Raw genomic sequence first — 133,297 nt, 5'->3', positions numbered from 1 at the left:
TTACCTGCTAGCCTCCTCTACTTGGATGCTTAACAGGCATCTCAAAGCTAACATGTCCACAACTAATACTACTCCCAAAACCAGCTCCTCCTGTGGTATCTCCCCATATCAGTTAATGGCAAATCCATTGCTCTGGTCACTCGGGTCAAAAAATCTTGGTCTTATCATCTACTCCTCTTTCTTTCATACCCTCTCTCTAATCCCTTGGCTCTCCCTGCAAAATGTATCAAAAATTTGACCACTCCTCATCACCTCTGCTGCCATCTCCCTGGTCCTGGCCCTCATCCCCTCTTACCTGATACTGCAATCAGCTCCTGACTGGTCTCCCTGCTTCTGCCCTTGTTTTCTCAATCTATTCTCAATACAGCAGCAAGAATTTTCTGTAAAAAGACAAGGCAGATCATGTCACTCCCTTGCTTGAAACCCTGCAGTGACTTCCCATGTTACTCAGAGTGTGAGTTTTACTGTAACTTATTAGTTTCTACGTGATGTGGCTCCCCATCACCTCTTAGATCTCATCACTTATTCTCTTCCCTGATTTTCTCTGCTCCAGCCATATCAGCCTCATTGCTGTTCTTCCAACACACCAGACATGCTCACATGAGGGCTTTTGCCGTTGCCATTCTCTTAGCCGGGAAACTCTCTTCCTCGGAAATCTGCATGCCATGTAGCATCTGCTAAACGGCAGCTCCATATGTTGGGGCGCCTGAGCAGGGATAAGAAAGGGAGTGAACTGAAGAGCAAACAATGGAGTCAGGTCCCGCACAAGAAACAAAATGCCCGCCTTGCTTCCTCTGTCTTCCTCAGGTACCTGGCTTCAAAAGCTCGGGGGGTCGGGGGGGGGGTCTCCTGCGGGGCAGGGGGTACTTGCCCCACCCTAGTGCTTCAGAAAATACCCGTCTCCATCCTAACCTCAAAAGGGCCTGAAGCCCTGAAGGAATCACATCTCTCTGGTGCTCCTGCAGATCTCCCAAAAAGGAACCACTCCCCTGACCCCGAATGTGGTGGTCCTCCCTGCTCTGCTCCTAAAGGATGTAGGGAAGAATGGGTCTCTTCCAGTCACCCACTCACCACATATGTATTCCTCCCGTCTCCCGCTGGGCCTAGGCCCAGCCAGGGTAATCCCGCCACCCGCTCCCACTCTTCTTAACCTAGCTTCCCTTCTTTTCCTCCTCGGCCCTTTCTAGCTGTTCCGAGTCTGCAGGCCTTCCCCACAGGCACACAGGTGGAGAAAGGCTGAGGACTCAGCGGAGAGCCTGGTGTAGTGGGGTCTCTGAGTCATGGGGAGACGGCAAGGCGGCTTGAAGGGAAGGGTTTGAAGGTGGAAGGATGCAGAAGGCCAGAGACAAGAACACCGGAGCAAAGACAGCCAGAAGCTGTGATGATACGGTGATACAGAGAGAAGTGGAGGCAGCATCCGCCAGAACAAGGGGTCAAAGTCAGAGGCAGAAACAGCAGTGAGAAAAGCAAAAGCTGACAGATGGCAGAAGCCACAGACAGGCAGCGCAAGGAGAGGCAGACACCCAGCGAGAGAGCAAACGGGAGAAGCAACGGGAGAGGCATCGGGAGACGCGGGAGCAGCTGGAGAGGGAGGTTAGGGCGAGATGCACGCACCCCAAGAGATGGAGAGCCAGAGACCAGAGCGAGAGACACGCACGCGGACAGACCAGAAGGCTGCAGAGAGGGCGATGGAGAAAAAAAGTGTCGAGGCGGGGAGTGGCGGGAAGCGGCCGGGAGCGGGGCGGGCTCAGCAGAGCGGGCGCGGCGCCGGGAGCCGGCTCGTAAAAGACGCGTCGAGCGGGGAAATTGCCGCCAGAATCGCTGAGCTCCACAAAACGCCGCCCGCGCGGCCCGCCGCCGAGCCCGCTCCAATCTCCAGCCTCATCGCCGCGCGGGCTGGTTATGCATTTAAATGTTATTTAATTGGATTGCGGAGGAGCTGGGGGCCAGAGCGGCCCCCCGCCCCCGCCCCGCACGCTCTGCACGCCCGGGCTGCTCGCCTCTTCTGCAAATCTGTTTTCCAAGTCACAGATTGCAGCACGCCCCCTCCCAACACGCTCCCCCCACCCAGACAGCTCCCCTTCGAGTCTGGGCTTCTTCTTCTGTTCCCCCGCCCAAACAGAGCCAGAGGACACTCAGAAAGACACGACAAGCCCCCCGAAGATGCCCCAAACACAGAGGTTACACAAAAATACCAGACACACAAAGACACAACAGCAGCAAAAATGGGTCACACTCAGTTACACTAGTGTCCATCTGGAAGACTGAAAACTGCAGAGACAAAAAGGATCCCATGATCACAGGAGGACATAAATGCATGTAATACAGTGGACTCCCACTCTATGGGAACACACTACCCTACCCCTTAAAACAGTACTTGCAAAGCGGCGCTACCAAACACAGGAACAAAATGATGCTAACTCAGTGATTCACAGGGGACACACAGACCTTCCTTACAGCCAGGTAAGGAGCAAAACACATCCACACTCAGGCTCAGAGCAAAGCCATCACACCCCAATCACTCAGCTGTGTGGCCTTCCAGGGTTGAATGCAAACCCCTTCCTCCAAAGACATTTTGTTCTTCTCCCAAGCCACAGAAGTATCACATGAGGTTCTGAGAGGGAGCTATCAGTCAGCAGGTTTCTAAAAACTGAACAAAAAAACAACCAAAATTACAGCAGATAGGCTGGAGGGTAGATACCAGAAAGAGCTTCTGAAGAAGACAAAGTGTGAGATCCCAAGAGGAGAGGCTGGGCATTTGTGTGAGGTTGGGATTCTCTCAGTCAACTGTTGACAGGAGACCCTTTTTTGCTGCCTGAATGAGGTGTTAGCACCATCCAGGTAGATGGAAGGACAGAATGACCTGCAAAAACATGTCCTCCACATACTCCTAACCAGCAGACAGGAAATTGCTGGCCTGAAAAGATCAGGGTCAAGCTGCTTCAATTAATGAAAATGGAAATGGCAACCTGGCTTGGCACAGGCCACCATGAAGGACGGTTCTGGGCTCTCAGCCATCCCTCCTGCAAGCCAGGACTAGAGACAGACATCAGGCTGAGGGTCCTTGAATGAGATGTAGGGGCAGAAGAATGGACAAGAAGATGTACAGGAAAATTCTTTTGCAGGTGTTTTGTTTGTTCTGTTTTGTACTTGAGAGAGTGAGGGCCAAAATAAGGAGGGAGAGAAAAAGTTTCCCCAAACACATTATAATTCAACCTTGACTGGTGAGCATGGGATCGAGCCAGGCTGGCATTAAGGTCTCTGAAGAAGAAAGCAATTCATCTTCCCCCAAAGTAATTTATTTCTGTATCACCTGATGGTCATAGCTGGGAAGTTTATCCATGTGTCTAACCTCAATGTCTCATGCTCCAGTTGAAGTTCTTTATTTCTTTGGGGCACTAGGGAAGAAGAGGAAACAGCTGCCCTATATCCGCCTAAACAAGAATATTCAGAGTCAAGACTTAGTCTGGGATAGGCGGCAATCTCTATTCCCTTCTTCCATTCCATCACTAGCTTCTCTACCCCAGCTGTGGCCAGGCTGCATTTCCAGTCTTTTTTGATCTGCTACCTGGACATTGCCTACCACCATCTGCTGCAGTTTTCCATCCCCAAAGTTAACAGATGTGTTCTGAAAGGAAGCTCCACTTCTCATCTTCCATAGGGCCACACCCAACCCTTGGCTCTTGCCTCATTCCTGGCCTCTGAGCCCCTCCCCTCATCCTGTTTCCTAGCCCCTTGCAGTTAGGGCTGAGAAATTCCTGGATATATCTGACACAATGGTCCCGTTTTGCAAATACCCACTCCATGGAGGTGGTAAGGTTTAGCAAGTGATGAGATAAGAAATCTCCAGTCACCGCCCTCTCTCACAGGCACACACACCTCCTCCCCAGACTGAGGGCTAATCACTTCCTCATTCAGTGTGCCCAGAGCACTGTGTTTATAACTTGTTCACAACATGCTTTCAGCTTGATTTATACTATAATTATATGCCTGTATCTCCCAGCACTAGACAGTGAACAACGTGAGGGCAAAGAATCATCTAATTCACCTCTGTCACTCCCTACAGTGCCTAGCACAAGGAATGACACACACACAGCAGACATCAATAAATGTTTATTGAATTGAAAAAGGAAAGTGAGACCACACAGTGGCCAAATTCAAGACCCAATTTTCCTTTAAGCTATCCTGTATCAGTAAGGGAGAAAAAAAAAAGAGAGAGATAAAAGGCCGGGGCCAGGCACAGTGGCTCACGCCTGTAATCCCAGCACTTTGGGAGGCCAAGGCAGGCAGATCACCTGAGGTCGGGAGTTCAAGACTGGCCTGACCAACACGGAAAAACCCCATCTCTACTAAAAATACAAAATTAGCCAGGCATGTTGGCACATGCCTGTAATCCCAGCTACTTAAGAGGCTGAGGCAGGAGAATCGCTTGAACCCGGGAGGCAGAAGTTGTGGGGAGCCAAGATCACAGCATTGCACTCCAACCTGGGCAACAAGAGCGAAACTCCGTCTAAAAAAAAAAAAGGCTGGGCATGGTGCCTCATGCCTGTAATCCCAGCACTTTAGGAGGCTAAGGTGGGAGGATTGCTTGAGTTCAGGAGATAGAGACCAGCCTGGGCAACATAGTGAAACCTCGTCTCTACAAAAAATTAGCCAGGTGTGGTGACGCATGCCTATAGTCTCCCAGCTACTCGGGAGGCTAAGGTGGGAGGACACCTGAGCCCAGAAAGTCAAGGCTGCAGTGAGCCATGATCATGCCACTGCACTCCAGCCTGGGAAAGAGAAGATTCTGTCCCCCCTCCGCCCCCCACAAAAAAAAAAAAAAAAAAAAAGGCTGGGCGCGGTGGCTCATGTCTGTAATCCCAGCACTTTGGGAGGCCGAGATGGGCGGATCACAAGGTCAGGAGATCAAGACCATCCTGGCTAACACGGTGAAACCCCGTCTCTACTAAAAATACAAAAAAATTAGCCGGGCGTGGTGGCACGGGCCTGTAGTCCCAGCTACTCAGGAGGCTGAGGCAGGAGAATGGTGTGAACCTGGGAGGCGGAACTTGCAGTGAGCAGAGATCGTGCCACTGCACTCCAGCCTGGGCGACAGAGCAAGACTCCGTGTCAAAAAAATAAAAACTAAAAAAAAAAACAAAAAAAACAGGTAAGAAAATTCTCTTTCTTCACCAACACAATCTACCCCCCAGAAGCTCAGAAGCATCCCCACCCCAAGCACACCCTTGGTCTCTACCAAGTTGAGTTTGTGTGTTTTGGGGTGGGACCTCCATCATTCCTCTGAATCAGAACTTGAAACACCATCACTAGGCAAAAAAAACAAACTAGAGAAACTAGTGTTTCTGGATGGCACATGGGTAGCTTTCCCAGACCAGATTCATGCATTACTTCCATGTCTGCTCTGAATACCTACTTTGTGCCAGGTGTGGGATTATATACTGGGGAAAGAAAAAGGAGACCCTGGCCTTTGCCTTCAAGACACTCGGGACACTCCTGCCTGAACCTTGGCTGCATATTGGTAGCATGGAGAGATTCTGTTGAACACAGCAGGATGCCCCTCGCACCTCACAAATCAAAATATCTTGAAGTGGAGCTGAGACACTTGTTTTTTTAAACCTCCACTGGTTAATTCGGATTCATTGGCAGGGTTGTAAGCCACTGATCTCTAGATCAGTGCTGCCCAACACAAATTTCTGTGATAATGGAAATGTTCAATTTCTGTGTCATCCAATCAGTAGTCACTAGCCATGCGTGTCTATTGAGCACTTGAAATATGAACTGAAGAACTGAGTTTTTTCCTTAATCACTTTGAACTAAAACAGCCACACATGGCTAGTGGCTACTGTATTGGTCTACAAAAGTCTAGATGACACCAAATTATTTCAGTTTGGCTTTAGAATAATTCTCACAATGCTGTTTTGTAGCAGCTAAAGAAAGGCTCCATTCTCTTCCACTCAGGAAAAAAAAAACAATGAACTTCCTTTCCCTAAGGACACTCTCATTTGCACTGAAGAAACTGCTCTAGAATGAATTGAAGGGTAAAAGCCAGTCTGGTGAGACTAAGTCTGATCAGCTACCTAAGCCCCTAGACCAGCTTCCAATCCTCCAGACTGGAAAAAACGCACTCCTAAGTACCCTATTTTGTTTACGGTTGACATTGGTTGGGGACAAAAAAAGCAGTGACATGACTTTGTGTGCCTGTTATAGTCTGAATTATGCCCCCCCGCACCGATTTGTATGTTGAAGCCCCAATATGACTATATCTGGATATAGGGCCTTTAAAGAGGCACCTAAGGTTAAATTGGGTAATAAGGGGGGACCTAATCCAGTACGACTGGTGTCCTTCTAAGAAGGGAAACACCAGGGAGGTACATGCTCAGAAATGGCTATGGGAGGACACAGCAAGAAGGCAGCTATCTGCAAGCTAAGGAGAGGCCTCAGGAAAGATCAAATCATCTTGATCCTGGACTTAACGGGCTCCAGAACTGTGAGAAAAGAAATTTCTGTTGTTTTAAGCCACCCAGTCTGTGGTAGTTTTGTTATGGCAGCCCTAGCAGCGTAATACAGTATCCTCAGGAAAAGGCAGGCCCAGGACCTTAATCAACCTCTCTGACAAGATGCACCCCAGGAATTGAAAGCAACAGCCCCACTAGGACCCAGACCCAGCAGCGACTCTGCCATACCCAGGCCTTCAAGTCATTCTGGTCACTACTGTTCAAGTGCCTCTGTGTACTACCCAATCCTATCCCACTATCTCATCACCTAGAGACCCCAACTCTAGGCTTTCAACCAGACCTGCTATGCCCCTAGATGTCCTCCCTATAGACTCATCCCCTCCCTTCCCATCCCTTTCCCCACTGCACCCACACTGCCTCCTACATGGTTTGCCCCTTCATCTCCTTCTGTGGGTTTCTACCTACTGTTGGGTATTTTCAGTGTGTGTGTTCTGTGCATCTCACTTCCCCCACTACACTTTAAATTCTCAAAGATTATTCTAGCATTCAAGGCCCTTCACAAGCTAGCTTCAATCTACTTCTTCATCTTTTTCTCCAAACTGGGCCAAGCCAACAGTAATCTACTTGTTGGTAAATATTAAGTGTCAACTTGATTAATGGATGCAAAGTACTGTTTCTGGGTGTTTCTGGGTATTGGCAGAAGAGATTAACATTTGAGTTAGTAGACTGGGAGTGGAAGACCCACCCACAGGAAAACCCACCCAGAATATGGGCGGGCACCATCCAATTGGCTGCTAGGGCGGCTAGAAAAAGCAGGCAGAAAAAGGTGAAAGAAGCTGACTTGCTGAGTCTTCCAGCCCTCATCTTTCTCCCATGCTGGATGCTTCCTGCCCTCACACATTAGACTCTTAAGTTCTTCAGCTTTTGGACTCTTGGACTTACACCAGTAGTTTGCCAGGGACTCTTGGGCCTTAGGCCACAGACAGAAGGCTGCCCTGTCAGCTTCCCTACTTTTGAGGATTTGGGACTTGGATTGAGCCACTACTGGCTTCCTTGCTCCTCAGCTTGCAGACGGCCTATTGTGGGACTTCACCCTGTGATCGTGTGAGTCAATTATCCTTAATAAACTCCTTTTGATATATACATGTGTCATTAGTTCTATCTCTCTAGACCCTAATACAACTTGCCACCCCTTGAACATAACAATGCTGTTCTCTAAGTTATCCACAACTTTCCCAGTCTTAAGACCACCTGAAATGCCACCTCCTCCAGAGAGCTTTCCTTGACTATCTCAGCTAAATATCTAATGAAATGATGGCTTCTATCTCTGTGCAGTTATTCCACAGTACCTAATCCAGTGCTCTGCAACATGGCGCACTCACTACGTAGCACTGACAGCAAAAAGAGAAGGAAAGGAGTCTACGGCATGTGGAGGTTCAATACTGTAATGCAATTCTGATGCTAACTACAGGGAGTTAGTGCATACCCTATGGGTTTAAGGGCATACTCCCCAAAAAGACTGCTCTCACTTCAGATGTCAGTTGCAAGCTTGAGGATCCCCAGACCACCTGCACTTCTGACCAACTGGCTATAAATTCAGGAGTCTCCACAACCCCCCGCCGCCCACCCTGAGGTTGGAGAATTTCCTAGAATGACTCACGGAACTCAGGAAAACTCTATACTTATGATTATAGTTCTATTACAAAAGATACAAATCAGAACCAGCCAAATGAAGACAAATATATTGTAGGGTCCAGGAGTGTCCCAGGCACAGATGTGTGCCCTCTGCTCATAGAAACAGGATACCATTGCACATCCCTCAGCACATCCATGTGTTCACCAGCCAGGAAGCTGACCAAAACCTCAGTGTCTTTAGTTTTTATATATAGAGTTTTACCATAGATATAATTGGTTAAAATCATGGGCATGTGGCTGAACTCAATCTCTAGCCCCTCTCCCTTCCCTGGGGATCAAGCTGGTATCATCCAGCTCAAAGTCCCAGCCCTGTAACTATATGGTTGGTCATTCTGGCATGGTCACCCTCTATCCTCAGTCAAATCTTACCACAAACTCAGGTGTGGTCTGAGATCAAATTCAATATAAAATTAGGTGCAGCCTAAGGTCAAATCTCAACATAAATTCAGGTGTAGTGTCAGGGACCCGCCACGAAAAACAAAGATACTCCTATTACTTGGGAAATTCCAAGGATTTAGAGTCTCCTTCTCAGGAACTGAAGACAAAGGCCAAATTCTTTATTATACAATGAAGTAGGGGAGGATTTATACGAAAAATCTTACTAATTTTGGAAGCTGGAAATGACCTGTGTCCCAGCAGATAGGAAGTAGACCATGTGTTCCTCATTAAGGTGTTCTCAAGACCTGCTCTGCTCCCAACTTGGTTCACTTTCCCAGCCCTTACCAAAGGGGCACCCAGTCAACCATTCAGCAGACACAAAAAATGAGTTGGATACCAGGTTCCTATCTGCCCCATCACCTGTTTCTCAGTGTCCAGAGTATCATATAAGACCCCTAACAGACACTTAACAGAGACCTTGCAGGTTTGGTAAGGCAATTAGAGATCTGCTACATCCAGCCAGGCAGCAGCACTTTGGGAGGCCAAGGCAGGTGGATTACTTAAAGTCAGGAGTTTGAGACCAGCCTGGCCAACATGGTGAAACCCTGTCTTTACTAAAAATACAAAAATTAGCCAGGCGTGGTGGCACATGCCTGTAATTCCAGCTACTCAGAAGGCTGAGGCAGGAGAATCACTTGAACCCGGAAGGCAGATGTTGCAGTGAGCTGAGATCACGCCACTGCACTCCAGCCTGGGCAACAGAATGAGACTCCATCTCAAAAAAAAAAGAGAGATCTACTATATCCTTCCCCCAGCTACCCAAGAGAACCCCTGGCCAACAATGAAGAGGGAAGGGGGGAAATCTAAATGACTACCTTCCACCTCTAGCATGCAAGAGGGGGAAAAAAGTAACAAAAGGCTTTAGGAGCTTTTAATGCTTAGAGTGAAAAAAATCACAGGCTAGGTTTTTCATAGTCATTGATCCATCTCTGACAAGGCAAGAGTTTTCCCTTCACCCTGGCCGCAGGTGGAAGGCCAGACTCTCCCCTAGCAAGGTATCCAGAATGGAGAGGGGCTACCCTTGTAGTGCAGGGCTGTGAATCCTCAACCCAGAGGCAAGAAAACAAGAAGACTATGTGATGAGCACCCACATGCCAAGGCCATGCAAGGCACTTTCGAGTATTATCTCAGTTAATCCTCATACCAACCCCATAAGGTAGGCATCCCCATTTTACAGATGAGGAGCCTGAGGCTTAAAGAGGTTTATTAATATGTCAATCAAAAAGTTCCAAGTCTCAAAGCTGGGATGAAAAGCCAGGTCTTCTGACTTTCACTCTGCCATACTGGATTTTTCCTCTGATCCAGCTGCAGCCTCCCATAAGTTCACTCTTAATTTCATGTCCCATGCTTTGTCTTGGTCCCTGTGAGGAAAGGGGTCGGCTAAAGGCAGCTGTTCTATAAGGATGGGTAGGTATCCTGGCAAGATATTTCCTCTGAAATAGTAAACGTGACCTTAGAAGTTACTGTCTAGGGCACTCTCAGCTGAATAAAGTCTCCCAAGGAAACACTGAGGTAGAGCAGTCTGCAAGTGCAAAAGCACACCTTCTGTGGATTCCCTACAAAGTGAGGTCCCCTGAAAGGGGCAATGTTCAAAGGTAAAGAAAGCAGGAATCAGGAGGGCAAACAGGAGTAGTGTCAAAACTGCCATGGCAGGTTGGAAGACAGTTCAACAGATCAAAGAATATGTTTCCCAGCGACCAGGGAGCACAGAAGGACCTTTTGCTCCAGTCCAGGAGATGTGTTGTCATCTGCTTGGCCAAGAATGACTTCGAGGTCTTGAATGTGTCCCATGCAAGGCCCCAAGGGCACTCATTTCAACAGCAGTGGCAGCAGCCCCAGCTCATTCAATCTTTCCTTGGCCACTGCCTCCCAGCCCTTGTTGGCCTGTGGGTTACGGGGAGACGGATGCAGGAGCCCTTCCACCTGGACCTCTGGCATCAGGCCTGCCAGAGCCCGTCGTGCCCGCTGCTCTGCCAGTCGCCCAACTCCTACCACCAGCCGCACCCCCAGCAGCTGCACCTGCCGGCAGAGGGCTGCATCACAGATCCCAAGAAGCTGTTCTCGCTGCTTGGCAGGCAGCTCAGCAGGGGTGAGGTTGCGCCCGCTGGGAGCCAGGAAAAGCAGAGGGCATAGATTGTGGACAAAACAGTGATGGAAGAAGACCTCAGGCTGTCCACAGAGGTTCCGGAAAAAGCCCCAGAATCGGGCACCACTCACTTCTGACTGTGGGCACTCCAGTCCTAGCACTGGTCGTTTAGGATGCTCTTGGGGAGGGGTCAGCACAGGCCCCACAATGCCCAACCAGTCCCGGACCATGCTTACTTCCCCAAAGGGCACCTGTGAGGAAGGAGAGAGACATGAAAGGCTTCAAACTGGACACCTGAGGCCCGGGCTCTGGACCAAATGACTTCTTTATACCTTCCATGAGGATCCAGCCTGCACCCCCCACCCCCACCTTCACCCAAAGGCCTGAGACAAGGATTCTTGGCCCTATGGTTTGAGCCTGTCCATCTTTTTCCAGTTCCTCATTGTGAACTGTGGTCCAGAAGAATCTGTTTGCCTCTAGCCCAACTAGCCTTTGGGACCAAGTACAGGGACTACATTGAGATATCTAGCCTATACAGGTTAGTACTGGGACAGACAGATGGTCTGAGACAGAAAGGCAGCCAGGGTTATAGGAGGCACAAGGACGGGCTGACCACTGCTCTCTGGGTGCCCTCTCAGCCCCAAGCCTCAGGCTGTCATTTCCATCGATCATCATTGATCACCTTTCATCACCCAGTTGGGGTCAATAAAAGCGATTGAGCCTTCTGCCCTGAAGCCTCTTCCCCTCCCCCACCTGCCAAGCACCCCCACTGAGGGGCAGTCACTCATCCGGAGCCCTGAAAGGAGCCCTGAAAGAAAAGCGGGCAGGCACTGGAGCCAGGCTCCGTTTTGAACCTCGCCTTAGCTAGGAAACAGAACCCAGGTTCCCAGAACGCCCTGCATCTCTTACATACCCACCCCTGTCAACCAGTCTCTTCTTTTTTTTTTTGAGATGGAGTCTCGCTCTGTCGCCCAGGCTGGAGTGCAGTGGCGCAATCTCAGCTCACTGCAAGCTCCGCCTCCCGGGTTCACGCCATTCTCCTGCCTCAGCCTCTCCGAGTAGCTGGGACTACAGGCGCCCGCCACCACGCCTGGCTAATTTTTTGTATTTTTAGTAGAGACGGGGTTTCACCGTAGTCTCGATCTCCTGACCTCGTGATCCACCTCGGCCTCCCAAAGTGCTGGGATTACAAGCGTGAGCCACCGCGCCCGGCCGACCAGTCTCTTCTGAAGACCCAGCAGTCCTAGTCCCTCTTCTGACCCCAACCACATTCCAGGGACAGGGGAGATCCAGTGAAGTAAGGATGGGGCTGGCGGAAGGAAGGGCTCTCAGAGGCAATTAGTGGCCAGCTCACAGGGAAAACGAAACTACCATTAATGTGCTTGGTTAATTACAGGCAGAGACGCTGGGAGAGGGCCCCAGACCACAGCAGCCAGTATGTGTGTTGAGAGAGAATGGGGCGGGGGGACCTACACATGTCTACAGCCATGCACATGCTCCTTCTCCACAGCACACCCAGCCAAGCATCCACCTAGAACCCCCCACTCCACCCACCGGGGAAGCCAAACCCTTTACCCCAGTCTGGGCCATGCCAAAAGGTCCGGGATTCATGCCCAGGAAGAGCACTTCCTTGGGGCCCTGGCAGTAGCGAGTCACGTAGTTGCGATGTGGCTCCCATGCATACTCCACGGGATTGTAGATGATGCCCACAGGCTCTGAAAACTGCAACTGGCTCAGCTCAGCATTGAGCCGAAGCTCCTCCTCCAGGAAGCTCTCAGCCAAGCTTCCAGGGCAGGGCTGGGGCTCCATCAGGGCACCTACAGGTTCATGGATGGACCCCAGCAGGAAAGCCTGGGGCATATGGCCATGCCGCTGTCACCTAGGAAAAGAGATGGACAGAAGCCCCATCATCCCTCAGCCACAGAGTAGGAGGGATCCATGCTTGCCAGGGCCCCCACTACCATTTCCTGGACTCAGAAGGGATCCTAAGAGACCATGTCAGTCATCTACCAACCACCAAGTAGGACTGAACTCATCTCAATTCTTGGTAATGAAGGGCCCTTTCCCTCCCCACTTCCAGTCTCTGTCCTCTTCTCAAGGCACCTGGTGAGGATAAGCCATAGCCACCAAACATCTCCCACTCCAAATCTCCTTTCCATCAGGCATAGGTCACTAGTTCCTGGGCTATGCTGAGCACATAGTAGGTTTTCAATAAACATTTACTGGTGGCATCCTTTCAGAACCTTTAAGGTCATCCTAAAAAAGAAAAGCCCAGCCAGAAGGGACTGTGTTCTGGAAAGCGCAGTGCTGAAGAATGAAGTGCAAGTGCACAGCCACAGCTCAGAGACCTGGGAAGGCTAATTACAATAGCTTCCAGGTGGTGAGCGACTACTCTGCGCCAGGTACACCTCATTGATCCTCACAACAATCCCATGAGGTGGGTATTACTGCTCCCCTGTTATAAGTGAGGACACTGAGGCTTAGCAAGATTAAGCAACTTGCCCAAGGTCTTACAGTTAGTAAGTAATAAAGCTGGATTTGATTGAGCCCAATCTCTCCGGCCCAAGACTATGCTTTAACCACCCACGCCATCTTGCCTTAGATGGTTTGATCAGCCACCCTGCTAATTCTACAACCCCCTAACCCCAGCCTAGCTTCTTTCCCATACTCAGGAATACCGAGTAGAATGATTACAGACTCCTCATAGAATCTTACAAGCTACACAACCATGGCCAGAGCCTCAGGTTTCCGCCTTCAAATACAAAGAATAATAATATCAACTTAATAATGTTGACATAAGGAAGGCCAGGCACGGTGGCTCATGCCTGTAATCCCAGCACTTTGGGAGGCCAAGGCCGGTGAATCACCTTAGGTCAGGAGTTCAAAACCAGCCTGGCCAACATGGCGAAACCCCGTCTCTACTAAAAATTACAAAAATTAGCTGGGCATGCTGGGCGTGGTGGCTCAAGCCTGTAATCCCAGCACTTTAGGAGGCTGAGGTATGCAGATCACCTGAGGTCGGGAGTTCGAGACCAGCCTGACTAAAATGGAGACACCCCACCTCTACTAAAAATACAATTAGTCAGGCATGGTGGTGCACGCCTGTAATCCCAGCTACTCTGGAGGCTGAGGCAGAATCATTTGAACCCAAAAGGTGGAGGTTGCAATGAGCCGAGATCATGCCATTGCACTCCAGCCTGGGCAACAACAGCGAAACTCTGTCTCAAAAAAAAAAAAAATTAGCTGGGCGTTGTGGTGGGCACCTGTAATCCCAGCTACTCGGGAGGCTGAGGCAGGGAGAACTGCTTGAACCCGGGAGGCTGAGGTTGCAGTGAGCCAAGATTGCACCACTGCACTCAAGCCTGGGCAAAAGAGCAAGACTCTGTCTCAAAAAAAAAAAAAAAAAAAAATTTGCTGGGCGCAGCAGCTCATGCCTGTAATCCCAGTACTTTGGGAGGCTGAGGCAGGCGGATCACAAGGTCAGGAGTTCAAGATCAACCTGGCCAACATGGTGAAACCCCGTCTCAACTAAAAATACAAAAATTAGCTGGGCATGGTGGCACGTGCCTGTAATTCCAGCTACTTGGGAGGCTGAGGCAGGAGAATTGCTTGAACCAGGACCTGGGAGGCAGAGGTTGCAGTGAGCCGAGATCGTGCCACTGCACTCCAGCCTGGGCTACAGAGGGAGACTCTGTCTCAAAACAAACAAACAGACGTAAGGATGGAATGAGATGTTATGTTTAGGTAAAGGGAGAAAAGGAAGAAAAGGGAGAGGAAGAAGAAAGGGAAGAGAGAAGGGAGGTGGGAGGAAGGAGAAGGGAGGGGGCAGGGGTGGAAGGAGAGGAATGTGACAGCAAGCTTTGTAAACTGCAAAGGCCATTGCTTCACTCCACTCCCATTCAAACCCAGTGTTCCAACCTGACCATTCTACTCACATTTTCAAAATGCCTTTCCTACCTCAACTCCCAAAACCTTGCACATACCATTTCAACAGTCCAACCAAATACACTCCTGAAGTCAACCAGCACATCATCCAGCAGTCATCCAGTCAACTAGGACTGTGATTCCCCAAACTGTCCACATATCCAAATCACTCCCATCCCTCAAAATGCAGCTCAAACCATCCCTTTAATAAAGTCTTCCCTCCTCAGAACACTGCAGTATTTGCCATAGTGTCCCAACCCCACCCCCAACACAAGTAGGTCCCGTGTGAGGCCTGGGAATCTGTGCTTTTGGTTGGTTTTTTTTTTTTTTTTTTGAGACAGAGTCTCGCTCTGTCATCCAGACTGAAGTGCAGTGGTGCGATCTCAGCTCACCGCAACCTCTGCCTCCCCAGTTCAAGTGATTCTCCCACCTCAGCCTCCTGGGTACTGAGATTACAGGTGCGCACCACCATGCCCGGTTAATTTTCGTATTTTTAGTAGAGACAGGGTTTCACCATGTTGGTCAGGCTGGTCTCGAACTCCTGACCTCATGATCTGCCCGCCTCAGCCTCCCAAAGTGCTGGAATTACAAACGTGAGCTACCGTGCTCAGCCTGAGAATCTGTATTTTAAACAAGCTTCCCAGGGTGATTCTGATGGTTGGTGAAGGCTGAGAACCACTGTGTGTCACCATGGTTACCGTCGTCTTAATGAATTCCTTTTGCCTCCCCAGCTAAACTTGGGCAGATCAAGAGCCAGGCCTTGTTCAATCTCCCTCCGTAAGCCCAAGGTCCTGGCCCTTATTAGGTACTCAACAAACACCTGCTCAGCAATGTCCATCTTCTTTTTCACTTTTGTTTAAAACTACCTTCTGTGCTGGGCGCTCATGCCTGTAATCCCAGCACTTTGGGAGGCCAAGGCAGAAGAATTGCTTGAGGCCAGGAGTTCAAGACCAGCCTGGCTGACATAATGAGACCCCATCTCTAAAAAATAAAAATAAAATAAACACCTTTTACCAAGGAGGCACTCCTGATAGATCCTTCTCCACTTCTATATCATGAGTTCACTCAAGGCTCAGCTGCCCACTTTGCACTCTGCTTGTTTTCCAGGCTCCGGGTCTGTGGCCATCATATGTGCACCTCCCATGTGACAAGGACCATTGTCATTCCTTCCTCTCAACTTTCTGCCTGGGTCAGGAGTGACCTTTTCTCCAAGATGAGAACTCAAGGTTGACACAACAGCTTGATAAACCTATTTTCTCACCCTAGCCTAGGGGAAGTGGGAGAGAAAAAAAATCAGAGGCCCAACTTAGAACGTCCTTCCCTGACTGATCTCAGTAGTCTTTAACTGATCTGTTGTCCAGGTGGCTACCCAGGACAAACTGGGCTCATACAAAAGCTGAGAAGGGTGCTGTGGAGAACGCCAGTGTTTCAGGGGACCTTGCTTTGCATCTCCCCATGCAACACCAACATTAGCAGATTGGCTGCTCCAGCTCTAGAATCTCGAGAAGTCTTGAGCCTACCTTTGACATTTAGACACCTGTGTTGCAAACAGCAAGGCTGGGAAAAAGAGTGGCAAGACACTACCTGCATTGTTCCATAACTTCAAAGCCTGATCTCATAGCAAGAGCCACAGGCTGGAAGTCAATTGATTTGAATTCTACTCCTGTTTCATCTCTAAGAAGGTTCTCTTGAGCAACTCATTTAACTCTCTTCTCTATGAAAATCACATACTCCATCCAACCTACCACCTGTTAACTCATTTATTTTTTTCAATACTTATGAGTCTCTTACATGACAGGCACTGCAGCAGTCTCTTGGTGAGGAAGAAATCCAGAAAGAGTAAAATGTAGGCCAGGCTTTCCGTAAGCTCATAATCTGCTGTGAGGGCAAATAAACAACTAACTGTAATACAGTGTGATGTGAGCTTTAATACCCGGAACAAAACACTAAGATAACCCAAAGGAGGAACTTGTAAGTTCTACCGAAATTCGCCCCAAGAGCCAGAGGCTTAAGAAATGTAGATATTTTATAAAATACGGTGTCATACTACATTAAGCACAAAGGCAGCGGAGTTGGACCCAGCGATAAGGCTGACCACCAAGGGCCGACTTCAGACTGATGTCAGACTTCTCTGACATCAAATCCAGGAAGTGAGGAAGGAATCGAAGACACATATGCACTCCCCTGTCCCTTGGAGGCACTCTGGGAGTCCAAGGGACAATAATAAATATCCTTAAGTTAAATAATAATAATAATAAATAGGCCGGGCGCGGTGGCTCACGCCCGTAATCCGAGCACTTTGGGAGGCCGAGGTAGGCAGATCACGGGGTCAGGAGTTCGAGACTAGCCTGCCCAACATGGTGAAACCCAGTCTCTACTAAAAATACAAAAATTAGCCGGGCATGGTGGCGCGCGCCTGTAATCCCACCTACTCGGGAGGCTGAGGCAGGAGAATCGCTTGAACCCGGGAGGCGGAGGTTGCAGTGAGCTGAGATCGCGCCATTGCACTCCAGCCTGAAGACAGAGCAAAATTCCGTCTCGGAAAAATAAATAAATAAACAATAATAATAATAATGCATAAACTCAAAAAGACCATTTCATCTGCTTCCAAAGGGGCCGACTACTAAAGCACCATACAAAACCTCCGGGGGCGCCCGCTGGCTCCGGCCGACTGGAAAGCCTTGATCCTGCAGACCTCCCAGGCGGTTTCACAGGCTGGGCTCTCCCTGCACTGAGTCTAACCCCATACGGAGGGAGGGACCCCAAAACACAGAAATTCTAGCTACTCTCTGGGCTCAGCCCCGACGACCCTGGGAGCCCTCAACTTGCCCTCACAGTCCCGGGTTCCCAGCCTCCTACTACCTCACCTGGTCCAGCTCCCCATCCCGTTTCCGGTTCCTTTCCCCCGCCCAAACCCAACCCCCGGCGCTAAGGACAGTGGGAGTCGTAGTCTACATTGTTTAGGGAAGGAGATTGGCGTACCCGCAGCCACATCCGCCGGAAATGCTCCAATCCCGGAAGGCGCGCTAAATTAGCCCTAAAGATCGCTGGGAATTGTAGTTTAATCTTTCCATCAGCGTTAAATCAGGAAGTCTTGAGAAGTGAAAGGCCAGAGCCTGTAAGTACCTAGAAAATCCTGGATTCTATCCCTAAAGGGCATCGCCCTTCCAAAAGTTCATTCACTGTTTTCCCAAAGGGATTGCAAATCAGTTAGCTTCAACCATCCCCAATCCCTCACCCACCTGAGGATATTAACAATAGCTAAAGACCACTTCTAGGCCCCCTGCCACCCTGGGTATAAGAGATCTCTCCTTTGCAGCCTGCCATTACTTATATAGAACATCCACGAAGACATTTCTGGTAGCTCCTAACAACTCTTTAGCAAGGAGCATCCCCCATTACTGTCCAAGCCCATCTCCAGAGTGTCACCATTTTGACTTCTTTCTCTGCCTTGCTATCTGCCCAACCCTATAACCTCAGTATTAGTCAAGAGTTTTCCAGAGAAACAGAACTAACAGGATATCTATCTATATGATGAGATTTATCCCAAGAATTGGCTCACAGGATTGTGGAGGCCAAGAAGTCCCACAGTCTCCTGCTCTGCTGTCTATACACTGGAGAACCAGGAAAACAGGTGGTATAATTCAGGAAAGTCCAAAGCAGGGGAGGGGGCTCACTGCTAAGTCCCAGAGCCTGAAGGATGAAGAACCAGGAACTCCAATGATGTCCAAAGGCAGGTAAAATAGATGTCCCAGCTCATGAAGAAAGAGAATTTGCCTTCCTCCACCTTTTTGTTCTACTGGCCCCCAAGGGATTGGATGGTTCCCACCCATATTAATGAGGGTGATCTTCTTAACTCAGTTTACCAGTGCAAATGCGAATCTCTTCCAGAAACACTCCACAGACATATCCAGAAATAATGTTTTACCGGCTATCTGGGTGTCCCTTAGACCACTCAAGTAGACACATAAAGTTAGCTATCACTCTTCCATCCAAATCTTCTCCCTCAAATACTTTGTCCAGGAAGGCTTCCCTGATCAATCCTCATCCCATGGCTGCACCTAACAGTCCATTCCCCCACCATTCCCCCATCCCAATATCTATGTCCAAATCTGTCCTATTCCTAGTTTTGTTCTTGTGCTCTATCTGGGTCTGGTTCTGTGTCCTGACTCTAAAGCTTTCATTAGACTGGGAACCCCCTAAGGTTAGTTATCTTCTATATTCCTCCCACCCCACAATCTCCACACACCTTAGCACAGCCAAGGCTCTAATCACAGAAGCAAGGTATCCCTGTGAGTGGTAGAGAAGGAGACCTATAAACCCCAGAACAGGAAGAAGTGAGAGAAAAATGATGCTACTCCCTTCCCAGGACTTGTCTGATCTCCTATCAACAAAAACTTAATGGGTGCAGTAGGAGCTTCAGGGAGCTGTGAGCAGTGACCTGCTGACATCAAGGGTGAGAAACTACCCTGACCCTTGCAAGACTTTGGAAATGGAATTAATCATCCACCTCATGAAGCCCATAATTTCCTGAGCTTTAATTTTTACCAGATCCTCTCCCTCTCTGTGTCTCTCTCTGCCTATCTTATTTTCCCCTCTCTACTTATGTAAATTTATCTCTATTTCTAGTCTCTTGTGTAGCTTTCTCTCTGTATCTGCATGTCTCTGTCTCCCTCTGTGAACATCTCCCTGTTTCTGCTTCTTACCCTAGAATGACTGGAATAAGAGAATCTGAGCTTCTAGAACAAGTTCCCCCATCTCTGTGTATGTATGTATTTCTGTGTTTCTGACCAAAAATAAGGTGAGGGGCCCTCATTGTGGTGTCATCTCGTTGCTTAAAAATTCCAGGATTTCCACCATCCCTTGGACAACCCTCCTGCCCACCCCCGACCCCTCTGTCACTTGCTTGCCCAGCACTTCTGTTCTAGTTTGTCATCTTGGCAGCCCCTCCACATTCAAAGTCAGCTTCTGGCAGAACAGCAATGAGTGAAATGAGTAACAGGCAAGCAGAGATCCCCCAGGACCTCCACCTCCCCACCCCTGATTTCAATTTCCTAGAAGACTTGAATAACTGTTTCTGTCCCTATAAGCCCATCCACCCCAGGGAACCCAGAGACAGGAAGTCCAGATATAAGGAGAAACTGAGGCTTAGGCAGCCCACAGTGAGTCCCTAAAGCTAATGCCAGAGGGACCTGGGGCCTTCTCTGTCTCTAGTCCATGCTATTCCTCCCCACCCAGTGAGTCACTCCCAGGAAAGATGGAGGTGAGGCGCTCTCCTGAAGTAGGGGTGCTTAGAAACAGAGACCCTGAGGCTTTCAAGAGATAGAGCCCAAGAGATGAAACATGGGCTTGGGTGCAGCCCTCCCAACCAGTCTCTTCCATTTATTAGTCTTCATGTCTTCTGGGAAGTCTTCAGGAGGCTGCTGACTGTGATTTACGGGTAGAGCCTTGTAGGGCAGGAACAGAAGATGACCCAGGTTATCGCCTGGGTAAAAGCCTAGAGAGTTGAGTCACCGGGCCTGGGGCAGGGCTCCAGGCATACCCACCAGCCAGCTCCTCTGTCCTGAGCCCGGGAGGGAAGGGGTTAACTGGCTCACTTGTTTTCCTTTGGTTTCCTCGGGCTGCTGGAGCTGTGTTGGGCCATGAGCGCCATCTATCGGCCTCTTCGGGTCCTAGCTCCGACTCTGCTCACTTGGGCTTCTAGGCGGATCTTTCAGCCTTTCCCTTGCCTCGCCGCTTCTCACGGGGAAGGACCTCCCACTGCAGAAAACAAAGATCGGGAATTGGAGAAGGTGAAGGCCATGTTTCCCCCTTCCTAGATACCAAGTGTCACCCTGCTCAGTTCCCACTCACTGTTTCTGACCTGGGGAGCCCCAAAGGGGGTAGCCACCTTCCCCACTTCCACTACACTGCGCCCTGTCTCGATTAGCCCAACAAACATCAAAAGAGCATAGGACAGTGAAGGCAGCATAGCAGAGGCCTCAGGACTGTGGGCTCTGGAATCAGACTGCTGCATTTGAATCCAAGCTCTGCCACTTACTCATGGTGACCTTGGGCATGCTACTTAATTTCTCTGTGCCTCAGTTATCTTAGTTGTAAAATGGGATAATCATTGTAAGCTCTATCTTCTTTTGTGATGTTTAAATGACTTAATTACATTAAGTGCTTATTAGAGAATTTGGGCTCCACAAAGGGTAGTTATTGCTGTTGCTCTGCCAGGGTCTCAGGCAGATGCTAGTCTGAGTACCCAAGACCCAGTCCATGAAGCCCTATCAGACACACAAGCATGGAGGACAAGACTGGGGAGCTCATCCTGTAGATTTCCCAAAGACGGTGACCTGCATGCAGGGTTAGGTTTGGAGTTGGAGGTTCAGGATTGCAAGGAAAGTAACTCTTCAGGTCTCCAAGGTCAGCAGGAGTTGAGATAAGGAAGTCACAGCAAGAAAGAACCTGAAGTAAAGATGTAGGAAGGAAATGCATTAAGGAAGAAGCATTAACAGGCCCTTTAAAGGGCCCTGATTTGGGGAAGGGAAAAGGGCTCCTTGATGTGTGAGTTAAGCAAGGGCCACTGCATCCCAAGGACATGTCCTTGGCACAGGTGCAAAAGTCTCCAGACTTGATCAGATTCCCCATGCTTCCCCATTTCATCTGTAGGGACTTAACACTCCATGTCTTTTCCTCAGCCTAGTGAGGAGGGGCACTTACAAGGAGAGAAAGCTATCTGCAGGGCCCACAACCAGAGGAGCTAGGCTGTGAGTTCATCCATTTGTGTCTTTTTTTTTTTTTTTTTTTTTTGAGACAGGGTCTCACTCTGGAATGCAGTGGCGTGATCATGGCCCACTGCACTCCTAGGCTCAAGCAATCCTCCCGCCTCAGCCTCTCCAGTAGCTGGGACTACAGGTGCACACCACCACACCCAGCTAATTTAAAAATTTTTTTTGTAGTGACAGGGTCTTGAACTGCTGGGCTCAAGTGATCTTCCCACCTCGGCCTCCCAAAATGTTGGGATTACAGGTGTAAGCCACCGCACCTGCCGGATTTGTTTCTCAACAGGTTCAGCCATCTTGCTGTCTCTGTATCTTCTATATCTCTGCCTTCATCTACCTTACAAGGAAATAGGATTATTTTCCAAGGGGTGAGAATAAGGTGACAAAGTGACACCCTCTCAGTTAAGACAGAAATGCAGAGACAGTGGGATCCCTGGCTCAGCCTCGCTACCCTGTTACGCACACCTCAGCCCCAAGGCAGCACAACCTAGCTTTATGGATTGTGCCCACTTAACTGGAGGCAGATGACAGCGTCTAGGTCTCCTCAACTCTGGTGTCCTTCATCTCCTGGGGCCTGGATGCCTGGGTCCCCAAGAGAGGAGCAGGAATAGGCTGGATGGGCTGATTTGCATCACTTACTTGGGAAGCAATTATCGGAGGAGCTGTCAGCTCAGTGCAGCTCTCTCCTCACTAATCGGATTTCACCAGAGCCCGGGGCTTGGGGGGGCTGAGTAATTTGGCTTGATGCAGTGGTGGGAGATGTCGGGGCCAGGAGCCCGGACAATCTGTCTGAGTGGTGTTAGAGTTGTCCAGAGCAATTATCCTGAGGGACCACACAAACATCAGACAGACAGCCAGCCAAGGGAATGGGACTGATCCCCAAGTCCTTTAGCAGGAAGGATGGAAGTGAGACTTGGAGAATAGGAGGAGCATCTCCCACAGGTTGAGCCAAATTAAGCAACTAGAAGAGGAGTCAAGATGAGTCTGAGAGAGTGGCCATGGGACCAAGTGGGAGGATGACCCAAGAATCCTAGCTTCCAGCCTACTCAACACCAAGGCCCAGCCCTGCCTTGCCCTGCACTCCCAGGGAACCAGTCACAGAGCAGGAACTTGAACCTAGGGTGATTCTTCTGAGCCCTGCTCCTTCCCCTGCAATGTTCCCAAAAGACAATTTCCTTGCCTCTGGCCCTGTCTCTGTCATTTGCCTTCTCTTGCTCCTGCAGCCCTCTCGAACCTGCCCTTTCTTTCCCACCCATACTGCCCCTCTCATCTCTCTGATGATCCCTCTGTCTGTCTCTGTCCTCCATTCCACATCTTTCAGAATAGTGGTAAGGGTGATAACAACAATAACTAACCACTACTGAGTGCTTTGTCCACGCCAGACACCACCCTGAGTGCTTTATGTGGATTGTTTCTTTTACTCCTCTCAGCAACACTTTGAGGGACATACTCTTTTTTTTTTTCTTTCTTTTTTGAGACAGAGTTTTGCTCTGTTGCCCAGGCTGGAGCGCAGTGGCGCAATGTCGGCTCACTGCAAACTCTGCCTCCCAGGTTCAAGGGATTCTCCTGCCTCAGCCTCCTGAGTAGCTGGGATTACAGGCACCTGCCACCACGCCCGGCTAATTTTTCTATTTTTAGAAGAGACAGGGTTTCACTATTTTGGCCAGGCTGGTCTTGAACTCCTGACCTCAGGTGATCCACCTGCCTCAGCCTCCCAAAGTGCTGGGATTACAGGCGTAAGTAAGCCACCATGCCCAGCCTTTTTTTTTTTTTTTGAGACAAAGTCTCACTGTGTTGCCCAGGCTGGAGGGAAGTGGCACAATCTTAGCTCAATGCAACCTTCACCTCCCAGACTCAAGCAATCCTCCCACCTCAGCCTCCCAAGTAGCTGGGACTACAGATGTGCACCACCACACCCTGCTAATTTTTAAATTTTTCTGTAGAGACGGGGGTCTCACTATATTGCCCAGGCTGGTCCCGAACTCCTGAGCTCAAGTGATCCTCCCACCTCAGCTTCCCAAAGTGCTGAAATTACAGGCATGAGCCACCGTGTCCAGCTCAAGGATGCTCTGATAGTAGGTTGAAAAGAGCACTGAACTTTCAAGGAAATTTGGAGCTGGGAGTCTGCCACTTGCCAGCAGTGTGACCTTAGGAAGCTCATGACCTCTGTGAACCCTGGGCTAATCATTTTGTTCTTCACCTGGAAGAGAGGATGACAATGCCTACTTCACAGGACACATGATGCATCCTCGTCTTATCTGCTCTGAGTCTATCAGATAAGCTGTGGGGATATGTCTGTTCTCTCCACCTTTCTACCTTACTGTTGAGCCTCTGCCTCTTTGACTCCCATTAGTTCAGGCATGTAGCCCAGGAGTCCTACCACTCAGCTCCCTCACTGTCACTCACTGTCACTCAAGCATGTTGATTTTCCTGATGTTTCACCCTTTTCCAAGAAGTCCAGAGGACCAGCCCACGTTGGCCCCACCACTCCCTTAACAAGCGAGATTTGAATTCTCCCTCTGAAAATATGAATAATAAAGAAACAAGGCACTGGGCCTAGAACTGAATGCAAATTGGCCCCAGTGCTCAATCCAAGAAAGAGAGTGCTTGAGCTGTGGACCCAGAGAAATCCTATGCTCGTTTGCATGTCATTTGCATTATATTTACATGTGATCAATTTCATGTTCAAATGCACAATCCTCCCTCCCCAGTTTTCCTCCCCTAGAATCCTCTCAGCCTCTGCCCCCATCATTCCCCACAGCCCCTGACCCTCCTCTCCTAGCCCCTGCCACAACCTTCCTCATCTTTCTCTTTCTTCCTGCCAGATTCCCCAGCCCCTGGCTCCCCCCTTCTACAGGCAAGGACCCACTTGCTCAACATCCAGAATAGCGTCCTGGGGTCTCATCCCTTAGTTCAGGAGGGACATCCCTGCCTGCCCCCTCCCACCCTGAGCTGAGCAGGCGCAGCAGACAGCAAGCGCGCCTCTCAGCAAATCCCAGCCCCATTCAGCCTGATGATTAATGGTGCTGCCCTCCCCATGAACCTGCCTTTAATACTGAGGAAGTTATGAAACCGCTATACATCAGCAGCTCCGGCCCCACTGCCCCCGCCCGCCTCCTCCTCCTCTCTACCCCCCACCCTCCAGCTCCCTCTTCAAAATCTCATTTGGGCTCCTGCCTCCTGGGCCCACCTCTCCTCTGGCCTTTGCTGGGGGGAGGAGGGTGTCTGTCCCTGCTGCCATCCCTGGTAAGGACCACATCTCATTTTCCCTTCCTCTCCCCCCCTGCTCCGCCCTCTCTCCCTCGCCCCCACCCACGGCTGCATCTCCGGACCCATTTAGAATTGCTGACATTTTATCTGCATTACATACATCACTCCGTCCCCAGCAGCCATCTCTCATGGATTGTCGGGGGGCGAGGGCGGGGTGGTCCTCAGCTTGGGGAGGTGACAGGGAAACAGGGTGGAGGTGCGGAGATAGATAGCACTTCCTCCACACCCTTTTTCCCTCAGTGCCCAATCCCCAGCCACCTGAGAGGCTGTGCAGGTGGGAGCCTAGGCTAGCTGATGGCAAGTGTTGTACCCTAGCTTCCTCCTGCCAGTCACTGCATCTCATAACATCAAAAGCCTTTTTCTCAGACCACACAGACTAAGGAAGGTCATGTTGCATATCTTCCTGCCATGGGACTCCTCCTCAGGAGATTATGAAAGGGGTTGTTTAACCTCTTAGCAGGCCTTCTCTAATATTTTCCACATTGCCCTTTTAGGAAGCCCCTCTGAATGTCTAACCACTGTGCTCTATGCTGCAGCCACTATTGCCTTCTTGCTTTGTCCTTAGAAGGTTGAAGAGCAATATTGTTCCTCAAATGCATTAAACCCTTTGTTAGGATGCCTGAGCAACCATAAATACAGTCACTTTTCCACACTCCTGAGGCTCATAAACATGATAGGAGGCAGAAAGTAGGGCCACCTTAGAAAGGAGGAAATTGAGACCCAAAATCAGGAGAAGGAAAAGCAAGAACCTGTCCAAGATCAGGAGGCAAGGACACAGGGGCCCCATGATCCCAGTGGGCAGTTTGCTCTCCATAGAGAGTGGACAGGCAGAGGGCAATGACAGACGGAGAAGTCTGGACCAACAGATAGACAGCAGAGGGGAAAGAAAGGGGGAACCAGGAGGGAGACAGGCAAACAAAGAGACAAACAAAGAACTAGACAGACAAAGGGACCGTCAGCCAGGGACAGGCAGACAGGCAAGAGAAAGCCGACAGAGGCGCTGGTACAGCATGTCCCAGGCTGGACACATGAGAAGGGCTCTCTCCGTCTGTCTCTGTCACTCAGGGTCTCTGCTGGAATGTGTCTCTCAGGGTCTCGGGCGCTTTTTGCTCACTGGGTTTGCATCTATCCACTTCCCTGGAAATCTCTGTTTTTCTCGGGCCTCTCAACAGACTGTCCCTTACCTTCTGGTCTCCCTTGTCTGAGACCCCATCCCAGTCATTCCCTCTGTCTCAGGTCATCTTTCTGACCTGCTCTTCACTCTCCCTGTTAGAGAAATTCAGACACTTCCTGCGGGCTTTGGGAAGCTTCCACAGGAACCAAGCCAGTCCTCCCGGAATGAACGGGAGGGGCGAGGGCTCTAGCAGGGGAGGGGTGGGGGAGGAATAGTTCTTGGGCCTGGAGAAGGGAAAGAGCTGATAGGCCTGTGTCCCCAAAATCAAACAGGCTTAGCCAGTAAGACAAGAAAAGCCCAGGCAGGGAAGGTAAAGGGTACAGGACCCTCTGTCATGTGGCTCAAACCCACACAAAACAGGCCTCAGGCAGTGGGTGCACCTGCTGTTTGCATCTCATTTGCATGTTTCTGGCTCCCAGTTCAGTCTGGTCCCAAAAGGCTTGGGGGCAGGGAGGGGATCATGCACCAGAGTCCATGACTCTCATGTGCCTCCTGACAGCACAAGGCGTGTTCCTGTCCTCTCCTACCTTAGAGCCAGCCTCAACCCCAAAAGCCAGCTGGACACACCATCCTCCAGACATGCCCTGTACTGTCCTGTCTCCAACTTTTGTCATGGTCCCCCCAGTCTTCCCCACTCCTCTCAATTTCGCTCAATATTAGCCATCTTTTTTTTTTTTTTTTTTGAGACAGAGTTCCACTCTTGTCGCCCAGGCTGGAGTGCAATGGTACGATCTCGGCTCACTGCAACCTCTGCCTCCTGGTTTCAAGCAATTCTCTGCCTCAGCCTCCCGAGTAGCTAGGATTACAGGCACCCACCACCACGCCCCGCTAATTTTTTGTATTTTTAGTAGAGATGGGGTTTCACCATCTTGGCCAGGCTGATCTTGAACTCCTGACCTCGTGATCCGCTTGCCTTGGCCTCCCAAAGTGCTGGGATTACAGGCGTGAGCCACCGTGCCCGGCCTAGCCATCTTTTTCTTTTTTCTTTTGTTTTTTTTGGGGTTTTTTTGTTGTTGTTGTTTGAGATGTAATCTCGCTCTGTTGCCCAGGCTGGAGTGCAGTGACGCAATCTCGGCTCACTGCAAGCTCCGCCTCCCGAGTTCACGCCATTCTCCTGTCTCAGCCTCCCGAGTAGCTGGGACTACAGGCGCCCGCCACCACGCCCAGCTAATTTTTTTTTTTTTTTTTTTGTATTTTTAGTACAGACGAGTTTTCACTGTGTTAGCCAGGATGGTCTGGATCTCCTGACCTCGTGATCTGCCCACCTCAGCCTCCCAAAGTGCTGGGATTTCAGGCATGAGCCACTGCACCCAGCCGCAGCCTAGCCATCTTTTAAAGCCAGATACCAAGTCCTCCACTTCCGTGAAGGCTTCTCTGATCACACAAACCCCGAGTGATCATAATCCTACAGCTCTCAATGCTGAAAGGCACCTAAAGAAACCAGGTCTGTCTTACCCATCTTCAGGAGATAAGGCTTCACCATCTCCATTTTATAGATGAGGCAACCGAAGCCCAGGATCAGTTAATGTAGGTTTCCCAGAGCAGAATAGCCAGCAAGGAGGGAGGAGATGAGGGCCCAGGGCACACCTCTCCACACCCCCAGCTCCCACTGCACCTTGTCATTCATTTAGCAGGGAGCAATGCCCTGTTCTGCACCACTCTCGCATGGCTAGTGAGCTGACCATTGGGCATCGTTGCTCCCCTTCTGGGTTGGGATTTCTGTCTCCCATGACTCCCTAGGCCTCAGCCATACAGAACTACTGCCGGTTCCCTAAATTCTCCTTGCCCTTTCTTAGTAACATGTCTTTGCCTGTGGTAATCCCTCTGACAGGACTGCCTTTTTCTCCACCCACTGCTGAACCTGGCAAACTCCAGATCATCCCTCAAAACCCATCTCAACTATCACCTCCTCTGTGAAGCTTTTTCTGATGTTCTTCTTCAGATCCCAGCAACATATTCAAATGTCTGAGGCAGCACTTGTCACACTGCTGCTGACAGCGCAGCCTCCCTCCCTAGCCACAAGTCCTTCAAGGGCAGGGACCACCATGTGCTATTCAGCTCTCTCCCCAGGATACACACAAATACAGGCACACATTTAATTGAACCGGATTTTATTACCAACTTCCTTCCCATCCCAGGCCCACAGAACAGAAGCATCAGCCTAGCGGGGAGGTCAGAAAGAAAGACTAAGAAGAAAACACCTCAGGAGATGATCAGGGGTACAGCACGTGCATTACTTAGTGCTCTTGATCATCTCTTTCACCTAACTTAATGCTTAGTAAAGGAAGGAAGGGGCTGGGTGCGGTGGCTCACGCCTGTAATCCCAGCACTTTGGGAGGCCAAGGCGGGCGGATCATGAGGTCAGGATATCGAGACCATCCTGGCTAACATGGTGAAACCCCGTCTCTACTAAAAATACAAAAAATTAGCTGGGCGTGGTGGCGGGCTCCTGTAGTCCCAGCTACTCAGGAGGCTGAGGCAGGAGAATGGCGTGAACCCGGGAGGTGGAGCTTGCAGTAAGCGGAGACCGCGCCACTGTACTCCAGCCTGGGCGACAGAGTGAGACTCCATCACATAAAAAAAAAAAAAAAAAAAAAAAAAAAAGAGAAGGAAGGAAGGAAGAGAGGAAAGTAAAGGAACAGAGGAAATAGGAAATAGAACTGAAGGGGAAAGGGGAAGAAAGAAGGAAGGGAGAATTAAAAAAAAAAAAAAGTAAGAAAAGAAGTGGATGCAGGGTAGAAAGAAGAGCCAGAGAAGGGCCTTGTGGGAAGAGGGAGTGGAGGAAACAGGAGGAGCCAGGGGAGCGGGAGGCCAAACTTTTGACTCTGGAGCATGTCCAGCAGAGATCCTGGCCTTGAGCCTTAGTATCATTCCTGCCACCATGTTCCAATCTGGGAAATGGACACATCTCCCCTTCTCCAGGAACAAAGGAGTCTGGGGCAGGGAGCACCTACTGTGCTGTGCTCCGCCCCCAGAGGCCCTTTCACATCCGCCATCTCCCGAAGCTCACCACAGCCCTGGGAAGTAGGAGTTCTTATTCCACCCTTCCCTTCTGATGCAGGGACTGAGACAGAGCGGTCCGCCAGGGGGCTCCAACAGGTAGAGTCTGACTCCAAAGGCCTGCTCTTCCCTTGACCCCGGGGTCCCCTCAGCATTGAAGTCAGATGGGAAAAAGAGGCAGATGACATTTCATGTCCCACTTGGAAAGTCAAGGTGCAGGCCGGGCGCGGTGGCTCACGCCTGTAATCCCAGCACTTTGGGAGGCCGAGGCGGGCGGATCACGAGGTCAGAAGATCGAGACCATCCTGGCTAACACGGTGAAACCCCGTCTCTACTAAAAATACAAAAAATTAGCCGGGCGAGGTGGCGGGCGCCTGTAGTCCCAGCTACGGGGGAGGCTGAGGCAGGAGAATGGCGTGAACCCCGGGGGGCGGAGCCTACAGTGAGCCGCGATCGCGCCACGGTACAGCCTGGGCGACAGCGAGACTCTGTCTCAAAAAAAAAAAAAAAAAAAAAGAAAGAAAGTCAAGGTGCAGAAAACAGAGGGGATCAGACTCCTTCATATCCTGCGCAGCGTCATCTCCTGCCGCAAGAAGCACCCCACCTGCCGTAAGAAGCACCCCACCCGCATGACTCAGTCTTTGCCCTGTAGGTTGATGATAACCTAAGAATCTGAAGACCACACAGGGGCCCTGAAAGCCAACTGAAGTAGATGCAGAAAACTGTTCCATCATGTCATCCTTCCCTCTGCCTTGGGTCACCAGCCAAGGGAGGGAGTGGCTCAGGTGTTTTCCTTTCCACCCCTTTGTAAGCCCCCACGCTGATCTCCTCCCCATCCCAGAAGCCCAAGGAGCCAGCAATATCTGTGGTGCCCTGAGATTCGGAGAGACACGGTAGCAAATAACTGTACCTAGGCCCCACTCCCCACCTCCAGGGATGTATAGCTTCGGGGTGTGGAGCACAGAGGACTTTTCCCAGAGCCTCACCCCAGATGAACAGCCAACTTCCCTTTGTTCAGCCTTCCTCAGATACTCAAACCCAGCAGCCCATGGCCTTCTCTGTCAGGAAGTCCTTCCTGATGTCTAACTTACATCTTTCCTGCTGCTGTCTATCCAGCCCTTAGCAGTGACAGGAGAGCAGTTTGAACTCTAATGGTCAGGGAATGGGGACAAGAACAAGTACTTCCCTTCAAGCCTTGGGTAGGGGAGTAGTAATGCAAAGAAAGAAGAGTGGCTCACTCAGCCTCATCTCTTCCTGTCTGTAGCAGTAGAAATGGAGGGTAGACAACTGGAAGGACTTCCTAGCCGAGCGAAGGGAGGTACTTCTGGAATAGGATTATAAAGTGCAAAGGCTGCGCCCTTTCTGGTGGCCTCCCAGCCTGGCAGAGACCCTTCAGTGGCAGCTTCAGAAGGATAACCGGCACTTCCAGAAAAGCTCAGGGTGCTGGGATTGCTGGGAACCCTTGCAGCGCCAGCAAAAAGAAAAACCTGGTCCTGGAGCCCCCTTGTGGCCACGCAGAGGCAGGACAGGCAGTTCCACCTCCCACCACCACACCCGTGCTTAGAGCTGGGGCCAAGGGTTACTGATGCAGAGGACAGGGAACCCAGGGCCCCACCTTCTGTGAGAGGCCAAATCGGCAGCCCCAGCCCCGAGGGCAACTGATCAGGAAGGAGTAGGGCCCAGAAGGAGCACTGGAAGAGGACACAGGCTAACCCCATTCTGTTCCTAATCTGCCACTCTCCAGCTAGTGACCCTGGGCACACCTCCCCGCAGAGCCTCAGTGACCTCATTCATTAAAAGGAAGAAAAAGCCGGGCACGGTGGCTCACATCTGTAATCCCAGCACTTTGGGAGGCCGAGGCAGGCTGATCACGAGGTCAGGAGATTGAGACCATCCTGGCTAACATGGTGAAACCCCGTCTCTACTAAAAATACAAAAATTAGCTGGGCGTGGTGGCACGTGCCTGTCCCAGCTACTCAGGAGGCTGAGGCAGGAGAATTGCTTGAACCAGGGAGGCGGAGGTTGCAGTGAGCTGAGATCGTGCCACCGCACTCCAGCCTAGGCAACAGAGCGAGACTCTGTCTCAAAAAAAAAAAAAAAAAAAAAAAAAGGAAGTAAAACTCCCCCTGGCCCACCATTTTACCTTAAAGAAGTGTGGAAAGAACCAAATGCAATGATAATGTTCTATACGTGAACTTGAATCATTTTTAAAACTTCTCTTCAGGCCAGGCGCCATCATGCCTGTAATCCCAGCACTTTAGGAGGCCAAGGCGGGCAGATCACTTGAGGTCAGGAGTTTGAGACCAGCCTGGCAAACATGGTGAAACCTCGTCTACTAAAAATACAAAAATTAGCCATGTGTACTGGTGCACACCTGTAATCCCAGCTACTTAGGAGGTTGAGGCAGGAGAATTGCCTGAACCCAGGAGGCGGAGGTTGCAGTGAGCCAAGACCACGCCACTACACTCCAGCCTGGGCAATAGAGTGAGACCCCGTCTCAAAAAACAAACAAACAAACAAACACCCTTCTTGAAATATATGGGAAGAGTTGGGCACAGTGGCTCGCACCTATAATCTCAGCATTTTGGGAGACTGAAGCTGGAAGATCACTTGAGGCCGGGAGTTCGATAAAGGCTAAGCGCAGTGGCTAACTTCTGTAATCCCAACACTTTGGGAGGCCAGGGTGGGAGGATTGCTTGAGCCCAAGAGTTCAAGACCAGCTTGGGCAACAACATGAGACCTCATCTCTACAAAAAAAAAAAAGCTAGGCATGGCGGGTGCACTTGTGGTCCCAGCTACGTGGGAGGCCAAGGCAGAGGGATCACTTGAGTCTAGGAGGTCGTGGCTGCAGTGAATCGTAATCAAGCCACTACACTCCAGTCTGATTGACAGAGCAAGACTCTGTCTCAAAAAATAAAATTAAAATAAAAACAAAGGTGTGGGCCGGGTGCGGTGGCCCACGCCTGTAATCCCAGCACTTTGGGAGGCCGAGGAGGGCGGATCATGAGGTCAGGAGATCAAAACCATCCTGGCCAACACGGTGAAACCCTGTCTCTACTAAAAATACAAAAAATTAGCAGGCGTGGTGGCAGGTACCTGTAGTCCCAGCTACTCGGGAGGCTGAGGCATGAGAATGGCGTGAACCCGGGAGGCAGAGCTTGCAGTGTGAGCCAAGATCGCACCACCGCACTCCAGCCTGGGCAACAGAGCGAGACTCCGTCTCAGAAAAAGAAAACAAAAAACAAAGGTGTGGAGAGAGGGATCAGGAACTGACCCACTACAGAATAATTCTGGACCTGCAATGGAGGGTGCAGATAGGACTGATGGGTTCTGCCCATCTCGAAACCCACCACTCCAGAGCTCCTGTAGGGAGGCAGACTAGGAGCCCTTAGAAGGAAGAGCCAAAGGGTCCCCAACACAGCCCTTCAACCCTCCACCAGTGCCCACTTTCAGAAGGGTGGGCCTGGTTGGTAAGGGCCCATTTAGCTAGATAGTGGACAGCAGAGCTGGCCTGGGGCCTGAGGGCATTCAGTGCAACATCGGGGAAGCCTCAGCTGCCGGTGTGCCTACCTCATAGTGTCAGTGGCTCTCCCAAGCTTGTGCACTCACCAACTCATCCCACCTACCAGCTGACCCCAGGGCCAGAGGCAGGATAAAGACCAGAGGGGCCTTCTGGAGCTCTGGGGCACGGGCTGAGGCAAAGGCACACTGAGACCCCCAGGCATTCCTTCACCCCATGCACAGCCACACACGGCTGGCTCCACAGATGGACCTGGCACACCCTCATATCTCCCACACACAGACCCTCCAAGCATCCCATCCTGAGAAGACGAGGGACGGTTGGAGTGGATGGTGAGGCCACAGGGCCCAGAGCAGGGACAATGGGCAAGGCCAGGATAGGAAGGTGCCCCAACCCATCCTTCAGCATCAGTGTGGCTCTGAGGAGCCCATGACCTCTGACCTTCTGGCAGCATTCATGAAGAGGTCAGGGGATGGGCACAAAGTCACCCTAGCAGGGGTTTGTGGGCATGAGAAAAGGGAGACCAGGAAGAAGAAGAGGATTATAAGCCTGGAGAGAGACCAGTCTTTCCCCTTGGATCCACACCCTTATTCAGAACTACTCACTTCGGCTTTTGGAAGTTTTTCCAGGCATCTAGCCTCAATCCTTCCTGCTGGAATTGGAGAGGATTTCTCTCTGGGAATTAATTACTCTGGCTTTTTACCTCTGTTATAAACCAAACAAAGAATTCTGAAGAGGAAGGAAGGGCAAAAACTGGTGATAGATTAGAAGAAGGGAGCAGGAGGCCAGGGTAACCAGGAACAGCAGTGACATTCAGAGGCAATGTCTGCAGCGCTCTCTCCTCCCCACCTACAAGGGGAGACCAGGGAATATGGACTCTCCTTGGAGAAGAAACTTGGGACAGATGACAGGGAGGACTTCTTAGAAAATAGTTGATAAGCACCTTATCTGGAGATTAGAGGGAGAGAGAAGAGAGGAAGAGGTAGGTAAGAGGGCAGCAGACGGAAAAAGAAAGTGTCTTGTCCATCAAGAGAAGAGAAACCAATGCAGAGAAAGTGGAGAAAAAGGCTATAGACCTGCAGTGGTGGGGACCTAAGATTTTAAAAGCTTAGGATTGGCTGGGCGCGGTCGGTGGCTCACACCTGTAATCCCAGCACTTTGGGAGGCCGAGGTGGGTGGATCACCTGAGGTCAGGAGTTCGAGACCAGCCTGGCCAACATGGGGAATCCCTGTCTCTACTAAAAATACAAAAATTGCAGGCACCTGCAATCCCAGCTACTCAGGAAGCTGAGGCAGGAGAATTGCTTGAACCCAGGAGGCAGAGGTTGCAGTGAGCGGAGATCACACCATTGTACTCCAGGCTAGGTGACAAGTGCAAAACTCCGTCTCAAAAAATAAAAATAAATAAATAAATGAAAATAAAAAATAAATAAAAAGCTCAGGTTGTTCCACTTACCTTTCTGGGCTTCAGTTTCCTTCCCACGATGGGGATAGTAAGTGACTGTCTGGGGTCTAAATGAACGCCACTTAGTGCCTAGCACTATAAAAACTCAAGCACAGTGGCTTCCCCCGAACTGCAGCCTGACAGAGCAGGAAGGGCCCTGGGTGCCCCCTTAGCCTTCAGGAGAGGTTGTAGGAGGTCCTCCAGCCTTCTGCCTCCACTACCCATCACCTGGCTGCCCATTAGAATCAGGCAGGGCTTAGGGGAACAAATGCTAGGTCCTGACCCCAGGACCTCAGAGCACTTAGATCAGAGGGGTCGAGGAATCAGAATCGTAATGCTCCCAGGTGCTTCTAAGTCATCTCCTGAGAACTCCTGGCTTAGCTTCATGCTGTCATATTTCAAAGTAGAGAAATGGGACCAGGAGAGGCAGAGAGAGCAACCTGCCCAGCTCACCATATACAGACCGGACCCCCCATGTGCAGGAGGGTGTTAGTTAGAGAGGGCAGGGAGGCATCTCACTCCTCCTCCATGCCTCCTCAGCTCCTGACTCCAGAAAAGGTCTGTCTGGCCTTTCCTGTCTGTCTGGTGCTGCTGGGACCTCCTCCCACTCTCTGGCCCATGGACAGAGCCCTCCTCGTTCAGTCACTGAGACCTGAGGTGGGCTCAAGCTCTGATGGCCATCAGAGCACCTCACACATAGGCAGTGCTCAGTAGGCATTTGTGGGATGAACAACTATCGGGTCTCCACCCAGGGGGCAGGAACTTTCCTAGAGTACCCAGGAAAAGGCCAGGAAGAGAGCTGCTTGCTCCTATATTCTCCAGTCTGAGTCCCAGCTGAGAGCTGGGATACCTTCATTCCCTCAGCCACCTGAGTCCCACCCGGGGCCAGGAGAGCCGCAGGACCCAGCTCTGCACGCCTGCTCTGTGGAGTGGTTGCCCTGGTAAGTGACTTGACGAGCAGCTCATTCTCCAGGTAAATGTGAGGCCAGCAGACCTCCCAGAAGGACAGACAGTATCATTGGCATGAAAAGACCAAGGGTTGTGAACACTCCACCGCACTCCCAGCTGAAGGCCAAAAGAGAGATTAATCTGAATGCTGCCACTGAATGCAGGGGGGAGGTTCTAGAGGCCCCCATCCAGTCTGGCTCCTGCAGAAGGTCCATCCCCACAGCCTGGATGAGACCCACTTTCCTGTTCTAGGACCTCTCAGATAGGGAGATCCTTCTGTCAGCCTCTGGGTGTTGTCTGCCCTAAAGGTCTCCTGCTGAAGAAAGCCAGGCTCAGGTCATGAGAAGGTCAGATTGAGCTGGAGAAAGGGAGAGTGGAGCTGGCCATGCAACTGGTCAATGACCATTCAAAATCACACCTGTGACTCTGAGTCCTGGAGGGCTGGGAACAGAGTCAACCAGAGAACAGAGATGAGATGAAATGCCAGGGCTGGGAGAGTAGAGACAGCAAGAAGCAGAGGAGGTGGAGAAGAAGGAGGGAGAACCCCAGACAAACAGGATGAGGCCAACAAAAGGAGTGCAGCCTACTCCCAGGTGCCTCAGTGGTGGTGGCGCACCCCTGTAATCCCAGCTACTCGGGAGGCTGAGGCAGGAGAATCACTTGAACCCGGGAGGCGGAGGTTGCAGTGAGCTGAGGTCATGCCACTGCACTCCAGCCTGGGTGCCAAGAACGAGACTCCATCTCAAAAAAAAGAAGAAAAAAGGGGGAAAGGAAAAAGGAAATGCAGCATCTCAGGCCCTGCCCCCAGACCTACTGAGTCAGAATCTGCATTTTGACAAATCCTAAAGTGATGTAAAGTTTGAGAGCACCAGACCAGTGGATGACTACGTGCATGGGTTTAACATAGAGCCCTGCAGAGCTCCAATAGAGGCCTGGCCCTTCTGCTTACCAGCTGAGCTTCTGTTCATTCATCTGCAAAGTGGAGATAAAACATATGTCACAGGGTTATTGTGAGCAGCCAAGATCAAATGAGAAGTGCTGGGCACATGCTGAGCATTCCACAAGCAGCCAAAGGTGGTTACTGGGGGTATGGCTAGCACCATCGCATGGGATCCATCCTGCTTATTACTCGTCGCTGGATTGGGACGGCCTGGTTGCCTGCTGGCTGTGCAGTCTTGGACAAGGTCCTCGACCTTTCTGTGCCTCAATTTCCTCATGGGTACAGTGAGAATAGCTAGAGTGCCTCCCTTGAAAGATTGATGCGGGATTAAGTAATTAAATGATCTGATGCATGGCAATGACTAGTCTACAAAGGTTGGCCACAACAGTAAACACAGCAGCTTTCACTATCATTACAAGAGCCCCAATCTCCAGACACCTCGATTCTAGGGAAGGAAGTGAATATCCTTCATTCAGCTGGTCAGTTGGGCCATGAGGAAGAGGCTGGTGCAGAGACAGGGAAGCCAGAGAAGGGGAGGACAAGGCCTCTTCCAGGAGTTAGCCCCAGCAGTGGAGGCGGGTGGAAGCAGGCACTCGTTCTGAGACCTGGGTTTCTGTGTGGTACAGCAGACGCACCCACTTCTCATCAACTCACAGACGCACACCAGTAAGAGTGGTGCAGTAAGCGTCTGAAAGCTCGGCCACAAGCTCACCGCGCAAGCCTGAACAAGCACGTTGCCATCCCTGGGCTGGGTCTCCCCAGCTGAAGATAAGGGGATTGGCCCATTAGACAATCTCTGAGTCGTTTGGGGCCACAGGACGCTGATTTGGTGGTCCTGGTACATTCTAAAACACACAACTGCCCTTGTACATGTCACAACGTGGGTAACAAGGCAAGACAACGCTTCCCCACCTCATCCTCACACACGGAAGTGCAGGAGCAGGAGCGAGGCATCTGGGAATTAACCCAGACACACAACCACTGGGCCCTTCCCCTCGCCCTCCTCGGCCTTCAGCAGGGCCAGGTGAGCGCACACCCCTTCCTGGAGGTCACAGTCCGGGCATCTGCTTCCCCCTGCTGGCCAGAGAAGGGATGGCAGCCTGGTCTGCAAAGCTAGACTTGGGGGCCTGGCCTGGTGGGAGGTGGGATGTCCAGCATTCATCCTGTCCTCAGAGTCGCACCACCAGCCGCTTCCTGGACCCAAGTGAAGGTTGTGAGAAGGAATAAGTAGAGGAAAGCCCACCAGCTGATCCAGATCTCTCTGCAGGGAAGAGAAACCAGAATAAACAGACACACAGATATGTATTACATTAACAGACAATTAGGTCGTATTTAATATGACTTAGGCACTGTCCTAAGTACTTTACAGATCTTACCTCATCTAGCCTCTGAGATAGGTGCCACGTTATTCCCATTTTACAGATGAGGGGGAATAAGGCAGAGGAGCCCCAAAGTTACACAGCCAACAGATTCAAGTGGGTGCTGCGCCACCCCCCAGAGAGGAAGGGGCCAAGAGAGACCCAGTAGGGGTGGAGACACTTAGACACAGCTACAGAAACATGACAGAAGTCTCTAGAAGAGAGGAGGAAGATGGGGGGAGAAGTGGGAGCAAAGGAGGTGGGGAAAGGGGAAAAGAGAGGGCAGCAGGATGGCTGGGAAGAGGGAGGGAAGGGAGGTGGGCTCCCTTTTGACCCCAGGCCCCAAAGATGCTATCAGGCCAGACCCACCGGAAAATCCTTCCTTGATCCCTCCACATTCCAGCTCTGCTGGGCTGGTTTTACAGCCCCATGGTGCAGCCGGACACTGTTTATGGCAGCCCCATTCTCTGCCCCTTGTCTCCAGGCCCCAAAGGCATCTGGCCAGGCTGGGGGAGGCTTGTGGAGGCAGGGGTCCCCCGCCCAGCTTCCCAGCCCCTCCTTTGAACCCTGCTGGGTGCCGGAAGGAGGGGGCTGCCTGGGCACCACAGGGGCCCCTTCCAGGCTCCTTATGTCGAGTCTAGGAGGGAGGGGACCGACTGCCCCAGGCATGGGCCACCTTGAAAGGACCACTGAATCCCACCTCTGCCAGTTCCTGGCTGTATGATCTTGGGCACATGATTTAGCATGATTTGACCTTCCTTAGCCTCAGTTTACTCTTCTGTAAAATGGACATAATAGTTTCTCATGGTTATTTTGAGAATTTGACACATATATATATATAATTTTTTTTTCAGACGGAGCCTCGCTTTTTTGCCCAGGCTGGAGTGCAGTGGCCCAATCTTGGCTCACAGCAACCTCCGCCTGCTGGGTTCAAGTAATTCTCCTGCCTCAGCCTCCCGAGTAGCTGGGATACAGGCGCGCACTACCACGCCCAGATAATTTTTGTATTTTTAGGGGTTTCACCATCTTGGCCAGGCTGGTCTCGAACACCTGATCTTGTGGTCCACCTGCCTTGGCCTCCCAAAGTGCTGGGATTACAGGCGTGAGCCACCGTGCCCGGCCGAGAATTTCACATATTATATATAAAGTGTCTGCCTCAAATTGTAGCTGATATTGTGCCAGGTGCGGTGGCTCACGCCTGTAATCACAGCACTTTGGGAGACCAAGGCAGGAGGATCACCTGAGGTCAGGAGTTCAAGACCAGCCTGGCCAACATGGTGAAACCTCATCTCTACAAAAACACAAACATTAGCCAGGGGTGTTGGTGGGCGCCTGTAGTCCCAGCTACTTAGGAGGCTGAGGCAGAAGAACTGCTTGATCCTGGGAGGCGGAGGTTGCAGTGAGCCAAGATCGCACCACTGCACTCCAGCCCTGGCAACAGAGCAAAACTCCATTTCAAAAAAAAAAAAAAAAACGTAGCTGATATTATTAGCTATTACAGAGTTTGTAAATAAGGCAAAAAACTAGAGATTCCCACACCACTTAATGGTCCTAGAAATTTTTCGCTAATCCTGCTCCCAAGGCAGTCCCTAGGCTGCAAGTGTCCTCTGTCCCACCTCTCAATAGGGTGGTCCCACCCCAGGCCTCTCCACCTCCCCACCCTTCTGCCTGGTTTTGTGTGTGTGTTGCCCTCTGCTGGCAATGGGAAGAACTGCACATTCTTCTCCCCTCTGCAGCCCGGAAAGCTGAGGCTTTGGACGGAGTGGAGAAGAGGTACCACTGTGAAATCCATAAAAGAACCGTAGACAATAGGCCTCAGAAAGGTTTTGGAGTAGGAGTCAGAAACTAGAGTGCCTGTGTTTTGTGTGTGTGTGTTTTGTTGTTGTTGTTGTTGTTGTTGTTGTTGTTTTGGAGACGGAGTTTCACTCTGTCGCTCAGGCTGGTGTGCAGCGGTGCGATCTCGGCTCACTGCAACCTCCGCCTCCCAGGTTCAAGCGATTCTCCTGCCTCAGACTCCCGAGTAGCTTGGATTACAGGTGCGCGCCACCACGCCCAGCTAATTACTGTATTTTTAGTAGAGACAGGGTTTTGCAATGTTGGCCAGCCTAGTCTCAAACTCCTGACCTCAAGTGATCTGCCGGCATCGGCCTGCCAAAGTGCCGGAATTGATTACAGGAGTGAGCCACTGCACCTGGCCATAGAATGCCTGTGTTCTAAGGAAAGGATGAATGGAAGAGGAGAGATGAAGGGAAGATCCTAAGAAGGGCTTAGCAGGGATGAAGGGCAGGGTTAGCTCAGGGGAAAGGAGCAAGAGAAAATAGAAGATACCTCCTTTCCAGAGGTGTCCTAGCCTGATAAATACTGGGGAGGAGAGGATGTGGAGATGGAGGAATATCTGGTATGCCCCTAGAGACATACAGAAAGGAGGGCCAGGCCAGGCGCGGTGGCTCACGCCTGTAATCCCAGCACTTTGGGAGGCTGAGGTGGGTGGATCACGAGGTCAGGAGATCGAGACCATCTTGGCTAATATGGTGAAACCCCATCTCTACTAAAAAAATACAAAAAATTAGCCAGGCGTGGTGGCGGGCACCTGTAATCCCAGTTACTCAGGAGGCTGAGGCAGGAGAACGGCCTGAACCTGGGAGGCAGAGCTTGCAGTGAGCCGAGATCGTGCCACTGCCCTCCAGCCTGGGCGACAGTGTGAGACTCTGTCTCAAAAAAAAAAAAAAAAAAAGAAAGAGAAAAAGAAAGGACAGCCACCAGGGATGGGAGGAAGATGCCCTCCACACATGCACTGAGGGCGAGAAGAGGTTAATTGAGTCTGTCTGCAGGCAAGATAAGGCTCCGACAGAGCTGGAGCTAGTTCCCTGGAGTGTCTTCTAGATAACGCTCAGAACCTGGCTGAAGATGAACAACTCCCAGGGAGACTCTAGAGGGAAGAGCAAGAAATCTCAGCCACTCTCACTCCACCCTCCCTACGTCCCCATCCCTTACAGAGGGAGGTGGAAGTCAGAGAGGAAGAACTTGTGAGCGCTGCTGCGCTACCCTAAGGTGCTGAGAATCCACAGCTCTTTCCAACCTCCGTTCTTCCCTCCCCAGTGCCCATCAGGTGCTTACTCAGAGGGGGTGCTGGGTGATTTCATAAGAGGTTAAGTCAATCTCAAGGGACTTTGGATGCTAGCCCTTTCCCCAGAGCCATTAGCAACAAGTCCCTGAGTGACATCAAGGGCCGCCAGGCTATGGTCTCCTCTTTCAGCACCCACAGACCCTCCATGAGGTCTGCTCTTCTCGCTCCACTCATTTTCCCACCAACCACTCCCTCCCCATACCACCACCCTCCCCAACCACCAACAATTCCAAACAAGAGGCTGGGTTCCAGGCCCCATGTTTATCTCATGGCAGGCTCTGTCATGTCAGGAGCTGCCCCTGAGTCTGACCCCCTGCCCTGCCCCCAAAGCTCTGCTGAGAGGATACACTGAACAGAGATGCCCAGTGGACAGGCCTGCAAGGACTGGGGCCTGAGGAGCACGGAGGTTCCATATTCTCACAGCAGCCTGAGCCCCAAACAGGTGGGACCGGCCATGTGAGGGCCTCTTCCCTGGCCAGTTTCTGCAAGGGCTTCTCAGGACCCAGGGGCCACCTCCAGTTCCTTCCTGTTCCTAGGTATCTTTCTATTTCTCCACAACCTCAATTTGACTGGTCATTTGATGTAAGACCCAGGAGATGGAGTTGCCATGGCCACCCCTCAGCCCCCTCCTTAGCCCAACCATATCCTGGAGCTGCAGGACCCAGGTTCTCAGACCCAGGCCTTCCCCTTCCCCTGCGCCCTCTCAGAGTGGGGTCCTGGGGAGGAGCCTGCAAAGGGGGCACCAAGAGGAGGCATAAACAAACAGTGCATGGGAGAGGAACTGGAGATACAAAATAAAACTGACCTCAAGCAGGTCATAAACAAAGCAGGACCCACCGTAAATAAAGCGTGAAATTTACCATAAACAGAAAGTAAAAGGGACTATGAGCAGAGGGCCTCAGGGGGGTGAAAAGCATGATCAGTGCCCCCTCCCCAAGTGAGCAGTGGAAGGAAGGGGATCTGGGAGCACCTGGCCCAGGGAAAAGGAGGTCTGGGGAAAGGGGCACCTTGAGAGGCAGGAGTTTACTGTTATCCAAAGGGATAACACACAGGGATATGAGTTGATGGGATCTCCAAACAGCAGGAGGCATGGAGGTCAGACTTGCAGAATGATTTCCTGGTGTCGAGGATGACACAGTAACCTGCCATCACTTCACCAACTCTTTTTATCCTCACTCCCCTCCTTCCAACCCTACAGGGCAGTGGACAGAGTCTTGGGAAATAGCTCAAGGAGAAAGATTCCAAAGCTGGAGCCCACTCCAAATCTCAGGAAAGAGAAGGTCCTGAGTAGGATGGGGAGTGTGGAAAAGAAGGCCCGGAAGGGAATACCACCCATCCCAGCAAGACAAAAACATAAAGTCAATTCAAAGGTAAAGAGCCCATTCTACTTTTCCTCCTTCCCTCTTCCCCTTATTTCCTGTCTCACCTTGCACTTCCTCCTGTCTCTGTTCTCAGCCTCATCTATTTTTCCTTGCTTCAGGTGGCATCTATACCTCCCAAAACATCAGGTTCAAAGGCAAAATTTTTAGTGAATCCCAGCATTGCTCTCTTACATCAAATGACCAGTCAAATTGAGGCCATGGAGACGTCTGGCACATTTAGGAATTGCTTCTGTCTCAGTCTCACCCTGGTTAATTCACACTCACACACATTGACACACACACACTCACACACGCTCACACACATTCAGGCACTCACACACACTCTCACACACTCGCACATTCACACACATTCACACACTCACATACACTCACACCACACACTCGCACACACGTTCACACACACCACACACACTCACACTCGCACACACACTCACACTCACAAGAGCACGTTCTCTTCACTTTCCTTTCATCTCCATGTACATGTCTCTGCCTCCACGTTCTCCATCCTTCTGAACTCTGGAAGTCAAGAGGGGAAGGATGAAATTGATGTCTGCCTTTGCAAAAGGATCCAGGTAGATCCCATTCTGTTCCTAATCTCTAAGCATGGGTGTGAGGGTGAGGGGAGAGATGGAGCCCATAAATCCTCCGAAATCTTCCTATGACCAAGAGAAGGTCCATACATTGCCAGACCTTAAAACCATAACTGGCTCCACCACTGTCGCTCCCCACCCCCAACCACATAATTACTATTCATAGTGCACAACTGGGTGATTAATGACCTGATTAATAATTACTCAGGCTAATAAAATAATTAATTAATTTGGCAAGCCATTATTTATCTGTTCATCCTCAGCCTGAAACTCTACAACTAGGAGTTTAGGAATCTCCCCTCCAGGCTCTTTCAGAAATATGATCATTAGTGTGGGCTGAGAAGGGTGGGGGATGAAATTCTCCATCCTGAGACCCTCCCAAGGTAGGAAAGGGCCCGAGGGCTTTCTGAGAATGCAGACTGGAAAGAATGAAACAAAAATGACCAGGCAACCTCAAGCCCAGGAAAAGAACTGACCAGGGAGGCCAGGGACATTGGGGTAGGGGAGCGTAACAGGGAGCTTGAGGGGGTGCATCTGGTTTGGGGAATTCTTAGATGTATTCTCTCCAGCAAATGATCGATGACACCATTTTCAACAAATGATCTTTATCTCGCCTCTTGTCTCCCAAATTTATGATTTTGCCCCCAAGCCCCAGGCTAGACAAGCAAGGACTAGGTAAATTATGGGGTGGGGAAGCTGACTTGGAGTGGGGTCCAAGAATCAGTGAGGAATCTTTGGGACTCTGCAGAGGGGAGAAGCCTCCCCTACCATCGGTTTCTGAGCTCTTAAGAAATAAACCTCTGGATCAGACTGAAATTTAGGTCCCCAGGACCCAGAGGCTCTGGAGTACCTGCCCCCTAGCTGGGAAGGGAGCAAATAGCAAGGAGAAAGACAGGATGGCTGATCTCCTGGGAAGTGAGGAGAGAAGCAGAGGCTCACCCCAGGAGTGATGGAATGAGAAAACTGGCTTGTCTAGTCAGTTTTTGAACAGGCAGAGGCATCTCTGCCATGTTCTAGGCCCAGAGGCAGACATGAGACACCACTTCTCCCAATCTGGGGCTGAGGCACCAGTGGGTCCTTGGCCAAGCAGCTCTAGATTGGATTCCTAGTATGTACCAGGATGGATAAGAATCAGACTTGGACCTAGCGATGCTCAAGTTCTAGTGGAGCGGGGGGGGGGGGGGGGGGGACTGATTTGTGAATAGATAATGCCCCAGGATAAATGCCATAAAAAGGAGGTGAGTACAAAGTCCATGGGGAAACAGAAATATGCTTCCTGGGGATGTTAGAGAAAAGAATGCCCAGCAAGGGGATATTTGAACTAGGCCTTGAGGAATGAGTAGAAATTTACCAAATAAAGACCAAAATCCAGGATGTGATTAGCTGAGCACAGTGGAGCACGTATGTAGTCCCAGCTACTAGGAAGGCTGAGGCAGGAGGATGGCTTGAGACCCAGAGGCTGAGCCTGCAGTGAGCTGAGATCGCACCACTGCACTCCAGCCTGAGTGACAGATCAAGACCCTGTCAAAAAAAGAAAGAGAAAGAAAGAAAAAAAGAAGAAAGAAAGAAAGAAAGAAAGAAAGAAAGAAAGAAAGAAAGAAAAAAGAAAGAGCAGGATGTGTTTGGAGAATTTCGAGTAGGCAAAGAGGTGATCTGATGAGATCAGAGGCTTAGATTTGGCAAAACATAAAAGATGGAGATGGGCTAAGAAGGAGTCTGGACCTTTCCTCCTAGGGAATGGGGATCTACTGGAGAGTAAAGTAAAAGAGTGACCTACACTGATTTGTGTTTTTTGTTATTGCTTTTGTTTTGTTTTGTTTTGTTTTGTTTGAGACGGAGTCCGGCTCTGTCACCCAGGCTGGAGTGCAATGGTGCCATCTCGGCTCACTGCAACCTCCACCTCTCGGGTTCAAGCGATTCTCCGGCCTCAGCCTCCCGAGTAGCTGGGATTACAGGGGCACGCCACCACACCCAGCTAATTTTTGTATTTTTAGTAGAGACGGGGTTTTGCCATGTTGACAGGCTGGTCTCGTATTCCTGACCTCAAGTGATCCACCCACTTCAGCCTCCCAGAGTGCTGGGATTACAGGCGTGAGCCACCGCGCCCGGCCAATTTGTGTTTTAGAAAGATAATTTTGGTAAGTGGAGAGGAGAGACAGTAGGCAGGAGGTCCAATGAGAAGGCTGGAACATGCCCAAGCTAAGACATCCTGAAGGACTGACAGGCTGGGACCAGGCAGTGGCCAGGGAGCTGGGAGCAGGCAGGTGGAATTTTAAACCTCCATAATCTGGATATAAAGATACCCTAAGCGTGACGCTGCTGGGTATTCTTTTCATCACCCTCCCCCGTCGAGCGTGAGTGTGGAGCTGAGCAGGAAACCTGGTACTTGGATTCACCTTTTGGGGGATGGAGAGGAGCTCCCTTCTCCACAAGGAGTTTAAGGGTGGAGGAGTTAGAGCCAGGCTTGGCTGGGAGTTCTGGCGTCCAGGATGCACGAGGCTTCAGCAGGAGAGGCGTGGCCAAGAGCCCCTGAATTAGCAGAACCCCGCCCATTTTGTGGCCACAGAAGACAGGCAGCGCGATAGTGTCCTTGTTGGCCAGCAGAGGGCGCAATGGGAGGCGGGCCGCACCCAAAGAGGGCTATAGCGCTGTGCCCGAGTCAGCCTGGGCGCCCTCTGCCGGGCAGCCCCGACTCGGGGCTCCTACAGCGGGGTCTTCTGTCCCGTGTTTCCGCGCCAGGGTCCAGGCCCACTGGCCTGTACCCAGAATCCTCCAGGGAACTGGGATCCCGCCCTGGAGAATCGGATCCTGGGTGTAGGATGGCCAGTTCTGGGGACCACCCCTCGCATTCTTGGGTTCCCTCTCTGGCATCTAACAGCTAGCTCTCCCTAGCTGGCCCCCCTGCCTACCGTCTCCAGCTTTTGCTTGATTGCCTCCAGAGACGCGGACCTAGCCCCTCCAAGAGATTCAATCTGTGTGAATGTGGGTGTACCCACCCCTGTGCACACGGGTGTCTGCATGGCTTGGACTCCCACAGCCTGCATTTGCATAAAACAAAATGCTTTCCCTTTCGTTATTTCAGGCACATAGTCCTTTAAATAGCCTAAGAAGGCCGGGCACGGTGGCTCACGCCTGTAATCCCACCATTTTGGGAGCCCGGTGCCGGTAGATTACCTGAGGTCAGGAGTTTGAGACCAGCCTGGCCAACATGGTGAAACCCCTGTCTCTACTAAAAATACAAAAATTGGCTGGGCGTGGTGGCACGCACCTGTAATCCCAGTTACTTGGGAGGCTGAGGCAGGAGGATCGCTTGAACCTGGGAGGCAGAGGTTGCAGTGAGCCGAGACCGTGCCATTGCACTCCAACCTGGACGACAAGAGCAAAACTGTCTCAAAAAAAAAAAAAAAAAAAAAAAAAAGCCTAAGAAGTGAGCAAGACAGAATTACCCATTTCACGGATCAGGACATGGGCTTCAAACCGAGGTCACATGGCTAGGACAGTGCATGATTTAAAACCAGGCCTCCACCCAAAACTTTATTTGGTGTCCCTACTATGTGCTAATCAAGGTGTGGTTCCTGCTCATCCGGGTCACCCAGAGAAACAAAGTAGAAGAGCCATAGGATTTCTGACCAGGCTGGCGAGAGCAGGGCAAGCTTCCCAGAGGAGCCTTTTCTAGGGTTGCAGGGAGGACATTTCAGGAGCGGCCCTGAATGCGCCAAAGCCAGGGGATGGGACTGGCGAGTTGCCACGGGAGCCCACCTGAGGGTCTTCGAGGAGGTCTGCGCCACCCGGGTGCAGCCCGAGGCTACGGTTCATCCAAACACACCTCGCCCCATCCGGCTGGGGAAGGACTTCCTGCAAGCCCTGGGTGGGGGTGTGTGGCGGGACCACCCAGGTGTCCGTCCAGGTGGGCAGTGAGCGTGAGAACACCTGGTCAGGAACCTCCCACCTCTCGGGCCCTGCAGCCGCTTCCGTGGTGGAAGGGCAGCCGACTTCACCTAAGCTTCCACCTACTGCGTCTAACCCTTAACTGTATCTCCCGCCCCCATCACCCCTGACGGGTTCCCATTATAAGAGGGTTTCAGATAACTCACCTCCCACCCCGGGAACGACGTCATCACCCCTTCACCCTCTGCCACCACATCTGACTACAACGGGGAAGTCCTTCCTGGTGTCTGACCGCCCTTCCTCCTGCTGCAGCTTCAGCTAAAACTAACAAGTTCTGCCCTCACAGGAGAAAGGGGTTGCCTTAACTTTCCTTCTCTGAGCTAAACAATCCAAATCTCCAGTCCCTTTTCCACGCTCACATCTCATTTTCCCGTTCTAACAAGGCTTCCTTTAGGGGCCTGGATCTTCCTTTTTTCCTGCCTTCCGACGTCAGATCAATCCATGACAGCTTTCTGATTGGCTAACCCCTCCCTTCTAATTGCCCCTGTCACTTCAGGACTTCCCCTGCTGTATCAATATGTAAGTCCCACAGACGGCCTCAGTTTCCCTGGTAGGGAATTGAGCCGCCTCTTGGCACCCTCTTGCTTTGGGAGGAGGGGTGTCCTGCTCAACTCACCAGAGTCATCTCTTCCCTCCCCAAGCTTCTGAACAGGACACTGCCACATTGTCATTCATCTGAGAAGCATTTATTGAGCTCCTACTATATGGCTGGCGCGAATTCTCGTCTCAGCTCACAGCCCTCCGGTTGCTCCATAGGCTTAGGGGAAGGAGCAGGAGATCCTGAAATACCAATCTCCAGTCTGGAGCGTGGGGTAAGAAAATTGAAGTCGTCTGCGACTGAGTGAAGCCACTGAGGAGGGTCGAGGAGGTGGGACGCCTGCAGGTCTCTGCGCTCGGAAACCGCGGAGAGGAAGCATCGCTAGGCGCCCCACCCTCACAGCGCTCAAACCTAACGCCGGATTTCCCATTCTTAGCGCAAGGAAGACCCCTTGTGGCCATTGTGGGAAGAGTCAGCAAGGCAAAAAAAAAAAAAAAAAAGCGGGAAAAAAAAAAGCCAGAGCCGGGAGATGACAGCCCCAGCCCAGAATCCCTTCCAGTTCTTGCCTAGGGTGGGGCTTATTCTCTGGTCGTTGGGTGAGGGAGAGGGGGTGGGAGTTGATGCCCGGGCCCCACTCCCACACCCTCAGAACCCAACATTTGAGCCTTTGGGAATAGAGTCTTCTCACTAAACCACCCGGAAAAATAAAACAGAAACAATAGCAAGTGTGACTACGGTTAGACTTCTGTAGGGACTTCTCAAGAAGCAGATGGGAGGCAGAAGGACGGGTCACAATAAAGGGATGAAAGAAATCAGCTCTTCCGGACGACCCCTTCCCTGGCTATGGGGAGGGGTAATTCTGCGAGACCGGGGCGGGTGTGGGATCATCTTCCCACCCTGCGGCTCCTTCCCGCTCGCAGTGAAGGAAGGACGCTCTGACCAAGGGGTCAGGTATTCTGGGTGTCAGGGCCCTTCCCCCTGCACGCATCTTACTCAGGGTGGGGCTGAGGGCGTGGGGGCACAAGTCATTGAGGACATGGAGGGAACCCACGCTCGTCCCGATAGATTGTCACGGTCCTGAGGCGGGACGGTCAGGACAGGGAAGATGTATTTCTTCCCCCTGCATCCCCTCCCGCACCGCGTCTGAACTCCTCTGGGAGCGGAAGAACAGTAACAATGCTGCTCCCCTTCCCCCACCTTTTGACTCCGCTAGCAACCTAGCCCAGGTCGGGCAGCGCGGATTTGCATACATTTGCATACCCAGCTGCGCACAGCTGCATTCGGCTTTGGGCCATAAATTCGTGGCTGGCGGCTCCAGGCGAGCAGGCCCCACGCGGGGCAGGCGTTCTCCCTGAGCGCCTCCGCCGCGGCTGTTCACGCCCCGGGTATTGGCGCGTTCTCACGCCTCCCTGAGTAACCGCTGGATTAGTCCTGCCCCGACCCGGCTCCTCTGGCTCTCGTCACCTTCTGAGTATGTCTGTCTCGCACTGGCGCAGGCCAAGCCTGCAATCTCAGATTCTGGTTCCTCCATTTCTCTTGGACTCGACTTGGTCAATGTCTCCTGAATGCGCTCATCTTTACCTGACGCCTTGGACCAGGGGCTTCTGGTGGGATTTTCCTGCCAGGACTGGTGCATAGCCTCCTAGGTGGTAGTCCTGCCTCTGGGGTTACCTTGCTAAAAAATTGGTCTAATGGAGGTCAACAGCTAAAAACTCTGGACTTCCAGGCTTGCAGAATAAAGCTTATATTGTTCACCCTTGCCAAAGAAAGCCCCTCACATTCTGTCAGCATCTCCCTTCTCTAGCCTTATCTTCTGCATCATGGCCAGACTCAGGCACACAACAGCCAGCGCTTCGGTTACACAAAACTGCTCTGAGGGTCCCTAAGCTCCTCATGAGCCCTCTCACTCTGCCTGGACTTACCTGCACCTTGCTTCCACCTGGACTGCTCTTCTGCCCTCTTGTCTGTTTGACAGACACATTCTTTGAAAATCAGTGCTCAGACGTTCTTTCCTTTGGAAAGACCTCCGAGATTCCTCTCACCCCTGGCAATTGATAATGACATCTATTAGCACTTACTGCAAAAACATTTGGTCAGTTGCACTTACCAAATTGTGAGCTCTCAAGACAGAGAACATGTCTGTTCTTTGCTGTATCCCACTTCTGGGCACAAAGTCTGAAGACCAGGAGATACTCAAATACTGAATAAAGGAGTGAGGCCTTGATTATTTCAGGCACACAGATACCCAGGGCTCTGGTGGTCCCAAGCAGCCTTTACATGACATCTGCGATCCCATGGGAGAGCCCCTCCTCTTGGTACTTTTTGGGTCCTAACGCATCTTGGCCCAAGATTGTGAGGGATGAGAAACCAGGGGGATTATGAGTGGAGAGCTGATGCCGTAAAAAAGCACTGGACTCCGAGAGCCAAGAGGCTGAGGTTCAAACTCTGGCACTGCATGATCTTGGAGAAGTAACTGCCTCCTTCGAAGGCTGCTTCCTCACCTTAAAATGGGAATAATAGTGACTACTTAATAGGGACTTTGTAATGATGGAGTGAGAATAGTACATAAAATGCTTACTACATGTCTTGAGAGTCCAGACAGGTGACATGAATTTCCATCTCACTCCCTTTCCCCCGGGAAGGAGAGCAGCTCCACTAACAATCCAGGCCAAGAGGCTTAAGGAATTTTACCAGTATGCATTCTGCAAGAAAGTATGAGACAGTGGCTGGGCGCGGTGGCTCACGCCTGTAGTCCCAGCACTTTGAGAGGCCGAGGCGGCGGATTCTGAGGTCAGGAGATCGAGACCATCCTGGCTAACACGGTGAAACCTCGTCTCTACTAAAAATACAAAAAAAAAAACAAAAATTAGCCGGGCGTTGTGGCTGGCGCCTGTAGTCCCAGCTATTCGGGAGGCTGAGGCAGGAGAATGGCGTGAATCCGGGAGGCGGAGCTTGCAGTGAGCCGAGATCGTGCCACTGCATTCCAGCCTGGGTGACAGAGCGAGACAAAGAAAAGAAACGAAACGAAACGAAAAGAGAAGGCCGGGCGCGGTGGCTCACGCCTGGAATCCTAGCACTTTGGGAGGCCGAGGCGGGCGGATCACAAGGTCAGGAAATCGAGACCATCCTGGCTAACATGGTGAAACCCTGTCTTTACTAAAAATACAAAAAAATTAGCCGGGCGCGGTGGCAGGCCCCTGTAGTCTCAGCTACTCGGGAGGCGGAGGCAGGAGAATGGCATGAACCCGGGAGGCGGAGCTTGCAGTGAGCCGAGATCTGTCACTCCAGCCTGGGTGACAGAGCGAGACTCCGTCTCAAAAAAAAAAAAAAAAAAAGAGAGAGAAAGAAAAAGTATGAGACAGCAAGAATTCATCCTGTAGGATGGGGTTCATACCGGTTCTTCTGCTGAGCATAGTTCTCAGTGCTATTCCCACAGTGGCTACCAGGGGGCAGCACAAACCCCCCCAAATCACCTCAGGCTGCCTAAAAGGGCTAGAAGTAAGGACCCTTCTGGACTTCCCTCTGAGTATTGAGCCCTAGTCTGAACATGCCTCCCCTGTCCCCACCGTCTTCTCCCAGACAGGTCTTGGTGTGCAAACCACGCCTCCCCCAGTGCTTCCTGTCTTCTCTGGTTTTGTGTTCCCTTGGTCAATTTATAACAAATGTCCAGCAGGGCTCGGTGGCTCACGCCTGTAATCCCAGCACTTTGGGAGACCGAGGCGGACGGATCGCTTGAGGTCAGGAGTTTGAGACCAGTCTGGCCAACATGGTGAAACCCTGTCTCTACTACAAATACAAAAATTAACCCGGCACGTCTGTAATCCCAGCTACTCAGGAGGCTGAGGTAGGAGACTCTCTTGAACCCGGGAGGTGGAGGTTGCAGTGAGCCAAGACAGCGCCACTCCATCTCAAAAGGAAAGGGAAAAAAATGTCCAGGCCTCCTAACTGTCCAGACTGCCCTTACTTATGGTCAATTGTGCCCTAAGTGTGCATTCCAGGATTGGGAGGGGCACAGTCAAAGCTTCTGAGAACAGAACACAGTCGGGGGTGCTCAGGAAGACAGACCTGAGTTCCAGGCCTAGGGACAACTGTGACGTTTTGGGCTACTCAGAGCCTTCTCCTGGGCTCAATTTCTCTCAGAATTGTTAGATATACATGCATTCATTGCATGGAAAGCTCCACTTTGCTCTCTGTTTGATCCATTATTGTTCCCTCTCACTCCACCCAGGCTTCACCCTATCCCTGCGCAGGCCAGAGCCTCCCTCATACTAGCCCTATTTCTGGTCTTCTTAACTCCTCGAACTAATGACAAAGATCTATCACCCTTAACCCTAACTCCCCCTTGGCTACATGTACCAAGTCCTACCGCACCAGAGATACAGTCAGGACCCAGCATCACATCACTCATGGGTGTGTCCAACACTGAGGGAACTGATATTAATATAAGGCTCCCACTCCCACCATGCCTGTTTTCTGAGTGAAACAACAGAAAACTCAATTACCTTATAGGAGGCTGGTGTGTGTGTGACATCCAAGATGCTGGGCACTTTTGGAATCCCCAGCCTTCTCACTTCCCACCCTACAAACAGGAGGGCTTGGGGAATTTCCCTGCTGAGACTCTGATCTCACCTTTCATTCATGCTGTGGTGCCCAGGAGATGCCTGGACACACTCATGTGGCTCTCCCTCACATAGTGCCTTTTCTCTCACTGCCTACCATAGCTCACATCGTTCCTGCCTTTTTACTGCCTTTTATTTTCCTCTCGTTTTATGCACCCACACTTTCTACTTACATTTCCTCTCCCCTTTTTCCTCTGGGGCTTGGTTTCTTCCCATCCTTCTCACCCTCTAGAAATCCTGTCCTCTTTCCATCCCAAATGCTTTCCTCTATAACTACCACCACCAGCAACAGCTCTCCATCACCCCTCTCTGTGCTTCCCCTCCCAGGCCTGAGGCACCACAAGGGCATACATGATTTATGAGCCACCTTTTGGAGATTCTAAACTTAGAGACCAAAAACTTCTGGTGCTTCAAGGGGCATACTGTGCAGTCTTGCTGCTGTGATCAGACTCACTGGTAAGGATATCTAGACCAAGACAGTCTCATGGAGAAAGCAGGAAGGCAGAAGGGAAGACTATGGAGCTGGGGCTGCGACTGGCCAGAAAGTCTGGGCGGTGAAGTCTTACTAACCATTATTAGTGTTTTTGGTGAGTTTCACACTGTGGGTGATGATGGAGACAAGTCCAAGTAGGAGGTAAGAGGGCTGGGGATTCCATGGTGCCTCTCTAAATGTCACATCATGTCTTTTTTGGTGGGGTAGGGGACAGACATTTAGGCTGGAGTGCAGTGGTATGATCTGGGTCACTGCAGCCTCAACCTCTTGAGCTCAAGTGACCCTCTCATCTCAGCCTCCCAAGTAGCTAGGACTATAGGTGGGCACCACAACGACCAGCAAATTTTTAATTTTTTGTAAAGATGTCTTGCTAGTTGCCCAGGCTGGTCTCAAACTCCTGGCCTCAAGCAATCTTCCCCAGCCTCGCAAAGTGCTGATATTATAGGGATGAGCCACCATACCTGGCCTCATGTCATTCTTTAAATAATTTTTACTTTCTTGTTCACTGTTCATCTTTCAGAAAGTCTATAATGACCATTTCCCAGCACAAACTATGTTTTAGACTATGAGCTCTGGAAGGCAGGGATGACATGTAACTCCATTAAAAGCTCTGCATATTATCCTCTGGGAACAGATGTTTAATAAAGGTGTTTTGTTGTTGGTGTAAATGATGAGATGGTGCGGTCAATGGAGTTAATAATAGCGGCCATGAAGGAAGTGTGATCATGATCAAGTTAATGATGGTAACAGTAAGGGCACCGATCTGTGGTGACAACGACAGCATTGGTGAAAATGAAGGAAGTGGGAACCATGACTTGACCACTGATTCATCCCACAATTATTTAATAAGCATCTGCTATGTGCTACACACTCAGCCAGGAATTGAAGATCCAGAGATGAAGTAGAAATGGACTCTGTCCACAGGAATTCACAGTTTATTTTATAATACAGACGAGGCATAAGAAGTTGTGAAAGCACCAAAGAAAGAATAAGTAATTTTACTTGGAGGAACCCATGAAGGCATCAGGGAGGAAGAAACCAAAATATGCAGAGTGGATTGTGGGGGCAGAGGCATTGAAATACAAGAGACCAGCTTGTTGGGGCTTGGAGCATAGTTCTGTGAAATGCTGGGAGGGATAAGGAGAATAGAAGTGGAGGAAAATGCAGTAAAGGCAGGCCTGGGGCAGACTTTGAAGGGTCTGCATTTGAGGAGTTTCCAGGATTCTCAGGAAGAGGTAGCAAAGGGCAAATAGATACAGAGAGAACAGCCATACAGTCAAGGCCCAGAGATACCGGTGTGGGGGGTCATAAGTCCATAAGTAATGGTTGAAATAATGAAAGTATAGAAGCTGTTTTAGAAGATGGGAACAAACTGGGGTAAGAACAACAGCTAAGGCTGGGCGCGGTGGCTCACGCCTGTAATCCCAGCACTTTGGGAGGCTGAGGCGGGGGGATCACGAGATCTTGAGATCGAGACCATCCTGGCTAACACGGTGAAACCCTGTCTCTACTAAAAATACAAAAAATTAGCCGGGCGTGGTGGCGGGTGCCTGTAGTCTCAGCTACTCAGGAGGCTGAGGCAGGAGAATGGCTTGAACCCAGGAGGCGGAGCTTGCAGTGAGCCAAGATCGCGCCACTGCACTCCAGCCTGGGCGACAGAGTGAGACTCCGTCTCAAAAAAAAAAAAAAAAAAAAACTGAGAATGGAACACTGGAACCACTACTGTTTCAAAGGTATGAGACTAACATGAAGTGGCGAGGGGGCCCTCCAGACCATGGATCCTGGTAGAATCCATACACAGTACATTGATACTTTTTTTTTTAAGAGACAAGGTCTTACTCTGTTGCCCAAGCTGGAGTGCACTGGTATGAACAACACTTACTGCAGTCCCAACCTCCCCAGTTCAAGCGATAATCCCACCTCAGCTCTCCGAGTAGCTGGGACTGCAGGTGTGCACCACTATATTCAGCTAATTTTTGTGTTATTTGTAGAGATGGGGGTACCACTTTGATGCCCAAGGTGGTCTCGAACTCCTGGGCTCAAACGATCCTCATGCCTCGGCCTCCCAAAGGGTTGGGATTATTACAGGTGTGAGCCACCACGCCCAGCCCAGAACTGTTTTTTATGTTAAGTGAAAAACAGTACAAACTAGGGACGGGCATAGTGGCTCATGTCTGTAATCCCAACACTGGTCCAAGCAGGAGGATCTCTTGAGCACAGGAGTTGCAGGCCAGCCTGGGCAACATAGGGAGGCCCCATCTCTTTTTTTTTTTTGAGACAGAGTCTCACTCTGTTCCCCAGGCTGGAGTGCAGTGGCGTGATCTTGGCTCACTGCAAGCTCTGCCTCCCAGGTTCACGCCATTCTCCTGCCTCAGCCTCCCGAGTAGCTGGGACTATAGGTACCCACCACCACGCCCAACTAGTTTTTTATATTTTTAGTAGAGTGGGGTTTCACCGTGTTAGCCAGGATGGTCTTGATCTCCTGACCTTGTGATCCGCCCGCCTTGGCCTCCCAAAGTGCTGGGATTGCAGGCGTCCCAGCCAGGGAGGCCCCATCTCTTAGGAAAAAAAAAAAAAGCAGGGCATGGTGGCATGAATCTGTAGTCCCAGCTACTTGGGAGGGAGGCTTAGCCCAGGATGTGGAAAGATCGCTTGAGTCTAGGAGGTCGAGGCTGCAGTGAGCTGTGATCATGCCACTGCACTCCAGCCTGAGAGAGAGTGAGACCCTATCTCAGAAAATAATAATACAAAATGGTACCCACACTATGTAAAAATGGGATTTTGTTTCATATGGACGAAAATCTGGTCAAGCAAACAAATGTAAAAATATGTCATATTAACATCATAGGATTATAGTTTTCCCAGTGTCTACTTTTGTCAATTTTTTTGCTATGATTACAATAAGATAAAATACTTTATGAAAAATGAAATAATTATCCCGTATTTGAGCTGAGTCGCCTTAGGAAACTGATACCCAGAGAGGGGAATTAATTTAGCCAATATTACTCAACCTGTGAATAACAAAGCCAGACTTAAATTCTTACCTAAGGATTTTGCCCAGTGCCTGGGCTGTTCTGAGCTGGTATATTGGTTAATTCGGAAGTGATGCCAGCTGTGAGCTTACTGTTTCCTAGCTTCTCTCAATCCACACATAACTGCGATTCTCTTTGTGCCCTCAGACTTCCAACCTGCTTGCTGCTCTTCCAATAGCATGGGGTCTGTACAGCTATTCTGGTACAGGCCTAAGAGTAGCTTTTCATTTGCCTCCATTAATGATTTCTTTCTTTTGGAAGTCCACAAAGCACCTTCCAAAGCCCCTTCCAAGTGCCTTTCAATCACATTCATAAATGATTTGGGGATTATCTACTGCCTTGAATTATTTAGGCCATTGCTTCCCCTCCATTAAAGTGACTCAACTTGGACTCAGTGAAATTTAAGATATTCAAATGAGGACAAAAATGTATTCAGAGAGTTATATTCAAATGAATACAGCCTTCCAACTCATATACACACAGACCTGCCATTTCCTTGTGGAGTAAAGGGGGTTGTCTGCCCCATCTCTTTTTTGAAGATAGCAACAGTTATTCAACTGAGATCTCTAATGAGGATTGGGGAATCCTTACCTGCAGCTACCTGCACTGCCATCCCCTCAACTTCCCTCTTTTATACACACCCCCTTCTCATTCCCTTCCTGGGACCGCCTAAAGCAGGCTTGGGAATTAAGAAAGCATTGGGATTCCAGGCCCTCCAACTCCTCATACTAGGATAAAAATTGAGGTCATTCAGGATGCAGAAATAATCCAAGTATTTCTCAGATTTTCAGGAAGGTGATACAGTCCAGAGCAAAGATTATTCTAACTCAGAACACATGAGAGTGGATGCTAAATTGACTCATTGCCCAGAGCTCTTCAGAAGTGAAGTTCTAGCTATCTGTTTGAGTGAAGAAGATACTGCCTGGAGGCAGAGGATACACAGCCTCAGAGGGCCTCACTTGCCCTTTCATGAGCTTCTACATTCCTAGCATCTGTGTTGTGGCGCATACATGTCCCTGAACAACATCTATTTTTCCAACTCCTTCATCTCCACTCTTTTTTTTTTGGAGACAGGATCTTGCTTTTGTCGCCCAGGCCAAGGGCAGTGGCGCCATCATAGATAAGTGTAACCTCGAACTCCTGGACTCAAGCAATCCTCCTGCCTCAGCTTCCCAAAGTGCTGGGCTTACAGGCTTGAGCCACCATCCTTGGCTATCCTTTTTCATTTTATTCCAGAGTCTCCTAGTTTTTCGCAGGGACAACCTTGTGCCTCTCTTCCACCTCCTCTATCCAAGCTTATAAGTTGGGTCTCCAACCACCCCTCTTCTCTGTTTTGAGTGTAAGAAGTATGGGGAGAAGGAAAGGGTGGGGATGAGAGATCCAATCTCTGAGCCCAGGCACTGTTCCTCACCTCCCTCTACAGGCAGGCTGGGCCTGTCTTTTTCGGGGTTGGGCAGAGGGTGGTGGGGTTGGTGGGAAGAGGAATCAGGGAAATGGTTTCTACCTGCCCCATGATCCTTTAGGCTGATGAATGAGACAATAGAAGATCCCCAAAGAAGGTTTTCATTCCCATGCTAAATAAGGCAGCAAAAATTTCAGACAGAAATAAGGACCCAACTGGTTTAGTGGGACACTGGAGACCAGTAATTTCTAGTCTTGTTGCAACAACCAGATGGCTCCAATCATGTCAAGGAGGGTTATAAAATTCTCAAAAGTGATCATCTTTAAATTTTTAACAGAAATATACCACACAGATAACTGACTGTGTTCTCTCTCACAAATATGTAATCACACCCACACACAAAAAATAAGAATTGGAACTATTTTTCAAGATAATGAATCCCTGTTTTAGACATCATTGCTGAGAGAATCAGGAGTGTTGGGGATGGAGAGATGCTCCAGTTCTCAGGAAGAGAAAGATGGTAGTCTCCCCGCCTCCCCACATTTCCAAAGGAAATGAGGAAAAACCATCTATACTTTTCTTTCCATCTTAAACCTTTCCCTCACTCTCCCTTATTAGCTCTGTACTCTCTGACACATGAAAATAAAAAACAGGGGCCGGGCGCGGTGGCTCACACTGTAATCCCAGCACTTTGGGAGTCTGAGGTGGGCGGATCACCAGAGATCAGGAGTTCGAGACCAGTCTGGCCAACATGGCGAAACCCTGTCTCTACTAAAAATACAAAAACTAGTTGGGCGTAGTAGTGGGCACCTGTAATCCCAGCTATTCGGGAGGCTGAGGTAGGAAAACCACTTGAACCCAGGAGGCGGAAGGTGTAGTGAGCCGATATCGCACCATTGCACTCCAGCCTGGGCAACAAGGGCAAGACTCCATATCAAAAAAAAAAAAAAAAAAAAGGGAGAGGAAAATGGGAAGAACTGAGAAGACGATAAAAAGGAAAATACAGTAACCAGAAAGGACAATGAACAGTGAAAAGGTCAGGGAGAGGGAAATTAAAAGGGCAGAAAAAACACAGAGGGAGGAAGCATCCTGTGACCTGCTCCAGAAGCAAGATATGTGGCTGCACCACACCCTTGAGCAGCAGGGAGCCCCAGCCCTGCTCTCTCCTGGAGCATTGTGGCAGCCCCATCCTATCTCCCAGCTCCATGCGCACACAGGACTAGAAGGGTAAGGCAGGAATAGAGCAAGGAGGTATGTGACAGAGGACAGGCCCAGGCGTCTAGGAGCTGGGCTGTCCTGGCTCCTACCAGGAATAGCTGAAATGTATACAGAAGCAGAGGATCATAGTGTGGAGTGGAGTGGAGTGGAGAGAAGCAAAGGGCAAACAGGCTGCATAAGTAAGTGCTGCATGGAAACAGTCTGAAGGAATGGCCCCTCTCATTCCTTCCTACACAGCAAAGGCAAGGACCCTAGTTTACCTGCCCTCCTACCTCATCCCCATCTCCACCCCCTATCCCTACCCCCACCCTTGCTGCAGAAGTAGAAGCAGAATTTCTTTTTGTTCTTTTTTTTTGAGACAGAGTTTCGCTCTTGTTGCCCAGGCTGGAGTGCAGTGGTGCGATCTCGGCTCACCGCAATCTCTGCCTCCCGGGTTCAAGCAATTCTCCTGCCTCAGCCTCCCTAGTAGCTAATTTTGTAAGAATTTCATAAGCTGCAGCAGCTGTGGTCAATACCCCAACTTCCCACCAGCTTCCTTCTCCAGAAGACAGCAGCAGCAGAAAGAGGAATTAAAAGGAAAGGGTACAATAATAACCCTAAACCTTTTCATCTCAGCAGCCCCCAAATATATCAGCAAGCTCGATTCTCAGCATCTCTTCTTCCCTCCTTGGCTCATAACCAAATGATCAAATAACACTTTGCTGAGAGGAGGCATGAGGCTGTTGAGCCAGCATCACCTCTCCCAGAGTGGGAAGGGGCATCACATTATACACATAAACAGAAGCACCTGTTTCCAGAGGCAGCATGGGGGAGAAAGAGCTCATAAAGAGTCCCAGATTGTTATAAGAAAGATAATAATTTGATGGGGTTAAAATTAAATGTCCAAATTGAGGTTGCTTATGGAATTTAAAGGGGATGTTGAGAACATGGGGTGGAGAGACTAGAAAAGGAAGAAAAGAAGACAAAGAGAAAAATACACACAATATAGTAGACAAAGGGGAGAAACCATAAAAAATACAGCCTCACAAATAAACGCAGAAGCTAAGAGAAAGGAGGGAGCCAGCACCTGGAAAGCAAGATGTCACAGCTGCGGAGGGGGAGGGGAAAGTAGGAGAGCAACAGGGAAGAGGAAAAAAGGCCAAGTAGCCAAAGAGCTGAGAATCAGACCCTTCCCTTCATCTGTCTTCATCTTCTCTGTGACTTTAAGCAGGTGAATTCTTGGGGTATTCTCACAGGGGCTGCTGCCTCATCTTAGCCTGAACAACAGAACCCCCACAATGCCTGTGTGGCATGCCCACACACACCAGTTTGTCCCCAGCTTTCACCTTGTTTTCCTGTCCCCCAACACAGACACACGAGTCACTCTCAAGGCTTGGGGAGCACCCTGGTGTCCACAGGATATAATGGGCTCTCCTCTGCACACACTCACGTTCAGCAGCCCTCAGTACTGGGGCTTTCAGCCCCAGCTCACACTTACTTCCAAAGAGCAGAGGCTGAGGGCTGCTGACTCTTAACAGAGCGATTTAGAACTGTGTGCTCAGGCCAGGCGCTGTGGCTAATACCTGTAATCCCAACACTTTGGGAGGCCGAGGCGGGCAGATCACTTGAGGTCAGGAGTTCAAGACCAGCCTTGTCAACATGGGGAAACCCTGTCTCTACTAAAAAAAAAAAAAAAAAAAAAAAAAATTAGGCTGGGCACGGTGGCTCACGCCTGTAATCCTAGCTACTCAGGAGGCTGAGGCAGGAGAATCACTTGAACCTGGGAGGCAGAGGTTGCAGTGAGTCAAGATCATGCCATTGCACTTCAGCCTAGGCAACAAGAGCAAGACTGTCTCAAACAAAACAAAACAAAAATTAGCCAGGCGTGGTGGTGGGTGCCTATAGTCCCAGCTACTCGGGAGGTTGAGGCAGGAGAATCGCTTGAACCTGGGAGGCAGAGGTTGCAGTGAGCCAAGATTACGCCACTGCACTCCAGCCTGGGCAACACAGCGAGACTCTGTTTCAAAAAAAACAAAAAACAAAAAAAAACATAGAACTGTGTGCTCAGTGATCCAATGAAGGGGATTCCCACACAGTGATCCTCCATTTTCCCCAGGCTGCCAGTGCTGCACTGGTTTCACAAGCTCTGAAGCTCTTTAATGAAGACAAAAGGAGAGGCAAAATTGCCCAGTTCCTGACTTCTCCAGCACACCGAGGCAAGATTTCTGGGAGGAGAGCTATGAGCAATGATGAGGTCATCTGAATGAGTGCCATGCAGGCACAGCCCCTCACTGAAGGGAAACAAAGACCAAGATATAGTTGTTTAGGAATACGAGCGTGGGTGTCAAAACCCTGGAGTTGTGCTTTCCAGTGGGCCTGAGACAGAGACAAAGTGACATGATGTTTAGAGAGCAAGAAAGAGATCGAAAGGGAAGAGGGCAAGCAGTCTCAGGCTTCCGTGGTAGGAAATAAATAATGTCCAGAAGGGACTGGCTCTGAAGTGGACCAAATGGCTCTCCTGTCCCATGTTTATGAGGTCATGGACCATTAAGCCAGCCAACCTACGGATGTCTTCATAAGACTTTACGAGATTAGACTGGGGAAACCCTATAACTCAGCAAGAAAGGAAAACAAGAGGGGAGAATTGCAGATAAGAGATGGTAGAAACAAGTGCTCCGCTCCAGAGGCCTCATGTATCAGTGGGAGGATGTCTGGGTTTGGGGACCCCTTCATCTTCCTCACTTCTCTCTTGAGTTTCTATCTCCATTAGATTCAGGGCTACATCAGGCTTATATTATTCAATAATTTCTTGATTATCCACATACTTATCTCCTCCTAACTTCCAACTGACCTCACACCATGTTCCTGACCTGCAAGCCTTCCGTCCTCAGTGAAGTTTCTTTCGTATTTTTTTTTTTTTTTTTTTTTTTTGAGACGGAGTCTTGCTCTGTCACCCAGGCTGGAGTGCAGTGGCGCGATCTCGGCTCACTGCAAGCTCCGCCTCCCGGGTTCATGCCATTCTCCTGTCTCAGCCTCTCCGAGTAGCTGGGACTACAGGCACCCGCCACCACGCCCAGCTAATTTTTTTCTATTTTTAGTAGAGACAGGGTTTCACCGTGGTCTCGATCTCCTGACCTCGTGATCCGCCCGCCTCGGCCTCCCAAAGTGCTGGGATTACAAGCGTTAGCCACCGCGCCCGGCCAGTTTCTTTGGTATTTGTGAAGCAAATCAGAAAGATAAAATACAAAGTTTACAAATTCACTTATTTTCAAACCTGATTTAGATTGTATTTGCTTGATGTGGTATTCCATAAATTCTAATAGCCATGAGATGACTCTTCTAGGGATCCCTAGGTTGCTGAAGGCTAATATTTATTATCTGAACCATTAGGAGCAGAGAAGAGCATAGAAACCAGGAAAGGTACACACTGAACCAGTTAAGGAAATAAGAGTAGGAAACAGGATAAGCATTATCCTATTTCCTCAGGCTTGCGCCAACCTGTGGTTATTTTAGAAAGTCAGACACCAGTAATCCTTAGAAAAGAAGCCCATGTTCTCCAAGTCTTGTTGCTCTTTCAGAAACTGAGCTGACACTCCAGGGCCCAAATTAAAGAAGGGGCGTAAGACCCAGATCTTTAAACCACCACTCAGAATCCATATTTGAAAAGCAACCATTTATTAGAACCAATACAAGAGTATGAAAAGGGGGAAAAGAGGAGGGTAGAAGAGGGGGAGAGAATGAGGTCTGCATCAGATGTCAGTTATGGAAACACATAAATGCTTACTTTTTAAACATTTACATTTAAAAGGTGAACATATATATAGACCACTTATACATTAAAAAAAAAAATCTAAAGCAGACATGTTTGGCTGAAATAAAACCAAGAAACACAACCAAAACTCCCCATAAACCTAAAAGTCCATGGAGAATTCAATTTCTCGTTTCCATTCAGAAATCTGGCTACAAAGTGATTTGTTTGCTACTTGGGACAGTACAGAGTGCTGAAAGAAACCCAGCTCTTGAGTCTCTTAGATCCCATCCTGTAGGAAGTGGTGGGAAAGCCAGCGGACCATGGGCAAGTCAACTCCTGGCTACTTGACAGGGAGTCAGACTGTGCTCTCTCCATTCCCCAGGACTCCACAGAACCATCTGGTACTGCTAGTGCTGGGTGAACAGTGAGAGCAGAGTCCACAAACACAGAGAACCAGAATGTGACCGCAAGGAGCCAGGACCTTGTGCTTTTTCATGGATTACAAATCTAGGGCCAAGGAGAGGGAAAGCAGAAAGAGCCCTATTGGGAAGAGGAGCTGGCTGTGCCCCTAAACTGAGATGGAAAGAGTAAGGCTCTTGAGCCCACACCTGGGCAAGTAGAAATAGTGTCCAAAGTTTTCTCAAACCAGAGGGAGAAAAGGTCAAGGTTAGGTTCAGACTGCAGACACTAAGAGATGACAGATGTTGAATACAGTGAATCGGATGAAGCCTTAAGGATCAATGCCCAATTCTGAATGTTATACACATTTCTAGGAAAAATAATTCCAATGTAGCTTTTTTTTGGGGGGGGCGGGTAGAAATAAGGTGGTCACATTTATTCAATCAGCTGGTCCCTATGAGGAAGGAGAGGCCCGGGTACAGATACCACAAAGGGGTACAGTGACCCAGCTGTCCTGGGACTGGTTGGGGAGTGGTAAGCAATGACATAAATCAAAACCATTGAGGGTTGCTTTGATCCTGAGACAGTCTGAGTCTGCTTCAAACCCATGGGGAATGGAACTTTAATCCCCAACCTGCAGAGAGAAATAAGCAGTAGCATCCCTGCCTCACGATTCTCTAATCCAATGCTCTTGAATCTGAAATGGCCTCCCTCTGTGGATGCAAGACACAGAAAATCCCAAGTGCCTTCCCCAACAACATCCTAAGTAAGTCTGGACTAGTAAGATTCCAACATTCATGAAAACACTGTCAACATCTGAACTAGCAGCTTTGATGAGGGGTGGGGGGCAGAAAATTTGCCGAGTCACTAAGTAGTTCCAGTCTTGGAGACAGCTCAGTGAGGACCAAAGCCTGTGTGTCAGGCTTAAACTCCAGCTCAAGACATCCTCCACAGAGGACCCTGAAGTATTCTATTAACTTGGATTTACAATGCCTCACAACAACACCCCTGTGAGGTAGGTCAGTATTATTAACCCCATTTGACAGATGGGGAACTGAGGCATTGAAAGAAGTGACTTGCCCAAGGTCAACCATTATCAATCAGTTGAGGAGGTGGGCACACAGAGTCAGCATCCACTCAATTTTTGTTCCATTTCCCAGAGCATTTTACTTCTCAGAGTATACTTGGGAGCAGAGGGAAATTGGCAGGATACACCTCATTCCGCAAACTAGATTAATTCAATAACTGAAGGGTATTAACTGAGGGCCTATTATTTATCTAGTATAATGTAAGGAATCTTGGAAAAATGAACTGCTTCTGAAAGTCATGTTATAGATGTTTTGAAAATAAAATTACATCTTTAACATTAAGGACATGAATTCTTTTGTAAAGAAATATTCACTTTATCTTAAGAGGTGAAGGACTAAGTCACACTGATTTCTCAAAGTTTTATATTGAGTAACCTGAATTCCTAAAATCCAGAAAGCAAGATCACATTCCAACAGAAACAATGAATAAGAACCTTTTCCCCAGTGGTGGTTCTTGGTAGCGCTCTTATAAAGCTGCAAGGTTGGTGGCGTGGGAATCCTAGCACCACAAAACACCCACTTACTACATCACATCCCTCCCCACAATACCCAGAGGGCTGCATTTTTCCAACCTTTCTGCCTCAGCTCAACTTCAAGAGTTTCAGCATCTTCAAAAACACCTCAAGGGTAAAGATACAAATGGTGACCCCTGCTTTTCTATTCAGGGAGAGGGGATGAAAATATTCTCTGTAACTAATCATATAGACTCTTGAATTCTTTCCTCCTGCCAGAGACGTAACTCTTTAACAAAAAAAAAAGGTAGAAGAAAAAAGTTATGTATTTTCTCCCCCTTTGGATTTACTTTGGATTCTGGTAGAAATCATTATGTCTCTTATCCTAAACTGAGGAGGTGAGGGGTGAGGGTGATACGAGACAGACACTAAACCCACCACCAGCCCTGGTTTAGAATCCAATCCTAAAGCTACCGGAAACCAGAAAACACTGACTTGAGCCTTGAGAGTGCTGTGACATTAAACTGTCTTTTCAGGTGTTCTCAAAGAATTTCTAGGCAGAAAGCCTCTCCTTTCTTCCATACCTCTTCACAGCAGCCAGTGTAGCAAGTCCCCACATATAACAGAAACTCAAAAGATGATTTATCAACACATACAGTAAAATGTTCACTAGGGGCCGGGGTGTGGTGGCTCATGCTTGTAACCCCAGCACTTTGGGAGGCTGAGGCAGGTGGATCATTTGAGCCTAGGAGTTGGAGACCAGCCTGGGCAACACAGGGAGACTCTGTCTCTACAAAAAAATTTTTAAATAATAAAATTAGCCAGGCACCGTGGTGTGCCCCTGTAGTCCCAGCTACTTGGGAGGCTGAGGCAGGAGGATCATTTGAGCCCAGGAAATTGAGGCTGCAGTGAGCTGTAATAAAGATACTGCGGCCGGGCGCTGGCTCACGCCTGCAATCCCAGCACTTTGAGTGGCCAAGGCGGGTGGATCACAAGGTCAGGAGTTCAAGACCAGCATGGCCAAGATGGTGAACCCCGTCTCTACTAAAAATACAAAAATAAGCCGGGCGTGGCGGCAGGCGCCTATAATCCCAGCTGCTCGGGAGGCTGAGGCAGAGAACTGCTTGAACCCGGGAGGCAGAGGTTGCAATGAGCCAAGATCACGCCACTGCACTCCCGCCTGGGCAAAAGAGCAAGACTCTATCTCAAAAAAAAAAAAAAAAAAAAAAAAAAAAAAAAAAAAAGGTTCAATATGGATACTCTAGGTACAGGAACCATTCCAAGACTTAAACAGATTTTTTTTTTTTTGGTCACTGATAGCTGATCACATTAAACAGGTACAGGTGCTAAGAAACTTTAAGACTGATCTTTTGGCAATGACAGTTTAGGTTAACTCTGGAATTCCTAAAACTAAAAAGAAATCCCTTAAAAAAGGTTGACAAACTGGCCACTTGGCCTTGAATCGACTGTTAGGGTCACACCTGCCAATGCCAGGGAACATCACAAAAAAATAGAGAATGGCAAGATAAAAAGTTCACTGCATTCAATTTGGCCCAATTTCTTGATAATAGTTTCCTATTAGATTTTCCGATTAATACTGCTGGCTCTTACCTAGGCTGTGATAATTAGGTTTTGATCTATTGTGACATTAATGATCACAATCAGTTGACTTTGAAATTGTCTTAATTAATGGCTCTTTCCTTGTCAGCTTTTGCCTCCAGTGCAGGATTCATTCCCTTCCCCACTGCCTTGTTTTAACTCCTTCTCTTACTGACCTCAGAAACAAGTAGCATTGGAGGATCACTTTCTTCCCATAAAACAAGACTTTAAACTATTTTAAAACATTTCTCTTGACAGAGAAGCAATATGAGATGATGTTAGATGAAATGAAGATCAGAATGAAAAGGCAAGAGAACAAGCTGTCAGTGAATAGGAAAAATTCCATCTTAGAAAACAACCAAAGTCAAGCACAATGTTAAAGTGACAACATGTTGAAGTAACTCTAAAAAGACAAGATGAGGTAGATTAAAATCCAAGAAAGTCCGCACAAGCAAAAAGAAACCAGAATTGTTTTTATGAAACTACCTAAAAAACTTCACACTTTAACTTTCCAGAACAGTTACTCTTAATTCCTGGGAATTTTGACTTCCAAAGTTAGTCAACTCTCAATTATCCAGGCAGAAATAAATATCTTTTTCTTGTGGTCACCCATGGGTCAGAATCGACAACATCCTTACGCTCAGGCTGTTTCTTAATCCAGCTAGGCTTCGATGATTAAATCTGAGACTCAGATTTAATATACAAGGTATATGTATTTCTGGCAAAGGTTTCCACATAAATGATACAATTCTCTGCTTAGAAATCACCCTCTCGGCCCGGCACGGTGGCTCACGCCTGTAATCCCAGCACTCTGGGAGGCCGAGGCGGGTGGATCATGAGGTCAGGAGATCGAGACCATCCTGGCTAACATGGTGAAACCCCGTCTCTACTAAAAATAAAAAAATTAGCCGGGCGTGGTGGCAGGCGCCTGTAGTCCCAGCTCCTCAGGAGGCTGAGGCAGGAGAATGGCGTGAACCCAGGAGGCGGAGCTTGCAGTGAGCCGAGATTGCGCCACTGCACTCCAGCCTGGGCGACAGAGCTAAACTCCGTCTCAAAAAAAAAAAAAAAAAAATCACCCTCTCCTCACTATTGAATAAAACTGCACTGCTCAGAGTAGATGCTCAGGTATTAACAGATGTGCTCCAAGCCTTCTCTTTAGAAAATCTCTTGTCATTGGAAAGCATGTCCCTGTTTTAGGCTTAAAGGCAGTAAGTCTCATGTTCACTTCTCCAAAAGGGATGAGAAATTGAAAAAGGTGTGAGCAACTCTGGTCAAGTGTCCATAAGGAATATGTTGTTATAGAACCCACAATAATGTAACACAACTCAATCTGCAACATAGTTAATGCTTTCCACAAGCAAAGATTAACTCTACCACTACTTTGGCCAAGAATCTAAACCAGGGATGAAAATGAGGAGTTCTCGGCTGGGCGCCGTGGCTCACGCTTGTAATCCCAGCACTTTGGGAGGCCGAGGCGGGTGGATCACGAGGTCAGGATATCGAGACCATGGTGAAACCCCGTCTCTACTAAAAATACAAAAAATTAGCCGGGCATGGTGGCGGGCGCCTGTAGTTCCAGCTACTCGGAGAGGCTGAGGCAGGAGAATGGCGTGAACCCAGAAGGCGGAGCTTGCAGTGAGCCGAGATTGAGCCACTGCACTCCAGCCTGGGTGAAAAAGCGAGACTCCGTCTCAAACAAAAAAATGAGGAGTTCTCAATCCCAACTCACCTGTTTTCTCTTTCAGTAATAACGGCATTTCCAACCCTCCAGCTATATTTATTTCCTGGAATATGTTCTTGTGTTCTATGGCCAGCTGGCTCAGTTCACCCAATGTTATAGGTCTTTTCCACATATAAGCCAAAATTAATGTCAACTTCTTACTCCAGGGCTACAAACTATACAACATCAGCCAGTCTGTCTCTGCCCCCAAGTCAGAAATGTGTATTGGTTTATAGCATTTATTATACCAAACTATTTTTTTTTTTAACAGAAACAGTTTGTAAGCACTGAAACTATTAATGGTCAGTTCATCACACAACAGTATGAAAGTTATTTGAGGGCAGGGATGGCCTCTTTCTGAACTTTGTATCTTCAGGCCAAAAAAATGTCTGTTGAATGAAATCAATGTTGATGTACAGCAATGTGGCTGGAATTTAGAAAGCTTAATAAAAATTGGGTGAGAGGGGCATCTAATTCAGAACATGTTTTTGGGTGTAAGGCTAGTATCATCTACTTTTGAAAACATAATTTTTATGATTAGTAGGTAAAGGAGGCATGAAACTGCAATACTCTGGCTCCGGACCTTTCCTCTCTGCCTTGCCACAGGCATGCTTGGTGGTCTGATTATAAAAATATGGATCTTAACACTATAATTTTTATTCTAAAATCTCAACCAAAAGGATGGGATCATGGGTGCAAAGTGGGTTTTTCCTTTAAATTGTGAGAAACCATTTCCACATTTCAGATCTAATGGGGTTCTCATGACATTGCAAAGTAGTATTTTATGCCCTCAAAATTGAATCTTAAGGTAGGGACAATTGCTCCCCAGGCCAAACACGGATCCCTCCAACCCCTCACTGTACCTTAGGAAAGCTGGGGTAAACTACAGATTCAATAAAATCTCAATATGAAAATCCCAAAAACCTTCCCCAATGCCCTGTGGTTTGGCCTGAACATAGGGAAAATGGACTGCAGGGTGGCTACAGAACAGGAACGAAGAGTTAAGAATAATAAATACCTAAGTTACGGGGACAGGACCAATCCTTCATTAATGACACAAAGTAGAATGCACAAAGTAGGATGTGGTATGGCTGGGGGACAGTCAAGGACCATCTAGACTTTTAAGTGTTAGAAGCACCACAGGTCCAAATGCTCCGCAGAGTGGACCAAAACTGGATTTTGTCCATGGCAACACTGTTCTCCACTATTCTGTCTATAATGAGAATATATCAATAGCAGGAAAACTGCTTTCACACATGGCAAACTGCGAAGAAAAACAAGGATAACCTCAGACCACTTTTACTTGCTGTAAGTGGGAGAAAGAAACAAACAAAAAACCCCAGCAAATAATGGATTTTTCATGAACAGAAAAGCAAATATAAATGCAGTTGATAAACTAGAAAGCAATCATCAACTAATTGCAGAGTATAAAGAAAAGATACCCAAAAATCCTTCTCAAAATAGCACCCCAGTGGATGGTAGTCCAGCTTTCCAGCAACCATGGCCTACATCAAATGAAGAAGACTTCGATTTTGATACCAACAATGTCCCCAAACCAAACTTAACAAAGCTAATGAATGCTTCTCAGCAATTCAGGAAAAATTTGGAAACAAATATAGCATTGTAAGCAAAAAACAGAAGCTTGTTTTGGGGACAGGAATTCCGAGAGTCTGAGTGAAGATGTGGTTGGAAGCCTTCTCAAACATGCAAGTCCAGGGCTTTTCTCATCTTGCCTTCCCATCACCTGACCCTCTTCTGAAACCACCCCTCAAGTCTTTAGCAAAGTCAGGTATTACAGAGGACAGAGCAATAAAGAGGGCAACTGGAATTTTAAAAAATTGTATTACTGAAAGTGCTCCAGGAGAGCAAACAAATAATGATAATTTTATTTTTGTGCACAAAAATTAATAGAGGTGGCCAGGCACGGTGGCTCACACCTATAATACCAGCACTTTGGGAGGCCAAGGTGGGCAGATCACGAGGTCAAGAAATTGAGACCATCCTGGCAAACATGGCAAAACCCCATCTCTACCAAAAATACAAAAATTAGCTGGGCATGGTGACGCACACCTGTAATCCCAGCTACTCGAGAGGCTGAGGCAGGAGGATCGCTTGAACCCAGGAGGTGGAGGGTGCAGTAAGCCAAGATTGTGCCACTGCACTCCAGCCTGGTGACAGAGCGAGACTCCATCTAAAAAAAATAAATAAATAATAGAGGTGAATGTCTGCATTAGGATCAAGACAAGAGGAAGACAGACAATCACCTTGGAATTCTGAGACTACCTCCAAGAATCATCCACGGAAGGATGTCAGTCAGCCATTTAACGAGGGCTACAGATCAAAAAGGAAAAAATACAGTCAGTGGACAAGTAGAAGAGTCTCCTGAGAAATATCCTTATTTGAAGAGGCAGCAGGAGTTGATAGAAAACATAACTAAAACAGTAGAAGACACTGTTAAATTTGAATCTGGATCCTACATAGCTTCTCCTCTGGGATCTACTGAGGAGTGAAATCTAAATTAAGATTTAGCTTAGAAAGCATGAAGATAGTATGTTCCAATTTTAAATAAAAATTATATTGTCTGAAAGACAATACAATTTTAGTACTGGGGGAAAAAAAACTAGATTGTTATATAAAGAAGAAAACATCATGGTTCTCTCCAGGTTTAAAATGGGTGTTCCCATGCAGGCTGATTTTCCTGGCATTTGATCTTAACTTGAAGGCCATCTGCCCAGCCCAGTGATCAAAGAGCTGCTAAGCTGTCCTTGGTAGACTCTACTGGGCAAAGCTGTGCTATAACTAACTCTGAAGAAAGGGAGATCTCTTAACGTTGATTACTGAAAGGATTAGAAAGATGTTGTGAAAGAGGACTAAACACAAGAAAAATAAATTTTTAGCATTTGAGACCTAGGTGTTTAAGGGTGCTTAGCTCTTAACTATTAACTCTTCTGAGGGGAGAAAGCTCCATGAAACAGGTTTCTGTTTGAGGCTGTAATTCTTCTAGGGCAAGAACATCTACTCAACACTAACAAATGCTGGAAGCAGGCATCTGATTTCCTTTGTGCTAAGGGCTGAAATCAATACTGGCCTCTGGCTCCCTACATTCCTATAGAACCAGCTGCAGGTAGGCAGGAAGAGAACAAAAGTTGTTTTGGTGGCACTCAGTACAATAAACCGAAGACAAAAAAAGACAGAGTAAAGTCTATTAAAGAGATGATAAGTAGTAGATGATACAGGGGTTATTTCAGTAAAAGAATATCAGATTTGGCCGGGCGCGGTGGCTCACGCCTGTAATCCTAGCACTTTGGGAGGCCGAGGCGGGCGGATCATGAGGTCAGGAGATGGAGACCATCCTGGCTAACACGGTGAAACCCCGTTTCTACTAAAAGTACAAAAAACGAGCCGGGCATGGTGGCGGGCGCCTGTAGTCCCAGCTACTCGGGAGGCTAAGGCAGGAGAATGGCCTGAACCTGGGAGGCAGAGCTTGCAGTGAGCTGAGATTGCACCACTGTACTCCAGCTTGGGCTACAGAGCAAGACTCCATCTCAAAAAAAAAAAAAAAAAAAAAAAAAATCAGATTTTTATGAATGTCTTAAATATTACCTATAACCACAGCAGCCACGTGCCCCAGGTTTCTCAGAACCAATCTCAGTACCAAATATTGTCATGTTCTTTGTCCACATACTAGGTTTTTGGTTTTAAAAATATGGTCGCTGCAGTTTACATGCCCACTGCTACTGGGAGGCATACACTGGGCCACTTGGATAGGCTGTCATTTTCTGCAAATCAAGTGACCCAAATCACCTCCTCAGGAGCTCTGGCCTATTTTTGTCCTATTCTTGTCCTAACTGATATCCTTGGCTACATTTATGATAAATCTGTTTCCTGACCATTCTTTCCTTCTTTTAGATACCGATCAGATTAAGTACAAGCAATTGTCAATTATCCAGCACTTGATCTAGGCCTTTAATTCCTTCAGAGAGAGAAAGAATATAGAGATAAAACTCCCACCCACTTGAGGTATGGTTTATGAGCTCTTGCCCAATCACATTACCATTCAGAAGGATTTTCCTGGCTGACTTAAACCAAAAGCTTCATTGTTCCAGTCTGTCATGTCACTGCAGCAACAGCTGTCACCTCAATTATGCAGTATAATTTTTGACATAATTTATATAAGCACACAGAATTCAATCAGCAGCTGAGCAGGGAAGCAATGTTAACAAATGCTATGAATGGGTATATGATTTGCATATTATGTGGCTCATCTGTGGACTGGAGCAATCCATCCATTCCCCTCATTACTGTGAATAATCTAGAAATGGTAGATGCTCCTGGCCAGACAGCTGTATGTTTTAAAAATCAAAAGCAACAAGAAAAGCAGCCTCATGGCTAGTGCGCTCTAGAATTAAGGCTATATTAAGCATTTATTCTTATTTCCTCAGCTTTGGGGCTGGGACAAGGATCCTCAAAACCCTGCTATTTCCTTACTTTTAATGGTGATTCTCTAGCCCTCCTCAACTACAAAAAGAAAAGGATAAAGTAGGGCATTTCTTGGGCGACAAAGGCAGAAGGATATGATCAGACAAATTTCTCAATATAATAGCAACGCAAGAAGAAGCCAAAACGAAGTATTTTGCTGAGTAAGGAGAAAAGGTTGTGTCAACATGCTAATGCTAGGGCCTGTCACTTTCCAAGGTGACAGTCTTTCAGGAACATGCCTTTATTTTTATTTATATTTTTTAGAAACAGGGGGTCTCACTACATTGTCCAGGCTGGTCTCAAACTTCTGGCTTCAAGCAATTCTCCTGCCTCAGCCTCCCAAAGTGCTGAGATTACAGGCGGTAGCCACTGTGCCTGGCCATGAAAATTCATTTTAAAAAATAAGATACAACTATAAGTTTGAGGGTAGAAAAAGGGAAGAGCATTAATATTTTGGGGACTCTTGATGGTAAATCCAGGAGCCAAGAATGCAGGAGACATAACTGCTATGAACACTTAAAATTGGTATTGTGGCCAACAGCTCACCTCTAAAACTTCCCCATCGAAAATAATGGCATGGAAAGGAAACTCGGGTCCACTGAGAAGTGAGGGTCAGGTTTGAAGCCTCTTTGGTAACAGGAATGCTTTGGGAGGCCACAAAAGTTGGCAGGGTTGGAGGGTGCCTAGCACCTTGGCACAAGCAAGCACCAGGCAATCACTCACACCTACATAAATATACAGTCTAAATATGAGGAATGGAAAGAAATCATACATACATACCATATGTGATAATAAAGACAATTGTACCCTACCCCATCATCCTCATGTACTATAGCTAAAAATCTCCACAGTTAATAATCTTGTCATTTTATCACAAATTGATATCACTTTACAGAAGCAGAAGTAGGGAGTGCTAAAAGCGATACCAAAAGTCCTGGGGCAAAAAGAGTGTCTTGACAAATTTCAGTGTAAAATTTCAAATCTTCCAAAGGATGGAGTAATTCTGGGAGGATGAGTGAGGATGAACAACAAAAGGTGGCCCGGAAGACCACACCAGAAACCCTGTATTCTCCTGGGTAGAGCTGAACAAGGTTGGGAAAGCCCCAACAGGTAGGCAGTTGCTATTAGCTTTTTAACAGATGGGCAAAACATCCTTTCCATCTCAACATGTCAGAACAAAGGCCAGCTAGTCAGCAGCATGTTCTAAGAACCAAAGCAAGAAACCAAAATTCAACATCATTGTAACAAAATCCCCCAATCTAAAAAGCGACCAACCCTGAAAAGATCAAGACTCTAAGGTGATTAAAAAGTTAAAACTCATCTTGAGGTCACAGGGGAGCAGAAGGAAGAGATCAGGGCAAAGGAAAAAAAAATTGTGGGTATTACACTCTATGTAAATGCCTGGTCTTCACAGAGAGACACTTATCATTAATCAGACCATCAGTTATGTTACAAGAGAACCAATACCAACATTTCTCCTGTGGAGCACAGTGATAAGCACATTTTTTATGGATGTGTTTAGGATAGAAAGGGGTGGGTAGAAAGGAGAGGAGGCAGGGAGGTGAATGTATTATGTACAAAGAGAAATGACAGAGACCATCGCCTCCTTTAGCTCTTTGCTGTTTCTTTCTCTTTGTTTTCCGCATCCTCAGGATATGCATGCCATGTCAGTCTCTCTTCATAAAATGCTATCACAATTTGTGGACATTTCACATTAGCTTCTTTTGCAAGAACCAGGTCAGCTTCATCTGTATCTTTCCTGGAGAGAAAGAATATGAGACTTAAAAGGAGAGGAAGAGTGAAAGAATCTGTCCAGACATACGTTTATCTCATTGTATGGATTTAGTTGACTTGATTTCCTCCTCACCTTGGTTTCAAGGTGAAAAGGACGCTTTATTTTCAAGAAGAAATTTAAGTAAATGGATTAATAGCTAATATATTATACAGAAACAGATGTCTGTAGCTAGAATTCAGATGTAAACCATGGTAGGCTTAGGTTAAAAAGATGAATAATAAATAATATTAATCTGCTTCCAAAATTTTTATTTGTGAATATGAGCATGTGAGTGAACCCAATCAAACCTACATTCAGGGGCTGGGCACGGTGGCTCAGACCTGTAATCCCAGCACTTTGGGAGGCCGAGGCGGGTGGATCACGAGGTCAGGAGATCGAGACCATCCTGGCTCACACAGTGAAACCCTGACTCTACTAAAAGTACAAAAAATTAGCCAAGTGTGGTGGCGGGAGCCTGTAGTCCCAGCTACTCGGGAGGCTGAGGCAGGAGAATGGCATGAACCCGGGAGGCAGAGCTTGCAGTGAGCTGAGATAGCGCCGCTGCACTCCAGCCTGAGCAACAGTGCAAGACTCTGTCTCAAAAAAAAAAAAAAAAACCCACATTCAGCTCTATTGATTATGCACAAGTCAATTATACACAGGTTGGTCAATCCAGTTTCCAGATCATCTAAGTGAAGGGGTCTTAACCCTCCTCATTTTGTGTCCGTTTAAATAGTCATTACCCCTCTGGCCAGAACTGTGGATTGGAACAACAAGCAAATAAAAATTTAGCTACAAATTTCAATTATCTCAGTTACACAACCTCTACTACCAAGTATAACGAAAAAAATCTAGCCACATGGTTCCTTAAGCATGATTCCAAATCAATTAAAAAAAATTAAAATTATCCTGAGAAGCTCAGGCACAGCAGCTCATGCCTGTAATCCTAGCACTTTGGGAGGCTGAGGCAGGTGGATCACTTGAGCCCAGGAGTTCGAGACCAGCCTGGGCAACATGGCAAAACCCATCTCTACAAAAAATACAAAAATCAGCTAGGCATGGTGGTGCATGCTTGTGGTCCCAGCTACTTGGGAGGCTGAGGTGGGAGGATCACTTGGGCTTGGGAGGTGGAGGTTGCAGTGAGCTGAGATTGAACCACTGCACTCCAGCCTGGGCAACAGAGTGAGACCCTGTCTCAAAATAAATAAATAATAAAAAACAAAATAACATTATCCTGAGATGTGGACAAGAAAAATTACCACCTTATTGGAGCAGATACTCAAATTTGGACCATGGTGGAAAAAGCCAATTAATGTTAATGTAAATTTTAAGTAACCATATATGGCTGAGTAGGAAAAAGCAGTCCAGCCCAGGCACAGTGCCTCATACCTATAATCCCAGCACTTTGGGAGGCCAAGGTGAGAGAAGCACTTGAGCCCGGGGCAACATAGGAAGACCTGATCTCTTCAAAAAAATTTAAAAAAATTAGCAGGCCATGGTGGCATGCACCTGTAGTCCCAGCTACTCAGGAGACTGAGGTAGGAGGATAACTTGAGCTCAGGAGGTCAAGGCTGCAGTGAGCTGTGATCACGCCACTGCACTCCAGCCTGGGTGACAGGGCGAGACACTGTCTAAAATAAAATTTTTAAAAGCAGTCCAGCCTCGATGTGGTGGCTCACATCTGTAATCCCAGCACTTTGGGAAGCCGAGGCAGGTGGATTGCTTGAGCTCAGGAGTTCGAGACCAGCCTGGCCAACATGATGAAACCCTGTCTCTACTAAAAATATAAAAATTACCCAGGTGTGGTGGCACATGCCTATAATCCCAGCTACTTAGGTGACTGAGGGATGAGAACTGCTTGAACCTGGGAGGCGAAGGTTGCAGTAAGCCGAGATGGTACCACTGCACTCCAGCCTGGGTGATAAAGCAAGACTCTGTCTCAAAAAACAAAACAAAACAAGCAGTCCATATAGCTCCTCACTTCTGACAGAATATGGCAATTCTTCAAATACAGGTTTCTGGGTAATTTACCAGCAGTACTCTCATCAGATAAAATGTTAAGCCTTTTGATTATACAACCTTTTTTTTTTTTTTTGAGAAAGAGTCTCGCTCTGTTGCCCAAGCTAGAGTGCAGTGACGCAATCTCGGCTCACTGCAAGCTCCACCTCCCGGGTTCAAGCCATTCTCCTGCCTCAGCCTCCCGAGTAGCTGGGACTACAGGCGCCTGCCACCAAGCCCGGCTAATTTTTTTTTTGTATTTTTAGTAGAGACAGGGTTTCACCTTGTTAGCCAGGATGGTCTCGATCTCCTGACCTTGTGATCCGCCCATCTTGGCGTCTCGGCCTCCGAAAGTGCTGGGATTACAGACGTGAGCCACCGCGCCCGGCCTTGATTATACAACTTTTAAGGTAACATGTTTCTTTAGTGGCACTGCAACACAAACCCTCTATGTATCACAAATTCAGAATACTTGGAAACAGAGAGGTAGTGAGGACCACACCATAAATCACCCTGTCTTTAAGAGATCAAATTAGGGCTGGGCGCAGTGGCTCATGCCTATAATCCCAGCATTTTGGGAGGCCAAGGCAGACAGATTGCTTGAGGTCAGGAGTTTGAGACCAGCCTGACCAACACGGCAAAACCCCATCTCTACTAAAAATACAAAAATTAGGCAGGCATGGTAGTAGGCACCTGTAATCCCAGCTACTTGGGAGGCTGAGGCAGGAGAATCGCTTGAACCCAGGAGGCGAAGATTGCAGTGAGCCAAGATCGCGCCACTGCACTCCAGGTGAAAGAGACTCTGTCTCAAAAAAAAAAAAAAAAAATCAAATTGAGAGGAACTACTTCCTTTTCATCTAAGAGCCGTCCTCTCTCTGCTGGATGAAATAACTTGTGCTTTGGCCAGTATTAGCTTTAATGCTTTTTGTTGAGATTATTTTTCTCTTGTAGACATTATTCAGCAGGTTTGGCCCTCAGTGATGGCAGAAAGCCTCATTTGATTCCTAGCCCAGGGTCACAGGCCCATGGTCTTACAGTAAGTAATTCAGAACTGTGTAAACAAATGGTTAAGTCATGTTTATATATATATATATATTTTTTTTTTTTTTTTTTTTTTAGAGACGGAGTCTTGCTCTGTCACTCAGGCAGGAGTGCAGTGGCTCGATCTCAGCTCACTGCAACCTCTGCCTCCCAGGTTTAAGCGATTATCCTTCCTCAGCCTCTTAAGTAACTGGACTGCAGGCATGCGCCACCACGCCCAGCTAATTTTTGTATTTTTAGTAGAGATGGGAGTTCGCCATGTTAACCAGGCTAGCCTCAAACTCCTGACTCCAAGCAATCCGCCTGCCTTGGCCACCCAAAGTGTTGGGATTATAGGTGTGAGCCACTGCACCCGACCTTTATATATTTTCTACCTCAAATTTATCTTTTTTTCTGATATGTAGTACTATAATTTGGCTTAATAGCAATCCATTCTGAAGCATAATTCCCATTTAACACCAATAATTGGTATCAGTTAAGGATCTCTGACATTCCAGGAGTTCAAGACCAGCCTGGCCAACACAGCAAAACCCCGTTCTACTAAAAATACAAAAATGGGCCAGGCGCAGTGGCTCATGCCTGTAATCCCAGTACTTTGGGAGGCCGAGGCAGGCGGATTACCTGAGGTCGGGAGTTCGAGACCAGCCTGACCAACATAGAAAAACCCTGTCTCTACTAAAAATATAAAATTAGCCAGGTATGTTGGCACATGCCTGTAATCCCAGCTACTTGGGAGGCTGAGGCAGGAGTATCGATTGAACCCGGAGGCGGAGGTTGCGGTAAGCCGAGATTGTACCATTGCACTCCAGCCTGGGCAACAAGAGACTTTGTCTCAAAAAAATAAAAAATAAATAAATAAATAATAAAAATACAAAAATTAGCCAGGCATGGTGGTGGGCACCTGTAATCCCAGCTACTCGGGAGGCTGAGACAGGAGAATCACTTGAACCCAGGAGGCGGAGGTTGCAGTGAGCTGAGTGAGATCGCGCCACTGTACTCCAGCATGGGCAACAAACGGCAAAACACTGTCTCAAAAAAAAAAAAAAAAACAAGATCTCTGACATTCACGGTTTGGGAATATGCAGTCTTGCCATCCTATCTTCCACACAAATTCAAGTCACTGGCGAAGAAACACAACTGTAAAGTGAAGCCAAATCTCTCTCACCATTTCATTAGGAACATTAAATCACCACAGGAATCTGTTGCCCCAATGATCTTTTCTGGTTCCAGTCCTCTCTCAAAGCCCCGAGCGATATCATTGCTCTGCTATAAATAGAAGATAAAGAAAGGTTACAGCTTGTGGAAAGAGTAAAGAAACTCCCTGCTTCTAGGCTCAACAAAACATAACCTAAGTTAATAGCTCCTGATATCATTTCTTTCACAAATTCAGAACAATTTTTAGAACTTAATACTAAGTACTGACAGTGACAATGAAGTGACAGTGATGCCAAGAGATATTTTTGTAAGATGTGATTATCTTTCCTGGAATTCCTCCAGAAGATTGGTGATGAACCCTGAAAGTCTCTAATGTCCTATAAGATACTCCGGAGTCAGAGGCACGGTGGCTCACGCCTGTAATCTCAGCACTTTAGGAGGCTGAGGCAGGCAGATCACAAGCTCAGGAGTTCAAGACCAGCCTGGCCAACATGGTGAAACCCCATCTCTACTAAAAATACAAAAAATTAGCCAGGCGTGGTGGCAGGTGCCTGTAACCCCAGCTACTCGGCAGGCTGAGGCAGGAGAATTCTTTGAACTTGGGATGTGGAGGTTGCAGTGAGCCGAGACCGCACCACTGCATTCCAGCCTGGGCAACACAGCAAGAGTCCGTCTCAAAAAAAAAAAAAAAAGAAAAGAAAAGGAAAGAAAAGAAAGATACTCTGGAGTCAACATCTAAGAATTCCTCTAATCCCACTCACTTGGAATCTCCTTAATATTGTAAATAAACTTCTGAAATGATAAAGAATACCATGTTTACCCTAACTGTATCTTTTCATTTTACAAACTTCAAATATACTACCTCTCTCTCAATCTTTATTTTTTTAGACTTTTAGTTTACCTTAACACTAAACAATAATTTTGACACATTTCACAGTCACCTGTATTTATGGAAGAATAGAGGTAAGAATTATGTAAGGCCAATACTATCAAATAGCAAAATTTCTGAGATCACAAACACCAATACCTATATGCTTGGTTAGAGAGAAGGCCCTGGTCAGTGCCTATCCCCTCTGGATGTAGATGATTGTTAGCATTAGAAGGCAGAACTGGACTGTGACTGAAAACAAAAACAAACAAACAAAAAAGAAAACAAAGACAAAAACAAAAAACTGGCCTGGTGCAGTGACTCATGCCTGTAATCCCAGCACTTTGGGAGGCTGACATAGGATTGCTTGAGACAAGGAATTGGAGACCAGCATGGGCAACTGTCTCTGCAAATTAGCTGGGCACAGTGGTGCACACCTGAAGTGTGCTACTCCGACTCAGGAGGCTGAGGTGGGAGGATCCCTTGGGCCCAGGAGTTCAAGGCTGCAGTGAGCTATGATCATGCCATTATGCTCCATGGTGGGCAACACAGTGAGAACCTGTCTCTTAAGAATGAAAAAATTTGATAATTCATGAGATGAGTATTGAAACTTGGTCTAAATGCAGTAATACAATCTAGACAAGGAGCATAGGTTCAAATCCATGTGTAGTAACACTGAAGAGAGCCAAAAAGCAAAATTTTATACAAGCCAGGTAATTTTTTTTTTTTAGACAGTCTCCCTTTGTTGCCTAGGTTAAAGTGCAGTGGCGCAATCTCAGCTCACTGCAACCTCCACCTTCCAGGTTCAAGTGATTCTCCTGCCTCAGTTTCCCAAGTAGCTGGGATTATAGGTGCCTGCCACCACCCCTGGCTAATTTTTTTTTTTTTTTTTTTTTTTTTTTGGAGACAGAGTCTGGATCTGTTGCCCAGGCTAGAGCACAGTGCCACAATCTCAGCTCACTGCAACCTCTGCCTCCTAGATTCAAGCGATTCTCCTGCCTCAGCCTCCTGAGTAGTTGGGATTACAGGTGCATGCCACTGCACCTGGCTAATTTTTCCATTTCTAGTAGAGACAGGGGTCTCACCATGTTGGCCAGGCTGGTCTCAAACTCCTAGCCTCAAGTGATCCACATGCCTCAGCCTCCCAAAGTGCTGGGATTACAGGTGTCAGCCACTGCACCCGGCCCAAACTAGGTAATTTTAAAAAACTTTATTATGGAAGATAATGCTAGCCTCTCTAGTGGCAACACACAAAAAAAGATTTAGAGATGCCCAAATGAACTAAATCTCTACTGCCTGATTTTCATAATAAAATCTCTTTGATCTTATGTTCACCTGCTTTCCTCTGAGACATACAAAGCATTTGGGGTCTGGGTGGTCCCCAAAGATACCAAAATCCACAATTGGAAGGAAATTCCACGCGTGGATCAATGAGAGATACTGACTTTAAAAAACACAGCCTCTTTTGGGGGCGCTTAAGGGGAAGAAGTTCCCAGATGTGCACACAGCTGCTCACAGCTGGAATGCTGGCGCATGGACTAAGTTGTAAATCATAACTGGCAACTGAAAACAGTTTGCTACATAGGGAGGGAAGAGGAGGCGAATGGAAGAAAAACGTTCAAGCTGCTCAAAAGGAGCCGGGGCGAAGAAAATGCTAAAATCATCATACAGGCAGTAATCTTAAATCAGGCATAATGCAAACTAACAAATTTCTTCTCCAGTGGTCTTAAGAAAGAAACGCAATCCCCTCCTATACCTTTAAAACATACAATCACCTATCTTTCCAGCTGTCTACCTGACAGCAGCCAGTACTGCTAAGAATGCTATCAGGGGCCCCAGATTAACATTATGATGTAAGGGCCATGTGGGGGTTGTTTTCAAGGTCAGCACCTTCAGAACCTGGCCTAGGAACAAAACTCTCTACACTGGCCAGTGGCTCTAAGCCAGATTATTCAGACTGCTCCTTTTTAAAAATGACAGAGGCCAGGTGTGGTGGCTCACGCCTGTAATCACAACACTTTGAGAGGCCGAGACAGGTGGATCACAAGGTCAGGAGATTGAGACCATTCTGGCTAACATGGTGAAACCCCATCTCTACTAAAAATACAAAAAATTAGCCAAGCATGGTGGCATGTGCCTGTAGTCCCAGCTACTAGGGAGGCTGAAGCAGGAGAATCGCTTGAACCCAGGAGGCGGAGGTTGCAGTGAGATCGTGCCACTGCACTCCAGCCTGGGCAACAGAGTGAGACTATGTCTCAAAAAAAAAAAAAAAAAAATTCTAATTTTACTGGTCTGGGGTGTATCTTAGGCACTGGAGATTTTTTTTTTTTAATATACCCCCGCCCCCGGTGATTATAATGTGTAGCCAGGGTTGAGAACTAATGCTCTAGAAAGGAATAAATCTAATTAGAATGAAGATACATAGGGATGATTGTGGCAGCTACTCTGGAAGGCTGGAAGATTCCGAAGTAGACTTACACTTTTATTAAATGTAAAGTGTATGATACATCCTTCACCACAAAAGGCTTCATAATCTTGAAATAATAAAAGGAGTGGAAGCTGGGGGCGGGAGGAGGTGGTAGAGTGTGCGTATTTATGCGCCCACACATAGATGAAAAAAGAGAGGCAATAACAGCGCTTATGCTACTTACTTGAGAGCTAAAGATCAGAAGGATTAAAGCAACTAAATCAAACCAAAATTTCATAAATACACTTCCCAAACTGAGGAAGATTCAAAAGACAAAAATTAATTTTGTACGCCAAGTATGTAGAAATAATAGATCAAGAGAATATAAATGCCACTGAACTGTACATTTTGAAATTGTTAATTGAGCCAGGCATAGTGAATGGCTCACACCTGTAATCTCAACACTTTGGGAGGCCAAGGCAGATGGATCACCTGAGTTAGGGAGTTCAAGACCAGCCTGACCAACATGGAGAAACACCCTCTCTACTAAAAATACAAAATTAGCTGGGCATGGTGGTGCATGCCTGTAATCCCAGCTGCTCTGGAAGGCTGAGGCAGGAGAATCACTTGAACCCAGGAGACGGAGGGTGCGGTGAGCCAAGATCATGCCATTGAACTCCAGCCTGGGCAACAAGAGTGAAACTCCGTCTCAAAAAAATAAATAAATAAAAAATAAAAATAAAAATACAAAAATTAGCAGACTATGGTGGCACATAACTGTAATCCCAACTACTCAGGAGGCTGAAACAGGAGAATCACTAGAACCCAGGAGCTGAAGGTTGCAGTAAGCCGAGATCACGCCCATGCACTCCAGCCTGAGTGAAAGAGCAAGACTATCTCAAAAAATAAATAAATAAATAAAATATTTAATTGTATATTATATGATTTTCACTGCAAAAAAAAAGATTATCAAGGATTGAAAGCAAATGCTATCATTGGAACAAAAGAAAGGGCTGGGCGTGGTGGCTCACGCCTGTAATCCCAACACTTTGGGAGGCCAAGGCTGGTGGATCACGAGGCGAGGTAAGGGGTTTGAGACCAGCCCGGCCAACATGGTGAAACCCCGTCTCTACTAAAGCTACAAAAAATTAGCCGGGCATGGCGGCGTGTGGCTGTAATCCCAGCTACTTGGGAGGCTGAGGCAGGAGAATCGCTTGAACACAGGAGGTGGAGGTTCCAATGAGCCAAGATCGCACTATTGTACTCAAGCCTGAGCAACAGAGCGATATTCTGTCTCCAAAAAAAAAAAGAAAAAAGGAAGTGAAGTGGTAAACATTTCAAAGCCCCGACTGGGCATGGTGGCTCACATCTGTAATCTCAACACTTTGGGAGGCTGAGGCAGGCGGATCACAAGGTCAGGAGTTCAAGACCAGCCTGACCAACATGGCGAAACCCCGTCTCTACTAAAAATACAAAAATTATCGAGACCATCCTGGCTAACATGATAAAACCCCGTCTCTACTAAAAATAGAAAAAAATTAGCCAGGCGTGGTGGCGGGTGCCTGTAGTCCCAGCTACTCAGGAGGCTGAGGCAGGAGAATGGCGTGAACCTGGGAGGCGGAGCTTGCAGTGAGCAGAGATAGCGCCACTGCACTCCAGCCTAGGTGACAGAGTGAGACTCCATCTCAAAAAAAAAAAAAAAAAAAAAAAAATCAGCCAGGCGTGGTGGCACGTGCCTGTAATCCCAGCTACTACTGAGGCATGAGAATCGCTTGAAGCCAGGAGGCGGAGATTGCAGTGAGCTGATATCGAGCCACTGCACTCCAGCCTGGGCAACAAAGCAAGACTCTGTCTCAAAACAAAACAAAACATTTCAAAGCCCCTTTCTATTCTTAAAAAATTGACCAATGATCCTCCTTCTCTACGATAACTAAGTCTTCTACTTATGGAGAAGGCAGAGGAGTGGCTTAACATGTTACAAAGATTTAATTTTGCCCCCATAATACAATTCAGTGGCCACAAATTACATTTCTCACTTAGCCAGGAGAGGGAGCTGTAATCAACATACCTCCCTGGAAGCTCTTTTGTTCCACAATTTACCTTATAGGTCCATCCTTACAATAGAAATAAACAAAATATGATACTTTCATTTATTATTATTATTTTGGTGGCAAAAGAATAGTTTGTGGGGAAAAAGGGAAAGGAAGCTTACCTCTCTCTTTTTTTTAGATTTGATATCATCAGCACTGTTTGAGAAATTGGATTTCCTCTTGTTACTTTCTGACTTCTCCCTGGGTTTATTATTTTCACCCTCCTTCATCTTCTTATACTTTTTCATAAATTCAGAAATTAGCTCAGGGCAATCCAAGTTTTTCTCAGGTTCCCAAGTATTGTGCTCCCTGGGTAAGAAAAACAGGAAAATTAGAAAAAAAAAGGGGGGCGAGGGTAGTAAAGAATGAGGAAAAAAATCCAATGCCTTATTTTAAAGAGGACATTCAGACAAAAAGGACAGAGAAACCCTATGTTTTAAAACAGATAACAAATTTGATCCTAGATTTCTACCCAGGAAAAATGAAAAAAATAAAATAAAATAAAAAAGCCCACACAAAGACTTATTTACAATTGTTTACAGCAGCATTTTAATAGCCAAAAACAGAAAACAAATTCAAATGTTCATCAATGGATGGTGACATGGAAAAACAAAATGTGGTATATCCATACAAAGGAATATTATCCAACAACAATAAACAAAATATTAAAACATGCTACAACTTGGAAGAACCCCAAAAACATTATACTAAGTGAAAGAAATAAGACACAAGATACTACATACTGTCTAATTCCATTTACATGAAATGTCTGGGAAAGACAAATTTATAGAGACAGAAAGCAGATCAGCGGGGCACGGTGGCTCACACCTGTAATCCCAGCACTCTGGGAGGTCAACGCAGGCAGATCACTTGAGGTCAGGAGTTTGAGACCAGCCTGGCCAACACAGTGAAACCGTGTCTCTACTAAAATTACAAAAATTAGCTTGGTGTGGTGGTACACATCTGTAGTCCCAGCTACTCGGGAGGCTGAGGCAGGAGAATCGCTTGAGCCCGGGAAGGGGAGGTTGCAGTGAGCTGAGATTGCGCCACTGCACTCCTGCCTGGGAGAAAAAGCCAGACTTTGTCTCAAAAAAAAAAATAGCAGATCAGTGATTGCCTGGGGCTGAGGGAGTTGTAATTAACTACAAATGGGAATCAAGAGAATTTCGGGGGACACGAAAATGTTCTGAAACTGGATCATAGTGGTGGTTGCATAGCTCTATAAATTTACTACAAATCATTTAATTGGAGCCAGGCACAGTGGCTAACGCCTGTAATCCCAGCACTTTGAGAGGCACTCAGGAGTTCGAGACCAGCTTGGTCAGTATTGCAAAACCCTGTCTCCACTAAAAATACAAAAATTAGCTGGGCTTGGTGGTGCACACCTGCAGTCCCAGCTACACAGGAGGCTAGGGCAGGAGAACTGCTTGAATCTGGGAGGCTGCGGTTGTAGTAAGCCAAGATTGCACCATTGCATTCCAGTCTGGGCAACAGAGTGAGACTCCATCTCAAAAAAAAATAATAATAATAATTTAATGGGGCTGGGCACAGTGGCTCACACCTGTAATCTCAGCACTTTGGGAGGCCAAGGTGAGCAGATCACTTGGGCCCACCAGTTCAAGACCAGCCTAAGCAATATAGCAAGACTCTGTCTCCACAGAAAATTTAAAAATTACTCAGGCATGGTGGCTTGCACCTGTAGTCCCAGCTACTTGGGAGGCTGAAATGAGAGGATCCCTTGAGCCCAGAAAGTTGAGGCTGCAGTGAACCGTGATTGCACCACTGCACTCCCACTTGGGTAACAGAGTGAGATACTGTCTCAAAAAAAAAAAAAAAAAAAATTACTGAATTGTACAATTTTTTTTTTTTTTTTTGAGATGGAGTCTCACTCTGTCTTGCAGGCTGGAGTGCAGTGGTGTGATACTGGCTCACTGCAACCTCCGTCTCCTGGGTTCAAGCGATTCTCTGGCCTCAGCCTCCCCAGTAACTGGAATTACAGGCATGCACCACCAATTTTTGTATTTTTAGTAGAGACGGGGTTTCACCATGTTGGCCAGGCTGGTCTCGAACTCCTGACCTCAAGTGATCCGCCTGCCTCGGCCACTCAAAGTGCTGGAATTACAGGTGTGAGCCACCGCATCCAGCCTAAATTGTACAGTTTCAATGGGTGAATTTTATGGTGTTTAAATTATACCTCGATAAAGCTATTTAAAAACCCAAATTTCAGCCAGGCACGGTGGCTCATGCATGTAATCCCAGTACTTTGGGAGGCTGAAGCAGTTGGGCATGGTGGCGCCTGCCTGTAATCCCAGCTACTCAGGAGGCTAAGGCGGGAGAATCGCTTGAACCCGGGAGGCAGGAGGTTGTGGTGAGCTGAGTTCGAGCTATTGCACTCCAGCCTGGGCAACAGAAGTGAAACTCCATCTCAAAAAAAAAAAGGTTTCTTTAGATGGGAATGATTTGAACACATGCCATAATAACCTGACTCAAGTAGAAAGCAGAAAGATGGAAAAATCTGAGCTATTTACTCTTGACCTAAACAACTTTCTACAAAAGGAACATAATATTGAGATAAAATTTATTTCTAAACCATTTGAGCTAATATGGGAAAGTTTCTCCTTTATATCCCTTCTCTCAGCAGAAAAAAAATTCCTCAGCCTGGCACGGTGGCTCACGTCTCTAATCCCAGCACTTCGGGAGGTAGAAGCAGGTGGATCACCTGAGGTCAGGAGTTCGAGACCAGCCTGGCCAACACGATGAAACCCCATCTCTACTAAAAATACAAAATTTAGATGGGCGTGGTGGTGGGCACCTATAATCCCATCTACTCGGGAGGCTGAGGCAGGAGAATCGTTTGAACCCGGGAAAGGGAGGTTGCAGTGAGCCAAGATCATGCCATTGCACACCAGCCTGGGCAATAAGAGTGAAACTCGTCTCAAAAAAAGAAAAGAAGTCAAGAAAAAAAATTCCTCACACAGTAACTTTCCCCAAAACCTACAGACCATATAGTTTACCATCCCAGAGGAAATTAATATACCAATATCAAAAGGTGTACCAAGACTATTACACAAGCCGAATAGACTTGGGGGTTGGGAAGAGTCTGTTGATAGGAAAGCCAGTCCTATAATGCGATTATCCCTTTTCCTAACACTTTGGTACTGCTGCTTCTACTTCAGTTTCCACCCAAAAGACAACACAGTATGATTTAAAAAGAGCCTGGGTTGGCCAGGGACAGTGATTCACACCTATAATCCCAGCACTTCAAGAGGCCAAGGCAGGCAGATCGCTTGAACCCAAGAGTGCGAGACCAGCCTGGGTAACACGGTGAGACCCTGTCTCTATTTTAAAGATAAAAAGGCAGGGCACGGTGGCTCATGCCTGTAATCTCAGCACTTTGGGAGGCTGAGGCGGGTGAATCACAAGGTCAGGAGTTCGAGACCAGCCTGGCCAACATGGTGAAACGCCAGCTCTACTAAAAATACAAAAAGTTAGCTGGGCATGGTGGTGGGCACCTGTAATCCCAGCTACTCGGGAGGCTGAGGCAGGAGAATCACTTGAACCCGGGAGGCGGAGGTTGCAGTGAGCTGAGATCGTGCCACTGCACTCCAGCGTGAGCAACAGTGACAGACTCTGTCTCAAAAAAAAAAAAAAGATAAAAATATGTAAAAATTTAAATTAAAAAAATAATTAAAGTTTTGGAAGAGGCAAGGGTCTTGCTATGTTAACCAGACAGGAGTGCAGTGGCTATTCACAGGCATGATCCTACGAATGCTCAAAACGGGAGTTCTGACCTGCTCTGGTTCACTCCTCCTTAGGCAACCTGGTGGTCCCTCACTCCTGGGAGGTCACTGTATTGATGCCAAACTTAATGCAGACACGTGATCGGTTTAGTGCACTACAGCCCAGAATTCCTGGACTCAAGCAATCCTCCCACTTCAACCTCCCTAGTAGCTGGGACTACAGGTACACACCACCATGCCTGGACTCTAAATGCTTTTATGAGAATCAAAGAGAGCACAAGAGGTAGAATCTGATCACTGTCTAGCACAAAGTAGGCATTTAGTTATAGACAATGCTGATTTGTTCCAGTCTTTTATGAAATCCAGAGTATTGCCGGGCGCGGTGGCTCACGCTTGTAATCCCAGCACTTTGGGAGGCCGAGGCGGGTGGATCACGAGGTCAGGAGATCGAGACCACGGTGAAACCCCGTCTCTACTAAAAATACAAAAAATTAGCCGGGCATGGTGGCGGGCACCTGTAGTCCCAGCTATCAGAGAGGCTGAGGCAGGAGAATGGCGTGAACCCGGGAGGTGGAGCTTGCAGTGAGCCGAGATTGCGCCACTGCACTCCAGCCTGGGCGACAGAGCAAGACTTCGTCTAAAAAAAAAAAAAAGAAATCCAGAGCATTTCTGAAAAAGGACCAATGTTTAATTTGTCTACCCCAAACCTTATCTTTTCCCCTTTCATCTATGGTAAGGTACCAGTAGCTCAACGACAGAAAAAGAGCTTCAAGTATCTTTCAAACACCCAAATATTTCCAGTGGTGATTCAATGGGCCCAATAAACATCTTCAAAATCTTCTGGTGTTACTTTAGTTCCTATCTGTTAGTGCTCTAGAGGTCTCTCAAAACTTAACAGTTCTTATCTCTAGTAGAAGCTGTGATACCACTCCTCTCTAGAAACAGAGGGCATCTTCTGATTGTTGTGCTACCCATACTTGCACTCTGGGTGCTAGAGATGCTAAGCATCCTGCAATGCATGAATGATCCCACCTACAATGCCAATAATTCTCCAGATGAGAAACCTTGATTCATGTAATGAAATAACCTCCGGTATGTTTCAAAGGTTTCTGACACATAGCCTTTATCCAAAAGTATTGGTAAACCACTGTATCTTTTAGTGTATTTAGGTCCCATATTGCAGAGCTGTGCCATCCAATATGGTAACCACTAGCCACATGTGCCTATTTGAAATGCAGCTAGTTTGAATGGAGATGCACTATAAAGTATAAAATATATCCCAGATTTTCAAGTCTTAGCACTCACACACAAAAAAATTTCATTAATAACTTTTGTACTGATTAACGCTGAAATAGTATTTTTCATGTATTAGGTTAAATAAAATATTACTAAAATTAATTTCACAGCCGGGCACGGTGGCTCACGCCTGTAATCCCAGCACTTTGGGAGGCCAAGGCAGGTGGCTCACTTGAGCCTGGAAGTTCGAGACCAGCCTGAGTGACATGACAAAACCGTGCCTCTACTAAAAACAGTCACTGAGGCTGGAGTGCAGTGGCGTGATCTTGGCTCACTGCAACCTCCGCCTCCTGGGTTCAAGTGATTCTCCTACCTCAGCCTCTGGAGTAGCTGGGATTACAGGGACCCGCCACCACATCTAATTTTTTTATTTTTAGTAGACGGGGTTTCGCCATGTTGGCCAGGCTGGTCTCAAACTCCTGACCTCAGGTGATCCGCCCGCCTCAGCCTCCCAAACTGCTGAGATTAGAGTGCAAGCCACCGTGCCTGGCCTTATAAGCACTACTGTTTATCCTTATTTCACTGAGGAGATAAAATGATTAAGGAAATTAGCCAAGGCCATCCAGTTTGTATCATAAGTGGTGGAGTTAGAATCTGGACCCAGGCAGGCCGGGCGCGGTGGCTCACGCTTGTAATCCCAGCACTTTGGGAGGCCGAGGCGGGCGGATCACGAGGTCAGGAGATCGAGACCACGGTGAAACCCCGTCTCTACTAAAAAATACAAAAAATTAGCCGGGCGTGGTGGCGGGCGCCTGTAGTCCCAGCTACTCGGAGGCTGAGGCAGGAGAATGGCGTGAACCCGGGAGGCGGAGCTTGCAGTGAGCCGAGATTGCGCCACTGCACTCCAGCCCGGGCGACAGAGCGAGACTCTGTCTCAAAAAAAAAAAAAAAAAAAAAAGAATCTAGACCCAGGCAATCTGACTCCCGAGTCTGTGCTCCTAACCAATTCATTATACTGCCTTTCAAAAGCAGTATCATTAGAACGTAAGCTCCACAAGCGGAGAGATTTTGTTTTCTTTACTGCTGTGTCTTCTAACTCTTAGGAAGAGTGCAGGAGGGGGAAGAAAAAGACAAAGATGCTTGTGATTCCTAAGGAAGTAAACCAAACGTATCTATCTCTACAGAGTCCCAACGCCTGGGGAAAAAAAGGAACTTACTCAGAAAAGCCTTTCCACTTCAGTAGATATTCCACTTGTCCCTTAACCACGCGCCTGTCTAGCACCTTCTCCACAACGTACTCCTCCTCATCCTCTGAAGAAGAACTGTCAGCTGTCCGCTTGGTTTTCTTTCCCATGTCGCACACCGTTCCACCTGAAAGACTAAGGCCACCGGGTCCCTGCAAAGGCAAAGGGCAAAATGGTTAGAATCCATGTGAGGAGTTAAAAACTTTTCTTGATGGGATGAAAAGGGGATAACACTAAGTTGCCATGTGCCCTGCTCTTGAGTCTCAAATCATTCTACAGATGAGTCCTAAGAGTTTAATTTAAAAATGAATCAGTCTTCACTTCCTCAACTACAACCTTCTCTTCAGCTAAAGAGACCAAAACTATTAGAAGGCACAACTGTCTAACTCTTCTATTTCAGATTCCAAAAGACTAGTAGTGCGGTATGTTATTCCTGGCTATGTTTATAACGTTTACAAGCCAGGAACTCAAACAGAAATGTGCAAAATCTTCAGTTAAATGAACCAAGATAAAATTAAAACCTTTTTCTCCAAGGTGAATAAGAGTCTTTATAAAAATGAAAAAAGAAAAGCCACTAAAATATGAGTTTTCTGTGCTCTGAGCATCTTGCCCAGTCTCTTACCAGAACACAAAAAAGGCTTGCTCAGGCATCTTTCACCACATTTTCAGTGACTTGGTACATTTCCCTTAAACAAATTGAGCTTGTCCCTTCAAAGCATCCATCAGCTCACAAAAGCAAGGCTGACATCTCAAACACACTAATCTTCTTTTTTAGAAAGCTAATTTGGGGATGGGAGGGAGGCAGAAAGGAGAAAAAATTTTTCAGTCCTAAAATTCAAAATTAGTCACTAGATTGTTCAGTAATTCCCAAGATGCAACTAACCCAAATAGTTAAGAAGGTACCTCTCCCTCTTAACTGAAGTTGACTCAGGGCCAAAGGAAGAGGAGGAGGAAAAAGAAGTCTGGCCCCAGACTCAGCATCAACATGAAGTCTCCTCAAAATACAGAGGAACCATTCATAGGCCCAAGGAAAGCTGAAGCAAGGAAACACAAATGGAAATTGAGTTAAGCTCAGAAATATGCACACCAGGGGGTACTCAACAGAGAATCTAGTTTTAAAAATTCCTGTGTTATTGTTCCATAATCATTTTTAAGAATTCTTCCTTAACCATGCTAAATGGTGCCTACAGTCTGGATTAGAGAGTAGCAGAAATTGTTTTCTTAGCTGAAATCCATTATTATTTTCCTGTAATCTTTAAAGATGTTTATCAGCACCCTCTAAATATTTCCACCCTGAACAGAAAACCACTGGGTCAGGGAGGGCCCACTACTAATCTCAGAATGATGTTCAAGTCACATAAAAAGCGGCAATTATCAATTCACTTCAAATTAGCAAAATTTTAAAGTTATTACAAGAATATATAGTTGGAAACCATATCTCCAGAACTTACTAGCAATAGGTCTGCCCACCTAAAAAACTGCCTATACCCATTACTGCCCTATAAGACTAAGTTTTTATTAAAATACTCTATTTGGAAGAGGAGGTAGTAGCAAAATGTAGGTGCAGGGGGTTAAAATAATTTTTCCATTAATTTAGAAGAGTCCTAAGCTTCAAGAAAATATCTTATGTGGTTTATTTAAAATAAAACAGCCTCCGACCTCACCAGAGACAGGAAATGTCATATTCCAGGGAGAGTACCCCACCCCCACCCCCACTCACCTTGGAATTTCCGGGAGCTGAGCAGTTTAGGTCAGAGCGCTGGGGTTAAAACCAGCCCCATGTTAGATGCATGCAGTTAAGCATTGTGGCTATGGCCTCCCCTGCCTCACCAGGAAAAACAAGGATTTACATGTGTTCTTCATTTTGAGGGAGAGAAAAGGAAAATCTCCCTTTACACCTTCATGCAGAAGAGGAGCCCCAAAGGTATAAAATGAATGGGGGTTCCCTCCTTTACCTACCGGATCGCCCCAGTTCTTTCTTTCCCTCTGGGCTAACAGGAGGGGCCTCCCCTCCCAGGTCTGGGTCTTGGCGGGCTGGCAGCTCCCCCGCCCCCACCCAGCTGCCTGGGCGCCACTGCGCAGCTGTCCCAGTCCGTTGCCATAGCAACTGGCAGCAGTACTACACTAAGGGGGAGAAGCAAATGGAAAAGTTAAAAGGCTTAACTTTCCTTTTCAGTGAAGACTGGGTGGAGAAGTTGGAAGGTACCTCTCTTGGCCTTAAGGCTAAGGCATTCAGAGCTCAAGGGAATTACTTCTTAGGTTTTAAATCCAGTATTTATGCTTATTCCTCTAACAGCACTGTGAATTAATCAATAACATTTTAAGATCATCTAACAAGATTACAGCTCAATTGAAGGGGGGAGGGGAAAGGCTCGATCCTTCTACAACACGATCAGTACAAACCACCCATCACTTAATCCAGCCCACCAGAGCACTTTGGGCAATCCCATTTTACCATCTGTCACAGAACAGTTAATTAAAATTGCTTGAGGGAAAAATAACAGGAAACAGGGGTGGAGAAGTATTTTAAAGACACTATATAACTTTCCTTCTTTGGGGGGATTACTAGAGACAAAATCCAAAGACATGAAGCACTACCAAAACAACAACCAAAAAAAAAACCTTTTAACTAAAATTAGAGGTGGAGGGCCAGGCGCAGTGGCTCATGCCTGTAATCCCAGAACTTTTTGGGAGGCCAGGGCGGGGGCAATCATTTGAGGTCAGGTGTTCGAGACTAGCCTGACCAACGTGGTGAAACCCCATCTCTACTAAAAATACAAAAAATTAGCCAGGCATGGTGGCAGGCGCATATACTCCCAGCTCCTCAGGGGGCGGAGGGAGGAGAAATCGCTTGAACCCAGGAGGCAGAGGTTTCAGTGAGCCTAGATCCACCCCTGCACTACAGCCTGGGCGACAAGAGTGAGACTCTGTCTCGAAAAAATAAAACAAAATAAATTTAGGTGGAAAAAAATTCCTAAGCAGCTTAAAAAAAAAAAAAAAGGAGAGCAGTTCTGCCACAACCTAATGGTTGATAAATTAAAACCACTTCTAGGTTGTTCTATAATGTTATAAAACAGATTTTTAAATAATTATTCATCACCTGATACATTATTAATGTACAACTCTCTGTATCAGTATGTCTAATACTTGAGAAAAGGAGTACTGGGATAAATAAAAAAGATATATATAGACTTGAAATACTATAAGTTTTCCATTCTTCTGGCTTTAAAGAACATTTTAGAGAGCTCCAAAACTCTACTCTGCTTTATAGATGTGGAACTTTAAAGCCAGAAGTGGCTGCCATAGGAGAGTAAGAAAAAGGGACAATCAAAAGCAAAGAACTCAGCTGAGCCAGGCATGGTGGCTCACACCTGTAATCCCAGCACGTTGGGAAGCCGAGGCGGGTGGATTACCTGAGGTCAGGAGTTCGAGACCAGCCTGACCAACATGGTGAAACCCCATCTCTACTAAAAATACAAAAATTAGCCAGGCATAGTAGCACTTGCCTGTAATCCCAGCTACTTGGGAGGCTAAGGCAGAAGAATCGCTTGAACCTGGGAGGCAGAGGTTGCAGTGAGCTGAGACTGCGCCACCGCACTCCAGCCTGGGCAACAAGAGAGAAACCATATCAAAAAAAAAAACAGAACTCGAGAAGAAGCACAATGGTGACTATCATGGCTGTCAAACAGAAGAAACCATAGCGTGTAAGACCAAAGTAGAAATTTTTTTTTCTTTTTTTTTTTTTTGAGACGCAGTCTCGCTCTGTCACCAGGCTACAGTGCTGTGGCGTGATCTCGGCTTACTGCAACCTCCAACTCCCTGGTTCAAGAGATTCTCCTGCTTCAGCCTCCCGAGTAGCTGGGATTACAGGCATGCGCCACCACGCCCAGCTAATTTTTGTATTTTTAGTAGAGATGGGGTTTCATCGTGTTGGCCAGGATGGTCTCGATTTCCTCATCTTGTGATCCGCCCGCCTGGGCCTCCCAAAGTGCTGGGATTACAGGCACGAGCCACTGCACCTGGCCAGAAATTTTTTAATTACAAAAGATTTCCTCAGATTTGAATGGATCATCAGCAAACCTCTGATTAAAAATGGCATTTTTCAATTCTTCTTACCTTTTGTTTTAAACTTTTCATAATTAAGGGATATGAAAACAATACCAAACATTTGAATAGGATCCTGACTCTGATTAACTTGCCATGTGTTATCTTGAGTAAATAAATTTCCTGTCTAACCCCGGCATCATTTAAACGGGCTAAATAAATCTGTACTACCTGCCCTACCTACCTCCTAGGGAAAAAGTGAGTTTATGTTGAAACCAAAGATCTATTAAGTCCCCCAAAGAGAACCTTCTGTAAAAATATGTCAGGGCTGAATACAACAGCAGAAGAAAATATGTGACCTTCCAAATTCCTAAGCTAATAAACCATATCACATGCAGTAACTCCTGCAGCTCAACACGTTAGTAGATAGCAAGAAAAAGAGGAACAGTGTCTTTGTTAACTAGGCACTGGAAAACGAATAAACCTTCAGAGAACAGAGTAGGTATGTTCTCTCTCAAGGGCAAAATACTTATTCCTTAAAACTCAGACAAACTTTAAAGATGGCAGAATGAAAAGACTAATAGTAACTCTGTGAAGGAATAAGGAACAGGAAAGAATGACAGCAATACTAACATTTTGGTGAAACCTTTCAGAGAAAGAAAAGTGAATTTAATGAGGAAAGAGACAAAAATATTCTGGTGTCCACCCCTCCCCACAAAACATCAGGAAATAAAGATTGAGTTCAATTCCCTCCTTTCCACCCTTAAGAACTGCCTAAAGAGCACGTGGGCTAAGGTCCTTTTCTTTTTGGGAAATGGGTTTTGTAACCACTGACAAATCGAATTGGGCCTGATGCCAGGAGTCAGAGTCCAACCATAATATTCTTTAAAGGATGGCATGCAATTGTCTTGTAAATCTCCTAGACAGTCACAGATCAGAAGCTGGCAAGGATGACGACATAGTTCTGATGGAATGTGTCTTATCTTAACCTTGAAGTTACAGATCTGCTCAGGAGCAGCAGTAAGAAATGAGAAATGCACTCAGACATCGGAGGGGACATAATTCTCTCTTAGACAGTGCGACCCAGAGTATTAGGGTCAAATGAAACACAAAGCCAGTCAAACAATTTAAGGGCTAGAGCCTGGACCAGATAAAGCATCAAGACTGGTGGTTCACACTGAGCTTAGGAGGAGGGAGCTTTCGAGCATGAGAAATGAGACATGGCTGGCAGGATGATGGAGTGATTAAGGTAGAATCCCAATACCATGACAAAGGAAAAGAAGATGAGCCTCTGAACACAACCTTATACTTGTGGAAATCTCCAAGGGAAAGGGTGAGCAGCTTCTCAAATTTCTAGAGTCTTTCAGGCATAACAGCTCTCAGCCTTCTCTCTTAAATATACATAGGAACTATCTGGTAAAGCTACCAATAACTATAGATAGATTACAGCACCTAAGGCCCACTGAGATGAGAAAAGAGGCTGGGTGCGGTGGCTCACGCCTGTAATCCCAACACTTTGGCAGGCCGAGGCGGGCAGATCTCCTGAGGTCAGGAGCTCCAGACCAACCTGGCCAACATGGTGAAACCCTGTCTCTACTAAAAATACAAAAATTAGCCAGGCGTGGTGGCAGGCGCCTGTTATCTCAGCTACTTGGGAGGCTGAGGCAGGAGAATCACTTGAACCCAGAATGTGGAGGTTGCAGTGAGCCAAGATAGAGCCATTGCACTCCAGCCTGGGCAACAAGGGCAAAACTCTGTCTCAAAAAAAAAAAAAAAAAAGGAAAAAAAACTTATCAGTCCCCAGCAATTACAGAGAGGGCATCACAAGCAAGCTAGGGCAACCCAGAAAAACAAGAGGTAGGCCAGCACAGTGGCTCTCGCCTGTAATCCTAGCACTTTGGGAGGCCAAGGCAGGTGGATCATGAGGTCAGGAGTTTGAGACGAGCCTGGCCAACATGGTGAAACCCCATCTCTACTAAAGACACAAAAAAATTAGTGAGGCGTGGTGTAATCCCAGCTACTTGGGAGGCTGAGGCAGTTACGCACCTGTAATCCCAGCTACTCAGGAGGATGAGGCAGGAGAATTGCTTAAACAGGAGGCGGAGGTTGCAGTGAGCTGAGATCGCGCCACTGCACTCCAGCCTCGGCAACGGGGCAAGACTCCATCTCAAAAAAAAAAAAAAAAAAAGAAAAAGAAAAAAAGGCCAGGCACGGTGGCTCACAAGGTCAGGAGATCGAGACCATCCTGGCTAACATGGTGAAACCCCGTCTCTACTAAAAATACAAAAAATTAGCCAGGCGTGGGTGGTGGGCACCTGTAGTCCCAGCTACTCGGGAGGCTGAGGCAAAAGAATGGTGTGAACCCAGGAGGCGGGGCTTGCAGTGAGCCGAGATTGCACCACTGCACTCCAGCCTGGGAGACAGCGTGAGAATCCATCTCAAATAAAAAAGAGGTAATGGTTAGCCCTCGGCATTAACCATTTAATCCTAGAAGAACCCACATAGGGTCCCTGGTATCTGTCTGCTTTGTCCAGTTCAGGTTCTACTCTCATCCCTCCAGTCATTACTTTTCTGAGACAGGGACTCGTTCTGTTGTTCAGGCTGTAGTGCAGTGGCGCAGACAGTTTATTGCAGTCTCAAACTCCTGGACTCAAGCAATCCTCTCACCTCAGCCTCCTGAGCAGCTGGGACCATGGGGGCACGCCACCATGCCTGGCTACATTTTATTATTTTTTGGTGAGATGCAGTCTCACTGTGTTGCCCAAGCTGGTCTCAAACTCCTGGGCTGAAGCAATCCTCCTGCCTTACCCCCACAAAGCAGTCACTACTTCTCAATACCAATTCTGGTGGCTTTTCTTTTATCTTGTTATAGTCATTTTATTTTCATCACCACTTATGAGCAAAAGTACACATAATTCTACATCTTTCACTAAGCTTTCTTTTTATTAAGGATGAAAGCCAGCCGGGCACAGTGGCTCACGCCTGTAATCCCAGCACTTTGGGAGGCCAAGGTGGGTAGATCACCTGAGGTGAGGAGTTTGAGACCAGGCTGGCCAACATGGCAAAACCCCGTCTCTACTAAAAATACAAAAATTAGCCAGGTGTGGTGGCAGGTGCCTGTAATACCAGCTACTGGGGAGGTTGAGGTAGGAGAATCGCTTGAATCTGGGAGGTAGAGGTTGCGGTGAGCCAAGATTGCGCCACTGCACTCTAGCCTAGGAGACAAGAGTGAAACTGTCTCAAAAAAAAAAAAAAAAAAAAAAAAAGAAAGAAAGCCAATTGGTAAGCTGCCTCACTGAACTACCCACTCAATTATTTAAAGATGGTAATCAAACCAAATGTCAAGATGCATAATCAATGAGCTCTCCATTGTAGAGTTTCAACATAAATTCTGTAAGCCCCCTAACTAGGCAAAATCCTTTAGGAAGTAAGCCAGGGTTAAAGAGCAGAAGAGAGTGTATATGCAGAGCTCCCTATCACATGGATTAATTAAATATGCCATTGATGAGTGGTTGCAGTTGGCCCAGACTTGCGAAATTCCCACTTCTCCTTAAGGCCCTTAGGTGAAGATTAAATTGTCAGCTACAGCACTGTCTTCAAGGCATCCTCTGTATAGCCTTATTGCAGCAAATAAAACAGATGAAGATAAACCAAACTTACAGAAACATTTTAATCTGCTCTATGTTCTTTGCTCTTTATGGAGCTTGAAGTACTGATGGTTTTAGGTATGTAACAGAAACAGCATAAAACTAAAATACCCTCTATAAAGACGTTTTCTTGCAGTGGATTTATGATTTCCAAAGTATTAGCCATGTGGCATTTTAACAAAAACACAGCATAGAGATGCACATTACAGCTGTCCTGGCTGTCTCAGGTTTTGTTAAATGGGCTGATAACTATCACTCCACCTCCACCAAAAGCCCATGAGCACCCAATTCAAGAGGAGTTAAAAGCTTTTTAAATGTCTATTTAAGAGACTAGATTAGGAAAGAGTTGAAGAGAAAGATTAACTATGGTAGTTAACACCCCTATCATTAACAAGCCACATATAGACAACACAAACTTTATTAATAGAAGAGAGCATGGAGGCAAGAAATGTTCTCCCATTGGCTAGCATAGCTCTAGTTTATGATCCTTTAAAAATCAGGCCAAGAGGCTGGGCACAACGGCTCACAGCTGTAATCCCACCACTTTGGGAGGCTGAGGCAGGCAGATCACTTGGCGTCAGGAGTTCAAGACCAGCGTGGCCAACATGGTGAAACCCCATCTTTACTAAAAATACAAAAGGTAAGGCGGTCCACATCTATAATCCCAGCTACTCAGGAGGCTTAGGCAGGAGAAGCACTTGAACCTGGGAGGTGGAGGTTGCAGTGAGCGGAGATGGTGCCACTGCACGCCAGCCTGGGCAACAGAGGCAGACTCTGTCTTAAAAAAAAAAAAAAAAAAAAAAAAAAAAAAAAATCAGGGGAAACCTCCTGCTACAGTGAGCAAGCGAGTAAAGGGCCTTTTGTTCTTTTAGATAAAAACGGCTGCGTGCGGTGGCTCACCCTGTAATCCCAGCACTTTGGGAGGCAGATCACCTGAGGTTAGGAGTTCAAGACTAGCCTGGCCAACATGGCGAAACCACGTCTACTAAAAATACAAAAATTAGCCGGGCGTGGTGGTGGGCGCCTGTAATCCCAGCTACTCAGGAGGCTGAGGCAGGAGAATCACATGAACCCGGGAGACGGAGGTTACAGTGAACCAAGATTGCGCCATTGCACTCCAGACTGGGCGACAGAGCGAGACTTCATCTCGAACAAACAACAAAAAAAATACAAGGGTATCCTTGGCAGCTCCTGGGCCATGTATTATGATCCTGACCAATTTCTCTCTGTGAGAATTTAAAAGCTGTAAAAAAAATACATAATGAGTGATGACAGGAGAAACAAACCCACACCAGAAGTTATCGAACCTTGCAGGTCTTTTCAAGTGTCTCTATTGACATTTAAGTTGAGTTACTATGCCACAATATCATAAAAGTGTGCTCTACACTTCAGCTATATTGATAGTTAAATGCAAAGAAAGGCTTCAGATAAATGGCTAAAGGGATGGACAATCTCAGACCACTCAGCTCTTCAAGTGAGTGTTTTGATGTGTTACATGAGATTTTTCTGACTCCCTTTTTGTCCAGTTTCCAACTACATTCCCAATTCAAATCTTATGCCAAAGACATGATTAATATAGTAATTCTGATCTTTGTTCTAAAATTGGTTGATTATGGGATACTCCTTGAGGGCCTAAAAAGTGTCAAGCATTGCATGAGCACAGTCTATTCCAGTTTTCAATTTTAAGGCAAGGATTTTTGAAGTTTCTCCTTGGTCAAGTTAGCACCTTCTCCAAAGGCTGTTATAGAAAAGGTAAAAGGTAACTTGTCAATAGTGGAAAGATCAGGACAGGAATAAGTACATGTGGGTCCTAACCCAACTAGATCATTAAAAGGTCAAATTGGACAACTTCATTGACTCTCATGGGTGTTAGTTATTAGCCCTACTTAAACATCTGTTGTGGGAAAAACAAGAAAATACTTGAAAAATATAAAGCAAATAGAAGTTAAATGATAGTAGATGAAGTTAAAAATAACTGTTTTGGGCCAGGCACAGTGGCTCACGCCTGTAATCCCAGCACTTTGGGAGGCTGAGGTGGGCGCATCACGAGGTCAGGAGAAAGAGACCATCCTAGCTAACACGGTGAAAGCCTGTCTCTACTTAAAGTACAAAACATCAGCCAGGCGTGGTGGCACGTGCCTGTAGTCCCAGCTACTCAGGACGCTGAGGCAGGAGAATCGCTTGAACCCCCCAGGAGGCGGAGGTTGCAGTGAGTCGAGATTGCACCACTGCACTCCAGCCTGGGTGACAGAGTGCACTCCAGCCTGGGTGACAGAGCAAGGCTCCGTCTCAAAATAAATAAATAACTGTTTTAAGCATCCCTGCTTCTGTTTTCTGGAAGAGTTTGTTGTATAAAATTGGTATTTCTTCCTAAAAGGTTTGGTAAAATTCTTCAGTGAAGCCATCTGGGCTCAGAGTTTTCTTTCTCTTTTGAGACAGAGATTGCTCTGTTGCCCAGGCTGGAGTGCAGTGGTGCAATCTCAGCTCACTGCACCCTATGCCTCTGGGATTCCAGCGATTCTCCTGCCTCAGCCTCCCGAGTAGCTGGGACTACAGGAGCACACCACCATGACTGGCTAATTTTTGTATTTTTAGTAGAGACGGGGCTTCACCATGCTAGCCAGGCTGGTCTTGAACTCACCTCGTGATCCGCCCACCTCAGCCTCCCAGAGTGCTGGGATTACAGGCATGAGCCATTGCGCTTGACTTGGGCCTAGCGCTTTCTTTGTGGGATCATTTCTATCTAAAAATTCCTTTTCCTTAATAGAGATAGGGCTAGTAAGGTTCTGACGTTTTCTTCTTTTTGCCTGTAGAGAGGTCTCATTATGTTTCCTGGGCTGGTCTTTAATTCTTGGCCTCCCAAAATGTTGAGATTACATGTGTAAGCCTCCATGCCCACCCAAGGTTCTGTATTTGAGTTTTGATAGTTTGTCTTCAAGGAAGTTACTAACTTCAACTAAGACACTGAATGTGTTCATATCGTTTTTCAAAATATTCCCTTATTATCTGTAGGATCAGTAGTAATATTCCTTAGTTCCTAATATTGTTAATTAGTATTTTTTCCTGATTTATCAATTTTATTGATCTTTTCAAAGAACTTTCCGTTTTTTTCTATTCTCTATTGTTCTATATCCCATTAATTGCTGCTTTTATCATTACTATTTTCTTCTATTTTGGATTTAATTTGTTCTTTTTCTAGGTTCATAGGGCTAAACCTGTCAGTGACCTGCTTTTGTTGTTAAAGTACTTAATGCTATAAATTTCCCTTTAAGCACTGCCTTAACTGCATCCCACAGTTTTGTTTTGTTTTGTTTTTGAGATAGGGTCTCTCTCACCCAGGCTCAAATGCAGTAGCAGGATCACAGCTCACTGCAGCCTTGATCTCCCAGGCTCCAGTAAGCGTCCCACCTCAGCCTCCCAACTAGCTGGGACTACTGGCGAACCACCACTCCTGGATACTTTTTTATTTTTTCTAGAGACTAGGTCTCACTATGTTGCCCAGGCTGGTCTTGAACTCCTGGGCTCAAGTGATCCTCTCGCCTCAGCTTCTCAAAGTGTTGGGTTTACAGGAATCAGTCACACCACCCAGCCTCATCCTAAAAGTTTTGATATATCATCTTTTCATTTTCATTCAGTTCCAAGTGTTAGTTTTCTTTGCAATTTCCTCTTTGTAGGTGGGTTACTTTGAAGTGTGTTGTGTAATTTCAAAATATTTAGGGATTTTTCTTGATGTTTTTGTTACTGATTTTTTATTTAATTGCACTATGATCAGGAAATAAACATACCTTGGCCAAGCACAGTGGCTCATGCCTGTAATCCCAGCACTTTGGGAGGCTGAGATGAGAGGATCACTTGAGCCCAGGGGTCTGACACCAATCTGGGCAACATAACGAGACCCTGTCTCTACAAAAAAGGAAAAAAGGATGGGTGGCTGAGCATGGTGGCACATGCCAGTGGTTCCAGCTTTTCAGAAGGCTGAGGCAGGAGATCACTTGAGCCCAGGAGTTTCAGGCTGCAGTGAGTTGACTGTGTCACTGCACTCCAGCTTGGGTGACAGAACAAGACCCTGTTTAAATTAAAAAAAAAAAAAAAAAAAAAAAACCTTTATGATTGAATCCTTTTGAATTTGAGACTTATTGACCCAGAAGATAAACTGTCTGTGTAAACGTTCCATGTGTACTTGAAAAGCACATGTATTCTGTTGTTGCTTGTACTACTCTATAAATGTCACTTATATCAGGTTGTTGGTAGTGTTGTTCAGGTCTTCTGTTTCCTTACTGATTTTATCTACCTGTTTTATCAATTACTGAGAGGCACTGAAATTTCCAAATATAATTGCAGATGTCTGTTATTTCCTTTTTCTTTTCTTTTCTTTTTTTTTGAGACGGAGTCTTGCCCTGTCACCCAGGCTGGAGTGCAATGGCACGATCTCGGCTCACTGCAACCTCCACCTCCCAGGTTCAAGCGATTCTCCTGCCTCAGCCTCCCAAGTAGCTGGGATTACAGGCGCACGCCACCATGCCCAGATAATTTTTGTATTTTTAGTAGACAGGGTTTCACCATGTTGGCCAGGCTGGTCTGGAACTCCTGACCTCAGGTAATCCACCCACCTCAGCCTCCCAAAGTGCTGGGATTACAGGCGTGAGCCACCGCACCTGGCTTGTTACTTCATTTCTGTTTTCCTTTGTGTATGTTGAAGCTTTATTATTAGCTTTTAGGACATTTAGGACTGTTATGTCCTCTTGATGGATTTATTCATTTATTATATAACCTGGTGTTTGTTATTTGCCCTATCTCATAAGTCTACTATGGAAAAATATTAGGAAAATACTTTGGAAAATATATAGGAAACAGAAGGAAAAATGTTTAATAATCAAGGAAGTTAAAAAAATTTTAATGAATTTTCTTTATTATCTGTAAGTCTTATCTATGCTTGTCTCTACTTATATAAATGAGGTTTGCTATGTTTTATCAGATCTTAGGCATAATTTATTGTGGTGAAACACTGAACAAATTAGCAGTACATTACCCGCCACAACTCCCTGTGAGGTGAGTTGTACAGATTTAGGGATGAGAAACAAGGCACAAAGAGTTCAAGGATTTGTCTTAAAAACAAAACTTAAGATTTCCCAGCCTGTTAGTTGACCTCTTCAGTACAGGGCATTTTATTCCGACATAATTACATTTTATTCTGACATAATTATGCCCTCTGGCTCAGATATGAACTTGCTTTATTCTAAGAAACATAGATTACTATCAGAAAAATACTTGAATCCAATTTGGTTCCTCCTCTCCACAGAAATAAATAATGAGTGTGTTATAAAACCTGATCTTGAAACGGTCCTTTCAAGTACACCATCTCAAGCTCATGGCTTTATCTAGTGTCCTTCCTAGCAATGAAACAGGATGGAACAGGCATTCAGTGAGTCTGAAGGGTAAGACTGCAAGTGAAAATTTTTACTCTATGACCTAGTTTCAGGTAGAAAAAAATCTGTCAGTGTTTAATTTTGATGAAGTACTACTACTGGAAAGAAAGTGCAGGCTACACAGTCTATAGTCTCACTAGAAATATAGTGAAAATGTTCCAGCTAGTCTATAACATCCCTTGTAGAAAATCTTTTCTTCAGAAAGGTTTAAGCACACAGCTAACAAATACAGGTTAGTTATCCTGTGTTAATATCCCAAGGACTTGACAGTCAGCCAACAGCTCAGTCTTCCATCCTTCAAGTCCTAGGCAAGAACAGGACTACCCTCACCCAAAATGTTGTAATTTGTAATGTTTTGATTCACATTTTAAATTATTGACTTAAAAAACAAACTCCAAGATGACTTAGGAATCACTTCATAAAGTCTTAGGTCTAGAAGTCTTGTTAACGATCACTTATCCAACTCCTTCCCTATAAGATGAAGAAACTAAGGACTAAAGAGGGCAAATGGCTCACCCATGGTTACACCACTAGGTAACGGCAGAGGCAGGACAAGACCCAGGTTTCTAAGCCTTTTTTTCACTTGCCTCTGTTTCTTTAAAAATAACCTTTTCTTTTCTGAATTAGCTCAAATCTATTTGGGTAGAGGTTAGGGAACTAATGTGTAGTGGTCTGAATGATGGCCCTCCCCCAAAGAAATTCATATCTTAATCCCTTGAACCTATAAATGTTATTTTATATAGCAAAAGATGTGATTAAAAGATGAATCTGGGCCGGGCGCGGTGGCTCACGCCTGTAATCCCAGCACTTTGGGAGGCTGAGGCGGGTGGATCACGAGGTCAGGAGATCGAGACCACGGTGAAACCCCGCCTCTACTAAAAAAAATACAAAAAATTAGCCGGGCGTGGTGGCGGGCGCCTGTAGTCCCAGCTACTCCAGAGGCTGAGGCAGGAGAATGGCGTGAACCCGGGAGGCGGAGCTTGCAGTGAGCCGAGATCGCGCCACTGCACTCCAGCCTGGGCGACAGAGCAAGACTCCGTCTCAAAAAAAAAAAAGATGAATCTGGCCGGGTGCTGTGACTTATGCCTGTAATCCCAGCATTTTGGGAGGCTGAGGCAGGCGGATCACCTGAGGCCAGGGGTTTGAGACCAGCCTGGCAAAATGGTGAAATCCTGTCTCTATTAAAAATACATAAATTAGCTGGGCACGGTGGCAGGTGCCTGTAATCCCAGCTACTCAGGAGGCTGAAGCAGGAGAATAGCTTGAACCTGGGAGGCGGAGGTTGCAGTGAGCCAAGATCACACCAATGCACTCCAGACTGGGTGATAAAGCAAGACTCTGTCTCAAAATAAAATAAACATGAATCTACATTTTTTTTTCAGGGACCTGCCACTTTAGGAATAAAATGTATTTTAAATCTGCTCTCTCAGGTTGAATTAAAAGATGGGATTGGAGAAATTTATCCTGGTTCATCCAAGTGGTTTCTTAATTGCAATCATATGTATCCTTATAACACACAAGTAGAGGGAGAGTTCTGATGCAAGTACTCAAAAGAGAAGACAATGTGAAAACAGAGCAGAGAGATATGCCAAGGAATGCTGACCATAATCAGAAGCTAAAAGAGGCAAAGAACAGTCTCTCTCCTAGAGCCTCTAGAGGGGCCTCAATATCTTGATTGCAGACTTCTGGGCTCCAAAATTGTGAGAAGAATAAATTCCTCGTTTTAAACCACCAAGTCTGTGGTAATTTGTTATAGCAGCCACAGGAAACTAATACACAGGGGGAATAAAATTTTAAAAATCATAAAGTGGACATATATAAAACATTACTGATCCAAAAAGAATTGTGTTTCAGATAACCCAAAGAATGTCTAAAACCTTTAATCCCTCATTTCAAAGGGTAAATTGAGGCAACTGCAGGATACAATTTGCTCCAAAGAAATTGGCACATCTGAGAAGAGAAACTCAGAAAGATCTAATATTTACATAGCTGCTAACAAGAACAGTGTAGGTTTTTCTGCAAACATGCTAGTTGGTAGAGCTCCTGGACAGACTAAACATAGGCAGCAGTTGTCACAGTGGGTGTTCTTCCAGCACAAGTGTAAAGCTGTCATCAGAAATGAATATGTGGCTTCGAGTGGCTTACAGAAATCCAACAAATCTGCATCTTGGACTCTGGACAAGCGAACTCTTCTCAGGATGACCTGGACTCCTTCCTATTAGTACAATGATCAGTTAAAATCATTCTCTATAAGCAAGGAAGAAAAATAAAAGTTTATGTCAGGAGAAAAAGATGATTGCCCAGAGTCCAAGTTCACGAATAGCAGATATGTAAACATCCATACTGAGTCAAGTGGTATCTTATGTTGTAATTTATTACTTTTAAAATCAATATCCATAACACGGCTTTAGGCCCAGTTTCACGTAAGGTGAATGGAAATAAAAATAATCCAAGTAAAAGGACAAAATAAAGACCAGAAATGCTTTACCAGGACAGTTATTAATTAAATGGGCTATACCAATAAGATATGGAAATCATGCTATGTGGTTAAAGACCTCAATAGAGCCAGGCACAGTGGCTCATGCCTGTAATCCAAACACTTTGGGAGGCCGAGGCGGTTGGATCATGAGTAGATTGAGACCATCCTGGCTAACACAGTGAAACCCTGTCTCTACTAAAAATACAAAAAAAATAGCCAGGCATGGTGGCACGCACCTGTAGTCCCAGCTACTCAGGCGGCTGAGGCAGGAGGATCACTTGAACCCGAGAGGCAGAGGTTGCAGTGAACTGAGATCACGCCACTGCACTCCAGCCTGGGTGACAGAGCGCGACTCTGTCTCAAAAACAAACAAATCTCAATAGAAGCAAAAAACGACTTGGTCTTCCTCAAAAATCTTGTACCCTGATACCAAACCGTTCTCTTTTCTAGAGTATTGTTAAGGGCTCTGAGAATCTCCAGAATTTCCCTAGCCATATACAAATCCAGCCGCTTCAAATGTAGGCTCTCTTTCTTTCCCCAACTATCATCCTGCTTACCGACTACCCAAATTGAAGCTTTCCACTTATTAGTTTTCAGACCCAACAGTGAAAAAATATATTCCCCTTTAGTAAACACCCCTTTTAGATTTGGTTGCAATAGAGGTATGTCTCTAAGTTTTTTTTTTTTCTTTTGAGACAGTCTCGCTCTGTCACCCAGGCTGGAGTGCAGTGGTGCAATCTCGGCTCACTATAACCTCCGCCTCCCAGGCTCAGCAATTCTCCTGCCTCAGCCTCCAGAGTAGCTGGGGCTACAGGCACGTGCCACCACGCCTGGCTAATTTTTTGTATTTTTAGTAGGGATGGGGTTTCACCGTGTTAGCCAGGATGGTCTCAATCTCCTGAACTCATGATCCGCCCGCCTTGGCCTCCCAAAGTGCTGGGATTACAGGCATGAGCCACTGCACCCAGCCAGTATGTCTCAAAGTCCTAAGCACAAGCGTTATAACTTCTGTAATTGGAGGCCCAACACGTATCACATTGGAAGTTAGGATTTCTAACTCTGTGACAGTACCACAATTTCAATGAAAAATTACCCAGTAAAATTCTACCACCAGAGAGAAAAGTTCATCATATCTATTAACTATCACATTGGAGGCTGGGCACAGTGGCTCACGCCTGTAATCCCAGCACTTTGGGAGGCCAAGGCAGGCGGATCACCTAAGGTCAGGAGTTCGAGGCCAGCCTGACCAACATGGAGAAACCCCGTCTCTACTAAAAATTAGCTGGGTGTATGCCTGTAATCCCAGCTACTCAGGAGGCTGGAGCAGGAGAATTGCTTGAACCCGGGAGGCGGAGGTTGAGGTGAGCCAAGATCGTGTCACCGCACTCCAGACTGGGCAACAAGAGCAAGACTCCATCCCCCCCCAAAAAAACAAAATCTATCACATTGGGAGAGATTTTGCAATATTTTTATTGTTTTCCCTCTTTAAGCATCGTGAGACTTCACAATAAAACAAGCAGTTTTCACTTGCACACCACAGTAAACTAGAAAGTCTCGGTTTGGCTCCTATAATCTTTCAAAGTAAAACACATGAGTAAAAACACCAAATAACGGGTCACTGCTAAACCTGTTTACATAGATACTCCTTGACTTATGACGGGGTTATGTCCTGATAAACCCATCACAGATTGAAAATATGAAAAATTGAAAATTCATTTCCTACACCTAATCTACTGAACATCATAGCTTAGCCTAGCCTACCTTAAATGTGTTCAGAATACTTACATTAGCCTACTGTTGGACAAAATCACCTAACACAAAGCCTATTTTATAATAAAGTGTTGAATATCTCATGTAATTGGTTGATTACTGTACCGAAAGTGAAAAACAGAATGGCTACGTGGATACTTGAAATATGCTTTCTACTGAATGCAAATTGCTTTCCACACCATTGTAAAGGTGAAAAATCTTAAGTCGAAATATCACAAGTAAGGGACCATCTGTACAAGGGGCTGGGGCTGGAGATGGAAGGAACTGACTCAGAAAGTAAAGGTGGCATGACTTGGTGACCTATTGTTCAGATCAGCAGTCTTTTTCCCCCCAAAACCTTGGGTCTATAAACAGCTGTGAAATCAGTTCAGTGGAAACTGACTGCTAAGATTCCTAAGACAATGAAACAGTATACTGCAGACAAAAGAATATCAGAGTACTCTGCACATTTGTTTAGTGAAATCTGTTTCAATGTGTACAGGATTAGTGTAAAATATATTTCTTATTGAGGTCAAAAAAGTTTTGAGACATGGATCCAAAAGAATCCCAGGAAAGAGGCTAGCTAGAATCAAGTGAAAAAGAAGGATGTGAGGCAAAGTCTACCTTCTTCAAAAACATATTTGCCGTTATTTTAGGAAGCCAAACAAGGACAAGATGCAATCAATCGTATGTGTAAGTTTAAGCTGCAAAAAGTGGTAAAAACTTTTTTTTTTCTGAGACAAGGTCTCACTCTGTCGCCCAGACTGGGGTGCAGCGGCATGATCTTGGCTCACTGCAAACTCTGCCTCCTGGGTTCAAGCGATTATCCCGTCTCGGCCTCCTGAGTAGCTGGGATTACAGGTGCCCACCGCCATGACTGGCTAATTATTGTGGGCTTTTTTGTTTTGTTTTTATTGTTTTGAGATGGAGTCTTGCTCTGTCGCCCAGGCTGGAGTGCAGTGGCGCAATCTCAGCTCACTGCAACCTCTGCTTCCTGGGTTCAAGCAATTCTCCTGTCTCTGCCTCCCAAGTAGCTGCAATTACAGGCACCCACCACACCTGGCTAATTTTTTGTATTTTTGGTAGACAGGGTTTCACGATGTTGGCCGGGCCGGTCTCAAACTCCTGACCTGAAGTGATCCACCCGCCTTGGCCTCCCAAAGTGCTGGGACTACAGACATGAGCCACCATGCCCGGCCCAATTTTTGTTTTTTAGTAGAGACGGGTTTCACCATGTTGGCCAGGCTGGTCTCAAAACTCCTGGCCTCAAGTGACCCGCCCACCTCGGCCTCCCAAGGTGCTGGGATTACAGACATGAGCCACCGGCGCCAGACCAAGTGGTAAAAATTTTAATAAAAATGTCCTTTTATTAAATGGAACAATGATCAATTCTGTATCTAAGGAGATAAACATCAGGATTTAGTGACCCATTTACCAAAGGCCACTCCCTGAACATTTCAACCATCTTCTCTCACCTTTACCTATTTTCCAATTGGTAAAATAACGGATTTTGAAAAAATAATAAACTCTAGCGTTCTATTTTTATTTTTTTAGCAATGGGATCTTGTTGTGCTGCCCAGACTGGAGTGCAGTGGCTATTCACAGGCATAATCATCTCACACTGCAGCCTTGACATCCTGAACTCAAGCCTCCTACCTCAGCCTCAGCTTCCAGAGTAGCTGGGACTACAGGAACACGAAACTGTGCCCTGCATACTCCAGTATTTTAAATGAATGGTTTTCAACTGAGGGAGATTTTATCCCCCATCCCTACCTCCCCAGACATTTGGCAATGTCTGGAAACAATCTGTCACAAATAGGGATGTGGCAAGAGATGCGATGTTACTGGCATACAGTGGGTAGAGGCCAGGAATGTTGCTAAATATTTTACTATGCACAGGACACCCCGAGCACCCTCAACAAAGAATTATCTGCCTCAAAATATCAAGTGCTAACGCTGAGAAACCTTGCTGTAGGTCAAGACTGTATTCCTTTCAAACCTAAATAAATCCAGGACAGATACCCTTAACCAGTATCACTTTAGTTCTCAGAAGCTCAGCAACTCCATTACTAGCATACTACAAATAGGCTTAAAGCCAGGTATAAATTATAGGTTTGTCCTTTTGCTAGTGCCAGAGAACATGGAAATCTCTCCTCTGTTCATAAACTGCTGTTAAAATCGTCTGTCTTTGGTATAAAGTCGGAAAGGTCTCTAATTGTAAGTGTACTTCATAGGTAGTTGATTTTCAGTATTTAAATATTTTCCCTTGATCCTGAATAAATTATTGAATAAAGCAGTAAGACTCTGATACAGCCAATGTTATCAAAATTTATTTATTTCTCCAAAAGATCCTGGAATAAGCAGAGTGGGCATTACCAAAAGGAGATAGACTGCATGTAAAACACACTTCGAAGGAAATCTAATTAAAAGGCAAGGAATAATCCAGGTGATAGATGAATCTTCTGTCCCCAGAACCCTAAATATTACCCTCTTTAAGTGTTTTTTATTCCAAAGTCAGATATCCTCAAAGGAACAGCAAAAAGAGGGACTTTAGGATATCTTTAATGGTGTAAAGAAAAGAAATATATGAAAGTTCCTGGGAGAAAGAGACTAAAATAAAAGCACTGGGCACATGGATTACATAAAACAGAAAAGGGGTGGTAAGTTTGTGATTATGACTAGAAACACAAAACAATCGACTTCATTTTTTATTTAATTTTAATCACAAATTATTAACCTTGCAAAGTTTTAAACATTAAAGATCCAACCTGCCTCGATCCTACGGTGTCCCTAGGATTGACACACTTTGGTGTGTAGCTTTCCAAAACTTTTCTATGGACCTACAAACATATTTGGCAGTAACAATATGCACTATCAGGAAGGAGATATTTCTCGAACGCCTTTCCATGACAGTACATAGAGATTTCTCCTATTCGTTCTAATATTTTAAGTCTTCCTAAAGAAGCGACTTCTGAAAGTATTATTTAAAAAAAACAAAACAAAAAAACTCCCGTTCCCCACACCTCAAGTGGTGAGGAGGCGGGGGAAAAAATGCTCAAGTCGATTTGGGAGCAAACTTGCGCTTTCAAGGAGGTTTATGGGACTGAGGCCTAAAGGCTTCGTTAGAGAAGTCATCGTGGATAAAACATCCACCCTCACACGCCATTACAGGCACCGACTCCCCTTCCTCACAACCCCAAACCGAAGACCTCCCTCTTTTGGAGAGCCGATTGGACGACTGGTCCCAGCGCTTTCCTTAGGCTCTCCGTCTACTGGCTCCAGATTCGTTCCATCCGTTTAACCGCCCGATCCCGCATTCCCCATTGGAGTCAAACCGCTGCCTCCTGGAGAAGCCCAACCTACCGCGCGCTTCCTGCTCACTGGCTCAGTGAGACGCTGCTCAGAAGGGGAAAACCCGTCTCCCACATTCCGATGGCCCAAGGGCCGATCAGTCGGCAGCTCAAGGCAGACCCAATTGGCCTATACACAAGCCAGTCAAAGTCTTCGGCTGCACAGCTCCAAAGAACCTACGGGGATTAAAACATCCCGCCCCCTGTTCTTCTATTGGTTGGCCCGACCCACCGCTGCCCCTTCACTATCCCCCCACCCCGCGGTCCATTCATTTCACACAATAACGGGCCCAAATGGAGTCAGTTCAAGACCTACTATGGGTAGATAAGACTGTCTGCCACTTACCCGGGATTGAGAGTGATCACTCACGCTAACGTCTGCCCTGTTCCTGTATGGTGAGGCCGCACCACAAGCCACCACCGCCGCCGCCTTCTGCGCAACGCCAACCGCCCGCCAAAACGGATCCTTCCCTGCGCCTGCGCAACCAATCCTGGGACCGGACCTTTTTTCTCCGCCCACTACGCATGCGCAAAGCTAGGACCAACTCCCGCCAACACGCAGGCGCCGTAGATTCACTGCCTAGTCCTGCCCGCCATTTCACGTGTTCTCAGTGGCAGGTGGAACTTCTTAATGCGCCTGCGCAAAACTCGCCATTTTCCTACACGTGCGGTCAACAAGCGTTCATTGCAAAAAAATTGTGACCTGGCTGCTTGTCGAATACATAGCGTTAATCATGCTTTGCCAAGCGACTTGACTGTAATATTTGCGCGTGGAAGATTAAAAAGGCGTTAAACACCCAAGGTAGATTCAAATATGAATGATTGGTCGGTTGGCCAATCAAGCTGGTTAACAATAACATTACTCGGGAACCAATGGACTCCAAAGGGTGGAGACGGCGTAGAACGACTGAAGGAATGACGTTACACAGCAATGTGGCACCAGAGGCCAATAGCAGGGGAAGCGATTTCAAGTATCCAATCAGAGCTGATCCAGGGCGGAGTCTACCAATGCCGAAAGAGAGGAGGCGGGGTAAAAAAGAGAGGGCGAAGGTAGGCTGGCAGATACGTTCGTCAGCTTGCTCCTTTCTGTCCGTGGACGCCGCCGAAGAAGCATCGTTAAAGTCTCTCTTCACCCTGCCGTCATGTCTAAGTCAGAGGTGAGTTAGGCGCGCTTTCCAACTTGAATTTTTTCCTCTACCTTTCCTGAATCGGTAAGATGCTGCTTGGTTTCGTTCCTTGCACCAGCCCATTCTACAGTTCCTTCGGTCGCTGCCACGGCCTACCCCTCCCAAAGTTCAAGTCGCCATTTTGTCCTCTTGATCGCCATGAGGCCGCTCTCCGCCAACCATGAGTTACCACGCGGGACTTTTTACTCGTAGCAAAATTCTTAGGCACACAGGATCTTTGTCTTTTTTTAAACCTTGCCTTGGTGAACGAGTTTTCTGAAGAGCGATTAGTCCCGTTATGGAGATGCACCCCTACCGCCCAAGCCTTTGTTGCGCCTGCGTCGGAAAGCGACTAGGGACGCATGCGCTTGCGATTTCCCAGCACTCCCAACCCCCAGCATAGGGCCACCCTTGGTAGGGAGAAGCACGTGTCTTGTTGCGACCTGAACGAACAATAAGTGCTAGGTACCCAGTTGGTGTCTAGTTTTTCTTTTCCTCGATGGAAATTGTTTCATGTTGTAGCCCATTTAACACTTCCCCCTCCCCCCACTCTAGTCTCCTAAAGAGCCCGAACAGCTGAGGAAGCTCTTCATTGGAGGGTTGAGCTTTGAAACAACCGATGAGAGCCTGAGGAGCCATTTTGAGCAATGGGGAACGCTCACGGACTGTGTGGTAAGATTTGGAAGGGACAAAGCAGTAAAACAGCCGATTTCCTTGGCTTATCTTGGTGCAGTCCTCTCAATGCTTATGAAAGTTGTTAATAGCATTATAGTTAGAGCTTTGTTGACAAAGGAACGTCCTGCTTTGATTTTAAAAGCTACCTCTTAAATCTAGGGTAGTGGGAAACTGGACTGCTTTTTATAAAAGGCTGGTGTAAAGTTTCCTATTGCCCTTTTCAAAGTTAAAATGACAAAAGCTTCTGCGGTCAGACTTTGTGTTACATAAATTAACACTGTTCTCAGGTAATGAGAGATCCAAACACCAAGCGCTCCAGGGGCTTTGGGTTTGTCACATATGCCACTGTGGAGGAGGTGGATGCAGCTATGAATGCAAGGCCACACAAGGTGGATGGAAGAGTTGTGGAACCAAAGAGAGCTGTCTCGAGAGAAGTGAGTGGGGTTTTTTGTTGTTGTTGTTTTCTTAAACTCATTTGGATATGTTCCGCTATGGACTTAAGATTCGGGAGTTTTCTAAACTTATCAAAATTTTTGATTTGAGTATAGGCTTTGCTAATCTAAACCTATGGTTTTTCTCCTATTAGGATTCTCAAAGACCAGGTGCCCACTTAACTGTGAAAAAGATATTTGTTGGTGGCATTAAAGAAGACACTGAAGAACATCACCTAAGAGATTATTTTGAACAGTATGGAAAAATTGAAGTGATTGAAATCATGACTGACCGAGGCAGTGGCAAGAAAAGGGGCTTTGCCTTTGTAACCTTTGACGACCATGACTCCGTGGATAAGATTGTCAGTAAGTATCAGATAGTGGCATTTAGTAAGGGTTCCACAATCCATGTGGCATTCTAAACCCTGATACCATGTTGTATCTGTGGGTTTTTTTAGTTCAGAAATACCATACTGTGAATGGCCACAACTGTGAAGTTAGAAAAGCCCTGTCAAAGCAAGAGATGGCTAGTGCTTCATCCAGCCAAAGAGGTATGCTTGTTGCTTAATTAAACCTTAAAGGTAACTTTGAGTTACTCCAGTATGAATGATTTAATGCTTAAACTTCATCTTTTGAGGTCGAAGTGGTTCTGGAAACTTCGGTGGTGGTCGTGGCGGTGGTTTCGGTGGGAATGACAACTTTGGTCGTGGAGGAAACTTCAGTGGTCGTGGTATGTATGGTTTATCTACATGTAGCTTTGACTTCTCACCATCTTTGCTATGAAGATTTTACAGCACAGGAAGTGCATTCAGAATGTCACTTTAAGTGCAAGTCATACTTAAAACTTGAAACTGTTTCTTACAGGTGGCTTTGGTGGCAGCCGTGGTGGTGGTGGATATGGTGGCAGTGGGGATGGCTATAATGGATTTGGTAATGATGGTAAGTTTTTTAGGAATAAGTAGAGAAAAATTCCCGGCAACCTGGATCTTTAGAATAGGTTAGTAGAGACTAAAATTCTGGTGCATGACAAACTCAACTTTGCCCGTAACACGCATGCTGTGAGCAGGCCTTCAGCCGTTACACTTGCACAAGTTTCATTGTCAAATACTTTTGTCTTATTGAGAAGAATTGTATTCTTGTAGGTGGTTATGGAGGAGGCGGCCCTGGTTACTCTGGAGGAAGCAGAGGCTATGGAAGTGGTGGACAGGGTTATGGAAACCAGGGCAGTGGCTATGGCGGGAGTGGCAGCTATGACAGCTATAACAACGGAGGCGGAGGCGGCTTTGGCGGTGGTAGTGGTAGGTATCCAGTGATCCAAGTACTTGGTGTGACAGCTAGATTAGCCTTTTAGAGCTTGGGTTCTGGTGCTGTTAAAGCATTGTGTGGTACACTGCATGGTATATTAAAAACAAATGGGCTTGCTATGCTACCTCCTCCTAGCTTTAAGCTGGGGCCGCCTCACTCCCAATTAGTAGAGATAAGTGGATAGTGTTGTCTTTGAGTTAGATTAGTATCATAGAAGGATTTAGTATCTTAACTCCTTTGGGACGTTAGGCGCTTAGTTGATGTATCCAAGATAACTTCTGCTTGCCGTGGCCCTGGATCCATGAAGGCCTTCAAGGCTGAAGGGTATGCTTGTGCCACTATGAAAATCTATTTTATGTCATGGTGAGTTAGGCCAGTTTTCTTTGTATTACTGGATTATTCAACTGAATGCCTTTTCCCAGAGAATGAAATGCAAAGATTGGAGTCACCATAGTTTGGGAGAAAGGAAGGCTGATAACTCAACCTTACTTTATTCTGACCGCTAAACAGAATTGGAAACTAACATCATCCTCAGGTAACAGATAAAGGCCCTCTTTCCCATTCATAGGAAGCAATTTTGGAGGTGGTGGAAGCTACAATGATTTTGGCAATTACAACAATCAGTCTTCAAATTTTGGACCCATGAAGGGAGGAAATTTTGGAGGCAGAAGCTCTGGCCCCTATGGCGGTGGAGGCCAATACTTTGCAAAACCACGAAACCAAGGTATGGTATCTATGTAATTTTGGATAATGTCAAAAGAGTGTCTGCAGCTACTGCTGGGAAGAAAGCCCTTTAACTGCTATGTCTGGGCAGCAAAATGTTTATAGTTTAGAACCTTCAGAAAGTGATAATTTGATTACAAATTAGAAAAATCATGGGACCTCTTTACCACCTCCGTTGTAGTAGGGGCCATTTTTAAATGGCCAAACACTTGAATTTAACTTTCATTATCTCAAATATGAAAACATTATTACTGTTGGCACTTCGAAACTTTAAAAGAAAAATTGTACTCTTCAGGTGGCTATGGCGGTTCCAGCAGCAGCAGTAGCTATGGCAGTGGCAGAAGATTTTAGTTAGGTAAGTAAGCACCTTTTTGTGTGTTGACATAATTTTTTTAATTGCTGATGAACCCAATAACCCTAATGTAGCTGAGCAGTGCAACATAGTTAACATTATAATTGCAGTAATTGTGGATATAAAGTTAATATTCAGATCAGCAAAATTTGTGGGAAACAAACTTGATATTGGATTGTAGCCTTGAGTCTTAATATGTTTAGATTAACAACTTTATTCCATATTGTTCAACAGGAAACAAAGCTTAGCAGGAGAGGAGAGCCAGAGAAGTGACAGGGAAGCTACAGGTTACAACAGATTTGTGAACTCAGCCAAGCACAGTGGTGGCAGGGCCTAGCTGCTACAAAGAAGACATGTTTTAGACAAATACTCATGTGTATGGGCAAAAAACTCGAGGACTGTATTTGTGACTAATTGTATAACAGGTTATTTTAGTTTCTGTTCTGTGGAAAGTGTAAAGCATTCCAACAAAGGGTTTTAATGTAGATTTTTTTTTTTTTTTTTTTTTTGCACCCATGCTGTTGATTGCTAAATGTAATAGTCTGATCGTGACGCTGAATAAATGTCTTTTTTTTTAATGTGCTGTGTAAAGTTAGTCTACTCTGAAGCCATCTTGGTAAATTTCCCCAACAGTGTGAAGTTAGAATTCCTTCAGGGTGATGCCAGGTTCTATTTGGAATTTATATACAACCTGCTTGGGTGGAGAAGCCATTGTCTTCGGAAACCTTGGTGTAGTTGAACTGATAGTTACTGTTGTGACCTGAAGTTCACCATTAAGAGGGATTACCCAAGCAAAATCATGGAATTATTGGTTATAAAAGTGATTGTTGGCACATCCTATGCAATATATCTAAATTGAATAATGGTACCAGATAAAATTATAGATGGGAATGAAGCTTGTGTATCATCCATTATCATGTGTAATCAATAAACGATTTAATTCTCTTGAATGAAATGACAACTGTATGGATTTGGGACTGGCAGAGATTTGGACTTTTCCCTACCCACTCCCCCTGATGATAATGTTGAATGCTTCTATCACAATTCAAGTTCAGAGCTCTGCCAGGGAATAGAAACTAGCTGCTGGCTAATGCCACTCCATAAATCCACAGATTTGAAGTGTCTGGGAGGCCTTTTAAAAATAACCAATATCAGAAAGCATTTTAATGAACGTAAAGATAGGCTTACATTAAAGGAAAACTGCAGTTTGACTGGGTTCTGGTTGGGTGGGCCTTCAGAGGAGGTTCTGTCAGTTAACTATACTAATAAATTTGGAGATTGAAACCATACCAATAGAAACTAAATTTTTCTACATAATTTCATGTTAACTGCAGTTTCCCTTTATGGCACAAGGTCACACAACCTACCTAAAATGTTAATTGTATAGAAAATGATTTCTAAACCTTTAACAGTTAATATCCAATAATGTGTTATTTGTACATAGATTCTTTTGAGCCTTACCTTTGGTGCTCTCAATTTCAGTGCTATTGTACGTAGTAGCATAGAGATTTGTCTATCAATAGGACTGTATATTCCATCCCATGGGTGTGTTGGAAGTTTGGGGAGGAGGGTGGTGGGAGGTGGGTGGGAGGTGGTGGTGGGTGGGAAAGCATGGGTGATAGTTCCATGATACTGGCTGAGTTTGCAATAGCAGGTGGAACCCTAACTATTGAGGGAGTTTGCAGATACCTCAGGATTCGTGACAATGCCTTTAAAGATCCAGGAGAGATGTTCAGCTACTAGGAACTGCTAGCAAGTATAGCGCGAATGGCTCCGAGCTCAGACACTCTACAGCTGAGAGTAGACACTTGTGGTATGTGGAGTACAGATAAGCCAGGGGCAGGCCACGGCACGCTCCATGAAAGCTAGGAGGGAGTGAAATTTCAGTGATCATCGCAAGGAAGGAGGCAGACAAGAGTAAGGCACACCTGACTCTTAGGACTAGCAGTCAGAACCAGGAGGAAAGGTTTTATTGCTATGCGGGTAGGTAAGAACAGATTTTACTTACATCCATATAGTTACTTAAAGTCCAGTTTTCTGTTAAACATTTTTCTTAATATATTGAGCCAAAACTAGTCCAGTTAAGCTGAACTTGGTTTTTCTGGAGATGAATTGTTTTAAATTGACACCCTATTGGTGGCTCCCAGTTGAAGGAAGTGAGCACATTATTTGTACTGTGAATATAAATTTTTGCCCTTTTATTTATCTTCCTTTGACCCATTTCCTTAAAACAATGGCTCAAAGTAATAGACTCTTCCCCAAATGGTGGGGGGGATGGGTGGGTTATTAATGGGAGGTATGGGGGGTTTAGCTTGAGATGGGACTTGGTCTTAGAAGAGAGCTAGTTCTAAAGGTTGTTTACTTTTCTAGGGAGGAGTCTGCTACTAGTCTTATCAGCTCTTAAAAACAGAAACTCATCTGTCCAAGTTCGTGGCAGAAAGGTAAGTTTTTACAAATTAGCCCTCAGCAAAAGAATGCCCTGCATTCCCAAAGTAAAAAGGGAGAATAACAAGCTGTACCCCAAACCAAAACATTTCGTAATCTCATCCAATTGCAAAAAGTTATTAGCCAACCAGGTATTCCCAGTAGTGACAGTGGATATAATTGTGTAGTCATTCACCTCTGCTTATATAAATACTTTATAACCTCTTTTGCCTTTTGCAGGAACGTCCTTGTGAAGACCTTTATCTGAGCCACTGTACTTCATTATCACTGCCATGCAGTTCACATGAGCTGTTCTGCAGCTCAAATTCCATTTTGTGAATGGGTTTTTTTTAAATAAACTGTATTTAACTTAGTTCTGCTTGTTTTGTCCTCCTTTGTGATATCTATGGTTAATAACGTTGAAATTCAGGTTAGAGAGGATATGGTTGATTCTAATGTGAATTTCTATATTTAGATTCATCTCATTCAGCTTCATGGTTTAATGAAAATAGAAACGGGTTCTCACTGCAGGAGTAATTCTTGGCTCACTATAAGTAAACTTTACTATTGATCCAATTGAGCATGTCCTTTTTCTAGCTCCCCTGGCAAGGGAAAATCAAGTTGTAGCACTGCCATTGAGCTCAGTAGGTCTCTAATGGGACTTAACGCGCACCATCTGTTGCAGAAGGACATAATGGATTTCATCTTTGGCAAACAAGTTGGGTTTATTGGCCAGCTGTCTCATACTTCAGTAGAATTCTCAAGCCAGGAGTAAGAAAGTGAACTGAATGGGAGGCAAGACTTAGCCTCTCAAAGATAGCCTAAAAATGTAAGGGCTATTTTGGAAGCAATAATTGTACCCTCTAGCAAATGCTTAGGTTATTGTGTGTGTGTGTTTGAGACAAAGTGTCCCTCTCACCCAGAGCGGAGTGCAGTGACGCTCCGCTCGCTGCAACCTCTGCCTCCCGGGTTCAGGCAATTCTGCCTCAACCTCCCGTGTAGGTGGGACTAGAGGTGCCTGGCTAATTGTATTTTTAGTAGAGACAGCATTTCACCGTGTTGCCCAGGCTGGTCTTGAACTCCTGGCCTTAGGTGACCTGCCCACCTCGGCCTCTCAAAGTGCTGGGATTAGAGAGGTGTGAGCCACTGTGCCTGGCCACTAAAATTTTTCTGTTATTTTCAAGGAAAGTTTATCCAGCCTCAGTTTTAAGCCTAACAAAAGTGGAGGTAGGATTCTTGGGAAATTTTTGCCTCAACACCCATGCTGTTTTGAAATAACTGTGGGACTAAGTTCCATCAGCCTTTTGATACTTGGGGGAAGTAATGTCAGGGGTCTCAGTTTGTGACTTGGCATTTGCTAGAGTTTTTTATTGTAGACAATCACATTTCCTTGAAGGGAAAGGACAACTCCTAAGGATAGTTTCCTAAAAGCATTCCTATTGAAGAGAAACATTGTTTTATTCCATGTACTTTGCTGTATATTATAATATTGTGAAAAGTAAATTCCATTATTTTCTAAATGAGGAAATAGGCTCAAGGTAAAATTCTGTCCCAAGTTCCTGCAACCACCGGATCATATAACCCAGGTTGCTGTTTTCAAACTATGTTCCACCATGTTTAGGTGAACACACTGAATGTGTGTGTGTGTGTGTGTGTGTGTGTGTGTGTGTGTGTGTGTGTAAGACCTCACTAGTGATTTTCATGAGAGCAGGGGGATCTGACGTCTCTTAGGTAAACTAATTAAATTTCTGAACAGCTAGCCCAAGCCCCTACCCTTTGCAGCTTGAAATGTGAAAACAAGATGGCCGGGCGCGATGGCTCATGCTTGTAATCCCAACACTTTGGGAGGCTGAGGCGGGTGGATCACGATGTTAGGAGTGCGAGACCAGCCTGGCCAACATAGTGAAACCCCATGTCTACTAAAAATACAAAAATTGGCCAGGCGTGGTGGCTCATGCCTGTAATCCTAACACTGGGAGGCCAAGGTGGGCGGGTTGCCAGCCTGGGCAACACGGTGAAACCCCGTCTCTACTAAAAAATACAAAAAAATTAGCCGGGCGTGGCAGCGGGCGCCTGTAGTCCCAACTACTCAGGAGGCTGAGACAGAAGAGTTGCTTGAACCGGGGAGTCGGAGGTTGCAGTCAGCCGAGGTCGCGCTACTGCACTCCAGCCTGGGTGACAGAGTGAGACTCTGTCCCCCCTGCCCCCAAAAAAATACAAAAATTAGCGGGATGTGGTGGCGCACATCTATAATCCCAGCTACTCTGGAGACTGAGGCAGAAGAATCACTTGAACCCAGTAGGCAGAGGTTGCAGTGAGCCGAGATCGTGCCACTACACTCAGCCTGGGCAATGGAGCAAGACTCCATCTCAAGGAAAAGAAATGTGGAAACATTGCCAAGCACAGTAGCTCAACACCTGTAATCCCAGCACTCTGGGAGGCCTAGGCGGGAGGGTCACTTGAGCTCAGGAGTTTGAAACCAGCCTGGCCCACATGGTGAAAACCTGTCTCTACTAAAAATGCAAAAATTAGCTGGGCATGGTGGCAGGTGCCTGTAATCCCAGCTACTTGGGAGGCTGAGGCAGGAGAATCACTTGAACCTGGGAAGTGGAGGTTGCAGTGAGCCAAGATCCTGCTGCTGCACTCCAGCCTGGGCGACAGAGCGAGAGACGCCGTCTCAAAAAAAAAAAAAATGTGGAAACATTGGATGCCTCATGCCTGTAATCCTAGCACTTTGGAAGGCCAAGGTGTGCAGATTGCTTGAGCCCAGGAGTTCGAGACCTGCCTGACCAACATGGTGAAACCCATCGCTACTAAAAATACAAATATTGGCCAGGCATGGTGGCATGCGCCTTTAGTCCTAGCTACTCAGGAGGCTGAGGTGGGAAGATTGATTGAGCCTGGGAGGTTGAGGTTACAGTGGGCTGAGATCAGTCCACTGCCCTCAAGCCTGGGCGACAGACTCCATCTCAAAAAAAAAAAAAGGAAGCACTTCAAGTTGTTTTTGTTCCCTAAACTTAGGCTAGAGACCACATTCCATATCTCCCTAATCACTGTGCTGCTTTTAGTTCTCAGTATCTGTGGTGTCCATTTTCGTCTGAGACGGTCTCGCTCTGTCGCCCAGGCTGGAGTACAGTAGCATGATCTTGGCTCACTGTAGCCTCGAACTCCCAGGCTCAAGCAATTCTCTCACCTCAGCTTCCAACATAGCTGGGACCACAGGCATGTGCCACTGTACCCACCCACTAATTTTTTTTTTGTAGAGACAGGGTCTCCCTATGTTGTCCAGGCTGGTCTCAAGCTCCTGGGCTCAAGCAGTCCTCCCACCTCAGCCTGTGGTGTCTAGATCAGAACTTGGATATAAGGTTTTAATGTTGGAATGGAGCTAGTAAAATTGAATAAAAAGTAAACATAAAATATTCTGAAAAGGTAAGCTGTGTAATTCAGTGACTGGGAATATTGGAGACCATACAACTCCAAGCAAGGAGATTGGGTCGTATCAGGGAGGTTTGACTGGACTTTAACTGATATGGCTAAGGAATCTGAAACTTAGTGAATTATATTCTGTTTCAAGAAGAAGCAAAATAGACTAATAAAAAATATCTAGGCTGCGCACGGTGGCTCACGCCTGTAATCCCAACACTTTGGGAGGCCGAGGCAGGCAGATCATTTGAGGTCAGGAGTTCGAAACTAGCCTGGCCAACATGGTGAAACCCATCTCTACTAAAAACACAAACAATAGCCAGGCGTGGTGGCAGGTGCCTGTAAACCCAGCTACTCCAGAGGCTGAGGCAGAGAAGGTGGAGGTTGAGGTTGCAATGAGCTGAGATCGCGCCACTGCACTCTAGCCTAGGCAACAGAGCGAGACTCTGTCTCAAAAAAAAAAAAAAGGGGGCAGTGGCTCAAGCCTGTAATCCCAGCACTTTGGGAGGCTGAGGCAGACAGATCACTTGAGGTCGGGAGTTCAAAACCAGCTTGACCAACATGGAGAAACCCCATCTCTACTAAAAGTGCAAAATTAGCTGGGCATGGTAGTGGATGCCTGTAATCCCAGCTACTTGGGAGACTGAGGCAGGAGAATCGCTTGAATCCGGGAGGCAGAGGTTGTGATGAGCTGAGATCATGCCATTGCACTCCAGCATGGGCAACAGGAGCGAAACTCCGTCTCAAAGAAAACAAACAAAAAAGATCTTTTTTTTTTTTTTTTTTTTTTTGAGACGGAGTCTTGCTCTGTCCCCCAGGCTGGAGTGCAGTGGCGTGATCTCGGCTTACTGCAAGCTCCGCCTCCCGGGTTCAAGCGATTCTCCTGCCTCAGTCTCCCGAGTAGCTGGGACTACAGGCGCCCGCTAACACGCCCGGCTAATTTTTTTTGTATTTTTAGTAGAGACGGGGTTTCACTGTGTTAGCCAGGATGGTCTCGATCTCCTGACCTCATGATCCGCCCGCCTCGGCCTCCCAAAGTGCTGGGATTACAGGCTTGAGCCAACAAAAAAGATCTTTAAGGATCTAGAAAAGGAGGGCCCCAAAACAAGAATTGGGTAGTGTTGGCCGGGCGTGGTGGCTCACTCCTGTAATCCCGGCACTTTAGGAGGCTGAGGCGGATGGATCACCTGAGGTCGGGAGTTCAAGACCAGCCTGACCAACATGGAGAAACCCCCGTCTCTACTAAAAATACAAAATTAGATGGGCATGGTGGCACATGTCTGTAATCTCAGCTACTCCAGAGGCTGAGGCAGGAGAGTCGCTTGAACCCAGGAGGTGGAGGTCGTGGTGAGCCAAGATCGTGCCATTGCACTCCAGCCTGGGCAACAAGAGCAAAACTCTCTTTCAAAAAAAAGAAAAAAGAAAAAAAAAAAAGATCTGGGTAGTGTTTGTCTAACATAACCAGAGAAAACGTTTCACAGGAATGAATATTTTACTCCACTGTGGAGCAGGTTTTACCAAAGCTTGGGTGTGAAATCTTCTGAACTTTTGATGTATAAATTCCAGCCAAGAACAGCCCATTCAGTCTTCTGAGAGAACTCTGGCGCATTAGGAGGACCCAGGCTGAGAGGTAAGCAGGAGGGGAAGAAAAAAAGAAAGGCCTGTGGTCATTCTGGGCTTTTTTGTGCTGGAAGAATTGAGAGAAAAGAGACGTAAACAGGAACATTTGCACAGGGTGTCTAGCTAGTTTGGGCAGCTCTCCAAGCTGTACAGATAGGGCACCACCAGGGAGTGTGGGGTTCTTCAGATAATCCATGGCCCCTCACTCTGAAAAGGAGGTGAAGGTGGTAGATCCCCATACTGCTCAAGCCCAAATTTATTATTTATTTATTTATTTATTTATTTTTTTGAGAAGGAGTCTTGCTCTGTCGCCCAGGCTGGAGTGCAGTGGCGCAATCTCGGCTCACTGCAAGCTCCGCCTCCCGGATTCACGCCATTCTCCTGCCTCAGCCTCTCCGAGTAGCTGGAACTACAGGCGCCCGCCACCACGCCCGGCTAATTTTTTTGTATTTTTAGTAGAGACAGGGTTTCACCTTGGTCTCGATCTCCTGACCTCGTGATCCACCCGCCTCGGCCTCCCAAAGTGCTGGGATTACAAGCGTGAGCCACCGCGCCCGGCCTATTTATTTATTTATTTATTTTTGTAGATGGAGTCTTGCTCTGTCACCCAGGCTAGAGTGCAATGGCACAATCTCGGCTCACTGCAACCTCTGCCTCCCGGATTCCAGTGATTCTCCCGCCTCAGCCTCCTGAGGAGCTGGGATTACAGGCGTGCACCACTGCGCCCAGCTAATTTTTGTACTTTTAGTAGAGATGGGGTTTCACCATTTTGGCCAGGCTGGTCTCGAACTCCTGACCTTGTGATCCGCCCACCTCGGCCTCCCAAAGTGCTGGAATTACAGGTGTGAGCCACCATGGTCGGCCTCAAGCCCAAATTTTATGGTACCTCTCATACAGAGCTCTGGGGAGAATGAAATGAACTTTGTAAGATTCAAACAGATAGTTATCTCAGCTTCCACCCTCCCTCAAGAAGGAAGACACAGTGAAAGGCCATTTCTGTAGCGCACTTTATAGACCAAAGCTTAGACGTGGTGGAGGCTGAAGACCTGAGGAGCTGAGTCAGGGAAGACAGATTCCAGCCCTCCCTCAAGGCAAGCCTCTTTGAACACACCTTGGAACTTCCAAACACCTGTTGCCATTGTCACCCTCTTCTGGTCTAGAGAACTCAGCTTCTTCTGGGTCTCAGGGTTGGGGAGTACCTTTATCAGAAGGGAATGAAGGAAATCTCATCACCAGTTCCACCCCTCTGGGCCAGCTCAGTCTGTGGCCTCCATCTTGGTCCCCCGGGACACCAGGAAGATGGTCCCATCGGCAGCCTGTTGCAGCGCGTACTCTTCAGGAGAATAGCTGTTGCCAGATTCATCCCGAAGGTGCTGGAAAATGTCACGGTACAGCTCTGTCAGCTGTTGGCGCATGACCTCCAGGGTCCGGTCTGCCTCCCCGCGGGCCCTGAGAAGCCGCTCCCGTTCATTGCTCAGCCGCTGCAGCTCCCGCTCCAGCTGCACAATGGTTTCCAGCTTCCTCTTGCGGCAGTTCTGGGCTGCCACCTTGTTTTTGCCCCGTCGTCGGATGTCCCGGACTAGCGCCAGCTGGCTCTCTGTCAGCGGGTACCTCGCCAATAGCTCATTAAAGTCATCTACCGGCAAGTTGACAATCTTGTCCGTAGGAAAAGGAATCTTCATGGCCAAGGCCCGACGTTCATCCCGACTCCCTGCCTCCCCCCGTGCAGCGGGCTTAGCCCGCACAGGGCCTGAGGAGGGCTCTAAGGCCAAGGGAGTCTCAGCAGCTGGCAAGGTATAGTTGGAGTGGGCCAAGGAGTTGGGCATGAGTGAGTAGGGGTACTCCACTGGGTACATCTCTACATACTCGCTGCGCCGCCGACCAGCCTCTGTCCCCTCCAGCTCGAGAGATTCAGCATCGCTATAGTTGAGGGATAATCCTGAGTCGGATTCTGGGTCTTCTTGGGGCTTAGGTGGCCCCGCTGGCAGCCCAATGTCCAGGAGGGCTAAGGGGTCTTGGAGCGGCTCACTGAGCAGACCTGAGAGGCTCAGTGGCTTGGAGACTGGTATGGCCATGTTGCCATAGGAGTATGGGGGATCTGGGACATGGGATGTGGATGCTAGGAGCTCATAAGGTGGTGGAGGAAGTGGGAAGCCAGCATCTGGGTGGATTGAGCAGGGGCAGTAAGTTGTGGGTGGTGGAGGTCCAAGGTATGGAGCTGGGGCTTGGGGCTCAAACGATGGCTCACTTGGAGCATTTAGACCCTGCAAGGAAAGACACAAAGAGATTTGGAGATAGACTAAGGAAGAGAAACCAACACTCTCTCAGGACCAAGCTGGATTCTTCTGAAAGACCCAGTGAGGTAGTAACAAGGAAACAAAGTTGCCACAAATCACTGGAAGCTTCCTGCAAAGTTATGATACAGTTGTTGCAAGAAAAATGCAGCTTAAAGCCAGGAGCAGTGTCTCACACCTACAATCCCAACACTATGGGAGGCCAAGGCGGCAGATCACCTGAGGTCAGGAGTTTGAGACCAGCCTGGACAACATGGTGAAACCCCATCTCTGCTAAAAATACAAAAATTAGCCAGGCATGGTGATGAACGCCTGTAATCCCAGCTACTTGGGAGGCTGAGGCAGGAGAACTGCTTGAACCCCGGAGGCGGAGGTTGAAGTGAGCCAAGATAGTGCCACTATCCAGCCTGGGCGACAGAGAAAGACTCCCTCTCAAAAAAAGAAAAAACGAAAAATGCAGCTTTAGCAAGAATGGAAGTCACTGAGGTTGGACTGCAGAAAAGACTGCCTAACATTGGAACAATTATGAACTCTCCTTGGAGAAGCTCTTACTGGGTTGAAATGGCTCATGTTCGGCCAGGCATGGTGGCTCAGGCCTGTAATCCCAGCACTTTGGGAGGCCAAGGTGGGCGGATCACGAGATCAGATCGAGAACATCCTGGCTAACACGGTGAAACCCCGTGTCTATTAAAAATATAAAAAATTAGCTGGGGTGGTGGCAAGCGCCTGTAGTCCCAGCTACTTGGGAGGCTGAGGCAGGAGAATGATGTGAACCCCAGAGGCAGAGCTTGCAGTGAACCAAGATTGAGCCACTGCACTCCAGCCTGGGGTGCCAGAGCGAGACACCATCTCAAAAAAAAAAAAAAAAAAAAAAAGAAATGGCTCATGTTGCTTTATTTCCTTCAGGAAGTCAAAGCCTTTTTATCCAAGATGACCCCTCAGAACCCTTTCCTGCTGCAGTTATCTAGGGTCAAAGGGTCAAGTTCAGATCCCGGCCATGCCCCGGATGCCCAGCAGAGGGAGCTGCTGTGTGGGAAGAGGGCCTAGGGCAGATCCTGAGGGTGCTAAGCATGGTAGCAGGGCAGTAAAAGGGGGGGTGCTGGGGGTTAAGAAGCACCTTGGGGAGCCAGCACAAGCTCTGCCTTCTCCTCTTCAGTCCCTCTGTCCCTGCCCAGGTGCAGCGAGGAGTAGAGAACATGCTAGAAACAAGGCCCCCAACCCACATCGGGGAGCCACCCTGCTCCAGCCCAGCTGGGGACAAAGGCATCATTGTTAAGCCAACAGACACCCCTTTGTCCAAGTAGCAGGAGGAGAGGACCCTGGCATAGTCCGACTCCCCTTCCTGAGGCCCCTGAACTACTGCTCTGCTACCTGGGGTAAACGGGCCCAGTTGCCAAGGGCAGGCGGAGGTAATGAGGGAAGAAGATGGCAGGATCAGAGAGGCAGGTCAGAAGAGAAGAAGGTGACCAAGGGAGGGAGAGCAGGAGGTGGGGCAGAGAGATATGTGAGTCAAGTGGCTGCTGAGAGAGCCTGCACTCCCAATCAGATCATTCCCTCCCCGCCACTGCTCCTCCACTCCTCCTCCTCAACGTTCTTCAGTGTCTTCTATCCAGATCTTTCCCAGCCCTTCCTTTCCCAGGGCCTGGAGCATTACCAGCCCTGAGCCCTGCTTGCTCCCCCGCTCTGCCTCAGTCCAGGCCAACTCCCTGCTTCTTTCTTCCCCGACACACCGCCTCCCCTGCCCTGTCCCCCCCTACTCACCTGCAGCTCAGTGATGGACATGATCTCCTGCCAAGTCAATTCCATCTCTCCTAGCTCTGAAGTAGACAGCTGTATCACCCTGTTCCTGCTCTGCTGGGGAGGACAGGGGGACATCCTACTGGGCCAGAGTCTGGTCCAGGTTCCCGGAAAGCCCAGATGGCTCTAGAAACCTGTGTCAAAGGAAAAGAGGTGTTAGAGCTACACCTGCTAGGGTCAGCAAGTTTGCACTACCTCATTGGAGGGGCTCCCTCCAGCTTCCCCTGAGCGAAGGAGAAACCGCCTCCTCCCCATCCTCACTCATGCTGGATTCATCAACCAATCCCTTAAGATGGAAAGTCTTTTCCTGTGGTGTGATCTCCACCTCGCCAACTATGGCCACAGTCAGTTCCCTTGGTAGCACAGGAGGTCTTTACCTTTTTTCCAGGCAAAATGCCCACTCTTTTCCCTACTACTTTTTACTCCCCCAAACTGTTTTCCTGGCTAAAGGCAGAGTCAGATCTTCTGTTTTTCTGTTTTGCTGTGTTTTGTTTTCCATTTTCTAGGGCAACATCAGGGGTCACCCTGCTTTCCTCCTCTGTCCTCAGTTGTACGTTCTCAGCCTTTTCTTTCCAAGATGATGACAGTATATGCTTGAGGATCCCCAAGAGCATGTTGTGGAAAGAGGCAAGCAGACAGCCCCTCCCCCTCTCCAAGATATGGCCCAGGCCTGGTGGCTGATAGCAGCTCTGCCCTCTCCTATCCTGGCCCTGGGCTCCCCTGCCTGGGCCAGATAAGAGGTTTATCAGCTGCAGGCGGCAGAGGCACAGAAGGAATGGGCTCTGGAGACACTGGACCTCTGTCCTGTGTCCTCACAGGGTCATTTGGGCCATACCTTAACCCATACAACCAGAAGTCTTTCCTCTTCTGAGGTAATTTAACAACCTTAGTAAAGACTTAGTAAGCACTTGTTAAGAACTGTGCTGGTGTTGCAAGCTTAGTTTATAAGATTGGTTTTCACCGGGCGCGGTGGCTCAGGCCTGTAATTCCAGCACTTTGGGAGGCCAAGGCAGGTGGATCACCTGAGGTCACGAGTTCGAGACCAGCCTGGCCAACATGGAAACCCTGTCTCTACTAAAAATACAAAAATTAGCTGGGGATGGTGGGGTGGCACATGTCTGTAGTCCCAGCTACTCGGGAAGCTGAGGCAGGAGAATCACTTGAACCCAGGAGGTGAAGGCTGCAGTGAGCCGAGATCGCGCCATTGCACTCCAGCCTGGGTGACAGAGTTAGACTATGTCTCAAAAAAAAAAAAAAAAAAAAAAAAAAAAGGACTGGTTTTCACAAAGATTGTAAAGGTACATCAGAAACTGAGACTGAAGCTGATAAATAATAGCAGGATGAGGTCTAGAACCTGACTGTACTTGACTATAATGTCTTCTAGGCACCTTCCCCTCCTGCCCCTGTATCTTCATACTCCAAACCTCTATTGGAAGTCTACATTCATCAGTTCTTTCTGTGGAGTGTCAGTCTCTCTTTCTCCTTCTCGGCAATGTCTCTTTAGAGCCTTGAATACACACTGCCCTCCAGTCCCTTTTCTTTTGACCTGGGTTCTAGTTGCAGCTCTGCCACAAAGCAGCATGTAATGTTGGGCAAGCCATCTCACTTCTCTGGTCCCCTGTTTCCTCATTTGTAAAACCAGGGAGCTGGACAAATTGACCTTGGAGGTCCCTTTCTGCTTGGATAGCTTAGAATTCTCAGCAAACCCTCACCCATGCCTTTATCTTCTTCTGTGTCAGTCCGTCTCCTCATGCTACCTCCCTATTCCCTGACACCCACCTTCCTTGCATCTGTTTTCCTTGCTGTCAGCCAGAGATTCCAAGTAGATTTGGCAAGGTCTTCCTGATCTCCACGGTCAGACATTGTGTGTATGCGCATGCACACAGACATACCGTGCCATATTAGTAAAGGGAAGCAGGCTAGGACGAGGGAAACATGGGAGAGGGGAAGCACTTTGGGAGGCCAAGGTGGGAGGATCGCTTGAGCCCAGGAGTTTGAGATCAGCCTGAGAAACATGGTGAAAACCCATCTCCACTAAAAATGCAGAAATTAGCTAGGCATAGTGGCACACATCCGTGGTCCCAGCTACTCAGGAGGCTGAGGTGGGAGGATCACTTGAACCTGAAAGGTCAAGGCTGCAGTGAGCCATGACTGTGCCACCGCACTCGAGCCTGGGTGACAGAGCAAGACCCTGTCTCAAAAAAAAAAAAAAAAAAAAAGGCCAGGTGTAGTGGCTCACACCTGTAATCCTAGCACTTTGGGAGGCTGAGACAGGTGGATCACCTGAGGTCAGGAGTTCAAAACCAGCCTGGCCATCATGGTGAAACCCCCATCTCTACTAAAAATACAAATATTAGCCAGGCATGGTGGTGGGCCCCTGTAATCCCAGCTACTCAGGAGGCTGAGGCAGGGAGAATTGCTTGAACCCAGGAGACGGAGGTTGCAGTGAGCTAAGATCGCACCACTGCACTCCAACCTGGGCGACAGAGTGAGACTCTGTCTCAAAAAGAAAAGAAAAGAAAAAGAAGGACAGAGGATAGGATTGTATGACCTCAAATTGCATGACCTTAGACCACTCACCACAAGGATGGCCCACCACAGCAATTTAATACGGAATCTTCTCTTCGACTTACCACAAAATTAAAAGGAACTACAAATGATCCTTTTGAAAGAGTATCTCCCCTAGTCCTTGCCTCCATCCCCTTGTTTTACTGCCATTCCCAGAGATGTGAGTTGGTGTAGGCAACTCTGCCAGTGGGCAGAGTGGGTGGGGTGTTTATGTCTGTCCAGGATGCCATTTCAACACCGGAACCCCACCCTCCTCCACCCAGGTTCTGGCGGAAATTGCCCAAAGGCAAAGTGAATGGAGAAGGGGTTTAGGGGGCAGAGAAAATGACTCTTGCTTCATAGTTCTTTACTCACCCCAACCCCCCCATTTATCTCTCCTTTTATTTTCTTGGATCTGACTCTAAGGTGCAGTACAAAGATCCTGCCCTAGGAGGCAGGAGACCTAGGTTCTCTGGCACTTAAGATGCATGACCTTGCCAGGCACGGTGGCTCACGCCTGTAATCCCAGAACTTTGGGAGGCCAAGGTGGGAGGATTACCTGAGGTCGGGAGTTCAAGACCAGCCTGACCAACATGGAGAAACCTTGTCTCTACTACAAATACAAAATTAGCTGGGCATGGTGGCGCATGCCTGTAATCCCAGCTACTTGGGAGGATGAGGCGGGAGAATCGCTTGAACCCGGGAGGCGGAGGTTCTGGTGAGCCAAGATCATGCTATTGCACTCCAGCCTGGGCAACAAGAGTGAAACTCCACATAAAAAAAAAAAAAAAAAAAAATATACATGACCTTGGGCAAACTGCTTCTCATTCAGTCCCTTCCATTAAATGGAGACAGGACTAGGAACCTAATTGCTGTTAAAGGCCGTAGGTTGCATCTAGCTCAGGGAGTCACAAACTTGGTTGTGTGCCACATTCACCTGGGCTACATGTAAAAACAGATTCCTAAAAGCCACTTCAAATCTACTGAATTGAATTCATAAACCCAGGAATCAGCATTTTAAAAGTCTCAGTGGCTAGGTGTGGTGGCTCACACCTGTAATCCCAGCACTTTGGGAGGCCGAGGTGGGTGGATCACCTGAGGTCAGGAATTTGAGACTAGCCTGGCCAACATGGCAAAACCCCATCTCTACTAAAAATACAAAAATTATCCAGGTCCGGTGGCACACACCTGTAATCCCAGCTACTCAGGAGGTTGAGGCATGAGAATTGCTTGAACCCGGGAGGTAGAGGTTGCGGTGAGCTGAGATCATGCCACTACACTCCAGCCTGGGCAACAGAGTAAGACTCTGTCTCAAAAAAAAAAGAAGGGGAGAAGGGGAGGCAGGAGTTTGGGGGAGAGAGAGTTGAGGAGAACCTCTGGATCCATTCCAACCAGCTCTTGGGTGCAGTAGCAAGTTTGTACCAGGTGGCAGGTGGAGCAGGATGCTTTTCCCTAGACGCTCAAGGATGGGTGGTGTTCTATACACCAGGCATAGGGTCCCTCTGGGTCTCCAGAGCCTACCTTTCAGAGGACAGCAGAGCCGGCAGGCAGTGGGATAGATCAGGGAGATAGAATTGGATCAAATAGAACACCACAGAGGGTATAGAAACTGAGGAGATACTGGGAAAGTGAAGTGGGCTTCCCTGTGTTCCCTTTCTTTTACAATAAGAAGCTCCCACTTTACAGTTTAGCTTTTGCATTTTGAGGTCACACACCATCTTACTCCCACTGGGTTGTCTGTTCCTTCTCTTACTCCCCAACATTATGGATTAGGTAGAAATGGGGTTGTCACCAGGGACTAAAGTCCATCCTCCTTACTCTTATCCTGGTGGTCCTACCCAGAAAGATTTTTATCATAATCCCTAAGTACTCACAGAATGATGTGGAGCTTCATGATTAGGAATACAGAGTGAGGACCATTTGGAGAGGGATGATGGAGGGAGGAATACATTTGGCCTTAGCTGCTGCCCCAGGGCTCTTAACTTCCTTAACAAGGGGGAACGATGAGAGGGGGCTTGCCTCAGGATCCCTTTTCTGAGGCTTATTTGACCACCTCACCTCTCCAGGTGTCAATAGGTACAGTGAAAGGATGAGGAGGGATGTGTAAAACTTGGGGTATTGGTTAACCGGTAAGCAACCTATTTAGAAAGATTAGGAAGAATTCCCAAAGAGAGAGAGACACACAGAGATGAGACAGAATGAAGGGGAAAAAAAGGAGAGAGAGAGATTTGAGTATAGTGAGCTCAGTGCCCTAGGGACATGCACGACTCAAACAAATGTGTGAGAACAAAGAAGAGGGGGATGAGTTTCTGCTATGCTGTCACTTCATCCCTGGACCCCAAACTCCAGTCCTTTGGTACTGATGTCTAGGGCATCCCAGCCCCAGCAGTTCTGATACCTCCTCTCTTCTCTTCCACTGCTTCCCAAGCCCCTATTTCCCAAGCAGCCAAGAGTTCCAGTTAGAAGCAACTATGCTGGGATTGGGATGTCTTCCTTCTCCCTCCAGGTCCAGTTGATCTCTACTGCCCCTGGGCACAGAGAAGAGAAAGGGCAAAGGAGGCGAGAACCCAGAGGCAAGCTCCCATCCAACCCCCCCACCTTGCAACACTTCTCAGAGGTTCAGATACCCACTGTTTCCAATTCCTCAGCTTTCCCTAAACCTTCTCAGCTGCCTAGACAGGGCAGAGTAATGGAATGGAGTTGGGGAAAGGGTAGTCTATTGGTTCCCCCAGGGTAGCCCACCAGTTGAAGGATTCCTCCTGGCTACTCCCCAGCCCCTCAGCGGTGCCTTGCCTCCGGAGACCACTCTCTGGTCCCTATTCAAAGCCTCCACCCCAAGGATCCCAGAGCACCCAAGAAACCACTTAGGTCTCGTCCTAGAGGAGTTCCCAAATATGTCAGATTCCTAAACCAGGGGCAATCTAGAAAGTCTGAGGTCTCCTAGGATACCGAAAGTTGGTTATTTTCCCCCCTCACCTCCTTCACCCCCCAGCCTGCCCCTCGGATCCCACTGGAATCCGCCCCCCCACACACCCTGCCTTTCAGGCACCTGTGGTGGAGTCACAGCAGGGTGAGGAGAGAGATGAGGCTCCCGGTGTTGTCTCTGGGGAGGCTGAGCCTGAGCTGACACTGCTGGAAGAGGATTCCGGCTACCTTTGAGAATCTGCGAGGACCGCGCCCCGCCCCCGGGCCATTGCTGAGCGCTGAGCGTGGAAGCTCAGGCTGAGCGGAGCACAGGAGCCCCAAGCAGGCGCACCAGCGTCTGAAGCCCTCGGCCTGAGTTCTCAGTCCTTCCTCCAACCCTCCCCTTTCCCCGTGGCTCTCCTCTCCTCCTGCCCCTTTCGGCCAAGAGAGGAAACTTGAGCCCGATGTGGTTTCTGCCCACACCCCGCCCCCACCTTGCTCCTGGCCCGCGGGGGCACACATGGCTCCAAGCCTCTCCCAGCCCTCCTTTTCAGCCCAGGAGTCCAGCCAGGTCTGCGTTTCTCCCATGCGTTTGATGAATTCCAACTTGATGGTCCACTCGAATGTGACCTTTAAACTTTATACAGGTTGTCGTCGCCTTGTGTCCCCACGGCTCTCCTAGGGACAGGGAAACTGAGTCATATCAAGGTGGAAGGCAGCTGAAGGTAAGGACCAGGTGTCTAGCTTCCCAGCTGTCTAGGCAGTTGGACGTTTAGGGTATAGCCTTCATTTACGGAAAACCTGGGCTCTGGGAACAAGGGCAGGGGAACTATTTGGAGGAGGAGGGGCAACTGGCTGCTTTGATGTGTCCTTTCACCTGTAGCCTTCTCCCCTCCCCCCTCAGCCTCAGATGTCCCAGGACAAAGGCCTCTTTCTTGGCCAGGTTTTTGTCAGTGTGTGAGGGGAGTTAGGTGGGGGGCCGCCCAGCAGGGAGATTATTCACCTCCCGTAAAGGGGACCCCAGGTGTCCTTTGTCCTCCTTTCTCCCAGGCAAAGCACCCCAGCCACATGGCACCCAACTCTGTTAGACCAGTAAGTACCCTTATTCATCTTTTTTTTTTTTTTTTTTTTCCTCAGACAGCGGCTCACTCTGTCTCCCAGGCTGGAGTGCAGTGGTATGAACATGTTTCACTACAGTCTCAAACTCCCAGGCTTAAGCAATCCTCCCACCGCAGCCTCCCAAGTAGCTGGTTCTATAGGTCAGTGCCACCATGCCCAGCTAATTTTTTTTTTTTTTTTGTAGAAGTGGTGTCTCACTATATTGCCTTGGCTGGTGTTGAATTCTTGGGCTCAAGCAATCCTCCCCACTTGGCCTCCCAAAGTGCTGGGATTACAGGCATGAGCCACCTCACCCAGCCCACTTATTCATCTTTTTGCCTCCAAGCTACACAACCAAAGCCCCAGGTCAAACATCTTTCTCCAGAGACTATGAGAAAAGAGCCTTTCTTCCTCCTAATTTGTAATGGCTTTCAACTCTGTATGTCTAGCTTCAATCCTGACATCTGCGGCTTACATTTTTTCTTTTTACAATGTTCAAGTTAAATTAGAAACATCTGAAGACTGGGGAAGCAGATAGGTGCCACTCTGGAGTAGGACTGGCATTCAACCAGCATGCTCTGATGGGATTGTGTTTGCTGTTAAAATAATGAAAATGTTCTGTCCTAGTTGATAAAAGGCAGCTGCTGTGAGCCCTCTAAGTGTCCCCCATGACTCCACCAATAGCCTAGTTCTCCTCTAAGATCCCCAACAACCCAGCAACACAACCATGGAAGTAAAGAGGCAATGCTGGTACCATAAGGAGCCTCCTGTGCTGCCTGCTTGTGCTGGAATTGGCCAATGCCCATGCCAAACCTATGGTTAAATGCTTTGAATTCTATCCCTTTTCCGGTAGATCATGACTGCACATGCATGATCAAGGTAAGACAGGAGGCAATCCAATGACTTCATTTCATGTTACATGTGGGTTCAGAATCTCTTCAGACTTGGGCATGAATCTGGGTCACATATGTAGGCTCTCAGATATAATTCTCTCACTTGCATACTTATTTGGGCCACTCAGAGGGGATGAAGAGTGGTAACAGTCACACTCGTGGCTGACTATATAATGATATCAGGTTACAGATAGTCAACAAACATTTATTGAATAAGAATTATCGGTTCAAGATACTGGTGTTGCACAGACAATTATGGATAACACAAGGCTCATCATTCATTCATTCAACAAATATTTATTGAGTGTATACTATGTTTTACATCCCAGGAACACAAAGATGAGCAAGACAGTCTGTATCTTCAGTCAAGTCTAGTCAGGGAATTACATTAATAAGGTGTATATAATAAAATAGGCCGGGCACGGTGGCTCATGCCTGTAATCCCAACACTTTGGGAGGCCGAGGCTGGCAGATCACCTGAGGTCGGGAGTTCGAGACCAGTCTGACCAACATGGTGAAACCCTGTCTCTACTAAAAATGCAAAAATTAGCCAGGCGTG

At 47.3% G+C, this 133,297-nt stretch overlaps 4 protein-coding genes across 50 annotated transcripts; 1 reads left to right on the top strand and 3 right to left on the bottom strand.

The window, feature by feature from the left end:
- Positions 1 to 8,130: 8,130 nt before the first annotated feature.
- Positions 8,131 to 17,540, bottom strand: SMUG1 (single-strand-selective monofunctional uracil-DNA glycosylase 1). Of its 39 annotated transcripts, none has more exons than XM_063621556.1 (6): positions 17,244 to 17,503; positions 17,030 to 17,115; positions 16,393 to 16,479; positions 12,253 to 12,556; positions 10,809 to 10,928; positions 8,131 to 9,952 (listed from the first exon to the last, which is right to left on the bottom strand). In XM_063621556.1, the coding sequence occupies exons 4-6, from the start codon at positions 12,535 to 12,537 to the stop codon at positions 9,827 to 9,829; spliced, it is 531 nt and encodes a 176-aa protein (XP_063477626.1). In that variant the 5' UTR covers positions 12,538 to 12,556; positions 16,393 to 16,479; positions 17,030 to 17,115; positions 17,244 to 17,503; the 3' UTR covers positions 8,131 to 9,826. The 39 variants fall into 39 exon arrangements, with proteins under 39 accessions (XP_063477626.1, XP_063477629.1, XP_063477625.1 ...); XM_063621559.1 differs by lacking the exon at positions 17,030 to 17,115 and adding an exon at positions 15,616 to 15,868 and having other exon boundaries at positions 16,393 to 16,476; positions 17,469 to 17,503; XM_063621529.1 differs by adding an exon at positions 15,609 to 15,868 and having other exon boundaries at positions 8,682 to 10,928; positions 17,034 to 17,115; positions 17,469 to 17,503.
- A 43,468-nt stretch (positions 17,541 to 61,008) lies between these two features.
- On the bottom strand, positions 61,009 to 110,009 carry CBX5 (chromobox 5). Of its 3 annotated transcripts, none has more exons than XM_055251111.2 (5): positions 109,433 to 110,009; positions 88,365 to 88,543; positions 82,294 to 82,480; positions 76,817 to 76,917; positions 61,009 to 72,597 (listed from the first exon to the last, which is right to left on the bottom strand). In XM_055251111.2, exons 2-5 carry the CDS (start codon positions 88,499 to 88,501, stop codon positions 72,447 to 72,449), a joined length of 576 nt encoding a protein of 191 aa, XP_055107086.1. In that variant the 5' UTR covers positions 88,502 to 88,543; positions 109,433 to 110,009; the 3' UTR covers positions 61,009 to 72,446. The 3 variants fall into 3 exon arrangements, with proteins under 3 accessions (XP_055107086.1, XP_055107089.1, XP_055107087.1); XM_055251114.2 differs by having other exon boundaries at positions 76,817 to 76,914; XM_055251112.2 differs by lacking the exon at positions 109,433 to 110,009 and adding an exon at positions 90,351 to 90,462.
- A 93-nt stretch (positions 110,010 to 110,102) lies between these two features.
- Positions 110,103 to 116,535, top strand: HNRNPA1 (heterogeneous nuclear ribonucleoprotein A1). 5 transcript variants are annotated; one of them, XR_010116623.1, is made up of 12 exons: positions 110,103 to 110,243; positions 110,808 to 110,924; positions 111,215 to 111,361; positions 111,514 to 111,724; positions 111,817 to 111,909; positions 111,996 to 112,088; positions 112,223 to 112,297; positions 112,501 to 112,656; positions 113,232 to 113,387; positions 113,682 to 113,741; positions 116,109 to 116,179; positions 116,403 to 116,535. XR_010116623.1 is itself a non-coding variant. In XM_063621454.1 (11 exons), the coding sequence occupies exons 1-10, from the start codon at positions 110,229 to 110,231 to the stop codon at positions 113,735 to 113,737; spliced, it is 1,119 nt and encodes a 372-aa protein (XP_063477524.1). In that variant the 5' UTR covers positions 110,103 to 110,228; the 3' UTR covers positions 113,738 to 113,741; positions 116,109 to 116,535. The 5 variants fall into 5 exon arrangements, 3 of the variants coding, with proteins under 3 accessions (XP_063477524.1, XP_055102954.1, XP_063477525.1); XR_010116624.1 differs by lacking the exon at positions 112,501 to 112,656; XM_063621454.1 differs by having other exon boundaries at positions 116,109 to 116,535.
- A 5,663-nt stretch (positions 116,536 to 122,198) lies between these two features.
- Positions 122,199 to 131,107, bottom strand: NFE2 (nuclear factor, erythroid 2). Of its 3 annotated transcripts, none has more exons than XM_055251106.2 (3): positions 130,893 to 131,107; positions 125,261 to 125,430; positions 122,199 to 123,469 (listed from the first exon to the last, which is right to left on the bottom strand). In XM_055251106.2, exons 2-3 carry the CDS (start codon positions 125,372 to 125,374, stop codon positions 122,462 to 122,464), a joined length of 1,122 nt encoding a protein of 373 aa, XP_055107081.2. In that variant the 5' UTR covers positions 125,375 to 125,430; positions 130,893 to 131,107; the 3' UTR covers positions 122,199 to 122,461. The 3 variants fall into 3 exon arrangements, with proteins under 3 accessions (XP_055107081.2, XP_063478367.1, XP_055107082.2); XM_063622297.1 differs by lacking the exon at positions 130,893 to 131,107 and adding an exon at positions 125,674 to 125,888; XM_055251107.2 differs by lacking the exons at positions 125,261 to 125,430; positions 130,893 to 131,107 and adding an exon at positions 124,617 to 124,705.
- Between the last annotated feature and the right edge of the window lie 2,190 nt (positions 131,108 to 133,297).

The sequence above is a fragment of the Symphalangus syndactylus genome, chromosome 17 (genome assembly GCF_028878055.3).
Source record: "Symphalangus syndactylus isolate Jambi chromosome 17, NHGRI_mSymSyn1-v2.1_pri, whole genome shotgun sequence".
NCBI classification, from domain to species: domain Eukaryota; kingdom Metazoa; phylum Chordata; class Mammalia; order Primates; family Hylobatidae; genus Symphalangus; species Symphalangus syndactylus.
The sequence above is the reverse complement of the archived record's forward strand: the minus strand, read 5'-3'. Positions and strand labels throughout refer to the sequence as shown.

Excerpts from the sequence above, each read along its gene's own strand:
- SMUG1 (XM_063621546.1), bottom strand. The coding sequence starts at position 12,537 with ATGCCCCAGGCTTTCCTGCTGGGGTCCATCCATGAACCTGTAGGTGCC. Across the intron at positions 10,929-12,252 it reads TTGGCATGGCCCAGACTGGG|GTGCCCTTTGGGGAAGTAAG; the intron begins GTAAAGGGTTTG and ends CCTTCCTCACAG.
- CBX5 (XM_055251111.2), bottom strand. The coding sequence starts at position 88,501 with ATGGGAAAGAAAACCAAGCGGACAGCTGACAGTTCTTCTTCAGAGGAT. Across the intron at positions 76,918-82,293 it reads AATCTAAAAAAAAGAGAGAG|CAGAGCAATGATATCGCTCG; the intron begins GTAAGCTTCCTT and ends TTCTATTTATAG. Across the intron at positions 72,598-76,816 it reads TTAATGTTCCTAATGAAATG|GAAAGATACAGATGAAGCTG; the intron begins GTGAGAGAGATT and ends CTTTCTCTCCAG.
- HNRNPA1 (XM_063621454.1), top strand. Across the intron at positions 111,362-111,513 it reads AGAGAGCTGTCTCGAGAGAA|GATTCTCAAAGACCAGGTGC; the intron begins GTGAGTGGGGTT and ends TTCTCCTATTAG. Across the intron at positions 112,089-112,222 it reads AGGAAACTTCAGTGGTCGTG|GTGGCTTTGGTGGCAGCCGT; the intron begins GTATGTATGGTT and ends TGTTTCTTACAG.
- NFE2 (XM_055251106.2), bottom strand. The coding sequence starts at position 125,374 with ATGTCCCCCTGTCCTCCCCAGCAGAGCAGGAACAGGGTGATACAGCTG. Across the intron at positions 123,470-125,260 it reads TGTCCATCACTGAGCTGCAG|GGTCTAAATGCTCCAAGTGA; the intron begins GTGAGTAGGGGG and ends CTTTCCTTGCAG.